Source organism: Odontesthes bonariensis, chromosome 21 (assembly GCF_027942865.1).
Source record: "Odontesthes bonariensis isolate fOdoBon6 chromosome 21, fOdoBon6.hap1, whole genome shotgun sequence".
Lineage (NCBI taxonomy): Eukaryota > Metazoa > Chordata > Actinopteri > Atheriniformes > Atherinopsidae > Odontesthes > Odontesthes bonariensis.
This window is the reverse complement of record NC_134526.1, coordinates 11,645,381-11,789,559: the sequence shown is the minus strand read 5'-3', so window position 1 is coordinate 11,789,559 and position 144,179 is coordinate 11,645,381. Positions and strand designations below refer to the sequence as shown.

Below are 144,179 nucleotides of genomic sequence, written 5' to 3'. Positions count from 1 at the left end.
CATGAGATTTTACTTCCTTAAATCTACTTACAGTCATGCTGTTGTGTTGTAATGGTGTACTGTAAGAACCAGTGGTGACAGTAATGGCTTTTAAGTAAAAGCCCAGCTGTCTGTGTTGTCCTTCTGTTGTATTCAATGACCTCCGTGGGGATTCATTCACAACTAATTGATTTACCGATCAGAGCAAGTTGAGCTCAAAATAACCCCTGTAACCACATCCTAGGCCCATACATCCCCTTATGCAGATGTCGATGGAAATAAATGCTCACAGAAACCTCTCCACACATCAGTGTATTACACTGCTGCTTTCTTATTGACCTCGGGTATTTTGTGCCACATTTATGCGAAGCACGTAACATGACATGAAGATATAGTTCATAAAGGCTGGAACACATCGGGGATGAATGTGTGATTAGATATAAGAACATGCTCACAGCACTGTTAAAATTGTTAATTTTAAGACAAACTGTGATTAAAGACATTATCAGCTTGTCTTTTGACCCTGAGCTAAAGAAATTTCTACTCGTAATTCCATTGCAACACAGCATGTGAAGCTCTTCTCCCGGCAAATTCTTAATTGCTTAGCCATGACTATAAATATGGGGCAATTAGGTTACAATAACAAGGCAGTTTTACTTTCTCATCAGCCTCTTTCTCTCCAGGGAAAGGTAGAATACAAGCAAAAGCTGGTCTACATTCAGGGTCTTGTTAGAAAGTACAGCGTGGGGGACATGTTGTCGCTGCCTAAAAGACTTAAAACCTCATGAAAAATATAGTAGACAAGCTATTAACCACGCTCTGAGCCATTAGACATTTTAAATGATTAGATGCAAAGTGGCTTAATGGAGTGCTTGATTGATTTTTTATGAGCTACTATACAATGCCGCACACTTATTGTCAAACAAACAATTATGAGCATTATAGTTGAAGCTATTCCTCTCCTTTTGATGTTGATGCAGTGCCACCCATTGACAGGTCAATATATTACATCTTCACATTACTCAAATACCAGACTGAGGAACTAACAGCACCATGACGTTTGCAAGCTCTTTCCACTGTGAATGTAATGTAAGAGTCGGCTGTCCTATTACCTTGCAGTGGACTTGAATCAGAATTACAAATGAAAAGCCTTGCACTGATGGAAGTGCAACTGGTGCATGTCTTTTTTGTTGTTATTATCATAGAAGCCTATATCAGGGCCTTTGTGTGTGATTGATTAACTAAGGTAGATTAATTGATTCAGAATTATAACCAGTCACATGTTTGTAAAAATAAAAACAGGTGGTAAATATGTTAGTGTTTAGAATCATAGTTGATTTGAAAATTAGAGTGCGTGCAAAGAAAAAGTATCTAAATTTTCCTTTTTAAAAAGTAAGTACATTTACTTTGGGAAATTGCTGAGTATTTGACCTCTCCTGCAAGACAGCAGGAGAAGAAAAAGAATAGGAGAGAATATAGAGTGATGCATTGTATCTATTAAATAAACAAACAATTTTTTGGTAAAACACAGCAGTTGCCATCCCTTCCAAGTAAGTTGCTAGCACCGTATAGTACCCTTATTTTCACTCCTGGTTTTCAGTTACTCCAATCTCTCTTGCAAAATATGAGAAGCTGCAAGTAACTGCTATTTTGTGTTGAACAAACATTTCTATTAAATTTTTTAGTGTTCCTCTTGCAACCTTGAAGAAAACAAAGTAGATATAGAAAGTAAATGAATGAATGAATAGATGCATGAAGGGATAGAGGGATGGAGGGACAGACAGGGCTGCTTGGTGGTGTGATGGGTAGCACCTTTGCCTCACAGCAAGAGGGTTCCTGGTTTGAATCCAGACTGGGGTATTTCTGTGTGGAGTTTGCATGTTTTCCCCGTGTATGTGAGGGTTTACTCCCGCTTCCTTCCACTGTCCAATAACACACACAAGGTTGATTGGTGTTTCAACGGTTTGTCTCTGTGTGGTTCTGAACTGTTCAGGGTGTACCCTGTCTCTTGCCCAATTACATCTGACAGAGGCTCCAGCCCCCTGAATGAATCATTTTGTTTGATAATTAAGCCTAAAACCTAAAGATAATATATTTGCAATATTAAAAATAGTCATTTCTACATGTAGGCCTAATAATGTTTTATCTTGAAATTGACTTGAACTGTACATCAGATATTAGGGCTTTAATTTATTTTTTCATCGACCAACTCACTGATAAGTTGAGTCATCATTTAAGGGAACTCAGACAGTGCAGTCACCCACAAAGATCAATATCCTATCTCATTCTTTAAAAGATTGGGATAACCTAAATGTTGTGGTTTCTTCATGCAGCTGTACACCACTTTCCTACTAATTTCTTTTTTTTTTTTTATGTAATCTTTCTTTTACTGTAACAGACAAAAAATTAAAGAACGGCATTAAAAACATACCATTCAGTACCATAGTTTTAAAATTCTAAACATATTTTGTATGAGTTGCTCCTCTGAATAAAAGAAAGAAACTGATTTAACGGCAGATAAGCAAAACTCCCTTCATTATATTATCTTGAACATATTTCAAATCACGGATTAGGAAACTGACCTGTAACTGTATGTGTTCCTGCCTACATGTGGTTTGGTAGAAAATAGTTCCAGATTGCTTCCCTCAATTTCCTCTACATGTGCTATCTAGTAGGACAAAACAGTTTTGAAGACAATATTTTGTATTGGAGAAAAATACCTCAACAAATGTCCACCATACGGCAGAGATTCTTAAAAACCTTTATTTATTGTTCACTGTCTGCATCCCTCCGTTGTGGGTGTGGATTGATCCGCTCCTGCAGTAATGGGGGCGCATTCACTGTCAACTTCCAGGCTGTCTGTGGGTTCCACTGCAATGGTTTTGCTTGATGGCCAATGTCAGCTAGAGCATAGAACAAAATAGTTTTTGAATGAATACTGGCAAATTGAATTCCTTAGCCATTTGTTGGATGCCACTGTAAATGGATGCTTATTGACATCCATACTTTGCAGGCCAAGAGGATCCAGCCCCTGACATCGTAGATCAATGCCATTAACTGATATGCCCCGATAGCAAGTCTATATAAATAAAAAACAAGGGAAAACAGAAAATGTATAGAGAAAATGTAAAGGAATATGCGATTTGAGTTCAAATGGGCTTTCATTTATGGCTAACCTCTTACGTGGACTTATGTGAGAGGTGTGATTCAGTCTCCCTGTTAATGGCATTCTCTTATATCGCTTATCTATCTATTATCTATTTTTCTTTAGCACAAGTTTCTTGTGTTTATATTGAATGAAGTATCTATCTCATTAACACTGCACATAAATCAATAATCATGAAACAAGTAGTCAAAATGAAGAATCTACTAAATTAGAATTGTTAGCATTTATTAATTATAAATTTGCTCCATGCCCTTGAAATCTCTCACATCACTTAACAGGCTTATAAATCCTGTTATTGCAACAGATAAACCAAAAGCACTGTTCAACCTCCACAGAGCTCCATATATTTTTGGGTGTTAAACATTGTGTGCAAATCCTCACAGTGAGGCATCCTTAAGCATTGCCCTTTAAAAACTGGGAAGGAGAGTAAAACATACAAAGCCTCTGTGATAATCTTCACGCTTAAGCCTGCTGGTGAATGTGATACAGCATGCCAAAGAGACTGGCACGATGAGCTCAGAATATTATGGAGGAAACTGGCTTTGCAGCAATCAAGGCATGAAGCTCTGGTGAAATGTAGACAGAAACATGCAGTCAGAAATTATGTCTCTGTCTCCCAGAGTAAACAAGCCAACACACATTCATTAAACAGCTCTTGACTGGACCTCAAATGTGTATTGAGCAGCTGGGGACAAATGTGAACCATTTCCCTGTATGAATTGAAGCCATTTGTTACAGTTTAGGATTGATTCATTGTCATGGCAACCACCAGTGTGTGGTCATGAAATAAGAAATTGCATTATCTCAGCAGAAATTGATTTAAGAGTGAATGTTCCCATCAAGATGTGACTGAGTACTCGTGGACTCTTGGGTTCTTTGCCAGTTGTTTTACTTCTTCTACCACATATTGTACTTATATCACTATTATAGATTTCATTATGGCTGTGAATAGCATGTTTTTCTATATCTTCATTTTTTAAAATTTTTTTGCATTTTGCAAACCACTTTATCAGTGATTCTATTGCTGTTGCCTAGTGACAGGAATATAATATTGTATGTCAGTGCAAACCCTCCATTCACTCATTGGTCACACTCACTAATACTTGAGAGTTGTAGGGGACTGGAGCCTCTCCCACCTGACATAGGCTAAGGCTAAGGCTTAGGCTAAGGCAAACTACACCCTCAACAGGTCATCGGTAAGTCAAACTCATTCACACCTATACGCCACTTAAAGTCACCAGTTAATTTAAACTTATTTGTGCTGTGGGAAGAGAACAAGGAATCAGGGGAAATCTCAGTGAGAACCAAGACGACATGCTAATCTACATGCAAGTGACAAACTGTGGGCTTTTATTGGTGATTAGCCAAAGACATGTAAAAAGAACAAAAAGTCAGAGGATCACATAGTTTGACAGATATGCACATAGGGATTTTCACAAAATCCTTGAAAAAAAACAAATGTTCCCAAATTAATAGCCATCTTAATGGGGAAAGGCAAAGAAGAATACATACAAAGCTTCTGATATCTGGAAAATGCTGATTTTAAATCTGACAAGCAGCATTAAATCACTTTCACACTTCACACTCAAATTTATATTTGATCTTAGGGTTACTAAATTTTAGCGCCTCTAATTAGTAAATAATTACAAATATTATATGTGAACAGCAGGACCCATCCAAAGGGCACAGTTAATATGTTTGTCTTTGAGCTTATGCTCTGACGCTCACAGATTGTAATTTTTTAATTGAAATAGCTTACTTCCTTTAAAGTTTCCCCATGTTCAAAACTAAGGGAGGATTTCTGGGGCCCCTTTGGACCCAAAATTGAGTCGATCTCAGCTGGAACTCTAAATGTAATGAGCAAAGCCCTCTCTTCCTTCAACACACCAGGAATAGTTATCCAACAAAGCAACACTGAGACAGAATCAGTATTTCATTTAACACAGGTTTGAGAAGGCATTACCTTGGCACAGACTAGACAGCGTTATTTAATCTACAAGCTGCCTGCTCTGTCCCCTTCCCAGACTGGCACAGCAGGTGCTTGTTCATTCAATCTACAGGGGTTGGCACAAGTTAAAGAATTTGATTATATCTGGATGCCTGAAGCTGGCAAGGAGCAAAGTTTAAACTGTATGGTATGATAAGGTTTACTGTTGCACAACATAAGCAGCATACAATTTGGACAGAAAAAGAAACAATTCTTTGTTTAATTTTTGTTTTTGTTTTTCTCCCCATCTTCTTCTGCACCTTCTCTCTATCAAGTCCTGCAGATCCTAGAAATACGATGTTTGCTTTGGTGTTGACAGGCCTCTGCACCCAATGAATAACATAGATGCTATCTTCACAATCCACCAGTCGCATCTAACCGCTCACCTCTAGGATTTAAGTGGCATTTTTATTTTCAGATTTTAACAGCTGTAAAACGTGAAGATGTCAGAAAACAAATGTTGAGTGTGTACGGCAGGTCAGAGGTTAGTGCGCAGTTTGCGACTCAGGGGATGAGGGAACACATCCAGGCTACAGGGTTTAAATCCCAACAAAAAGAGGTGCCAGAAATGCCGCATCTCTCCAGCAGATTGCTCCACAGATTTATCAGACTTAGATGGGATTTTGGTTCTGTTGACTTGCTCTTTCAACCCAAACGTATACACATGCAGAGATTAAACCCTCACAGGATTATATACTACTCTGTAGTTGGAGTTATTTCACTGATGTCAAGAGTTGCCATTAGAATACATCGCTATTAAACCTTTTAATGACCCTTAATCCTCCTGAAAAAGCTGCTGTTATCTTTTTTTTTTTTACATAATACATATTCTAAGGGCATCAAGGTTAAGGGTTTTACTATGTATCAACAATATCAAGCAGCTTTATGAAGGTCATTAAAGAGTTGGTATAAGTGGGACATTTGGCAAGAAGCAGTGGATTTGTGCTGAAGGTAGAGAGAGACAGACAAATGCAATGAATATTTTCATGCAGACAGATATTCTGATTCATGTGTCTTCACAGCATTGCCTCCATGGTCCTATTTCTATGATAGACAGAATATAAATTGAAAATTTATATTGTCTTCTCCTTTAGATTTTGATTGGTGAAAGGAGACATTTATTTTGACTCTGGGGGTGGGGTGGGGGGGTGTCATTTGTTGTACGAGTTTTTGAATTTCCCCCCCTTAATAAACACCCCAGTCTCCACTGCTTAACATTTTTTCCAGGATTTTAGCAAGCGGCAAGGCTGATGTTCAGTGCGATGTCCTTCTTATACCATTACAGGTCACGTCTCCTCTCATCCTGTTCATGCTAACAAATTACACTAGGCTGGCACATCAAATAGGCAAAATAAGGACTGTTTGTTTCAGTGTCCCCTTCTAGACAAAGTCAAGTCTAAATGTTGGTTGAAGCTTTAAGGTATTTCTCTGCATACTATGCCTGAGGTCTGTTGGCTTTGTGCTGCAATTATTCTGTTCCGTATTTCATGCTTGTTGGTTCTGCATACAATTTACAGTGATCACAGAGCCACAGCACATTTCACGAAGCTATAATTGAATAGAGAAAGGAACGGGCACACGGGAAGCTGTGACTGCAATGTGCTGCAGATGGCAGTAGTTAAACAGGCACAAGCAGGTGAGCGCTACTCTGTTTTATTTTCTTTTTTTTGTCTCCAGTGTTAACTCTTCCAGCAGTGACAGATGAGAGCACAGAGCTTCCCCAACAGTGGAGTAGTACTTTTAATCTTGTTCAGATTTATGATGTCAACAGAGGAAAATTCTCCCTTGCTTCTTGTCAGGGATGAAATGGAGAGTGTGCAAAGACATTAAATAGAGAAGAGAGCGTTTTGGGTTTGCCTAGTATTCACCAAAGTCAGTGCCCCATGTGATTCATCCCAAAACCTTTTAGAGGCCTGACTGAGGGAAGGCATGAGGTGAACTGATAACCAAGCTCCACATCAGACAGGAATGAATTGAAAGACAAAGTGTAAATTGCTGCAACTCCAGGAGAGATGAAAGGGAGACCTGAAGAAAGTTCAAATTGGAACCTAAAACAGGGCAGAAAAAAAAAGATGATGAACAGCCAATAAACATTGACTCTATCTAGTGCCTCATTCAACATGTACACCCTGTGGCTGAGTTCCTCATTTCCATAAAAGTCTAGGCCTTCATCTGACAAGAGAGAGAGAGAGAGAAAAAAAAAAGGCACTTGCCGCTGCTTGAAGATGCACAAAGCATGACGAATATTGCATCATGGTTGTATTCTTGAGAAACTCCAATGTGGTTATACTTGACATTTCCATTCGCACATTAATGTTCTGCATTAGGGCAGTAACGTTAAAAACTGAACCACATGCAAACACCCCGTCTACTATTGCAATGCATAGCAAACCCATTTAAGTGCCTGGTTCTAACCAAAAACGAAGAGCCAATTAACATTGGACAAAGTCAATGTCGGTTGGGGTTGGGAGGTTAGACTAAATAAAAAAATTTTTCTCAAAAAGTGTCAGTGAAGCCAACACATGAAAGATTATATAGTGGACAGCACCACAAATTTACATTCCTGTCAAGACTCGAAGTTTGTCTGTCCTGTCAAATTCTGAACGACTAAATCTGTCACAATAAGGGATGGCTACATCACACTGCCAAGACCAATAGTTTGTTGCATCTCAAGATCTGAGCATGACCTCAATGATCTCTGCAACACTGGGTGTTGGATTACTAAGCTACTTGAGCCAGCCACTGAAAGGCATGCTGCATGTTATATTTTGATTGTGTGGGCAGGAGCCGATACCCCCTCTGCCCTCCTCATATGGAATCTGACGCCTGCAGCAGGACACTCCAGGGAGGCTTCAGCAGGACAGGGCATTCAGCCAAATAGCAGCACCACACAGCTCTGCAATTTGTCTTATTCTTCCTCTGGACACACCTCATGAAAACAAATGAACTCTCACCTTTACTGCTACAGCCAGGAGGTGTGCAACATCGTTAGAGGCAACAGTTTATTGTGTGATACCAGAGTTGTTATGGCTTCTTGAGCACCACTCCCCTAAGGTTGGATCCAGACATCTCTACACGTGTGATTGGATTCCACAAAAACTGTTCACGATAAAATAAATAAATAAATACAAGTGAATGATACTTCCTGACCCCCGATATCAAGTGATCTTAGCCATCAGGGCTTTTGGACAAGATAAAAGGCAGCAAGAGAAAGCTAGTGTTAGAAATTCACTTCAGGGTTAGAGGCCAGCTGCTGCATAAGCACTCATGCTGCAGAGAGATCATAAAGCAACGGGTTGCCTATTGATTTCAGGGTCTTTATCAGTGTTTCTATGTCGCCAGTAGTTGAAATACTATGGGGAAGACATGTCTGTCAACTCTATTTGAGCATTTACAGTGTATAAGAAAAATAAAATGTCAGAGCAACATCTATGGCTTTCTATCAGCTGTTATCTATGTGCTTGTATTTTCCTCATCAACAGTGATTTAAAGGAACTTTTTCTTCTGTGTTCACTTAATTGTAATGGATTGTTATGAATGCACTGTAATAAATAATGTGCTTGGATTTTGGCATTTTATTTTCCAGCATATTGAATTTGAAAACAAAGCCACAGAAGCTTTGTTGCTTTTAAAATAACTTCAGTATTTTGAAAAATGATAACATATCTGCAACAAAGTATGACAAGGAAAGTGGCATGAGGCCCAGTGGTTACCCAAAACATAACAAAAGTAAATCAATAAAAGTAAAACTGAAAGTGAGAGCAGTTGCGATAATCTTTTAAAGAATGGCAAAGCTCCAAATGTTGCGAAGAGAGTTTAGACTATAATTTTGATTTCAATTTCAAAGAATTTTGTCTAACCTTTGAGTCTTTTGACACCGGACTGTCTGAGCACAAGTGATTTTTATCATGGGAGAAAATTGCAGCCTCACTCAAGTATTCAGCAATTAACTTACCCATCACTATCAAACAAAGTCTTCCTTCATTCCATCGCCACACTGACTAAATCAGTTCTAGCAGGAACAACGGTGATGAGAGAAAAAAACAAGTGTTCACAAGTGGCCATTCCAGGATAATGGGATAATGGTAAGTGCTGAAACATTAGTCTGACAGCAGAACAAGTACTGTAGTGATGAGTCTAGAATTGACTGAGTAATGTTCAAGATACTAAGAGGAAATATCTTGGAAAAATTTGATAATATTAGATGGTACGGCTAAATACCAAGCGTATTAAAATGAGAGCGAATGTGTTTTGTTTATTAATTTCTCTTTCCAAAGATACACAGTCCCACTTTAATGACTAACATGACTATTGGATAACTATAAAAAAGAAAAAAACACAAGCTTAACCACAATTTTATGAGCAAATTGTAATAAACTAGAATAGTTAAAAAAGAAGCAGGGCGCAGCCAGCCACCACATTCATTTATCTAACATGCCAAGTCTGATTCAGTAGTTTATCATAAAGTTAATAGTAAAATTAAACAGCTTTGGTGGTAATATTTCCATCTTTGTAGATCAAATATTAGTGATAAAGTGGAAGCCAAAGGAGCTCAACAGCCTCAGTTCATATTCAGGTTAATTATGTCTTCGTCAGTAAATAAATGCAGTTAGTCGCCTCTGTGACCTGCAGAGGCTGCTCCCATACTCATTGTGATTGACTTTCTCTGAGGTGTTGGGGATTAGTTTGACCCAGTAGATGAGAAGATCAGCTTCTTCTGTGTACTTCAGTTGTGTAATTATGGGGGAACATCACAGATCAATCTATTGAATACCTCTGTGTCGTTATTATTTTAAGCAGTGATTGGGCTTCTTTTCTCTCCAAGAGCCTAACAATCAAGCGTTGTGTTGAACTCCCATATTATTGTGGCATTTTCCACACAACAAGCAAAAGCTTCATCATGTAATTTGTGTTCATTACAGGCATTCAAGGGATGTGTCAACACAGAATTATAAACATGTCATTATGGAGATAATGTTTAGGGGACCTCATTATATAATGTCACTCTAAACAGTGTGATGAAACAAGCTCCCTCAACCTTATCTATTAAGGTTTTTAAACAAAGAATACAGATATTTGTAGCTACATCTGATACAATTCTGTAATGTATGTATAAACCAATACTATAAAGCCGATGCAGACTTCATTATATAACAGCTGCAGTCTTTCCTGACCCATTATTTGATTTTATAATGCTCCAGATGTTTTCAATGGCCAGTTCTGGGTTGCAGAACATTTCAGCAGAATATGTGTTTTGGGTTTTTCTTACTGGGATCATCTTGCTGATAACATCATGGTCTTCCCAAAAATGACATTGAAGAGATGGCAGCATACATCCAAAAACCTGTATTTCCTTTATCACAGTCTTTCACAGAGTGGTTGAAGCCTTTCCCATACATACGTACGTACATATATATATATATATATATATATATATATATATATATATATATATATATACATATACATATATTTTTTTACTGACCTTTTTGCCAGTTATCCTGATGAGTTGTTAGGTTTTAGCATTTATGCAAGTTTTCCATTTGTTGCTACCTTCCTGGAACAGGTTTCCTTTGATTCATTGCGCATAGTAAATCTTAATGATAGCTGTCTCCTTGACTCTTTAGCACTTTTATATGAGTAATGGATATGCTTGTCATCCCATTAAGATGCTAGATAAGGTACTTAAAGGCCTCTGAGTGTAGACTGATATCAGATTGTAATCCTCTCCACTTATTGTAAGGTAGCTGGCTTTCTAACAGAAGAGAAAAGATTAAATGACTCAGACAGACAGTAATTGCTACAAATATCTATTTTTGTTTTTAAAGAAATATTAACATTTTAGCTCAAGCACTAACATTTCATACAAGGTCTTTGTCTAACCTGTGGAGGCCAACAAGGAAGATACTTTTCATAGAAATGAGAAAATACACGAATGACCAACATCTCCAACATTCTTACATACTTTTTTGTATTAAATGAATATATGAATTCCTGATTTTTTTCATGGATATTGTTTTATTTTCTTCTGTTACAATCTGTATCCACAAGACTCAGTACAGATTTGTCTAAGTTTGGTATTGTATTTGCTGATGAGGATGTTGACGCTACAATGATTTCCAGTTTTCTTCACACCAAAAGTTTCAAGAACAGAAAAAAAGGATGAAAGAAAAACAATGTCTGACCCCCTGAGTGTATAGTATATCCTTGATTGTTGAAAAAGATGTCATGCAGTGTTCAGATTATTCAAAGCTTTACCCCTGCAGTTTAATTGGTGTGTTGACTGAAATTTCAACTTTCTATAATTTACACAGTCATCACTTTGCAGAGAAAGTGTACTTTAAACAGTTGTGAGAAAAACAACTGTATCATTTTGCTTGAGGGAGAAATCTGCCTCTGCACTTGTGACTCACATCAGTGTCAAAGGAGGACGGTAAGTAAATACATTCAAATATTTGTCTTCACTCAGTCTCTTTCACTTGCCTTGGGAGTCAGAATGAATGGGATTGAATACAGAGGAGTGGAAGGTCAGTGGTACTGAGTGTGCAGGTGTGCATGTGTCAGAACTTAATAGAGGCAACGGTGGCTGTGTAACAGATTACAGCAACTCTGTCAAAGGAAGAAGGGAGGCAAGGCCTGCAGCCCATTCATCACCAGCCCTGTCTTCGTCACAGCCTCGGTCTCCTTAAACCAAGTGATAAAGGTGCGTGTCAGCTCCCCTCTGCTGCTCAACTGCATCTACCCCCTGCTGAATCCATACACAGAGGTTTGGATGCCTTCGCAGCTTCTTGACACTGTAGCCAGAACAAAACCAACACCACTCCCTGTCTGCCACCTGTACACGCCATCTGAGACTGCTTAGTATAAGTGGGTTCTTTTTTTTTTTTTTTTTTCATCTCTTCCAACAAGGCAAAATTCAAGGCAAATTTGTGTGGACTTATTTACATAGTGCCTGCTGTGTAACTGAGCAGTCTTTATTTGCACTATAAGACACCATGTGTCCCTGAGCTTAAAGTCTAGAAAATCCTCAACCAGCTTGACTGCTGAGGGACTTTGGTGTTAATCTTGACTGAAATAGACCCATACTGTCCTAATGTATGCTGTTCTTCTAGCATTAAAATAATAATGATAACTTCATTCAGCTTATGAGGCACTTGGAAGTAATTTCTGCTTGACCTAGATTACAACATCAGGGGATATTTTACCCCATTAGTGACACAGGCTTATGTTTGCTCTCAACTGCATGTGTAGGTGGCAGTTGGTTGAGTCATTTTATGAGGGATAAGCCATTAAATTACACCATGTTCCTGTTTAAGAGTTGCATTTTCATAAAGTAAAGGAAATGATGGTTATGTTTTTCAGTTATGTTTTAGAAAATTCTTTGTAGAGGCATGGTAAAATTTTAAAAGACTGACTCAACAGTTCAGTACCCTCAATTCTGGTAGTCCTACTGCAGATCTTTTCTTATCTTACAGAGAGAAATAGGATTTCACCACATCGAACATGTGCAATACAAACTCCCTTTTATGATCTACACTAAAGAAAAGAAAATTAGTTTTTTGTATTTCAAGCAACCTCGTTCTAATTAATAGTAAAGTTTCAAGACACAACAAAAAAAACGTTATATTTCTCACCTAATAATCATATAAAAAGTTTAAAATTTGGTAAGAAGTAGATGGCTAGTTACCAAACAGACATTTGGTCATGCAGAGTTCACGATATTCACTAATACATGTTTAAGGCTTTGTGCTTTTAATATGCTACAAAATCTTCCATTTCGTTACATTCTCATATGTAAAAACTGACTCGAAAAAAAGTGTTGAATGTTTCTATTATCTTAAGAACACAGACATTTTTAAAAATTGTGTTTTCCCCTCATCTGTTACTAAAAAAATGAATAAATAAATCAAAAATATCTGGTCCACAAGGCACCATTTGGAAAAAGTCTCAATCCACATAAAGACGCACAGACACAAATGAAGCTTGAAACTTTTTTGACAGCAGTGACATATGTTCTCATAACAGTTTCCTGCCCTTCAGTCTCAAAGTTGTCCCACTGAGTCCGATTGGGTTTGATGCCAAACTGGCAATGTTAGCGTTGGGTTCTATTTCGTGAGAGTGTTGTTTTCTGTTGCAATGCACTCCGCAACACATTCTGATGCCTCAGAATGCCTCGTCAAAGGAGTTGATGAAATACTGAAGATTTATGTGTAAACAAGTCAAAAGTTTGTTTTGTAAACAAAGGGGAGTTGAGCACATATTTTGATGTTAAACCAAGGAGATCAGCACAATCTGATGTCACAAGCTAAAAAAATTGGTATTTGAAGTTGTATTTTATTTTCTAAACTTAAGCAAGTACTTCAAATGCAAAACCATATAAATTATTCAAAAAAAGAGGAGGAAATGTAGTAACGGGATATGAGACTGAAACAACCATGTGGAAGGTAAAAGAAAAGGAGACAAACACATGATAACATTTAGAAATTCAGTATCTGCACCTACATGCTGTTTTGTTGGCCATTGATTATAAAACTGATTGGTATTCTATAGTATAACAAGATTAAATTAAGATATTTTACAACAAAGATTCAAAATAAAACTATTAATGTCAAACATTTTTATTAGACATCAGGTATTTGAATGGTGGATCTGTAGCAGTTTCTTTACAGCGGTGATAAAAGATTTGTAGAAGTAAAAGGGACCTGTATGGATGATGATAAACAATCTGATTTAATTTTTTAAGCTTGCCTAAACCCATAAAAGTAAAGATATATTGGAACATAAAACATACAGTCACAAGAATATTAAAAGCCATTGATTAGCGCTTACAGTCGCTGGTTCTCCCTAAACACTCACACATTGGACCACTATTACACACTGGCAGATAATTTAAATTCCTCTGCGCTTTGATGAAATGCATGCAACAGCAATCAATAGTGTCACGCTTTGCTGTTTAAAAATTGAGATCACCCAGTCTGACACATAATTTCCTCTGTTGTTTATGGACCTGGGTCTGAAATTATTGCCAGATGACCAATATGCTGCAGACTGTATTTGGGCTGCGTTACAAATACATCTATTTGTTTTAATCCTCCACCGCCGCCTTTGTGTTATGTGTTTCCATTAAGAGAGAAAGGCAGAGAAAGGCATGCATTAAGCTTTCTGCATTTCAACAACAAGAGCTGACATGTGTCATAACTTTAGTGCATAGGGGTCATAAATAAAAAGCTCAGGAATAATTTACATATAACAATGAAGCTATCTTTCTAAGAGGATGAAGACTGATTCCTTCACTATTACACAGAGACAGGAAGAGAAGTTTAATCTAACATTTGGAAGGAATAACAGTGTCTGGCATAAAGATGGGCAGCAGTATGATGCTCACCCCATAATGAAACTTTACTTTTCATTCTACTGTCCATTTCGTTTATACCTCGCCATCATGTCCTGGGTCCTTGTCGTACACAAGATGAAATGCTGCCACAAAGTGAATAAATGTCGTGCAGAAATCTGGTTAGGCTTGCGTTCATTTTGCAGTCAGCTCTCCTCTCCTCTATGCCTCCAACACAAGAAGGGTACTTCTGTTAACAACTCTGCCAGTTGAAATCTAATCCAGCTACTTGAAGTCTGCTCTGAAATGATATTCCCTCCTCCACCTACCAACACATGGTCTGAGAGATGCAGCGCATATCAAAGTAGTGAGAAGAACAGAGACATTAGAGGAGAAGCGAGGTGTTCTGTCCTCCAGAGACAGCAATTTTTGGACTGATTAGTATTAACCTGGAAAAAATTATTTCTGTGATGATGGGGATCAAACAGATCACATGGATGTTTAATCATGAGCATTTTGTCCCTGATACCCTGAGGAAAAAGCAGCTCTTTCTAACACATTCCACATCTCATTTACTTTTGGGAAAGTTATTAAAATATATACTTGAAATCAAACTGTAAGTGGAAGGAGGAAAACATGAAAATAATGAATATTTGACACTTTAGATCAGATAATCCAGCCTGAAATAAGAAAACACAGATTTACTGATTAACTTCAGCCAAATTAGCTATTTTCTATATAGAAATCAGTTGATGTTCTGGTCCATACAATAACTTCTGGTCAGAAAAACAACACAGAAAAACAAAACAAAACAAACATACCTAAAAAATTAATTAACTTGACTTGAATGTCTATGAAAAATTTATTTGAATACTCTTTTTCCATCAAGGACATTCAAGAGTTAACAGTTATATTACTATAGCATACAATATTTGCTTACCAACACTAACTACAAGTCATAGCTTAGGCTGAAGGGAATGACACAAGCTTTGCAGGTATTTGAGCTTTTGGATTCTATAAATTTAAGCAAAGCCGCAATATCATGGCTCATCCCTGCTCATCTCAAATTTTAACACTGTGAATCCAATTCTCTCTAAAACAGGTTAATCTAATTATCAGCCAGAAATATTAGTGGAAGTATTGGGAAAGATTTATGTTCTACTATTTATATGTACTATTTAGATGAACTGTAGAGGTCCAGTGATTTGGAAAATTGAGGCCTGAAAGCAGTGGACATAAATAATTTTACACATGGCCCTGTTGCATATGTTTTTGTGGGAGCTGCCTTTTTACAGAGCAAAAGTTGGATAGCAGAGTATTTAATTCCATAATAAAGACGTGTTATACAAAGGTTTACAGTAGGCAATTCCCTGCTGATTGCACCAATATTAACAGCTGTCTTGTCAGGTTTTATTTAGAAATAAAACAAGTGATATGAAAACTGGAGTCTTACAGCGCTGGTTGCACCAATACGTCTTCAAACCTTCAAGTTTTGCTTTCACGTTTTATTTCGTTCTTTTTTTTATTAAAATTAATTTACACTAACTTTTCTAGGTGGGCATTTTTACCTGCACCAGTGAAGGCTTAAATCAGCCTTTAGAAGGGTTTGATGGCTATTAAGCAAGTTCAAATATTCTATCAATATTTTCCACATTAATATAAGACTGAAGTATTTGAAATCATATGACACTAATGTAAAAGCAGTAGTAGCTAATATTCAAGACAGGAACCCTCTTGCTATGAGGTGACAGTGCTAACAACTACACCACCATGTAGCCCCAGAACCAAACGGTGCGGCTGAAATACTTTCAACAACTTAGTGGTAGGCAGCGTCACTGTCTTAAATGTTTGCACAAGAAACCAGCAGCCCCAGATGTATCTGTGAATATAATTGCTCCTTATTATGTGCTGGTCTTGGTAGATTACTTTGGTATTAAAACTTGCTGGCTGCATCTGTGCTTATAGATGTACAATGTAATTGATTCACCTGTAGAATTTCTCACTATCATCCAAGCCTTTTCTGGATTCCAATGTCTAATATTAATTGAAACATTTTAGTTGATCTGGATCATTTAATGCACAGGGTGCAGCCATTTTGACTTGGAGGACTTTAGAGAAGGACACCAAAATCAAAAATTAAAAAAAAGCCCAGGTTTTCAGAAGAAAACGAGTCCTATGACTGGATGGACTGGACTTGGGGCCTGTGGCTAAGGTAGAGCAGATAGTCCACTAATCATTGGAGAGTTGGAGAGTTCTTGGGTATGATGTTTTGTTTCTTCCTGTTTGCATCTTGTTAATGTGCCATGACTGCATGAGTAACAAATTGTCAGAGCTAGCTTTTGTTAATATAGGCTTCATTAGTGTGAAGTATTCTCCTAAATGTTTGTTGTTGGAAACTATACTTTCATCATGCATTTATGAAGCAAAGGAGTCTTTGGCTATGCATATACATATGGAATGGGTTGGAAGTAGAAACATGTTAAGAAGTGTTAGAGGGGCAATGTTTGTGCTAATTCATGAAGATACTTCACAGGGTTTGGGGGACATGTAGTGCTGCCTGAGTATGATTTTGACAATGTGGAATTGTTTTTGAACAGGTTTTTAAAGATGCAAACTGATGATGCTGATCGCGTCAGTAAATGGTTGGCCTTATACAACTTTAAAACATTGTAAAATTTTCAAAAAGCATATTTAAAAATGCAAATTTGTAATTCCAAATCATAAAGCATAGGGTGATTTTATTCATGTAATTCTTGATGTGTTCACTTCTAATCATACTCTGGAAAGGTCAGCAATGTCAACCGCATTTCCTTTGGAGCATGAATATCTATGACGAGTTCTCATGGACTGAATGAGCAAATTAAATTAAACTTCAGGAGAAATATTTTGTTATCCATTAACCAACATATAACCTCATAGCCCTTCATTAAAAAGAGCATTTTGATGATACGGGTACTCAGAAAGTCCCTCTCAAAAACTGAAGCTACATTCAGTAATTTAACTATTGGTGTACTTCTTGCACTTTATCGATACATTTATAGATATATTTATAGATACACATTTATTTTTGCCTCTTAAAGAAATAACTCAAGGCGTGTGTGTAAGGCTTCCTTGCATTGTGGAGTGCTGCAGCACATCTCTGAAAACCATTACATCAAAAGGCTGCTGTCTTGCTGAATTATTGTCACTCCATGTTATCTGTATACAACTACATATAGTCTGTTCTGCTTTTATATTCATTAATATAACAGCCTTGAGAAAAATATTAATGTGAAGCAAATTTCCAATCACAGCAGCCGGGCTTGCTTCTGTTGATAAAAGCCTGTGCTACATTATAGTGTGATGTAAACTGGCTGCAATCAATTTTTTTTTCTTTTACTTGAGCGCTGGTGGCACTTGTACCTAAATTTCGCCAATGAAACATTACTACGATTCAAAGCTTTGCACTCCAGAGTGTAAGCTGTTTTTTAACAGCCAGAGAGTTTGATGCTGCCTTCCAGTGAAGATGTGCCCTCAGCACTTGTCTGTGACGGAGAGAGCTGATGAAGAAATACAGTGCCATGGCCAGCGGTCAGCAGTCTTTGTGAGGAGTGTCATCACTGCTGACAGTCTTTCTGCTCTGTGATTTATGCACTTCCAATCACAACAGCCACCTGCAGAGAAGTAACAACTTGCCTGCAGAGGAGCGTAGAATTGTTTTAAGTGAACGGTGTCCTTGATGCCAACACATGAAATGACGCTGCTTCTTATTCAACAGCTGGAATACACCCCTAAAATTTTCTATGTGGGACATGTGGGACATGTGACGTATCAGCAGTGTATAAACACACACACATATATGAACATGGTCCTCTCCCATTTAGCCAAGATGATACATGCATGGTCTTAAAGAGGAATTACAAATTTAATTTGTCAGACTTCAGGAAATGATTCCATCTAAGCATAGCTGTAATGAGAACAGGACCAGTTAAGGACTGAACTGTCATAGAACTGTGTCCGTTTTACCTGGGAGCCGGATGATCCTTGTCATCCAGTATAACTAAGGCCAAGTTTATAAAAATGTGAAGTAAATAATCTATTTGTAATTTGAGGAGCATTATTTTTATTCTAACTGTTGTAGAAATCCTCCCATTCTTTATCTCGGAAAGCCTGAGATGTTCTTTTTACACCCAATGCTGGCACATACCTGTTTCAAAATAACCTAAGTAGTTGTAAAATGTCACAGCAGGTGTCTTTTTCCATTTTATTTTCAATATTTAATATATTCAATTTTTACTATTTTTGATAGAATACATAATCTGAATCATTATATTCAGTTTTTATTGACATTTTACACCACTTTCCAGAAAAATCTTCCCTTTTACATAATGTTGCTGCCTATTAGGAGGTTTATTCATACTTTCTCCTGCAGTTTGATCCACCATTAAGGATTAAATAACACACCCACTGACTGTTTAGCATTCTGTCTATGAGACAGACTTGCTTAATTCTAATCCTTGAAAGCCATCTTTAATTGAAATCTCATTCATTATTTTGGGAACAATCACTCACGGCACCCCATCAAACAGGGTGCCGTGAGTATTTATTAGATAGTTGATGTATTCTGTTCTTGATTCTTTGCACAGAGACAGTCACATATTTTTTATCACATTTCTCTATTAAGTGATAACTTTTTGTTCTTGCAAAGCACAGATAACACTAATTGGACAGTTGAGTCTGATGAATTGATAGAATAGTATGGCTTGCTTTTGATCAAGGTCCAGCTGTTTCCATTCCCTGTGACCCTCACCAGGCTTCAGCATGTTTTAATTTTATTTCTCATAGCATAGCTTTCCATTAATCAACCGTTTCTAAGTTGATCATTTCACACTAAGCAGTTTTAAGAATTAGTATTATACGCATGCCGAAATGTCTCATCATTTCGTGTACAATTGAATAAGCAGTGGTTTTTACACGCACACAAATAGGTATCAGCAAGGAAAACTTGCTTCTACTAAGAATTGTCCTGGTTGTACCACGAGATTGAAAACAACAACCTGGCCATGAACAAACTGAAGACTGGAGCGTAAATACAGCCACGCGCAGGTGAGTGGAGTCAGCATTAGAGCCACAGCAGCCAGCCATCCACCATGCCCACGGGAGAGCAGGGGCCCACATGAAAAAGAAAAAACAAAACTGACTGACTGAGAAAAATACAGAACCTGACAGTTTAGTGATAAGGACTCAATGTATCCTGGAAGAAATGGAAAAAAAAAAAAACAGAATCTTTATCTCTTGACACAGTGGATAAACGTAACCTCAACGTGGGTGTTATCAAACACCTGTGAGCAAGACCGTAATTCTTGTCCATGTGAAAATTTACCCTCTGGTGTTCCCTGAATGGAAAGGTGCTGTGTACCCTGAATCAGCTATCTGGACAAATGTTTCCTTTTTTCAGAGTACCTCACCAATGATAAATCTTTGAAACTTCTCTGTGCATGCACAAAAGAAGAAACATAGCATTATTACTCCCACTTCTCTCAACATGTAGTAGAGGAATATAATTTATGTGGAATGAATTGTGGTGCAAGCATACGTCCCGATCAGATTGCTTCAGAATACAAAACATTCACAGAATACTTTCCAAATAGCCATCAAAATAGTATAGTTAAGATACTCTAATGAGACATTCAGTTTCTAAAATTGTCTGCTTTAAAATCACCACATTGAAGAATGCACACAGGATTCCAAATGCCAACAGCATAATTAAGACATAGGAGTTCAAACTTGTGTGTTTAAAGGCTTAGATGAGGTACATCAGGGAAAAAGATAATGTAAGACACAGTGATAATGTAATGAATTGGAGTAGGGTTTAGGAACAGTTTAACTACAAGCTGAACTGATTCTTTGGGGACAGCTTTTCAATTACACAATCTCAGGGCTGCCAGAGTTGAAGATTCATCAACCATCAGTCTTTAAGAGTGTGCTCCAAGAAAGCAGAGCAGGGTTTGGACTTTCAGCCCTAATTACGGTGTAATCTAAAGTTCCATACATGCCTATGTGTATAGGAAGCATGTCTTTCAGTTGTGTACGCATTTTATGTTCAGCAACATTGCATTACATGGAAGAACAGCTGTGGGAAAGAGGATGAGGAGGAGGATGTGTTAAGCAAGACAGCATTTATATTTGGAATGAAGCCACCAAAAATTAAACCTGAACAGTTTCTTCTTTTTTTTCTTCTACAGCTTGCAATAAACACAAGCCCTCACGTTTTTCTGACATCCAATGCAATGTGTGAAACTAAATCCCAGGCCAGCAGAGCACAGCAACTGTGAAAACCTGCTCTGCGTGTCAGTTATTGGTAAATCGTGTGGAGAATCAAAGACAGCTGCCTCCACTATTTTTTCAGTGTATGAAAATATGCAGCACTCTTCACAGCTGATCGGGATCTCTGTCTTTTAAAAAACACTGTTGTCTTCTTTGTAACAGATCACATATATGTATTTTCTGTTTCAGCTGCATTCAGACTTTGAATTTCGTAAATATAAGTGGATTTCAGTGTATTCGATTGTATTTCAGTATGTCTGTGATACAGTTTGACACCCTGCCAGCAAAACATGAAGCAAGCCTTATAAAGAAGACCATTTTCCATGATCCAATCGTCATAAAGTGCTTGGATCTGGGAAAGAAAGTGAGTCAGTTTGTCAGACATCATTTTGGATAATGATGTTTGTATGCAGGTGGCTCTGGGTCATCAAGCAATTGACGAGAAAGAGAAAGTCAAACCTGTTCCAAAAATATTAATGATAGATGAAAGTTCCACTGAAAAAGCACTTGATGTGCAAACACTTTTAGGGGCTTTTTCTTAATGGGACATTCCCATCTCATTTAACAGTTTTTTATTAAATTCACACCTTGATGGTCCTTTACTTTGCCAGAAATTGTGTTTCATGTTTTCCCTTTTGTAAATAGGTTCAGCTTGGATTTTAAAGTACAAAGTAGTAAAAGAAATTTACAGAAATATTCCTTCTCTAAGTTCGTCTTCAGATACCTTTATCTGCATTTCCAAGCGCTTTCCCAAGAGTAGTATATGTTGAAAGATTACAATTATTGTACATTTGTGAGAGTACAATTAACAAGCTGTAAAATGTTTTTAGATTCCTCACAGCCTAATCAGGTCTGCTTGTTTGCAACCACATGTTCTTTTAAGCTGCTCTTGTTAGATTCAGTTAGGCTGCGACCTCGGCATTGCAGATTTTGTTGCTCCTATTGGCTGCTGGTCTATCCAACTGTGTCCTGAAGCACTTTAGTTTGCACTTACCATTATTGACCCTTGAAAACAGAAGATGAAATAAGATGTTCCCAACTAATCTAATCTACACAATTGTCTGACAATCGCTCACTAAAATTTTAGTGGTCAAAATGTCGAAATTGGCTGCATCTGTGTTAATAGATATTTGCCCTGTTAATACATCACAGCAGGCTTTTCCACTCCCATCAACACATTTTGGTTTTATTGTTGTCTCATGCTTAACTTGTCCTGCGTATAAAATTTAGTCTTATCACTGTGCTGCTCTGTCTCTGGCTCACAGCACTGATACCATCCATTACAAACCTCTAAAATTATATCACTGTTTAAAAGAAAATGACATAACTGAATCTCTCAAAAAATCTTATTTGCACATTAATAATTGCAAGGGTTATTGACCAAGTTGTCGGGTCCTTCCTAAAAGTCATTACCATGTCAAGGGAGAAAAGTAGATTTACATATGCATGACCAGCAGAATGCAGATGTGTTTCCCTGCCACCATTATTAAGGGTGTTCTCCATTCACTGCGCATGGTTTGTGAACAGTATGGCATTCTAATTTTTTCATTTCAGAGGTATGGTGCTTTGTCTGTGCAGCTCAAGCCCTGGAGCCAGAGTCTACATGTCTCATCTACTACAGGAGTCAAGGCCATGAGAATAATTTGTTTGCGAAACCTATCATGAAATCAACTGGAAGTAGCATCTCACACTGATTTATGTCTTGGACGCTCATTTTATGTTTCGACTCTAAAGATTGACGGAAAATAGGGTTCTATTCCGTTCTCTCTTTCTCAGAAATAAATTATGGTTAGATTCATGGATTGTTACTCTACAGTCTAAATGAATCCATGATCATAGTTTACAGATGGTATGAATGAACAGAGTCAGCCAGCAGGTGGAGTGGCACAGTAATGCTGTTGTGTGATGTGAATGGTACATTTTTCACCGATTTGTGCAGCGTTTTATGAATTCGCTTTTAATAATTTAACAGTCATCTGTTTGGTTTCAATGGCAAGTTTAACCCTCTTATGTGGCTTTACATAGTTTTATTTTACACAAATTGCAAGCAAGAAGAATATTTCATATCAGCCTACCTACCAATGTGGATAGATTCCACATTTTACTCACCAATGCACCCACACAACCACAAAAAATAAAATGCAAACACATAACAACCCCACATACAAACATGCAAAGTCAATATTTCCTTAATAGTGCTGCCAACTCTGATTCAAGGGCTCTGTGTAATATAGTGCACATCTTTGTAATTGTTTATATATATTTGTCACAAACTCTGCAAATTTTTCATATTGGAAGCTTTCTTAATAGTGGAGGAGGCAATTCTGACACAAAGCCAGATGCATAAAACTGTGGTCTCTTGTTGCTTTTTATAAAGTCTCTAGTCATTTTTACGGATCATTCAGATATTTTCGAAGTACAAGCTGCAAAATGCCACGTTTTGCAACTATTCATGCTGTGCCAAGTTTTTGATGTGCTCTACTGTGTATTTGTTTATGTCTTAGAGACAGAATATGTGATTTATAGTTAGACTGGTGGGGGTGGCAACAAGGGAAGCTGTTATGTTCTTCCTTTGCTGCTTGTCGTGCACCACTGCTGTTCTTTCCAGCTTGCTGTATGTTCACCCCGATATTCACCCTCGGGCGGTATGCCTTTCATTATTTCTTTTGAAACTTTCATCTGAAGTCTATGAGGGATTAGCCCTCTTGATTCCTGACACAGTCAATGAAAAACAAGCCTCATATACTGGGAGGCTTACAGCCAGAGAAGCTGCACTCAGCTCTCCCTTCATATCTCTAAGTGAAGCTGTAGAATGGTTCACAGATGAAGGGGATTCTCTTCTATTTTTAGCCCATTTTGTCACATTCAAATTTGTGTTGAATGTTGTCTTTAACGTTCTGACTGTGGAAAATGTCATGTTTTGACATGGTTTCATTGTTTCTAGAGATGTTAAATGAAATGACGTTCAACATAAAGATGGTGTTAGTGTCACTGATCCAGAAGATGAATACAATTTGATGATGTAAAATGGTTTTGGGTTCCCTGTAAACAGCAAGCTTTTTTATAGCTTCCCAGCCAGCATGTCCATGTGGGGCCCATAAGGTCTAAATTTGGGCTGCAGATAAGGGTCCCAAGTGGGTTTGTCCGCAGTTTCCACGGTGGCCTCACCTGTGTTTGCCCATATGGGTTTCAAGTTGCTGTGTGGCTTTAGTTGGACTTTGCATTTAGCCAATTTGAATGTGAACATTATTTTACTTTGTGTGATGTGTTTATCTGTATTGCCTTTGGAATAATTTAAGGCTTAGGGTAACCCTAACCCCTAACCCCACATGGACATGCTGGCTGGGTTTGAATATTATGTGTGAAAACACTGTCTTATAAGAAAATACGATCAACTAAGAATACAAGGATACTTACGATATTTTGTCTAACACAACTTTTAACAATCACTGTTTGTTGCTCCAGAGCAGCAAAATCTCAATCCATACAATTTTAAACCAAACTGAAAGTGAAGCCTAACTTGGAGTTCTGACAGATTGTAGAATTAACTATCACAGGGAAACTACCTTCTGTACATTTTTTTTAATTACACAACTATTGACACACATGTATTTACAGTTTTACACTGCACTGCCACCTGTACAGAACTTCTTTATTCTATGATTAGCTTTAGATACAGTTTCATATTTAAATTTTCTATTTTATTTCTATCGGTCTATGTGGAATCAAGTCTAATCCTTCCCATCCTTTGAGGGAGGCTTCTTGTGTCTCCGAAATACATAGTTTATTCAGTGGAGAAAACCTGGAAGTTCCCTTGTTCAGGGGGTTCAAGGGTCTCAAATACACTAACATGCTTGCATAGACAGATCAGCTAACACAACAGATATGAGCAGGAATGATGAAACCCACAGCGGGAGAAAGACTGAACCTTTAAGTAATATTTCTTTTATTGTTATCATTGCGGCTGAGGGGTCATATAGTGACCTACATAAAATCGTTTCTTGGTTTCATGGAACTTTATGGTGAGTTTTAGTGCCTCGTTCATCTGTGTGTCTCAGAACTTTATAGCAAAAATGTTCTAAATGTCCACAGTACACCATGTGCTCAGCACCAAATAGGAGAGCAGTTAGCGACAAACTGATGGACAGACCATAAAAAGGTAACAAAAAAAATATGTCTGTAAAATTTGAAGTATTGCTAATAATGCTCTATTACAGCAAGATAAATAAATCGAAAAGGTTTACTGTCATTATTGATATTAACCTAAGAAAGTGGTGACATGTCTCTTGTTTATTCTGTGAAAAAACATAGATTTTTTGCATAGGGACTTAAATGCAAAAGCCTTCTTTCTGATATAAATGCTAAAGTAATGTTTCTTTGTTCATGTTTTTTATGACTATGGAAAGAGAATATCATCATTGTATATGTTTGTGAAAGCTTTTTTGTCAAATTTTTGAAACAACAGTGATATTGTTTTTACCTCCAGTGATTTTATTTCAAGTAATCATTTGATTCGTATATGTGTATATATATACATATATCCAAAGACTGCTACTCTCTGATAAAGGGTAATGCTAATTTCAAACTAGGTATATATTAGTCGTGGTGGTAGTAATAGTACAATTATCAGCACTATCAATGTAACTTGCTGAAATATTGCAATCTTGACTCTGTCGTAGAAATGATGAGTTATTAAAATAATTTCCTTAGGATTAACATTGTGTGTAATAACACACTCCCTCTTTCGGGCATATTTTTGTCAGCAGTTTCATTACTTTGCACTTTTCTCCTAAACAGGTGGAGCTAATCTATTTAGTTTGCCCTTCAGTTATGGTTTACTGTCCAGGGGACTGGACACAAGTGTCTCCAATAATCCCTTAATTAGGCAATGATGGACTATTCATTTAGTATGCAAAGCTGCAAATCTCCACATCTACTAAGCGGAGTCCTCTGCAGTCATACGGAGGCCAACGCTAATGATCTCAGCAAGTGGCAGCAATCCATTGGAGCACTGCAGCAAGTACACATTAATCTTGAGGGCGATCCAGTTGATGAATGACCCTGGCCCAGAAGCCCCGGCAGATCCCACCTTAATTATGCTGAGGGAGCCCCACCTGGGAGGAAGCTGGGGACAATGCTAACTCAGGAGCGCCTCAGGAGAAAGTTTATGCTCCACAGGCAGCTCGTTCCTTGCCGATCCAACCCTTGGGGAATAAACAGAGCCTTTCCAGTATATCCACTGAGTGCAGTATTGCTGAGACTAGGACAAGTGATGGAAAGTGCAAGTGGAAGTCATTAGTTGGGCACCGGATAGTCTAGTGGTAAGATTGCTGCCTTTCATGTGGGGGACTGGGGTTTGAATCCTGACCCACCCGCATGAAAGGTACTACCTCCACTGGGGGTCCTTAGGCAAGAACCCCTTACGCTTCCTGCCTACCTGGGATATGAGTGTTAGTTGCTTTGGATAAAAGTGTCTGCCAAATGCATAAACATAACATTAGTTTATGACACACTACTGATAGATCATTTATAGAAAGACATTTATAATGTTACTTTTTTTTTGTTCACCCCACAGAACATTTTCACCAATGCCCTAATTGCACTCCATCATCTAGCTGTGCTCTGACGTGCTTAAAGAAAAAAGTACACCAGGCCAAGTGTTGCATCAGTCTAACGTCAACATGCTGAAGATAGCACACAGCCACAATGGGAGGATGAGTGAAAGAGAAACTGCGATCAAAAAGCATGAGGAAATAATTTGAGGAAAAGGGAAGAAAACATTGTTAATTATGAATAAAAACACTGACACAATCTTCTAAATTCCACTTTTATAGAATTCCCTTTCTTTTAGGAAATCTTCTTGTGTGTGTCTTTATAATTAGGTGGCAAAATTACAAGCAGAGTTAATATGCCTAATTTGGTTAGTTAAAATGATAACATTGTTTTGGGTTTACCCTCTTCTGCTTTTTATAAGTATTGAAAGTGTTCGTAGGGAGGAGATAAGACCGGGAGATTGGATGAGTCTCAAAATGAGTCTTGCTTCAGAACTGTGCGGTCATTTTGTCTTGTTAGAGAGAGGAGATCTTGCTTTTCTCCATGTCAGATGAAAAATAATTTTGCCATCCTCTATTCACACTGCACTGAATATACTTCAGAACTTTCAAGTTATCTTGATTCTGTGAAAGCGGTCATTCAAGCATTTAAGGGGCATTTCCAGCTCCTTTCACTCATCCTCTTCATTTTCCACGTAGTAATGGGCAACTGGTTCTCATGTTCTCATAGGATGCAATTGAGCTGATGACACATTCAGTTATTGGATTTTCTGACAATACACTCCTGTGGGGAAAATCTGTTTCTTTTTATGAAGCAAAACTACTGTAACTTTTCTAAAAGCAAATTTTGGGGAATCTCATCATGTTTGCTGAAATAAGGATCAATGCTAGTTTTCATAGTATCTGAATATCAACATATCATATTCTATCTATGCATACAGGTTAACTGCTGCATCATGCACATTGAACAGACTGATATAATTGCATCCATATACAATAAAGTTGGGATCCAAAAGGTCAGCTGGAAATGGGACAAAACCCACAGGAGTTCTCTTAATGGCCAGTGGAATTTAATACACATCCATCACTTTTTATCATCTAATTAGTCTATGCTGTGGCAGACTGGTCAACATTGGAAGGAGGCACAAATATTGATCAAGTAAAGGGTAGTATCTATCATTTCACCTCAGCATTGACCCTCCAGCCACTTGGAAACAGGGAAGACAATGTCACTGTTGCAACAAGGAATGTGAATCATGGACGCTTTACACAGCATTTTGTTTGTACTCTTGAGTTGGGATTATAAACACCATCGCTATATTGTATGGTAATAGTCTATGAAATACTTTTTTTTTTCATTTATTTACTGAAAGAATAAAAATGTAAGTATATCCAGACAAATACTGTGTCCCTTATTACAGAATGATAATGTGGATCATGGTGGAATTGGACTTTAGTCCAAAGATTTTAACTCTTTATCACAGCTTATAACCATTACCTTCTTTTCAGTATTGCAAAAGATAAATTCTGTTCAATTTATAATGTGGCTGTATGTTGCACCAATTGTGTTGTAAACAATGTTTTTTGTGATGGACTACATGAGCACAGGTTTTGAAGCTACAACTATGTACAATGTTTTTAAATGGAAGAATTCTTTAAATTAAATTAAAGCTAAAAACATGTACAGTAATATAACTTAATGCTGGTTATGTTATTGCTTTGTTGCACACTGATAGGAAATCTATAGAAAAATGGAACTATGGAAAGCCATTATCTACCTCTGAGGGACCCCATAATAGGATTCCTTAATGTGAAGTCAGCCATTCCTCCATTCTGATTAACAACAAATAAAGTTACAATTGCATTTTACCAAAGATTCTACACAATGATACATACATTGCAGGCAATGCTTCTCTTCAGTCTCTTCAAGGGTTTGTGTTTTATAAAATCCCCAAACTTCTGGTTTATTTTGGTGGTGCACAAAGCTATAATCTTGAGAATTTACCACCTCCAATGTGTTGCAATCAAATTTAAAATTTCCAAGGTTGAAATTGGTGACGAGGAAAAAGCTTGAACCCAATTGAAGCCCAATGAAGGGATCTGATGGCCTGGAGTTTTTGCAGGAAAGCTTTTGGTCCACATTACTTAGGGTTCTTAGGGCTCTATAGACCAAACCAACACTGAGGACGGAGTGGCAACAAGAGGCTCTTTGCTGGTTTTTTTTTGCATCACCATCGCCTGAAGAGCCAAATAGAACACACAAAAAACTGCATCGATGATTAGAGGTTAGGCTACACAATAAGGGGAACCTGAAAACCATGTAGATTTTAAATAAGAATTAAAAAGAAATGGCAATGTATACTTTGTGTTTTTCGGATATCTCAATCAGAATTGGTCTCTCTTGTGTCACCGTTATCTGGCTTTAGTTTTTTTCACTCTAGATGTCCACATTATTGTGGAAGTGTTGAGAAGTAGATGATAAATGAAGATGACAAATGAGAAAAGATTGTGTGATATGTGAAAGTTAGCCGATAGCTATCTGTTGTCACTACCCCCCTTTCTTGTGAGCTCTTTCATCAACGGCCACGACTGCAATTCTTAAAGCTGAGTTGGCTGATAAAACGCACTCTAAGTCCAACAATATCAACAGGGAGCCCATACCAAAAATTCAAGAGAGACAGACGTTCACTGAAGCTCTAAGATGTGCCTAATGGCTCATTATCGGCTTAGGTAATGAAGCCCTGTAAAACGGTTAGTCACTATAAAAATTATCATTATTTATTATACCTGTCTTAATTGAATTGGACTCTTCTAGGATGACAGTGCTTCCATCTTTAGTAGAAGAAAAACAAACAAAAGAAATAACCTTTTGGTTTTCATTGTTATAAATCCATTCTGAGGCTAACAAATCTCTCCACTACCACCACTTCTTTGTAATAATGTTGTCTGGTAAAGTTTTTGGGAACCTTTTGTAGAAACAGCACCAGATGGGGTGACCCAGCATCTTAATCATTTTTAGTGTCACTCATATTTGTGTCAAGTAAAGATCATTTCTGAAACAACATCTGAAGTGTTTTTGTTGTTTTTTTTCCATTCAGCTTCCTATATAATTTTAGAACAGTGAATTTTGGAGGAGGAAGCTCTTAAACTGGGACACAGCTACGAGCATTTCCACTGAGATCTGCAATGTTAGAAACAAAAAAAAATATCAATATTTTCAATTAGTTATTCTGACAGTTGACCTGCCACATTGTGCTACAAAAGAACATTCTACTTAAAAGACATTTCATACTTCACCTAACATGTTGTCACAGAGGAAATTATATTTATATATAATAAATTGTTGATATGATGTCATTTTAGTGTATAATTCTTATAAAGTATTACTCATTCAACAAGGTTGATCATTAATAAAAGTAAAGAAAAAGGCGCAAAACAAAGTTAACAAAGGAGGCTCAGGAGGATCAAACTCATCCTCTTGTCCTCATATTTATTTACATGAATCGCAGTTAGTTCAGCTATATGAAAATAATCTAGTGTAACTTTAATGTTATCGTTGAAAATATTGGGTTTTCTTTAATAAATTGTGGTCTAGGATTTCCTGTGCAAGTAGAGACACTAAAGAAAAAATGAAAGCACCTTTCCTTAGCATTTAAAAAATGTGACCAGTTTGCTTTTATCACGGCTGCCACTTCAAGTACTAAATTTGTTTTAGGTCTTGATTATGTTTTCCAACAGAGTTGTGACACTGCCAAAGCACAGTTGGAACCAGGTGTTTCAGATGTCAGACCACTGAATGGAATTCTGGTCTACCTCCATTTTCCCCTCAGTGTATATTGCTATAACTAATCACTCACTACTTTTGTTTTCAGCAATCATATGTTCTCAATTCTTTCATCTCTGTGCATGCAAGCATACTGACCATTAAAACCAACATATTGCGAAGCAAATACAGGTAAAACAAATCTTTAAAAGTATACATAAAAATCTCCTGTAAAGTTTAGGCATATTTGTGCTGTACATCAAATTTAATGCAACTGCAGAGTGGTTTTGCTTTTATTGGATATACCCTATGATCAACATAATTTAACACACCCAAATACCCATCATGATGTAGAGTACATGGTGTAGAGCTCCAGAGTGGGACTATTTGCACAGTGTGTTTGTGTTTATATATCCCAGCCTCTGATTATGTGCAAGCCCCCAGGCTGCTGGTCTCTTGATGGATAGAATTCATGTCTTTGCTTGGCCCATTTTGTTGCTTAGCTTGCATTCACATAAGCATTAACCAGATATCTGATTGTTGGCTTGTTTATGAAAGCCAAATAGTTTCCACGGAGGTTTGCACGACACTGAAGCTTTTGCAGAGCATAGGAAGCATCCTGTCTGTGGCACAATGTAAAGGTACGTAATTTGTTGACATAATGCATCTTTGGTATTTCAATGGAAATTCCCTCTTTTCTTTCATGTTTGGCATTCTGTGTGTCACCATGTTGTTTTGCAATAACATTGACTTTAAATCAAAACATTCATTGAAAATTTCATCTAGATTTCCAATTCCCCAAGCCCAATATAAGAAAAATGTACTCGTCCAATCTTCCTTCAGACAGATTCTACAAAGAAATTAATGAGGAAAATGCCTTCAAGTATGACTAAGAGGTATTTTCCTCATGAATTTTGTTTTCATCATTAAATGCAGACAACAAGAGAGTAGACTCTGCCAAAGCTTAAAGAGTACCAGAAAGTTTATAGTTCTGCAATGTATCCAGATTATTGTTTTACATGATACATTTTTCTACAATAATGAAACATTTGCATGGACCTTTTATTGTGACTGTCAGGTCTTTGTGTAATTCAGAGGTTGAATATATAACAAATTCATATTGATACACTATTCCTTTATGTGTATATAGGTTTGTATTGTAGCTAAGAGAGAACTGTTCATCTAATGGTATTTCCTACATTTACGTTTGTCATTATGTGGATTCCATTTACAATTAATTTTTTTGTTCTTTAAGGTTGGTTCCAGGGATGGTGTGGTCACAGTTGTCTTGACTTGAATTATACTGTCTAAGGTAACAGTCTGCCTGTCTGTACTTGCCAAAATATTACAACAGTAGTCATTTGTGTCAGCTTCACCAGAAAAGCTCAGACTGTGGTAGAGTTCAGAATCAGGTCATTTCATATTAGAAGACCCAAATCTCAAAGGTGGTGCTGCAGCTCCTGAGCTGTAACTATATTGAGAAAGTGCCACAGGCCTAATGTATTTTACACTGAAAGCACAGGAACACCGTGTTTGTTGTACATTACAGATTCAAACAGGAATTGAATTGCAGTATTTGGGGTTTAATCTCTTTTTTAAAACTATTTGTATTGCCCATCGGGATGTTTAGTCACATGTTGCAGGGACAGGGATAATAAATATGTTCATGTAGATGTGTCATGTATTGCACAACTACTCTTCTATTGTTTGATGTCTAAGCTTCCTCTTCTATTGAAATTTACAACTAATTAGACAGATAATTGTGCATTAAGGTGGATATTGTCAGGATTAAAAATCATAATTGCAGTGGAATAGCAGATATGTTGGAGAGCTGAGGCATATTTTTAAATCTATGTAAAAAAAAAAAAAGAATGTTAACATCACAATGTTCATATCAGAATATAATCTAGACATGAAGCAAAGTTAATGAAATAAAAAGAGAGTGTCAGGGATTCATGAGACTCTTTTTCGCTTCAGAGTCTCATTCTGATGAGCATTGACTGTTTGCTGGTACATTGTGAAAGAGGCTAAATTCTGTTAGCATGGATTAATGCTGTAAATCCCAATTTGCTCAGTCTATACATGAAGAGCATTAGAAACATCTTAAATGTATAAGTTTTTATTTAGTCTTATGCAGACATATACAAGTTTTGAGTAGACCTCACACAAGTTATTTTTTACTTCATGCTCATCCTTACGTTGAAATAGTTTGTGTTTTTATAAAGTTGTAGATTGCTTTCACAATGTTTTTTGAATTGTATAGAGAAAAAATATGTTAGTTAAAATACTTTACATGTTGTGCTCAACACAACACAATAAAATGTATCATAATGTTTAGATGGAAATTATACATCATATTTTTTACTTTTTTACTCCTTCTTCTGAAGAGTGCAGACGTGTCTCTGCTTCCTCCTGCTGCTTACTGCTTTATTCGCTTTTAAATCATTCTACTTCTTTCCACAAGTCTTGGATATAATTTTATTCTTTCATAATTTTTCTTTTAATTGTATATTTGTAAACGGTATTAGCCCTCCTGTTTACAAAGAGAATCGGACAGAACAATGTCTCCTAACCCTGCAGTATCAGTGAGCTGCACAGAGTGTGAGCGACTCTCTGTTAGGATAACACAGCTCGAGAAGAGGATTGAAACGCTGCAATACATTCATAAGAACAAGGAATTTATTGACTCTATTATAGCTCCTGTACAGGCTGTGGAGCCTTCATGTGCCAAAGGACTAACTCAGATCTTTCTACACGGGAGCTGATGTGGATTCTCACACTGCAGACCTGGCTGACACACTTCCCTGGATGTGTCCAAATGACACTGGAATATCTGGTGAAGCTCCCAAACCGGACGGTCCGACTGACATCTCCCACTGGAACAGTGTTGGTGCCAAACCAAAGTCATCAACCCCAGCCAGGACCTGGTCTCATGTTGTCCGTCGCAGACGTAAACCCAGCACAAAACCTAAACCTCCAGCACTCACTCCGCCACCTGAAGTCCCATTGCATAATAGAAATGATCCGTTGATTCCAAATAGAGTGTGTGATGATGAATGTAATGCAAACATGAAGACAAACAAGAGAAATGGCCCCAAAACCCAGCCAAGGGCTAACCAGATCATTAGGAGAAGCCCATATCCCACAACCAAGGTGAGGACTACAGAAGCGATCGACACCTCCACACAAAAAGCAATAGATACCATTCTAATTGGGGACTCTATAACACAGCATGTCAGAATGGCTAAGACGGAAAATATAACTTTTTCTGATAAATCAGTTAGGGAAGTGATAGATATCTTGCCAACCATTCTGTCTACACATCCAGATGGCACAAGGATCATTGTCCACACAGGGTCTTTTGATATTCTGAGAAGGAAGACTGGCTCTGAGATCCTGAAGAAAGACTTTTCTCTGCTGTTGAGAAACTGTGTCACTATGGAGCACACCGTGTCTCCATTTCAGGCCCCACTGTGGGTAAAGGAATTTAACTTTTCAGCAGACCTCTTGGCCTAAACACATGGTTGTCAAATGCATGCATCGCCCATGGGATTAAGCTCATTGATAACTTTAATATCTTTTGGAACTGTAAGGAGCGTTTCAGACCTGATGGCGTGCATCCAAATCGAACTGGATGCAGGTTACTTGGTGCATACTTACGTCGTGCGATTGGGACGGCAAACCCAAACATGACTGTACAGATTACACTGAAGGACACAGCAGCGAGGCAAACAGCCCCCAGCTCTCCCCCCTCACCAGACCCTTTACTCCACATCACCCAAGGTCTCCAAAGGATGTCTCTATCCCAGCCAGGACTCCAGCGACCACCATCAACCAAGAAACGCAGGGCACCCCCTCCTCCTCTTACATCATTTGTTCTGGCAGAGCAGGACACAAGGGGATGTGCAGGATGTTCAAGGAGCAGCAGAACATCCAGAGTTCAAAACAAAGATAGCAGAGTTCAGAACAAAGATACCATGCCATGATGCCTTCAGGGTCCCTGCTATAGTAGTCTTACTATTGACAGCTTGTCTGAGATCAAGCTGGGACCCAATAGGATTCCTGTATTAGTTAGTAAAAGAGGGAATCAAAAAAAGTCAACCTGTTGGGTGAATCTATCTACTCTGTCAACGGTACCACGTACAACTCAGAATACAACAGAGGCCAGTGTAAACTCCACAAAACCATACTTAATATTAGTTATCTGTCCAATAAGTTACTGTTAGTTAATGACTTCATAATTTCACACAATTTAGATTTTCTTTTTCTGACAGAAACATGGTTAACAAGAGCACAAGTGCTGCTGTTCTTGCTGAAACAGCCCCCCCAAACTTTAGTTTTATGGATAAATGCTGAAATGGGAGGAAAGGTGGGAGAGTAGCTGCCTTATTTAAAGATACATTCCAGCGTTAAGAAATCTCATTCGGTGATTTCACTTCTTTCTAATATTTTAGTTTTATTTTAAAGGGTGTTCCTAAAATTCTGTTCTTAATCATTTACAGATCTCCAGGATACTGTGCAAGTTTTATTGAGGAATTTTCTGAATTATTGTCTGTTATTTCGACTGATTTTTACCATTTTTATTTTGACTGGGGATTTTAACATTCACATAGATAATATGACGGATGGTAATGCCAAAGAATTTTCTTCTGTGGTGGACATGTTTGGTTTGTGGCAACATGTAACAGAACCAACCCACCTTCGAGATCACATTCTGGACCTGGTCATTTCTAAAGGTGTTGATATTTCTTCTGTTGTGGTTATTGATTTGGCCTTGTCTGACCATTTTTGTATTTTATTCGATTTATTGATCACTCAGAATGTTCAAACAACCAGCTTCTCAGTTAAGAAGAGGTACGGTACATTAATGAGAAAACAAGTGCTCAGTTTAGGGAGGCCATAGCTATGTTACCAACAATGAGCGCAGAGTTGGTTGAAGGACTGATGGATCGTTTAAACTTGAAAATTTGTATTATAATGGAAGCTGTTGCACCGATAAGAATCAAGAGCACTTTGAGCAAAGAGAAAACACCATGGAGAAACACCACAATGGTCAAAAACCTGAAAGGAGAATGCAGGAAGGCTGAACGTAAGTGGAGGAAAACAAAGCTTCAGATTCACTATGAGCTGTTCAAAGAAAGCCTGCATAGTTATAATTATCAGCTATGCATTTTTCTGAAATTATTAATAAGAATATCAACAATTTTTTAACTTTGTTTGCTATGGTTGAAAAACTCAAAAATCCTCCTAAACAGTCAAACCCAGACCTCCTCTCCACTGAGAAATGCAATAGCCAAAAAATCTAAATAATTAGACAAAACATTCATGCAACACAGACAAACGAGAAAACTAATCTGTAAAACCTAGAATTAACTCTGACGTTATGTCAAAATTTGATATTGTTGATTTAAAAATCTTAGAGGAAACAGTACAGCATCTGAAATCAACAACTTGCACTCTGGACATAATACCATTCGACTTTTTAAAAATATTTTTTACCTCAGTAGAAAGTGATGTCCTACAAATAGTTAACAGCTCACTGGAATCAGGCATTTTTCCCAAGTCACTAAAGACAGCTGCCATTAAGCCACTCCTAAAGAAGAGAACTCTAGACGCCTCTATGATGAACAACTACAGACTTGTCTCTAATCTCTTTTTTATATCCAAGATTATTGAGAAAGTTGTATTTAACCAGCTCAACAACTTTCTGAATGAAAGTGGAAGTCTAGATAACTTTAAATCAGGCTTCAGACGTCATCACAGCACTGAAACAGCTCTGGTCAAAGTGTTAAACGACATCAGGTTGAATACTGATTCTGGTAATGTTTCAGTCCTGGTTCTGTTGGCCCTCAGCACTGTGTTTGATACTGTAGATCACAGTATCATGTTGCACAGGCTGGAAACCTGAGTTGGACTTTCTGGAGCAGTCCTTAACTGGTTCAGGACCTACTTAGAAGGCTGGATTTATTTTGTTACAATTGGCAGCTATGAATCTGAGTGAGTGGCCATGACTTGTGGAGTCCCCCAGGGGTCAATTCTTGGACCTCTTCTGTTTAACTTGTATATGCTCCCTTTGGGTCAGATATTGCAGAACTTTAACATCAATTATCACAGTTATGCAGACGATACACAACTTTTTGTGTCTCTGTCACCTGATGACTGCAGCCCAGCAGACGTACTGTGTCAGTGTCTGGAGGAAGTAAACACCTGGATGAGAGAGAATTTTCTACAATTAAATGAAGACAAAACTGAGATCATTCTGTTTGGGAGCAAAGAGAAGAGGGTCAGCGTTGGTAAATATCTTGAGACTCGGGCCCTTACAATCACTGACCAAGTTCGTAACCTTGGAGTGTTTATAGACTCAGATCTGACTTTCAGCAGCCACATCAAAGCTGTCGCCAAGGCAGATTTTTACCAACTCAGAAACATCAACAGAATTAAAGGTTTTCTCTCCCAAAAAGACCAGGAGAAATTCATCTCCAGTAGACTCGATTACTGTAATGGTCTTTTAACTGGACTTCCCAAAAAGAGCATTAACCCTCATAGGGTCCTCATCTTTTTGTTACACAGGGAGTCCTGCTGGGTCTGGTGGACCCATTGCTTTTTGGGGCTTTTAATTCAACATAATCAAACTTTTTTTTGTTAAAATACTCTGCAGATGTTAACTCCATCCCAATTGCAAGTATTATAAACAACACATATGTTAAATTTTTTCCCTTTACCTTTGTTAAATTCAATTTATGAATAAAAATGCCACTCGTTTTTGTTCATTTTCTTATTAAAATGTAACAAAATAAGGAAATAAATTATAAAACAGGTATAACTGGAAAGTAATCAACAAATGTACAAATGGAGCAAGTATTATTTATTTGAATTTCATTAGAAATTCAACCTAGTCAGGTTAGTTTACACAACATCTGTCTGAACAACACATTAGCCCCATTGAACACGGCTATTTTCACATCAGACTATACCACACTTGAGGGGCAGAGTTTCATTGTGTGTGTATTGCACATGTACTTCTTGCACTGGGTGCATGTCTATTGTGTTTTTCTGTCCTTCTTGGGTCCACACACTTCAGAGCGCTTCTTTTTTTCTAGAATAATGAAAAGATAAGGATCTTTACTAACACTTCTCTCTCTCAGAAACATGATTTTTTTTATACTGCAACAGCATCAAAGTGTTTGATGCTGTTGCAGTATAAAAAGGCTCTGCAGATGGTGGTTCTGTAATTTGGGAGGATGTGGCACCATCCTCCTCACAATGGCTGCAGAGATTGGGGTTCTTGGAAGATGTCGTCTTCTCTCAATCTGAGGTCTCACCAAATTTTCCCCAATTCCTCAAGAAAGAGACGCCTCTTCTACAGCTTTCCCCCATTTCACTCAGGGCTCAGTAACATCCAAATGACGAAATGGACAACCAACCAAATGGTGTTGTACAAGGAGATATCCAACACATCAAAGAATATCACCAGAAGCCATCGTAGGGTCTTCCGTTTGCAGCTGTAAGCAGTCACCAGCTTATCGAGGTTGTCCACCCCTCCTTTTGTGGCATTATGGTCCATTATCATTTCGGGTGATCCTCACATTCTACTTCCTCTGCATCACCATCAAAACCCTCTGTCTCTTCAACTAACAACCGTAAGGCAGCCTGAACAGAGAGTAGTTTTGCCATCTTGATCAGTTGTGGTATGGAACCACGCTTACAGAGCTATTTATAGTGTCAGGTCCCCAAGATTGGTTCCCACAAGACAGAGGGTAAAATGTGTGGGAATCTGGGTTCAGACAGTGTTGGGTGCTCTAATTTTGTAACAAAGTTGGTAAATTACCAACATACACACACACAGAGGCCCAGAGAAGAGTAAGGGAAAATATGGCTGCACAGGACCTATGATTTCCACACTTTCACTAGCCCCGGGTCCAGTGGACCTGAAGACCCTGTATGTAATATAAATGTGAAGGGGGGGTATACAGGGGGTGGTCATTGAAATTTTTTTCGGATTTATGTTCCTCACAGAAAATGAGCCAAGGCCAATGAATCTTAGTTTGAAAAAATAATTGTTTGTATCATTTTTATTAAGCTAAAAACTGAAAATGGGTCCCACAGACCTGAAGACCCTATGAGGGTTAAACATCTGCGGCTCATCCAGAACGCTGCTGCTAGAGTTTTAACCAGGACTAAGAGATCTGAACACCTCACACCAGTTTTAAAAACTTTACACTGGCTTCCAGTCAGTCACGGAATAGATTTTAAAAGCCTGCTGATGGTTTACAAATCCCAGAACGGTTTTGGCCCAAAATACATCTGTGATATGTTCAGAGAATATAAACATAGCAGAGCTCTTAGATCCAAGGACTAAGGTCAGCTAGTCCAGTCCAGAGTCCAGACTAAACACGGAGAAGCAGCATTTAGCTGTTATGCTGCTAACAAGTGGAACAAACTGCCAGTGGAGATTAAACTTTCACCAAATGTAGACATTTTTAAATCCAGGTTAAAAACATTTCTTTTCTCATGTGTCTATGCATGAAATCTGCATGTTACTGTTGCTTGTTTTTAATCATTTTAATTATTTTATTTATTTCTTTTCATATTCTTTTTACGTATTTTTATTGCTTCTTCCACTCCCCGCTGGAATGCTTTTATTTTATGTAAAGCACTTTGAATTGTTTTGTACATGAAATGTGCTATACAAATAAACTTGACTTTGACTTTGACATGATTAATTTTGAATGAGCAAGTGTGCCCAAACTTTTGATTGTCAAGGTCGCATAGGATGTGCGTTTGTGTCAACAAGTGATAATGCCTATTCCTTTGCTTTATTCATGCACAAAAGTAAGAAATTTGATACTGACCGTTCAATACATTTAACAAGGTCTCTTTGCAACAAGACAGTTGTCTGGCCTTAAACTTAATTTCTACAAACACATTTTTTTCCCGAGTGACTGCTTATTTGTAAATGCAAATAGACACAATCTCTGTACTGAGCATCTACAGGGACATACAATGTCTGAGCAATTTATGAATGGCTGAGATAACAGACGCAACAAAGAGAAGATGAAGTAGCTCAATATATTTTCTCTTGTGCGAATATCACAATTTATCATCGTAGCTGAGTCGTGGCAGACATCTTAACACTATTTTACTTACATTGTTAAAAGTGAGAGATCGTGCTGTTTCACAGCATGGGCATCTGGGTATGCTCAGAAATCTCTGGGTGACTTCTAGACATGTAGTCTGATAACAGTGGGACTTTACAAACAGGGCAGTTGGTGTTTGAGAGCTCTTTGCCTCTCCAAGTGGCACTATACGAATACAACTATTTCAACAGACCCATTGAGTTCTCCTACGCTCTCTTGACTGCCAAACACTCAGTAACCATTGTGCTCCAAACACTTGCCCATGCTCTCCTCCCACTCACCCAATCACCTGCATCCCTACATATAGCTCCGGTTTATTTCAATTTAGCTGTGACAAGAAGCTGGAACAAAAATCAGAACTTAAAAGTTCTGTATTATTTAGAAGACAGCGTTGCAAACTGTTTTGGATCAAATTTCCACAAATTTTCCAAAATGAACTCACATTTTCCACATATATGTAAGTTGTTAATGTATGTAGCTTTAGTGGAATCTTTAGATAACAGGTGCTTAATTATACATCTGGGCTTTTTTTCCTTAAAGTGATGAAAAAAAAGTTGAGCTCAAACACCATGTGCAATAGCCTTAGTTACTGAGTTAAAATGTATTTCCTAAATGTTAAAAAACTAAGGGTAATGTGTTTTCTTGCCATTTGGAAGCTTGCACAATGACAGTTTTCAAATTCAATGGGAGTGCAATTGCTGAATGCTAAAGAGCTACTTTGGTAGACTGTTGTCCTTTACTGACACTCAATAACAAAATGACTTTATTGTCCCACTGGTTTGCCACCTACAGGCACTTAGAAATGATAAATTTGGTCAAGCAACAGATCCATAGACATATTTCCCATATTGCAGCACACAGAAAAAAAAAACAGCAGTGTCTCTCTGTTCTGAGAGCTAGACATTGCAAATTATTTGTGACCCACAACTTATTGTTACCATCCTGTTGTGTTGGAGGTGTGAGATGCATGATACTTTATTATATGGGGAGATTCTCATATTGTTAGTTACCTACAAGTTAATATCAACCGAATCGTCTGATGAGTAATTACAGCCTAAACCCATGTACATACTGTTCAATAGATTCATACTGTAATATGTCTGAATATATAGTGAAGAACGCATTATTGTTTCTGCATCTTGTTCATTTCATCTAGAAATATGTCGAGGTAAACTGACATTACTGACATTACTCGTCGCTTAAAGCTGCAACACAATGCGATCATTATCTACTTTGACTAATATTCGGAGAGAGAGGGGTGGGAGGGTTGGGGGGACTTTTTCTGTCTTTTTTGTAAGTTAACCTATGCAATGATCCACAAAAAACCAGCAGGGTGCAGGCATGAGCTTTCTCTAAAAACAATCTGTAGCTAAATCATCTTTCTTTGATTGTCCTTAATAGTGAACTTGATACCCTACGAGTTAATTCATATTTTGATAACCTCTCATAGATCCCAGCAGCGTGAGTAGAATCTCTGCAAGCAGTCACAAGGATGATGAGAAGCTTCTGTTCACACGGCTATCTTAGATGAGAAAATCTGACGTTTATAGCCCTATTTGTGCAGGGACATGAGGAAAAGTGGGTGTACACACTATTTGTGCTGTGTGGCTCCACAGTGCTTCAGCTCAGATAAGCTCACGCTGCCGATGCGCACATTGTAGGATCCTACCAATGTGAGAAGGCGCAAGGACATCGAGCGGCAGCCTGGTAGTCAGTGGGAAGTGTGGACGTTTTTGTGGAAGGGGCGGCCGACTTTGTACAACACAAAGTAAAAAGAAGCACAGTGGGTTGTGTTTTCTATTTGTCTCACGTTGGAAAGATATAGTGGAACTGAAGCTTTGCTGGATGCATCTACTCTTTTTACCGTGCACGGGACTGGACTTTGGGTTGAGCGTGCATAGAAAGAAGCCTACTTTGAACACTCTGCTGTTCGTTTTCTATTTCTATTTTTTTGGTTTCCCCCTCTTCATAAAATGACAGGATTCCGTCTATCATACACTGTCCACTTCAAGCCAGGCTGCTCATTTGGAAGGACGCCAGACCTCCAGCCTCTCAAATCTGCAAGTTCAGTCCAATAAATTGTGACATTGTCTGTCAGGCTTGGAATAAGAAATCGATACACAAGAAAAGGGACGTGATATTTTTCCGGAATTCTAACGATCTATTTCCCCGCTATCCTTATAAATATGCGATTTGGTTGGATTAGGATGGTTTGGTCCAGCTTGACGCTTTTTTAGCTGGAGCAGCGCTGATAGTGACTGATTATTGCTGTTGATTTTGTCCATGCAAGACTCGGGGTGGAAACATGTCTGGCCACTTCTTTGAGAGGATCACTGCTATCAGAGATGGCATTTTGGTCCAGCACATCGGTTTTCACCTCTAAAGTGCCCCGAAAAATCTTATTCATGTTCACCCTCTCCCTCTCTGTCACCTACTTATTCTATAGCTTAATGAGCTGCTACAATTCGCTGCAGTTCCCCCTGCAAGAGAACTATGTGTATCAAGGGAGACTAGTGACAGAGGAGACAACTTTTGTGACATTGAGGGAGAAACTTTATTCTGCTTCCCAGGGCTTTACCGAGTTCACTGACGCTGAGAGAGCAACCTCGATTCCCACCGTAAAAGAGCATGCTGAGGCCGAGCAAAGGACAGTGGAGTGGATTAGGACTCAGGCGTCTCCAACTAAATCGGCGGCGGCATACCACACCACCGCGCTGGAGAGGGAGCACCAGGAATTCAGCACCACGGACAGCGAACTCAGGGTGAACTGCACCCCGGATTATGGAGAGAAGAAACTTCCGCAAACCATAATCATCGGAGTGAAGAAAGGGGGGACCCGAGCCCTGCTGGAGGCTCTGAGAGTGCACCCGGACGTCAGAGCCGTTGGAAACGAGCCACATTTCTTTGATAGGAACTACGAGAAGGGGTTGGACTGGTACAGGTGAGTTTCAGTCCTGCCATTTGTATAAGCACCGCATTATTTTAGTCAAAGTGACCATACGTCCCGTTGTACTTAGTTCAACATTCACTAAAAGCACAGTTGCAGCAGGTGATTTTAGAGTTTCTTGGGAAAATTCCGTACGACCAGCCTTCAAAAGACACAGCTGACTTGCAGTCAATCGGAGTTAACGTTCTGCAGTCATGCAACGTTTTCATCTTTCGTGTTCACTTTAAGTCATATCCTACGCCAGAATGACAAAGCTGACACCCAAAAGAAAAGTATTCAACGGTGACGAATTTCCCTATTTTCACTCTTTATACATCAAAGGCAGTCAGAAAATGTGTAACAAGTGTAACTGTTATGCAGACACTACATTTTCAAAAACATGATGAAACCACTTCTGTTGTGTATGTATGTATTCATTATCTATTCTAAATGTGCGGCAAAATAGCAGTGATTACATTGTTTTCATTTTAAAACCTTATTTTTATTAAACATCTGTATACATTTCTTACTAATGTATAGGAAATTATGCTCCAGTGCACAACAGTTGGATCCTGGAGCTTCAGTATTTTTTCTAAAAATAAGTTTAATGTGTGTAGGAGCTGCTCAAACACTGGAGTAGCAACTGTACAATTTAGGTTTGTACAGCTTTTTTACGTCTGCTTCCATGTTCTTTATCCGCTCTTTCAGAATCACATTTTACTCTACAGATTTAATTAGAGTGTTTAGACAGCCCTCCTCTCTGGTTTTTGTATCCAGCTGGTAAACATAAATATATTTGACTCTATTAAAATATTAATCACAGGCTATTAATATCAAATGATTAATGCATTGTATGTTATTATCTTAAGATATTTTATTTTTAATTCTGACACCAAAAAATAGGATGGGTTTAATACTTAGTTCAGAATTTCCCAGTTCCAGTTTTCCTTCCACTTTTACACATCGTATAACACACACCCACCTACACGCACGCACACACACACAAGAATGCATAGTCATAGTTACGCATTTTGAGATGGACAGACCCTTTGATATAGGGAAACTTTTTCATGTGATGTGTATTTTTGATATATTCAGTTTATTCCTTTCGGTTCGGTTTATTTATATATCACCAAATCACAACAAATGTCATCTCAAGGCACTTCAAAGATACAGTCCAATTTAACACTTATCAAAATATATGCTAAACTTTTTCTGATATACAGATCAGAGCAGAACACCATGCTGTAAGTCGGAGCAGGTTGGAGAGAGTAGCACCGTGGTTTACTTTGTTGTGATTTGAAGAGTCAATCTTTTCCTCCTGTTGAGCAATCGACCTGTGAATTACAAAAAAACCCTCTTTTTACTGGAACAACATACAATCCAAAGTGTTCCAAAGTATGTGCTTTATATCCCATAGTACCCTTTGCCTCTGCTTTACAGCACATTCTCAAACCTGAGTGAATTGTGTATACCAGCTTTCATGTGTGTTATTGTTGACATTCACTTTGTCTCAAGGTTTATTAGCCAGAGAATAAACTGTTCATTCCTAATGTGTTTATGGGAGAAAAAAAATCAATTTGAGGGCTCATTCATGGTCAGTTGGTCATGGTTTAGTTAGGTGTTGTTCTCACATAATAATGTTTGACCACGGGAGTTTTCTAATAGAGTCAATGAGCTGATGAAAATGACGGTGACTCAAAGTCCCTTCTGTTCCTTTGTAGAACTGAGTCTCTTATGCTGGTGTTTGGGTTGTGGAACATCTGCTTTCATCTTGCTGCATAGACGTGGGAGCTCTCGGCTGCTCATTTAGCCTGTGCTAATGCAAGCTGTTTCATTATTCTTACGGTTAAAGGCTCATTAGACAGGAGGATGACATGCTTACATAAATAATAATAAATGCGCTTGTGTGTTGTAGGGCCCCTGAGCTAAACAGTTTCTGAAGGAATATTCATTTCACATCTGCATTCAGTCCAGAATGTCACTTTCAGGGGGAAGCAAGCAACACTTTACACCAACAGGAGGACACATTGAAGAAATAAAGATTTTTTTTTTTCCTTTAGTTAAATTTTTTTTAAAGATTGATGTTTGAAATAAGTGGAGACATTTTTTTCTTATCAATATCATAGAAATTAATTCAGTTGAGGGATGCGTCACAAGACATCTCTCCCCTCAGTTGGTAATGCTTTGGCTAATGTGTGGTTCATTTAAGTGAAATTATGATCACTGCAGATGTTTGAAACCACCAGCGTAGTTCAATGAGACTAGTGATTCCATAAAATGTGATTCCTAAATTTGTGCCTGTCTTAGTACCACCTGCTCCACATCTTGACGGATATGATAGAAAACCTTCAGGGAATACAACCAAAAGCCATCATGCTCATGTGGTTGAATGTCTGCGCAGCCTTATTCTCGCTGCATGTTTTTGAACCAGCGGTTAATATTAACGAACCTTCCAAAAATGATTGATGTTTATCCCAACTTACAATTTATAAATGTAGAAAAATGCATCTGCATTTGTGCTTCACATTGTTGATTTTACTGTTCCTCATCTTATCCTTTTACTTCTTCCCCAAATAAGTCACCTATTATTGACCTCTTTAGTGGGTGAATTTCTATAGTTTATCTCAAAAAGGCTCAGCTATCAAACATGTCAGACCAGACCGGTTTTCTGTTCTTGATGAGGACAATGATTTCAGACCTTCTGTACATTTCTATAGAACTTCAGCAGCTGGTTGAAACAGTGCAAGTGTAAATTTGGACTAAAGCATTTCTAAAAGAGATTACATTTACACTGGAGCTGAAGATATTTTTGCTTCCTGAACAGGCATGCAGTGTCATCTCCATAAAAAATTAACAATGAAAAATAAAAATTCAGCACAAATCTGCCAAATTCTAACAACAATATCCACATGTTTGGTCCAGAATGAGTTGCCACAAATGAGCCCAGATGGTTGATTGTTCCTGTGTTTTTTTTTTTAGGTTTCCTGGATTGTTTTTTTTTTCAGTATGTTTTCTTACTTGAACAAATAATTTACTTTTCATCCTATTTGACTTTTAGTATCCAACCATTTTTTCTAATGTTGCCATTATTTCAGAGTGAAGGTGAGGAGTCAACTCCACAAGAATTTAACTAATATCTTCTCTTGAGTTTTCCCCAACCTGGTGCACATGCCCCTCCTGGAATTCAAAATATTTGGTGTATGATAATTAATATCACAATTTTTAACTCCAGCTCTCAAGTCCATGCTGTTTATAAGTCAATTATGTAAATGATTCAAAAGAATGTCATTATCAGTCATACATGAAGATTTGTGGCTGCTGGGATTCAAAATCTGCACAGTTTAGGGCAGATTGTTGCAGACCTATTAGCGAGGTTCACTGTTTGGTATTTATGTCACTTATGTCACAACATTTTTTGATGTTTAAGTAACCTGGTGGTGCAGGAATCTGTAAACTGATGGAAAAAAAAAAGACTTTACCATTTCTGGAGAAACGATACAGGAAATATAAAGTTGCAATGTTTTTTATTAAAAAAACGTGAACTATTGAACTACAAAACAAAACAAAAAATCTATTTTCCCAGGCATATCTGAGTCATCTGAAAAATGATCAGCGGTCCTTCCACATTGTTAGATTTTACACTATTATAAGTAGTGTTAGATTGTCCATTTTAGATTAGCTCCAGATGAAAAGCACATGCAGCCAAAATCAAATAATACAGCAGTCGACATGAAGTTTCTTATCTATTCAGACTCAGTTCTGCTCTGCATTGATGTCTGCACTGGACAATTGGCAAAGTAGGGGCAGTTTTATTAGACTTTTCTCAGTGTAGAAATGGCTTCCAGCATACTGAAAGAACACAGTATAAAGCGAATGAGTTGAGAAATATGATATTTAACTTGTAGTAGAAATGATAGACATTAAAGCCTGAGTCCAATTTGTGAGCAAATCCAAGAATCTAATTACAATATATGTATTGGTATTCTCACTTTGCACCTCGGAATCATCTCTATCTTTAATGGGTTGCAAGTTGAATTGATACATACTGAAAACTCAGCCAGAGCCAGAGATCTAACTACATTGACACAGAGCCAGCAATCCAAACCAAATTCTGTATGGTATTCATCAAAAATCAATTTGGCTGTGAAATGCATTTGTTTTGCAAGTTTCAAGTAACTCCTTGTGCCTCCGCTCTGTGAGTCTGCCACACATTTCTCTCAGGCTGGGATAGACTGTAACATACAAAAACACAATATAAGACATCCACTTCCTGAAAGGATCCCATATAAAATACTCCAATATGTTTACTGTTACTGTTATGGCAGCACTTTCAACAGTGAGACTATGTGAAGGTACAGAAGAGGGAAGCATAAACCTGAGGTGATTGAACCTTTGCTGGTCCAGATTTGCATTCATTTAGTTTTGATTTGCAGTGAAATTAATCAATTTCATATAAATTATACAAAAACACATTTTGTGCTTTGACTACTCTCCTTACCTTTTAGTGCAAGTCTCTCCATTTCATTCCTTTTCTGCGTATATGAGCGACCCAGTTCATAGTTCTGCACTCATACCAGCTCCCACAGTAACTAGCCAAAAGCTGTACATTATTCTTCACTCATAACTTTCTGCAATATAAGATTTACCAGAACATAAAAATCGATTTATGTACTGAACTTTATCAAATAAGTGGTACTACGATGGGCTCAACTCAAGGTAACAACAGTCAAAAGGAAATACAACACTTTTAGTAAAGGTCCTAGATTTGAAACTACAGCATAACATAAAAATCAGAACTGCATGCTTGGAATTTGGCAAAACAGCTCAAAGTTTGAAGAAAGGTGCGAGTGCAAAAATACAAGAAAATCAGGTGCAGTTGGCTTATTTTCTATCTGACTGCATTGAATTTCAGTGGATGACAAAAGAGATTTGTAAAGTGCATCAAAATTGATTATTCTTGAATGAATATATCGTATTTATAGTGAATATATGAGCAGATAATCAGTTTATATCAGGTCTATATGTTCACACTTTTTATGTATCAGTTTGATCCTCGGTGAAAAGATTTGAACATAAGATAAATTCACAACCTGTGAAGCAGAGTCAGTTTTACTAAGGTTTGCAACCTCTAATATTTCTCTGTTATTAAAATGACATTTTAACCCCTTTGCAATAAAAGCCAAGAGGATGTGCCCATAAATCTTTGGTGGAGATGTTCTTACCCTTTCAGTGCTGCATCCATGTGCTAAAGGAACAAGTCAGCAACAGCATTCAGCTCCATGATTATAAGTCACAGCAACATTTGTTTTTTATTCTCAAATTACTATTCTTTAGTTGTATTTCTTGCTGTCTGTTTGTCAATCATCTTTTCTTCATGAGCATACGTGGCTTTCATATAGGGATGTGTGAGAATGAGCCTTGCTATTTCCAAAGACTTAGCTTTGTGTGAGTTATGATGTTCGAGAATCAATAGATGCTTCACACCTACAAACTTTTACCTCGACCAAGGTCATACAACAGGGTGCATTCATTCCTTCCCTTACTTTATCAAAGAAACATATCCTTTCTCTCCACTGTACTGAGAAAAAGAAAAAATATTCCTTTTTGAAATATTAAAGTGTTCATAAAGGTGATGTCAGTGTATCATGACAAATTTAGCTGATATGGGACTTTAAAGGAACGGTGTGTGTTGCAGAATAGGGTTTAGTGTTCCTGTGACCTTCAGTCATAAGACAAGACTTGGTGACAGCAGAAGTTTAATGGAGATGTGGATCCGGCATCAAACCCGGCAGCAGAAAGCCTAAATCCGGCATTTATCCGTTGTTTAGCCCTTCTTTTTCTCCCTTAGCCGCTCCATGGGGCAGCTTAGCCCCTGACTCCTGCCACTGAATGGGAGCCCATGACTCCACTCAGTGGGGAGATGGGAAAGAGCAAGGTGGGCCAGATCCCTGAGCAGGCAGCATGCCATTCCTTCCAGCTGGGCCCGTGTGCTGCTGCAGCACCTCCCTGTCCCGTGCCTTCCCAACATAGCAGAATCTGCCTACGCCTGATAAGACAGCGCCAAGACTCACAAGGACGCACCTCTGAGTACTCTGATGCCAGTGCTGCAGTTGTGGAATTAAACTTTTTAATTAGCAGCAAAGCCGTGCACTGTCAGGAGAATGGACCACATCACTCAGGTCTTTCTTGTTGCCTACCCTCCTTCCAATTGATATAACTACCAAACATCACAGAGCCATGAGATTCCGGTTACCAAAGGAGCAATCATACTTGTTTCTTTGAGAATATCCTCAAACTCAGCATAGCACAGAAACACAGAAAAAAAATACTTTTTATTTCCTATAGTAAGTAAGTAAGTAAGTAATTTTTATTTGTACAGCGCCTTTCACAGACCAGGGTCACAAAGCGCTTTACAGGTACAATAGAAACACAAAGTTAAGAAGTACATAAAAGTATAAGTTTAAAAAGGCCAAAGCAACTCAGTGACAATCATAGCAGCCCAAGACAATTAAGACAATTAAGAAAATTAAGAAAAAACCTGAACAAATAAAAATATACTGAAAGACAGGGTAACCAGTTTCTGCTTTAGTGCACACATTGACTTCTGCACTAATGTATTGAACGGTAGGCCAATACATTAGTACTTTGTTACGCTTTTATTATTCCTTTTGGGTCAACAATATGATACGGTCATATCATTTGAAAAATATATTACTTTAAAAAGGCGCTCCAATGTGTCATTTCTATTGATGTCAATGAAAATCACCATTGATTCATATATAGTAAATTGAAAGAAAATTATACTACTACTTCTATTACTACTATACTGCTAATAACAATAGTAATAATAATGATAATATTAATAATAATGATAATAGTCAGTAACTAGAGAGAATAACTAGAAAGGGTAGCATGCATCTCAACTGTCAAGAGTAAAACCTATAGCACGTACAAAATGTACAGACCTGTAAAACTGTCCAAATCACCGCTGGACATGATTCTAATATGCTGCCAGTTTAATTGTTTGGCAATTGTTTTGGCCCATGATGTAAGAGGTCAGTGAGAAAAAGCTCATTACTAACAAGCAGAAAGTGGGCAACTTACCATAAACTGTAGTCAGGCATATTTCCAGAGTATGGACATCAGTCATTGAATTGATTCTTATCCCGTGCTTTTATACTTGGGACAAGGAGAACAGTCCAGTTAAATAGCCTGGGTGAGCAACAACTGCAGATTGGCTTAACTGTGCATGAAAATGTTCTGATGAATTTCCGGTGTCAACGGAGGTCTGTGTAAATGCAAAAAAGTATAAGGATTCAAAAACTCGTCAACTTGGTTACCAGGCAACATCTGACTAATATGTGAAATGAGTATGACTTCTCAACGCTGCGTCATTAATAAAACAGAAGCTTGTTTCTTTTTGGGGTGGCTGTAGCTCAGGGGGAGGAGGCACAGCTGTCGTCCCACAATCGAAAAGTCAGTGGTTCATTCTCTAGCCTCCCCACTTTACATGTTGAAGTGTCCTTGGGCAAGACATTGAATTCCACTGAACCTCTGATGTATTCATCAGTGTGTGAATGACAGAAAACAAAAAACGCTGTAGCCTGTGAGACCAGCACATCTTAGTTACTCATAAAATGGGATGTCTACATCCTCAAATTCTAAAACCATAATAACACCATAATGTAAAATGATGAATTGGAATCATCTGAATGTTTTCCCACTTGTTCATATCTTCATCAAAAATACTCTCTCAGTATGAAACTGAATAAATTCTTTGGGAAGTAATTTAATTCCTTGCAAAACATATTTCCAGTTAAGTTGAAAATGTACCAGTTTTTTAAACCTCAGGTGAAAAGACGGCTCTAACTTTCAACAATAACTCCACATAACTGATTTATTTCGCTGATCCCAATTAGTGCAGCTATTTCAAAAACACTGTTTTTCAGGAATCATATTTTTTGCAGGGAACATGGTCGATCATATTATGCTGTACAGATGTAGAGAGCTGAATCTTCTTTCAGGAGGTTTTTCCTTCCATTTTTTTTGACCGGATAGAGGTACCTTTTAATTCCAGGGTAACAGATAGGTTTGATCTTATTTTGATCTATGGAAGAAGTAATATTGCTCCATTGCTTTTTGCATAAGGTGAAAAAAAATCATCCTGAGCACTTAATGGTTATAGCCAATTTCATCCTGCCTTTGGAATCCATGAACATTCTCCTCCTCCTCTCTCACACACATTTGTCCTTTTCTCTTGCCCTGCTGTAGCTCCACTCCAATGCTTTCAAGTGGAAGTCTATTTTACTTATGGTTAGAATTTAATTCCCCATTTTCCCCCCTTCCATTGCTGTGAAGTAGCTGTGGGTTATGGTTTAACATCAAGTCTCATACCCACTTTTTTTTTTTTTTTTTTTGTTTTAATCAAAAGAGCTAGATAGAATTCAGAGCAGCCGTCTCCTCCATTGTTGCTGGGATAGAGGGAAGGACATAGGCTTGTGTTTTTGTTCCGCAACATGGACAGATTGTCTGAAAATGAAAGACTTAGCTTCGTCTGTTAAATTATTTCTTTTGGACCCAAAATAAAGTATAAGCTGAAGTCATTTTATGCTCAAAGGGATTCATTTCTCCCAAAAGATTATTTGCATGCAACAGAAAATTAAGCGATGTGCTTCTAGTCTGGAGGAACAATGACTCTGTTTGGCAGAAGGCTGGTTTACAGACGTCTTTAAATCTCTGCAAATAAGACTACCTTGGGACAAATACGCATGTCAATCATACTTGTCAGGATTCCAATTTCCCTTCCACATCTCCTGGAGCAGTAGTGCTGCTTGTGCTCCTTATTGGCTGGGGGGAATGTGGTCTCATGACACAAGCTGATGCATTTGTTCAGTCAAAGGGAAAACCCTGACAGGAATGGTCATAGAGCCGAGATGCAGGGACCTCTGGGAGTGTGTTTCAAATGTGTTTCCAGGAGCTGATAGGTGCTTCTGTAGTATGTTATGCTGAAGGATGGGGGAATGAAAATGTTGGCATCTCTCTCTAGTGCAAGCAGCATTATCATAGGAGTATGACCATTATGCAGTAGATATATGCAACAATATGCTGTATAGAGCTTTTTTCTTGTCAAGGGAAGACCTGGTCATTCCATGGAAGCAAAATTTCATCTTAGGCTTCAAAAATAGTTGCCATTTCAGCAATGCTTTTAGGACTTACATTTTTTGTCTGCAAATTGATGAAAATGAAAAGTCAAGATCATTAATAGAGGTTAGAGGTTATCTTTGGAGCTGAATGCATCTCCTTTTCCGCATAACATCTACAGTTCAGCAAAAATCTGACAGTCCTAATTCAATTATGGATGCGTTATGTGTTGAGACTTCGGAGGTGTGAGTTAATTCCTCTGTTTACACCCCTGAGTCACTGTCACAAACAAAGACAAACACATTCATTGGCTTCCAGGATCTTGTGGGCCTTGATTGTCCCATCGTCTTTGAAGTTCCTCATCGCTTTATGTTGTTTACTCATTCATTCTCTTTCTCCCAAATCACCATGGGGTATTTTGTATAATTTTAGCACAGTGTGAAACATTCTATGAGCTGAGTACTAGATGTGTTAACTGCACTCAACACACTTATTACATGCAACAGAGATGCTGCAGCTCTGGCTTGGCTTTGAAGAGGAAACGTGAGTAGAATCCTGATTCCAAAACTCTGTGGTGAAACATATTGCTGACGTCTCTGCCACCAACACTTTTAGTGCATTGGTAGTTGGAAGTCATTAACACATGCTGTGGAATTTGCCAAACTCCCTTGAGACTTGGATTAAGCCAATGAAATGCAAAAGGTTGCTTTTAGGGATTATGCTAATTGCTAATTGCTGTATCAGAAAGTGATTGTTTTTCCTAGCTAATTTGGATTATTGGCATTAGAGGTTCAGAAGAAAGTTGACGTGTTATGCGTCTCTAATAAGGTTGTTACCTGCTCTCAACCATGAAGACAATTATTTCCTTCTGAGGCCTTTGATGTGATGTGTGTTTGCTTTACACGTATAGTGGAAAACAAAATCTCACACAATAAAATCCATGGTGAATAACACTTCAGACTAAGAAAAAAGTGGAAACACTTCATTTTAAATAGTGCTCATATTGCAGCATTACTGCTGCCCAAGTGTGAATAGGAAGTATTAATTTTTTGGCCCTCACTGCCTCCTGTCATTCTGCTGTTGTACAGTCATCATTCAACATTGTGTTTCCAACAGATTCACATTGTTAGAATGAAAACATCACATTTCTAATCGATTTCAAATTACACTAAGAGTGTAATTCTTACACTGTGTGTGACCAACAGAGGGCCTTTTTCAACTTTATCACCCAGTAGGTGTATTTTTTAGAAATCAGATCTCCTCCTGTGAATGAAACATAGTCCATCAGAGAAAAGTTCATTTGTGGTGTGTTGAGAAACCTGAAAATTAAGCTGGTGAGTTAGCAACTTTAGCTTTTGATTTCTAGCTTTGTGTTCACAGTACAGTAAAATCCTCAATCACATATTAGAGTGTAGCAAAATAGGTTGTTTATTTACTGCTAGAGTCAAAAATCAAATCCCTTTCAGTGAGTGCGAAAAAAGACCAGCAGTGTTTTATTTTTTTTATGTCAGTTTAAGATAAATATCTTGAATCGGTGAAAAAACTGGATCACAGTCAAATTCAGACTCTTTCATGTTTATCTTTCAACAGTAATTGTTCATTACTGGCACAGTAGATTCTAAGAAATGCCAGGAGCATATTCGTTGTTACATAAAGCTAACCACAGACAGAAATTTGACTGTGTCCCAGGTTTCTAGTGTGACGCTTCTGTATGCCTGTTATTCACTGGAAACCACATCCTATTAAAACATGGATGCCAGAAATGTGCCATTTTATTCATTCAAAAACAAATCATGGCCTGTGAACATAATCCATTCAGTAATTGCACTACCAACTGGGGAAATATATTAGTTTTCGCTTGTAGGTTTTAGGAACACAAATTCTAAAAGACAGTGGCTTTGAACCACACTGATGACCTCTGTCTAAAGTAACTAGATGTATTTGTTGTTTTTGAAAACTTCCCTATAGTTTAACAGAATACTGCACTTTTCCCCCCCTTTTTTGTTATGGACAGTATGATGGAGATTAAACATAAGTGATAAATCCTGTTTTAGAGAAATCAATACATGTATACATATAAATAATGTGGTTGATAGGCAAGAAAGGGACAGGGATTTGAGGAATGTCCATTCGAACTAATTGATGGTGAGTTAGAGACTTTAACTAATGATTGCTTGGATTGACACAACTGTAAAGTCTGTAAAGCATAAAGTGAGTATAACATGACAGCGTTTTACATTTTTTTTTTTGCATTTTACTGAACCAGAGAAGTTCCATAGATGGCAAGATAATATAAAAGAGAAATATAAACTCAAACTATTAGAATACCAAAGACAAAAAAAAAGCAAACTTACAGTGCTGATTTCCTGATAGGATTTGTCCTGCAACTTTATTCATTGCTGTCTTAGCAGGTTGCTGCCAGTGTAAGCATAGAATTGGACACATGGAATAAACTGCTATCAGCTATCAATCCTACAGAGTTCTGGCTTCTACATCCTAGTACTCTGTTAAATCTCTGGGTCCATAATCCTCCCACCTAAACCGAATCCCATACACGTTCATGTTTTTTTCTTACAGCTGCATCATTAAAGACCTGTCTTCCCTCGCACAAAAGGCACCCAAGCAGGAAAACTAGCTTGTTAGGTCAGAAAAACGGGATTGGACATTTTGAAAGGCTGGAGATTGTTACAGCCTGCATGAACACAATATTCACAGCGATGACAATCACACAGAGCACTGAAGCAAAGCCACTCCCCTATATTTGACAGTATGGGATGCATTGATCTTAAGAAGGTTGTTTTCTACTGAATATTTAGCAATCTTAGACCTTGATATTATGTCCTCTGTAAAATAACACCTTCTCTGTAAAGTTATGAAACTGTTGGCCAGAAGTCATTATACTTGAGACATCTATCAGGACTGTAAAAAAAGACATACATATTTCAGTTTTTAGTGTCTTTCGGACGCTATTTAGATCACTCGAGATCCGCGTATATCCATATAACAGGAGTGAACAGGGCAGACAATACATATATTATAATATACTTTAAGACGAATGAATGAATGAACGCCTACTATTGCACTGTTAGTTCAGAGCTGCCATGTTGTTGTTATTGGCGGCTTACGGGGGGTTTCTACACACGCGTCTAGTGGGATGACGTCATCGCCGCACCACCAGACGTGTTTAAAAAAAAAAAACTTCCCCTTTAAGGCTTCTAGGATTATTTGAGTTAGGATCCTTGACAACTTCTTAAGTATTTTTTTCATGTGGGATGTGAAGTGCACTTGGTTATTCATTCCATGCATCTCAAGCATGCCCGAGGTGAATCTCCCAATGGTCGCTTTCTAGTCTAATCGACCTCTAGTTTGTTTCATGTCTACAAGACAGGAGGAGGCAGAATTCTAACTATAGATTGATTTTTGAATGAGCATACATTTACTTTTAAACACCTACAGAATACACTGAGGCTGTGCAGTGCAGCAAACATGCTGTCTTAATTGATTTGAGTAATGAACAAGCTTTCTGTCTTTTGACTCAAGGTCATTTTGTCATCACATACTTAAGCAGTGTCCTCTGGTCTTGATAAAGGACCAACTTACCATGAAAGTGTATCTTGGCAGAGGTGAGAAGGTAGCTGCTGTAACTAATGGGTTTATTTAATTCAATTTATTGCCTCGGCTGCAGCATCATGAGACATGCTGATCACTGTAAGATTGAGGTTTCATGAAAGAAAGAGAGATTAACCCCCTTTTCAAAAGGGCAGAATACACTCTCATGTCATGCTGGATTTTTGTGTCTAGATAGCTGGATGTATAAATCTGCAGAACTAAATGAATATAGGTTTGTGGTGAAATTGGGCTCTCAAGCTTATTTGGTACAAGCCTTCTAATCAGCGTCACGCTGTTGCTATGCTCACGGGGCTGGGAATCTCTAATAAATGAGGGCTTTGTCAACATGTCCACTGTTGGAAGCCAGGAGGCAGTCTCTTTTTATTTCAGTGCGTCAGCTGAAAGGCACTCTGGCATATTTTCCCAAGCAAATGTTTAGCTTTCATTGCTATTTTTTTCATCTATTATTCATTTCTATGGATTGAGTATGACACTCTGTTTTTGCCCTCAGCATATTGGAATAATTGATTAATTCTTAACACTATTATGTTGGCTACATGTCAGACCATATCTGCCTCTTAACACATTGTCTGCAATTAACATTTCCAAAATTTCTGATATAATTTGTTGAATACAAATGAAGCAGTCTGAGCAGCTGCTAACTCTGTTGTCTCAGCTGAGAGCAAACAGCTTCCTTTCAAACCTGTTTAGTAATACACCTCAGTTTTATAGGAATAAACATTAGTCTTGTGCACTTTGGGTAAACTGAACAAAGCCTTGAGGGTTTTATTTAATGTGCCATGATAATTGCTCAAGCAATGAAGTAATGCCATAAGAGCAAATTTCACGCTTTGAGTTTGGGCTTTCCTTGGTTATAATGTGCATGTTTCTCTGTGTTATTTCATGTCCTCCTTTCATGTTCAATAAACATTGCTTACTAGTATGTTGGTTGCTACCTAATTCAAATCATCTTTGTGAGGACGTTTTAATCTAAATGCAAGAAGATTTATAGACATTTGGAGTTTCTATAACATTTTGTGAAAGAATGAATCCATATCACAATGGCGGTTAAAATCCTTGGCTTACACATCTTTTTCTTAGAATAACTTAAAAAGAATATGTGTGTTTTTGTAAAGCCTACTAACATGAATTGCCTTGTTTCTGCATTGTCAAAGGAAAGCAATGCTAATAATAAAACCATTTTCTGTGACTTGGACAGCACTGAATCTCTTAGGACTCAGAGAACTGCTTCCTTTGCCTGCCAGCTTGTTCGTTGCTGATAATTTGCTTCACCTGGTATCCCAGGTGTGAACTGCCTTTTGATTATGTTTGCAGAATGCCTGTCTTGCTTTCAATAAATGTTGTTTTTCAAAGAAACATAATTTAGTTTTACATTTGTACATCGAAGAATAGCCTGACCAGTGTCAGAAAAATATATATTTTATGTTTGCCTCTTTTACCTAACAGAGGGATGTCTGCAGAGGTGCACTAGCAAATGATTCTGATGTATAATGAGACAGTGGGTAGCACAGACACTTTGCTATACGAGAGGCTGAGCCTCCTGCCCTGCATAAGTGCTAACCCACAGAGTCAGATATGGCTATTTTCTCCACAAATCCCCTGCCTCTTATTTGCTGAGACTTTTTCTCATTTCTTTGGCTTTTAAAAATTCAAAATATAAAAGGCACAACAATGTCCACCAGACATTCTGTCAAATTTTGAAAGTCATCAAAGAATTCAAGCAGTGAAAATTAATGCAATTGCCTACCCCCCTGTTGTTTTAAGCAATTCCAAAAGAAAAAAATGTGTGCCTCTCTCTGGGACTATTGTTTAACTATAACAGGTTGAAAGGATTACTCTCAAAGATTACTTTTGATTTTTTAGATGGAATAAATTTTTCAATTTCAGAAATGAGAATGACACTTTTTGAAGACGTATTTTGAAAAAGGCATAAAGAAATCAGGGACTAATGTCTCCATATATTTGGATGCGTGTTTTAATTTGTACATTTTAAAAATGACAAAGGAAGCATTATGGCTAAAAGCAAACATGATAAGTAATAGCCCTCTGGCAAGTATCACTGCCTATAAAGAGTTTGAAGACAACACATTTTCTCAAAAGTTTTTAGTTCTGTGAGATTCTTGGAGCAACTTGCACATACCACAGGTTTTTGATCATGTTTACATCAGGGAACTGCAAAGTCCTTGGTAAATCACAATGCTAATTTACTTTTTTTTTTACTTTTCTTGAAACTGCTTCTTCAACATGCACAAATGTTGGCTTCATCAAGTGGCAAACAGTTCATTTGGAAGAAGTTGGGGGAGCAGTGCAATGAGGATTCAGTATGCAATACCTTAAACATGAAATACTATAACAAATATCTTCTATCTGAATGTGTAGGGGCATGATGATGTTCTCACCTGAAGTAGGTTTTCCCTCATTTCATGAACTGAGTCCCCCTCAGTATCATGGCACCTGGCTGGACCTTGCAGAAGTCCATGTGGAGCAGTGTTAACTTCCAGAATTTTTCTTCACTAAATGAACTTTATTCTTTGATAAATAAAACTCCTACACAGAGAGAGATAAGACCAGAGATCACATTACTTTGGTCAGGTTCATGATCTGGCTGTGTATTTGATTGGAAACCGTAGTGTTGACAATCACATTTAGGTCTTAGGAACTAATAAGCCTTTCCTTTTCTTACACCAAAATAGAACAGAAATAAAGCCAACATACACATCTAATTAACTATTTGAAAACTTAAACTTTATGCCTTACCGATGTCTTTTAATCTTCTACTCACCTAAATTAATGGTTGGTGTTTTGTTGTTATGCATTGTCAAAACTAAGGATGCTTTGGATAAAAGCGTCTGCCAAATGCATAAACGTAAACACATTTGTAAGGAACACATTTTCAAGCCCCTAAATACTGAAATAACTCCATTTACATGTGGATCTGTGGCAGTGAGGTGCTTATTTAGAGTGTCCTAATTAATGTCACGATGGTATTTTGCATTTCTTGAAATCTTTTTACTTTCTTCTCTTGAAAGCTGTTTTTTATTTACATGGAAGTGAAACAATAATTTCCCCACTCACGTTTTACATAGTGTGAAGTTTCAAAGTCATTACAAATGATGGGCAAATGGGTGAGCAGAATAAATCTGCCATTCAGCCAAGAAAGACAGTTTCTTAAAGGAAGACAACTAATTATAATAAACCTAATGCAAAATTGAATTTGACCGCTATAGTCCGTAGACAAAGATATCTATGTCTGGATAGGCAGGAGTAAAGTTTGTATAATTTGCCTTACCTTACAACATTTGAGAGCTAGCAGACAGCTGCTAAATGACGGTTTCCATGTTGGCTGCTTTTGTATTGGATCAGGCTTTAGGTGTAATGTCAGTCTTCTCTAAACAACTGTTGTGGTTTGTTTATTTTAGAGTTGGCTCAGCGCATCATCTGGCCTTTTTATTAGGGCTTCTCTAATGCTTTGATTTAATGCCTTCTCAGAGGTCAGATATTGTTCTGGCAGCCACAGACCACTTCCTTTAACATTGGAAATAAATCAGAGTGCAATGTGAATTTATTTACTGAACTTAATGGACCTGTTTAGAAGTGGTATGGAGGTGTAAATCTTGCATTATAGTGTCACAGAGCCACCTGTTTAACCCCAAATCCCAAGTCCGAACATGTGGTCTACGTCAAGACTAATTACATATACTATTCCCGGTGGGTGTACGTATGTTCCCATTTAATTAGAAATCAGACTCAGACCTCAGGCTGATCTATAGCAGGTGTATCTATCAGCAATTTAAAAAAAATAAATGGCTCTTTAAAAAAATGCATTTTTCTTTTCTTTTATTTTATGAAATAATGCAGATCATGGTACACATAGACTTGTATTGTTTGAAACAAAAGAAATCACGAATATATTTGTAAAGTTGATGATGTGATACCTTGCATAGTTCCTAAACAAGATGCTTAAAATGTAGAAAAAAGTCAAGTGAATCATTCCTAGCAAGATGTTTGTCTTTGCAGCAGCCTGTTCTCTGCATGTATCAGATTTAGTTTATCACACAGTGATACAGATGTGATCAGCCAGAGGAATTATTATCATTGTAAGCGTGTGTTTGATTTGGCCTCTTATAATCAAGTTTACTCAGCAAGGACCTTTTGTTTCCTTCACTTGTGTCATCGAAGCCTGTGTGTGTCTTTAGGCCGAACTTTAAATATTTGCCGAAACTTATATGTGAGTGACTCAAGTGTGTTCAGGAGCCTTGTGTTTGGACAAGTTTTAGCTATGATTACAAAAGCCAGATTGCCTCCCTTGAAGAGATCTTTAAATTGAAACTTAAAAGATATTGTGAATTAGCGAAATGAGGGTCTGCATGCGTGTGAGCTCTAGACACATCGTATGACAGATTAAAAAGAAAAAAAAAAAGCATGACACCGGTTCTACACAGTCATCTATATTGTTTATGTATCATTAACATCTCACAGTATTCCCCCCCTTCTTTTCACATGAAAGCATAAATAGCATAAAGGCTACTCTCATGTAACAGCAGCTCACACTGTCCAAGTTGTAACAGAGGAGAGCAAATACACATTTGCACAATCCTCCCTGAGAGTAAAAAAAGATTCAGTTAGATAAATAAATAACATAGGACACCATGGTTGAAGACATTTTTCATACATAATTATGATGTTGTGAGAACATATTTTGCCAAGGCAGAATATTAATTTCAGGCTCTTCTAGAAGTGAAGCTGCAGTAATCAAAGACTCTGCATTAATTACATAAATGAACAAAGGAATCTTGTTGCTGGTGATAAACACCATCAAAGTTACAGGCGGAAGTTAATGCAAATGGGATCCTTGGAGATTAACTCTGTGTGTAAATGTGTGTTGACAAGAGAACCTCCATGATTTAGGGACCACACATGATAATGTTGATGGTGATGATGATGGTGATGATAGGCCCATTCATTTCTCATGGAAATCAAATGTATTAGGTTTTTAGATAATCAGCTATTGTTTTTTTTTCTTTTCTTTTCTTTTTCTTTTTTTTTTTCCCAACTTGTTATTAAAAATGTACAATCCTACTATAGCTGCAAAACATGGCAGCAGGGACTTTGTCCTGATCTGCAGGGCAGCCAATGAAATGTTTTGGAGTGGGTGGGAATTCTCTCAAATGTTAGGCTGTATAAATGATGCAGAAAGGGGTCATTCCAATATTCATCACTATATGTGACATTCCTTATTGCATTTGGGAAAGCATCCATGACTTCATATATTTAGGTATCTCAATCCCTCACAGATGACGATGCAAATATTTTAGTGGCAGAAACAATGTCCAATTATATATTTTTTAGTTGCGCAATCACAACTATCTCATTACAACACTGCAGTCAACTTAAGTGGGTGTTAAGCATACAACTGGGAATATAAGAGTGAACAGATCTCTTGTTTTCACTTCCATGCCCAACTAAATTATGCACTGGAGCATTGTTTATCCATCAAACTAGGCCCTTTTCCAGCAATCCCCCCAGAAAGAAATTCTGAATTAATTGGCAACACCAAAGAAGAGTTACAGCTAACAGACAACTTTCTTCCTCTCACCATGATGCAAATAATATCCAGAGCAGGAAAAAGCAGAGCTCGATATGTTTTATGCTTCATCCCTTCGGTTCTAATGTCAAAACACAATTTCTCCGTGGAGTGGTTTACCTCTCCACCCACACCTCTCCAGGGCACCAGCTGGAATTTCCGGACTAATATTAATGCACTATAGTGAGCAGGGATTGAGGAGGCAAATGAAGGACTCTGAGTGACGGTCTGATAATTGGGGTCTGCTGCTGCTCTCCATCCTCTCTCTGATCTGGAGACAGCAAAGGAATGGGAGGTGGAGGAAAAAGCCAAGCTTACTCAGCAAAAATAATCCATTTTAAGCAGGGACACACACAACCCTCAGCTCTCACAACAGCCCTTTAGTACGCGCTTAAATGACTTGTTTAGATATATTGCATGTGTCTTACCTGTTTTGAAAGTTACTTTTCAACTGTACTGTCAGTGGTCCTTGTGGAGAAAGTTGCTCATGCTTGTAGGGGGGCAGAGGGGGGAGCTGCTAAGTGGTGCACCTTGGCGTGAGCTGTGTTTACCACTAAGCTCCTCAACATGGTGACACATGCGTTTACTTTGACTAATAAATCATTGAAGGTCTGATGTGCATCGATGGAAATGTTGTGTCAGTTTTGATACTTGATTAGCATTTCTGTCACTTCGCCTTACGTTTAACATAACTCCAGCTGTGCAACTCAATTCACAGAGCCTATGGGCATGACTATGAAGAGCCATTCCTCAAACTGACAGCTGGTCGTAGCTTCACTTCGACAAATGTGTAATTTCACTGAATATATGAAACAAATAAAATGCAGTCTGAGGGGAAAATGGCATGCAGTAAAAAAAGAAAGAAGGATCTATAATTGCAGTGTTTCTTTTTCTTTAGAAACAAAACTATATTCTTGGTATTTTTGCTTTTGTTTGTATTCACAAAAAAAGAAAAGGAAAAAAAACAAAGAAAACATCAGCTCAAGTTTTGACCAGACTGTCAGAGAAGTGGTGAGTTTTGCAAATATGAAATAAAATTAAGAATGCTCTACATCTCCAGGTTTCCTTAAAACCAGCTGCTGTCATTTATTCAGTAACAGATGAGATTTCTGCGCATAACTGAACTCTTTGGCCTGAATGCCAAGCGTTATGTCTGGAAGAAACCAGGCACTGGTGATCACCCGGCTAATACCATTCCTACAGTGAAGCATGGTGGTGGCATCATCATGCTATGGGGATGTTTTTCAGCAGAAGAAACTGGGAGACTTGTCATGTAAGGGAAAGATTAATGCATAATGCATAATTATAGCGACATAACTCCGCTGCTCTTCTATGATAAAGTAAAAGATTACGCCCAAGGGTTTAAAAAAGATATAAATGACAACGTACCTTTTGACTTTCTTCTCTTTCATTAATATGGTAGATCTCCCATAGTCGATCCCCTATCCCACAGGTCGAAACCGCCTAGTGGCCTGGCGAACTTCCGTTGTGTTTTGAAGTTTGCAGCGCGTTTTTTTCTTGCATGTGTTTTGAAGTTTGCAGCGCGTTTTTTTCTCGCATGTGTTTTGAAATTTGCAGCGTTTCTCTCTTGCATGTGTTCTGGGGTTTGCAGCGCGTGTGCTCCGGTCGTTTTTGTGATTGCCACATTTTTCTCTTGCAGCGTTTTACTGTTGGATTTGTTTCGCCATTTGCAGCACGTTTGCACGTGTCGGCCAACGTAGTTTTGAGGTAAAATTGAATCTATTTGGAAATAACGCTGTAACATAGGATATTGTGAAACAAGTGGAACGCTACTTTCCGGATGCACTGTATGTGTGCAGCTGGAGTCATATAAAACTATATTTTCGTCAAGAGAGAACAATGATATCTATCTTAGCATAATATGAACATGTGTTTAAGTTTCATTCCCTGTGGCTCTTCGTTGCCTGGGCTCAGGGAGTACATCAGTCATTTGCCAAATGGGAAGTTAGTGGTTTGATAGCTGGCTTGATCCACATGTCGAAGTATTCATGTTCAAGAGACTGGAACCCACAGGGCCTCTGATCTGTTCATCAGTGTGTGAGTGTAAGATAGACGGGAAAAAGCAAGCAAAGACTGGAAAAGCACTATTTTAGATGACAAGTGAATGTGAGTGAATGAGGCTTGTAGTGCTAAAGCACTTAGAGTGGTCAAAAAGACAAAGAAATTGACATATAGATTATGCCACAACCAAAAGAAAGTTTTTATCCACACTTTGTTGTGATCTGCATAATGTCGGTCATTGAACACACAACCTGCTTTGCTGTGGTGAGCACATGAATTTCCTCGCGCAGCTGACCTATAGTCCTATAGAGGGAGGGGATGATGGTGATGCAGCACAAACGTGATATGTCTAACCAAGAGATTGTTATTTCCAATACCTGAGCGGAAGCACTGTTCATTTCCAGTCCCTTCGTTTTTTTTAGGCTATCACAATCAATGTTTTGGGCTTTTTTTGTTGTTGTTTTTGTCAGGTTTAAACAAAGCTATTTTTTTGTTCGTTTTTTCGCCACTGCCTTGCAGGTAGAACTAGAACTAGAAGTAGAAATAGAAATATAAAGTCTTGTTACTGTGGAACTTGTTGCCTCTCATAGTACTCCCGTATAATTTTAGCCTTTTACATGCCTTCCCCACTTAATGCGGTGTCAAGGTTCATATGCTCATTTCTCATGTTTCTGTGATTCCATGCCACATCCACCACGCTTCTTGAATGTATGTTTATTTCAGTTTATCATCATTCTTGGCCAAATTTAGACACAACAGTAGAATGTGCCAAAATCGGCTCTGAAAGAGACTGATAGATTCATGGCATGTTGAAATATCCAATCACTCATCCTGCCTGTCATACCATGTTAATGAACAATAACTGCACCTTTTAACCTTGCATGAATGTATGAACTCATTATTTTAAATACCACATGAGTCACTGATCAATGTGTTCTGTTTGCATACCCAGTAATATGGAAATTGTGGAATCTATAATAAGTAGAATGCAGTATATGGTTAATAACTCCATCCAGAATATTATGTAAACAGTTTGCCTCTTAACAAATATGGGATTTAGCATCATGCCACACAGTCTGTTCCTCGACACTAGGCTTATTTCTCCCCATCTGTTAAAGTACTGTTCAAGACAGTGAATGGGGCAAACATGTCTATGACTCTGCATGGCAAAACATTTTGAACATCATTATTGTCTGAGACCCTGGGAGAGAGCGTGCATGGTTGCCACAACCCTGAATTGGATTAGAAATTGGACGGATGGATGGATTATTGTCTTAATTTAGTCCTCAAAAAAATTACATCCTTTCTTTATTAACAAAAGGTAGTATTTAATTACACCATCATGATTTTGAACATATCGTTAAGCTGTGAATATAAAAGTTTCCAGCAAAGGCAAGAAGTAAAAGAAAATAATCATCACCCAATGAATAAAAAAGAAAACGCACAAAAAAGGGGAAAAAAACCCTCTTTTGTATGCCTGATGAATGACCAACCTCACATTGTCGACCCTGTTTTTAGAGTGGGTATATATCAGACATTGTACCCTGAAAAACTGAAATATTTGGACTTTTTGAAGGATCGAAGTTGATCTAGATGTGACCTTGGACTATAATTTAATTGAGGTAAGTTCTCGGGCCACATTTTTATGCACACTGTTATAGTATGCTAATGAGAGAATATGTTAATATCCACCTTCATTCTTGTCCTCATTCATCCTGGCTGTAGTGATACCTGTCTAGGATAATGCTCGCTGCATCCCTCCTGGTCGAGGCTGTCCTGCCAGGTCACTGTTTACAGAGACATTGTCAGATGCATCAACACACTTAACTCTTCCATGGATGTTACCGGCTTCTCCTTTGAACTCTTTTCCTGAACTCAGTTCACTGCTACAAATCACTCAGGGATTTCACAGAGTGACTGCAGTATGTAAGTAACATAAAAATCTTAACCACGTACATTTGTAATATCAATACATTTTAACCATTTTTTGTCGATCCACTATTTGTACAAGCACTGTAACTGTGTGCAAGCCCCATTTTACACAACATTTTATATGTCAGGCCAGTCTCACGGAAAAAAATAAAGAAATAGTCAGAAAACAGAAAACTTTGCTGATGAAATTGAATGCTGTAGCTTTTTGGTGATTGGTTTGTGTCACCAAGACGTTCTTTATGTTTAGCCAAGGGGGCGTCCTCATTAGCCAGTAATCCAAGAAGCCATGATTTTCTCTGAACCATAGCGATTTAATTATAATGTCTAACCTTAAGGAAGTAATTTGTAATGTGCAACACAGCTACGAAACTGTGATTGAATTCGATCTAAATCAAATTTTTTAGCATGAAAAAAAGTGTGAAAATCGTGTGTGTTGACAGAAAACAATTGATTTGTTTGAGGCTTTTTGGACTGTTTCTGCTGTGAGAGTGAGTTGTGTAATTGTTTAACTTTGCAGTGAGACACAGTTTTTCTGGTAGCCAGTATACTCCCAAAAATATAACTCAAACACAGTCTTCAGTATTACAAGATTTCATCATAAATCATAATCAAATGAGCAAATAAGGGTAGCTTTACAGACCATATTTCAATCAAAGAAAAGCAAAAAACAGATGGTTAACACTCCCCACCCCATAGACAGAACACAATCACTGATAGTATGTTTAGTTCAAGAACAGACCACAGAGACTATGCACTTAATAATTTCCATTTGGAGTTGTTTCCACTGAACTTAAATTGCTAAAGTGTATCCTGATTTTAAATCTGTTCTGATCAGATTAGTTCATTTTAGTTCATCATGCAGCATTTTCAAATTACAGTACATAAGACTGGAATTCATAGCAATTTGTCTGCTGTATATTTATTTTACTGTTTTTCACAAACAGCTTTAACATCAGGAAAAAAGAAAACAGACGGGATGAAAGAAAAATGATATGGCTTTCGGGATTTTTGCTTAGAGGACTGAATAGTTTTGGTTTTATCAAAGCTTGGTGACAACAATATTATGTTTATCAAGTTTCGTATGACTTTAATGTACTATTAATGGACATGTGTTAGGTTACAAAACATAGTTAAATGTATTGTGCTTTTTAAGACCAGGTATGTTATAAACCCAGGCTTCCCTATCGAAGATGCCTTGCAGTGTATAGCAGTTTGACTATTTTACTGATATTGACACTTTTATATCTTGTCAACAAGCCAGCTTACTTAGATCTGGCCTGATCTCAAAGTAAACGGAAAGGACATTCTTTCACATGAAGTTGTACATTGGCTGCTTTCATCTTACATCTTTCAGTGATTCAGAACTGTTAAGGATTTTTTAAGCAAAATCCACATTTGAAATATGAGATAATCACTGTGTGAAACAGAGTTTTTCATTAATATAGCATCCAACAATTACCATAGTTTTCCACTCAGCTACCCAGCTGATCAGAATCAGTTATTGCCACTACACAACGAATTAGCAAAAGAACCTGAAATCTAGTAAAATTATGAGTCACTGCCTGCAAAATTGTCAACTCAAAGATATTCATGTAATTTACTCTGTGATGATAGGTAAGCGATACCACATATATGCTAAATGCCAAATGTGCTGACAATATGTAAATTGCTTTGCACTTCAGTGAAATGTTTGTATAATATTGTGAAAAATGAGGCTTAGAATCAGCACAGAATCAGCATAGATTTACATGTGTGTTTCATATTCCAAACGACACACTTATAAGTTGAGATAAAACACATAAACATTATCTTAGTTTAGATGGCATAAAAATGGAGTGTTGTAACATTAAGAGGAAAAAAAAACAATGTCGTCATATTGTAGTAGCTATACATCAGTCAAGATTTCCCTGAGTTACAATAATGCTTATGCGTGAGTGATATTGCTTGATTGGGTATTTAAAATACATATCTTTGTGAAATGTTTAAAGTCAGCCCCATCTGGCAACCCAGGAAATGGGAGAGTGTAGCTTTTAAAAACCTTGTGAAATCCAAAGCTCACAGTTACCAAACTAAATGAAGACTAACTAACTGTGACACAAATAGCAAACTAAGTGAAAAAATGCCTAAAAAAGGAAAATATTCCACAATGAAAATCGTGTAGTTGTGGTACTGTATGAATCCAGTGGTTCTACGACATAATAACAATCTAATGATGCACAAAAATAGAGGGGCTTTTTTAATTTCTCATTGCATACACCTAACAGTTAAAGGTTGCGCACTCACAAGAAAGAGCAAATAGCACGGAAATAACTTACAATATTCAGATTACAGTCAGAAAACAATTAGATCACAAACCACAAATCCTAAAGGAGAGAGCAATAAAAAGAGGAATCATGTCTTACATAACAAAACCATGTAATTATGTGTGTTTACTCATGGATTTGTTTACTTTACAACTGAATATAATAACAGCAGATTGTGAAAACCTCACCAGACAAGTCTGGGTTTAGTGGTTTTCTCTGATTCTTTTCCAGAGATGGTCTGAGAATACTCTCTGGGGCTTGACCCTTGCTTTAAGGCTTATAGCCTACATTGTGCTGAACAAAGTAAATCTTCTTTGTTTTCTCCTCAGAGGATTTCTGAATCAGAACATAATGGAAACCAAAAGAAATTGTACTTGTCTATGTTCTTTCAGCGTTGTCTCCATGTGCATATATTTGTGTGAATGTGTGTCTGTTCTTGTTTTGGACATGGGAAAAGATCTATACAATAAAAAACACTTAACTTCTAACTGTATGCATGGAGTGCACCCGATGAAATCAGCCAGAGATGGAAGCTTGACATAGCTTTCATTTATTCTCATCTTTACAATAGACACATCACACTGCGACACAAAATTCAGGAGTAAAGCTGACAGACCTTATATGTAACTGCTGCTGAAACTTTGGACACACAGTTGTTACATCTCACTCTCAGATACTTAAATTTTTAAAACATTGCAGATTAGTGCAGTAGCTAAACACTGAAGAATCCAAAATGTTCTCTCATTAAGCCACAATATAAAACACTGCTTCTACATTCTTATACTTTTTGTTAAAAATTTATTAGAAAGCTGGAGTGCAGCACTTGTTCTCATGAATAAATGCCAGTTACGTTTAGTTTAGTAAATGCATTAAGCTTGGAGCAATGGGTAAATCTCTATATCTCTTAATTCTGTGGTAACATTCCTGCACTGGTGATGTGTTTTACATTAACCAGTAATGGTTTGTCAGAGACACAGAGCGGCTCAACTGTAACTTTGCATTTAGTGGAGAAAAAAACAGGAAAAAAACTTCATGACCAATGCGTCAACAGTGTTGAGTCCACAAGATGAGCAAAAAGTTCCACAGTAAAGGTTTAAAGTACTAATTTTACCTTAGAATTACTTTTTTTTTTAAATCACTCTGATGATCTATAGACTTGTAATAGGGTGAATGGGAACAACCACACGAGTCTTGCTAGCACCAAAACAAAGTAGCTGTTTATTTCATGGCATGGCAGAGGTTAAAGACCAAGGAAAGTGTTCACAGAGGACACCAGGAAGAGGAAAGGAGAGAGTGACTGAGCAAGGGGTTGAACAAGAGTAAATCTCGAACCAGCTTTGACTCATTAGAGAGAGCTTTGGGGAATAAAAGGTTGTAAGACACATACTGAGCTGACCTTTCTGCTCTTGAACTAGACAGTTATAATAAAGTTAGTTTACCGTCTTGCTATATCTAACTTACTTACTATGTTGGCAAAATTTTCAACCCAGTAATTAATAATTCTAAGCACACTTGGCCCTTTTCTGCAGACATTTAGCTGGAATTTAGACATCCTCAATGACAGTGTAGTGTCTGACACTTAGCAGAGGTTCAGAAGGACACCAGGTTCACCGTGTCCAGACATTTTTAACCTTCTCAGTTAAGAACATCCAGGTCAGCCCCACCTGTGATATATATATATACATATTTCTTTTAGCCTGACTACCGAGTCCACCCAGGGTCACCAAAGAGGGCAAAGTTAACCCTACATAAGGGGAGAAGCACCTTCAGTGGAAGAGAGATGACAAAGACTTTCAGGCTTTGAGGATCTCTCCAGATTTGATGCATCATTCTGTAATTCTGACACGGACTAGGTTGGCAATAAAATACTTCTGTGTTTGACCATGTCTGTGTCAGCAGAGTTCTTCCTGTACCATCTACACATAGGCTGTTTGAAGGCGACCATCCCTCACATACCACAATAGTTATATATGTTCTCGCTTAACATCGTGTTCAGCAATGTTTTCTTTCAAGAGAAAGCATTTTTTAAGGTAAAGTAGTAGTTGGTATTTCTTTTTTTTTGTTGTTGTTTAAGAAAATTGATTGTTTCCCAAACATTTCTATCAAATAAAAAATGAAAAAAATTTTTTTTGACTTAGCTAGTTTTTTTTTTTACATAAACCTACTTTATGTATTACAAATGTTACAAAAACATTTGTGTTAATCAATATTGTCAGTCAACATATTCTTCTTTGCAGGTGTGACAGGTGTTACAAATCTGTTCAAAATAAGCCTGTTACATCATTGTAAGTACTGTTACATCATTGTAAGTACTGCAGCAGAACTGTTGTATTCCAAATCTGCAAGGAAGGGGGGGGCCTATAAAGTCAACAAATCCTATCTAGCACTGCTCTAAATAGCGACTTTTCCATCACCACTTTTATGTATCAGTCTTCATTTGTAACCATCTTTGTATGTCTGTTGACAGTACCATCATATGGAATCTACCGGCTGTACATCTGCCCTACTGTTACAGACTCTTGACAGGTTTAGTGACACAACTGCATTAACTCATTACTGTGGAAAATAGCTGAGTCTGCCTGTCCCCAGACCCATTTCCACAAGCTGAGCTCACACTGGACAAAGCTTTAAACTTTGATCTGTTGAGTGAGCTGTGCTAGAACATCTTAACTGCTTGAATTTCCTCCCGAGTCGACTTTTCAGCCCAGATGTGTGCTTGTTTTATAAAGAACCAAAGAGCTGAAAAGTTGGGCTGCTGCTGTAGGCAAAATGCTAATTTACAGGATCACCGCTTTATCCTTGCTCTGGTGTCACTGTAAGATTTCAGATTTGCACACTTTTTAATACAGTTGTTAATTGAAATAAACTTATGTTTTCAAAGTGTTACATAGTGATTAATTTCCTGTGATTTTATTTGGTTATTCATCTCCACTTCACTGAGGCCATCTCGTTCTGCTTAACGCTTAATGTTGCAATCTCTCTTTTACTTTATTAGACTAATAACATCAACAACAACAAAAAAGAAAAATTAGTATTTTTCGCAACCACTCTAATAACTTAAGGCTGTTTGTTTTTGACAAGCAAAGTGAAACAAAGTCAAATTAATGCTAAACATAGGTCACCTTTTCCCCATCTTCACATTCTGTCCTTTATCATTTTCAGTTAAGTATAATTTCATTATTGAATAATAAGGACACTACATCTACAGAGTTATAATGCCAATTTGGTTACTGTTAACAGCACTGAGGGTAATATACTTGGAGTAATTGTTACTCGGAGTCAGTGTAATTATATCTTTGAATAGTCAATTAAAATCCTTGTTAGAGGTTGTGATATTCTTTTATTTACCCTCTCTCTCTGGGCGTCTTTGCTCTTGTCATTCCTTACACCCTTGCATGGGTACACTGCTTTGCAGACACACGCGCACACACACACACACACACACACACACGCACACACTGCTGCCTCCATATCTGCTCTTGTCATGCTGGTTGAATAAGAGATAGTACAGAATTAGAGAAAAGACAATACTGGGTGTTTCACTCCCCCATTATGGGGTTATGGTCTGGGGAAGCTGATAAAATACCATGGGAGCTTCTGTCCAACCAGTTTAATCAGAAAATATAGTAAGTGGGTGCAGAATGTCCCATAGTGTTCACACCCGCCTATGCTAAAGAATTAAATTAACCACACATCCCATGGACCCATGGAAGAATTTTCTGTCTCAGCATTTTCTTCCCATACCTTCAGTCACAAACAGCAATTCTGTCAGTTGCAAAAAATCTTATCTATTAATGCATCTTTATGTTATTTAGAGAAGAACATTCAACAGACATCTAAAACTAAGAAGACTTATGCGTGTGTGGCTGCACCCACTGTAGTATCGGCACTGAAAATATAGTTTCCAGGTGGACCCAGAAGAAGGTGGGAGGAGGTGTGGATCTTAAAATACATCTCTCATAGAGTGAAGAAGAAAAATACTTTGCTAATTTGAATGAATCACTCAGTATGTGGGAAATGTGTGCAAGTGTAGAAGTCACACACATACATATGTATTTATATACTGTATAATACATTGTTATATTGCTTGTTCAATAATCTTTATTATTCTTATGTACCTATTATTTCTAAAAGGTTGCAATTCATCATTTCCCTGTGCACAATTATTGTGTGTCATAGATTTCATCATCCTCACCAGTTTGCAAGGGTCAACTAGGCCCAAATATTTCAAGCTCCACGTACTGGACGTGTTGACTACATATCTGCGTGGATTAATATCCATTTAAAAAAATAGCAAGTCATTTCTGAGGACACAGAACCATGTACCCAGCTTTAGTGATCTGTCTGTTCAGGGAGACTGCGGCACCATGGTAGGGCAACATGATTGGGTACATTGTACAAGGAGAGTGACCTTTTAGAGCCTTTGGATAGAAATGACTCCTTTTAAGATATTGAAAGCAGAGGTTTTAATTTCCATTTTTCCACCTGTCATAAAAAGATAAATGGATAAAATGATCTGATCAGTTTAAAATTATACTTTGTAGAAATGGGTACAAACTTTTGACTAGTAGTGTGCACCAGCCTTAGTCTTGTTGAAGAATAGCAAATCAACTCATGAAAGATGAACTCATGATGGATTAAGTTCCTGGAAGCAAATCTTAATCTTGCTTCTTGTGCCTGATTTACAGGCCAATAAGATAACATTGTCTATACTATTACCAATGAGCATGGCCCACCACTGTGAAAAAGCAACATTTTAGACCACCCATCTTTAATTTTAATCACAACACAGACGGATTTTCTTTTCGTCCCACATCTGCTTCCTCACAACCAGCCTACTAAGTCCACTCCCCTGGTCTGAATGCCTCAGCAGGCTCAGATTGAGCAGCATAACCAGCAAATCAATATGAAGCACGGTTGTTAGATACGATATGGCAGAACTTAAAATATAGATTTTTATTGCTCTTTGAGTCAGTATAAAAACACAAATATGTCTACTTCATTATGAAATGTGGCTTCATTCTCATAAGCTTATGTAATAAGTTGTTGCAACAACCTTTAAACATTAAAAAATAAACCTTAAGCATCATACTACGTAGATATAAGGAACATAGAACAATATTCTTGATTTGAAAAATGATCTGTTTTGCTGTGTTCACTCCTACATAGTAAGATGTATACTGTGGTGTTTGCCAGGATTTAGCCACTAACAGATGTACTGCCACAGGAGCCCTTGGGGTTTTTCCAAAGATGGCACACTGTGCACACCCCATGATATTATAAAAAGAGTCAGAAATCCACGGCTGATCCTCTCTTATTTCAGTGCACTCGGCACGTTGGGCCCATAATGCCTTGAGTGCTTGCCTGAGCCACATGACATCACTCAGCGCAGCTACTCTCCTATTCTAGTTTCTCCTCCGATATCCAGGGTAACAAGAATAGAATAACTGGAAGAGAAAAAGGTGGAATCGGGGTTTTGGCAGGGAGGAGGCAAAGAAAGAAAAAGCTTGCCTGGGGCAGAGCACGGCAGAGAGCTCACTCTGGTACACGCTAATCTGGCCACCCACTAGTTGTGAACAGTGTATTCCCTGTGTGAGCAGCATACTCCAGAACAAGCCCACCCTTCCATCACTGTCACATGCTGGACTAATGAGTGCCAGAGGGCATGAGGTCAATGACTAAGCTGATTTGCCTGCTGATAAGTCATCACCAGGAGGTACTGCAGTAAAGAAGCTGAAAAGAAGTCTTTACTGCTTTGGCCAACTCCTTCTGCTTCCTTTCCACTTAGAAATAAGTCAAAAACGATTGCCCACCTTAATCTTACTCCATATTTTCAACACTAAAATGTTCAAGGAATTCAAATGGAGCAAATAAGGAGAGTGCTGTTAATATTACATTTGAATTATTTAGATAACAGGATGGTATCATTGGTGTAATCACACCCTAGACAATTTTTGTGCAACCTCGTGAAGTGTTTGGGCTTGTGAACCCAATTCTTTATCATTCGGTGTATGTGAGCCTTTGTATTTTCCTAATGGCAGAATAAATTGTTTGAGAGTTAAAATTGCCCCTCAGTGATTTCAGCATGCCATGCACATAGGTAAGTGATATCAACCCACAAAACTAATTTACATATGATTATGCAGCTGTTACTATAGAAAAGAGAGTATAACTTTAATAGTCTAACTTTTAGCAGGCAATTATAGCAATTTGCTTTTTGTCATTTGAGATACAAAAGTGAGAAGTCGATACATAAATTAATTAACAAAATAGATGTGTTGTCTTGATAAACATGTTCACAACTCCTCACATTTGTCTATTTAGAAACTGCGTTTTTCACCTTTGTGCAACATTTGGGACTTCTTTGTTGCATTGGTCATTCCAACACTGTGGTGTAATTACTCTATACCTTGTTGAGCTGAAAAGATTTCTTCCAATTGCACAGTATGGATAGCTCCCTATCATTACATTTCAATCTATCTGGTACTCTTTTAACTCCACCTGAAGCAGCTTCAAACTGCCGATGACTTTAATCTAGCGAAAAAGAGGCCCAAATTCAAGATAATGAAGGAGCCTGGGGTTTATGAAATTTCAGGCACCAGGTGGGGTATACTCTGCAGCCAACTTGCAGAGGATCTTAACTTTGTAAATGTAGAGATGCACTTGATGCCTTTATTTTGGCAAGACACTGAATATTGGCAGTTCTCAGGGAGACTGGCAGTGGCTGTAATCAATCAGGTCATCCGGTGTCAGGGGAAGACAGCCGGGACCAGAGGCAGCCTGTCCATCAGGGAGCATGGCAGCCATCCCAGGGCACAGCACCACCTACCTGCACCACTAACAATACACATGTGCATAAATGAAAAGGTTGTTTAAATTAGTTCGTGTACCCTTGATGTTTATTCAATTTGCAGACACTTAGAACCATTGAAGGTAGTTAAATAATGTATTGGGTGCACAGAGGGAGATGGTTGTCTCTGGCTCCCACTAAGAAGATTTACTGATATCCCGAAGAGATTTAACCGTTTGGTGCAGTTTTTATAAAAGATGGGCACCGGCAATGTCAAAGAGAACTCATGTAGACATTTTATTCACTGAAGCAGTTTTTTTTATCAATGTTTGCTGTGTTTTATTATGAGATAAATATTGGTTGGACAATGTATTGTCCAGTAACAATAAAATCAGTGTTTTATTTTGTTACCTAAAAGTTTTGCTTGGCTTTGCAATTATAAGAGTTAAAGTTTATAAAACCTCACAGGGAAATGATGGCTTAATTAACAGCATGCAAGAGCTGTGCTTGCCAAGCCTAATGTAATTCTTTTTATGTTGAGCTCATTGACCAGTGTGTACCATCAACGTTGCTGCTGTAAAGTTCCTTTTATTTGCAAAAACAAATAAGATACCTGCGCTTGCTTTCATTTTGCCATTGTAGGCTAATGAATGGAAAAGAATATAAAACATAAAGAAAAACCTGCTATTACTACATAATATGATAATTCATCGATCTCTCACCTAAAGGTACGGGGTTTACCAACACCCACCAACCACTAATAGAATATTTAGGCCCTAGTCAATAAGGGCAACTGTCTGCGTTATGATATCAAGACAGGAGTAAACAGCAGTGTGATGGAAGCACAGTAGAGGACTGAGGAAGGAAAATGCAGCTATCGTACACATTTTGAGCTTTTCTATTACATCTTTCTAGAATATCTTTTCTTACTGATCAATATATGTATTTTACAGTCAGTCACAATTTCACATTGGACAGTTTCCCTCTACTCCAATTCCTCTGTGAATATGTTCTCTTTTTCTCACTAATTTCCAAAGTGGTCACACAGCCTCTGCATAATTATTCAGCACATTGCAAGTTCCGTTCTCATTTTGGATCTATTTTGAGGCCTTTGTATTTGACTTATTCTAACAAAAAGAAGATGCAAGCAACATATGTCATTGCAGGTGGTGTTTTCTATGCACCTACCCAAGAGCAAATCTGTAAAACTAAATCCATCAAAATTTGCTCTTGGTTTTGTTCAGATTTAGCAAATACAAAGTCGAACATCTGATCACTGCAGCTGTTAATAGCAACCACACAGAGAATGGAAATATTGGTGTAAATTCTTTTTAGTTTCCCTGCATGTTGGAATACATTTAGAAAGAAACATTGAGAAAGCTAAAACTGCAACTGCAAAATATTTGAAAAATCAATATACAGTAAATTAATCAACTCCCTAAAGCCTCAAACTGAACATGAAATGTATGTACAGCAATTAATAAACCAGAAAGAAAGTCACAGATACAGAAATGTGTTGTGTATTTGTCCCTATCACCCGTGTAGAGAAAAAATTTATTTGTGTGAATGGTAGTGCATCTTTCCTCTGAAATCTGGCACTTTGCTCTCAAAACTTTTGAAAGCTGAGGTTTTATGTACATAGAACTGTGCGAACACCGAAGGTCTCCAACAGACTGGGACAGACTCAGAGATTTACAAAAGGCATAGTGCAGTGCTTTTAATTTCTTCAATAGAAAACTAGTCTTTTGCTTTCAAACATTTGTAATTTTCACAAACTGCTAAATGTTCCCGTTTTCAGGGTTCATTATTCTTTTGTGTGTTTATTGTCACCAGCCCATGAATGATGCATACACTTGTAAAGCTGCAGGGGCTCTCTAACGGTGACCCTATATTGCCTCGTTCCCAGGACTGAAAGGGGGAAAAGAGAAAGAAAAGTGGCCGTCTGGAAGCGTGTTGACATTTTGGAGTGAGTGATCCACAGCAAATGTCCATTAATGGTGTGCTGCATTTCACCAAAGTCTGCTGTATTCTTCTTGCGCAAAACAGGTCATCCTCGCTATGTAAGCTAAGGTGATGCTTCACCAACCTGCACAAATCAGCTTTTCATTTTACTCTGCATGAGGGATGCTGTTAAAAATTGGATTTTGGTTCACAAATGGCTGCTTCTCTGAAGGGAATACGAGTAACACTTCCACTAGCATTGAACAACAAATACATAGTCATAGCCTCACACTGACATGATGGTGTGTCTATGCATCCCACCTGCAGAGTGTTTGGTAATCAGCTCCAAAAAGTGGAAGAAAGGGAGTCATTAAAGTTAATAGATATGAAACAAGATATTATCATTGTTCCTCTGTCCCATAAACAAATGCACGTTATTGCAAATATCATATCCATGATGTGTTTTTAGTATTGGCTATAAATTAAATCTCTGTGCCAGCTTAATATGCCTCATAAGCTAATAGTAACAATAATTCTTAAATTGAAAAAAAAAGTTCTAGTTTGTCTATAATACGGTTGGCTTTTTTTCTGATTTCCATTTGAATTTGACAATGCATTGTATATCTTATAGTGCCATGAAAAATATTTCAAGATAGCAAAAAACATTTTGAAAGGCAACAAACAAGATTTCGGTGTGAAAGTTGCAAAAACTCACCAAACTTTTTTACCTGAATAATGCACTGAATTTACAGTGATAACTTATCACTTATGATGTGGAAGAAAATATCTGAACAGATCAGACAAAATCTGGAGAACAGTCATATCTTCTCTGATTATTGAAAACTAAAGAGCATTTTTTTTTCTCATTACCAGTCATTCAGAAATCAGTAAAACTCAGAAGTTGTATATTGTCATGCATTCAGATATGATCCTGAAAGAAAGCATTATGATAGAGACAATGGGCCTTTTTTTTTGTCACCTGCACATCCTTTTAACTGCATCACTTCCACCATGGACCAGCGCTGGATCCTGGAGCTATGAGAAAGTGTATGAATATGAGAGCCCACTTGCAAGATTACATTTAATTTGTACCATTTATCCTCTGGGAAAGAAGGACTCACACATTGTATTTCTTGAAAAGCTTTAGATGAATCATGATAATGAGAATAATGTCGGCTTTTTGGAATAAGATGAAATGGTATTCCTCCTGTTATTCAGGCACATGAAGAAATAAAGAAAGGCTTCTATCTCGCACTACGGCTATTCTCATGGAAGATTGTTTATCTCCTTGGTTTTAAATTGAAAACATTGGTAATGTCTAGTTGTAAATTTTAATTGTTAACACATTAAAGAGTTGAGAAAAAAAACGAAGCTTCAGGTAGCGTCTCTTTGTGGCTACTCCTCGTTATCTCGGTGTGTAAAAAGAATTCTTATATTCTCTGCCTCCATGCATACAAATAGAAGCAACACAGGACATTATCCTGCCAAAGGTCCAGAAATACTAATTACCTGCTGTTTACTGGGCTTTATACACCCCACCTTCTTGGGGAAATCAATAATTACATACAAAGGCCGAGGGGAATGAATTCACCCTGAGAACCATTAGCATGAAAGAGGATGGAGTTCATTAGTAATTCTGTGTGCATGGCCAGTAATATCCAATATCGAAGACAACTAGCTCTGTTATGCCTTTGTTTTTTGTTCTCATCCGGTAAAGAAGTCACACAAGACGGTTTTCTTTGACAATTAATTATGGCCCTCCACGAGATGAGCTGTTTATGATACATCTTTATGCTGTTTACACATGCTCTGTCTCACAATTCCTGGTATGAATTGCCAAACTGACTCACAATCATTGTGGCCTGAAATGACACGATATTTTTCACCCGTCATAGTCTGTCAACTCAGATGGCGGCGCAAATGCTGAGGAGATTAATGAAAGAGAAAATAATGATAACGAAGTCAGGACTACGGTGTAAAGAAAACTAGTTGTTTCCATACTTTCTCATTATCCCAGCAGTCTGAATCAGTCTCTCTTGTGTTACCATTATGTGTTACCATTACAATTACCAGCATTTTCCCTGTCAGTGTGCCTTCAAATGCATTAAGTCTCATTGACTAACAGGCAGTTATCAGAATTGCATATTAAAGAAGGAAATCGGTGAAGCAGCAGCTTTTAACCTAACTTAACTAAATATGTCACAGTTGTCAGAGCAACTGTTGTGAGATCATTTAAATCAGTAAACCGTTTGCACTTTGTCCCAGCCTGTACAATGTGTAGATTTTATGTATGGACATCTTATTTTGTGTCACACAAGCTTACTCTTACACTCTTACACTCTGACATTTCGCTACATGACTGGTTTCAATAGGCTGTGCCCAAGACCGCTCCTTTCATCCTGGGATGGATGTCAGAAAAACACTGCACATGCAGAAAATAAATAAATGAAGAGATGCATTAAAAATTAACCTGTTTAAGTGCCTTAAACCGCCTCTAAAGCATTCAGTCAGTGAACTAGGTCTGCTTTCTGGAGCATTGCTTACTTGAATGTCGCTTGAATAGTGAATATCAACAGTATATGTTAAACATGCAAATTCTTCCTCTCTCTTTGTTATGGTCAAAGGAAACTGTATTTTCTATAACTCGTTTCCATTCTCCCCATATGTACAGCTTTTCTATTGTTTGGTCAGCAGTCCCCACTTTTTGCCCTTTACGGCCCGTTGCAAACCTTTCATTTGTCTAAGGATACACCTTTACATTTATCATGATACTGAATTGCATCCTTTTATATCTTGTCAAAATAGCTTGTGAATTAGAACATCTAGACACACTGCCTACTAATTCAAGTAGACTCTAAGGCAGGGGTGGCCAACCCGCGGCTCCCGAGCCGCATGCGGCTCTTTGTTTGGTTTCATGCGGCTCTTACGTTCATATCACAATTTGTGTTTGTGGGTTTTTTTTATGTGCGTGGTTGCTTCGTTTGAGTTCAATACGGCAGCGGTCTCCAAAAGTTTAACGTCAGACAATATCTTCACGGTGTGGCGGTTAAAATATGACAAAATAAAATAAAAGGACCAACACAGACACTGTGTTTTTAGTAAATATAATAATAAACTTGAATCCACTCTGTACTTGTATGTAACTTTATTAGCAGCGTCCTCCTGACGTAACATCCTCTCTGCCTCCTAACGCTCTCTGGTCGCTATGGTAACGCTTAAACATGCCTTCAAAATGCAGCTTTCTTTTTCTTAGCGGTCACAGCCTCTTCTCACTGGGCAGAAGCTTTCCAAACGCGTCTGTTTTTGACTTATTTTGCTCGGTTCATGGGTTTAATATCAGCGTCAATGCGTCACGTGACGAGAGCGAGAAGTCGAGAACAGACGGATGTAACGGAGAGAATTCGGTAATTTTTCAAAATAATGTGGCTCTCTGTGGTAACACGGTAAAAAATGCGGCTCTTAGTCTCTGACCGGTTGGCCACCCGTGCTCTAAGGCATAATTAAAACATTGCAAACACTTTCATAATATGAGGAAACAATATACAGTAGCATGGCTGGCTGCCATGTTGCTTTGTCCATAGGTTAGTCCACTGCTTTGGACCAGACGAGATGGAATTGTACAATATAGACATCCATTGTGCTTGATTGAACAATCCTGATGACTCTGGGGATGTTCTGGCTTTTCATGCAATGTCTCAGTTAGATTCGCTTTGACTTTGAGTGGTAATGGATGAAACATGTTGATAAATGTGTTCAAGTTGCAGTCATATACAGTAGCAGACCTCTGTGATCACTTACAACATTATCTGCGCTGTTGTTGTTTATTACTTGGAGTTCTACAATGATATGGTAGAGTATAGAAGTTTGTGGTACGAAAAAATGTGTTTTCAATGTTGCCATACTTTGTCATTCATTTTAATTATCAGGCAGATTGTGTTCTGCATATATAAATTCATTTAATGTTCATTAAGATAATGTAATTTATACCACATGTAAAACTGTAGATTGAACAGAATTAGGCTGACCATACATGACAGATCTGTAGCTGCACTCCTCTTTTCAATTGCATTACACACTCATCACACACGCAAGCGAACACACACACACATCTGTAAAACGTCTGTTTATCCTGTAAATGACTCCACTGATAGAAATACTGAAGCATTATTTACAGACTTTTGGTTTGTTATTGTTGTCTTATTATGTTTGTTTTTATCATCCCAGAAACATTCAGTACCTGGTTAAGTTGGTGACACCACTCTGGGCTGCATCCATAACATCAGCCTGCATTGATAAAAAAAGTGACTCTCTGAGTACAGACACACTAACTTCTGTGATTGAGGATAACACCATTCATAACAACCTTTGCTTTCCTTAGTAATTTCCATACGTTGATTTATTAAATACTTCTACTACACTCAGAAGCAGTGAGAAAAAAAAGTATATCATTACAGCCTCTAATCTTTTCATCAACCACAGAATTGATGATATGAAGCAGGAAATATTAGAGAGAAGGTACATTTTACTAAATTGTTAAAGTGTGTCTTGGTAAAGCAAACGTCTCTGACATTAGTGTAGCTCTGCTCTAGTTACTTGAGGCAGTTTAAATAGTTGCTAATATGAAGACAGAAAGAGAATAATTCAGCACACACATCCAAAGCAAGTGTTTGAACTAGTGGTGGGCATAGATTAATTTTTTTAATCTAGATTAATCTCACTGAAATCTAGAAATGAATCTAGATTATTCTAGATTAAAATGGCTCATTCAGGGGTCCGGCAATCCGCGGGGTTCGCGGAAACAGACGTGTAAACTTTGGTTCCTATCCAAACAATAGTCGTTTAATCCTGAGACTGTTGCAATTGCCGTGTCGAGTGCTTCAATACAATAGTGTAGTAACCCCACGCATACCTTTCTCACTGTAATTAAGTTTTATTTCGGATTTATTTCGGATTTTATTTCGAATTTAGTTTCTTTTTCACAGCTGCCTCTGCTATTCCTGCTCTTCTCAGGTGTACCTAATGTAGTTTTACATAATTTGTAACGTGATGTATATCTTGAATAACACATTGTAAATAATAACACGTTTATTCGTGTCCCTGCCCTCACTTTCCTCATGTTTTTTTCTCGCGGGGGTGCTGCACAGCCGCGGGGCCTTTATGGCCCTGTCACACTGTTGCGTATGGCACTAGCGTATGCCTGCGTATGAAAATTATCACTCATACGCTGATATACGCTGACATACGCTAGGGGAACGTTAGGCATAGGTTGTATACGTTTCAAGCACGCTGCCATACGTTGGCATACGCTGAGGCAGAAATAAATTTTTGAACATGCTCAAAACTTTTGTGCATATGGTTAATCGCTAAGCATACGCTTGGCATACGCTGAATACGCTAGAGGTACGATATAGGTACGTTACTGATAGGTCGAGAACGCTGGACATAAGTTGCCATACATTGGCATGAAGGTGTACCGTACAGCTAGCGTATTTATAGCCTCCGCCCGTCACTGACATATCTGAGGCAACCGACGATTCACGGGAGCGGTTAGGAGGAGGAGTTGGGGATCTTGATCGCTCAGAAGCATGTAACTCATCAGCCGCAGGTGCATCAGGCATTTCAGCAGGTTTGGGTGAGAATGATTCTTGTGTTTTTTTGCCTTTTCCTCAACCTCGGCCTCGGCCCAGGGCCCGGGCAAACGACGATTGCTTCTTGGGAGGCATGATCGAGATGAATGTCTCAAGAGATGTTGATAGCGCGTCGTCTACTGCAATAATGGAGCAATGTGGAAAGGCTGCTGATATAGGCGCGTTGAAACGTACGCTGGGCATGCGCAGTTCATATGCTACTCATACGCTAGTCATACGCAGAGTACGCTGGTTATACGTTGTTCATACGCTGACATACGCTGTCAATATGCTGACCATAAGCTACTCATACGCTACTCATAGGTTCAATACGGTAAGTATACGCACAATTCTTTATTTTCAAGGACTTTTCGTGCGTATGAAAATTATATTATTAATTTTCATACGCAACTCATACGCTTCTCTCATATGCAACAGTGTGACAGGGCCATTAAGAATTTAACATTCTAAATGTGACGTCACGAGCTACCAAAGCTACCAAAGCAAATTCTCAAGCGAAGCTTCTCCAGCGAGGTCGCTCTTGGTGTACACGCAGCAGGCAGACCAGCTTATTCATATGCATGGGTCCAGCAGTTTCTCTAGCTTCGCCAACTTCTCATATTCAGCACTTGTTGGGAGGGCCAGGTGGTGCTGCTGTTGCGTTGTGTGCAGTGCGTCTCTGTTGCGCCACACGCGCTTGATCATCTCGAGGGTGGAATTCCACCGTGTTGGAACATCTTGCACGAGCGGCTCCTGAACTTGCCCAAGGGAGGTTTGCTGGACTTTCAGCTCGTCTGCGTTGGCCGGACTGTGTTTGATATGTCCCACCATTTGTCGACACTTGGCAAGTGCAGCATCAAAAACCCCTTCTCGCAGTGACATTACAATCGCTCTCTGTACAACATGTGCAACACACGGCAGATGCTCGAAGGGCAGTATCCTCCCTGCGGCCACCATATTAGGAGCGCTGTCTGTTCCAACAGAGCAGATTTTGTCAACTATCCCCCACAGATTAGCGACCTCCATAAACTGCCTAGCACAGGCTTCTGCAAACCTTTCTGTTTTCATCACACCTAACGGCAGACAAAGTACATCGGCCTACACCCGAGCTAAAATATCAAGGTAAAAGTCATCACAGTTTGCTTACCTATTTTGACCCAGTTCCCAACCCAACTTTGAGAATAGATTAACGGCGATATTTTTTATATCGCCCGATAAGACTCTCAAATTATCGCAGCACGTTAACGCCGATAACTAGTTTAAACTCACTGAATGTTGAAGCAACTGTCCTTATGAAATGTAGCACAAATACTGAGAGGATTATTTTACAGATCGAAGACCAATATTGATATAGATCCAATGCAATTGGATACAAAATAGGTCTACAACAACAAACCCTTTTCTTGAAACATTGACCAGCTGAAAATGTTTTGACATATTCCACTGGAGAAGTGATGGATTCGTAGTACTCTCAAAAATAGTCCACATGTAAACTTTTTCTGCATTTAAAGCTGCCGTCGGCAGGTTTTCAAAATTCCGAGTCTAAGGTTGGAAAATTCGAACTGATACAACTTTCAGGTCCCTCCCCCAACCTCTACCAAGCTCCAAACCGCCCCCCAAACCCCTCCCACTTTGTGGACGAGGTTGTGCACATGAGTTCACACCAGTGTGCGCGCGCACAAGCTGGGGGCAGACTCACGCTCAGCATGGAAGACGTGGTTGGTGACTGTTCTGCTCAGATAATTGATAAATAATAAACCTAACGTGATTGGTTAAAAACAGCCGGGAGAATTTTGCAAGCACGATTACAGGCTTTAGAGGGAGCTACAGAATTTGGGATTTTTCCTAAAGAGCCTATTTAATATTCTACTTCCAGAATCCCATGACAGTTCAAGCTAATATGACTAAAAAAAAGTTGCCGACGGCAGCTTTAATGTATCACTCAGTGGCAGAGGTCCACACCACTCCCCCAAAACCTGTTTTCCTATTCTGTCTGTGCTCCTAAGTCTCAAAGTGAAAAAGATCATTTACTGTGTGCTGGGAGAAGCCTTGCTTCACTCTGGTATATGTGTGTCTTTCAAGTTTCGCTGAAGCTTGTCTCTGCTGTAAATCAAATGAATGTACTTCTCTTTTTATTCTCTCTTGAGAGATATTTTATCTCAGTTTTCAGAAAATTGTATAGATTAGTCGGAGTTTCAGGCTGTTGTTTACTGCAGTAGAAACTGCTTGGGAGGAAATCTGTCATGAGAAAAATATACATGTTAAAGTTAATAGATATCACCTAATGAGGCAGCCATTGATGTCTGCATTGTACTTAAGGTGATTTTTCTGACTATATGTGAGGACAAGAGATAACTTGAGATAACATGACTTTAATTGTCTGTGCCTGTTGGATCCTTGATGAGAGAGAAAGAGTATCTCAAGAACAGAGTGGTGTTAAAGTGCTCAGAATAACCTTCCACTTACACTATCTTCAGCAAACCTGATGGTAAGTGGACAAGAACAGAGAGCAAAAAATATTACAGGAAGAAGGCAAGATCCCACTGATCAGAAAGAAAAATAGGATCCTCTTTCAGTCATTCATCATCACCTTAGTGCTTTACTTAAAGTCCAGACCGCTCTGAGGGTTTGGTAATACTGATTACTATATCAAATACCAATATTTAAAGCCTGCTCTCTGTCTGAAACCAGAATAATTAAATGATCGTATCTGTATGTTGCATATTCTTTAAGATGTCAATGTGTGAGAGAGGAACTAAAAACAAAACAACACATTTTTCTCAAACAAATCATTGGTTATCTTGGTACTTTTATGGTTAAGAAGCATACAACAGTAAGAAAACAACAACATCTCCCCTTAGAATGCTTAATAATTTAGGTAATACTTATAAATCTGCCCCACCCTTTGTAAAGAAGCTGCAACTTGATAAATATTAACCCCTCCTCTAGATCTGATATTTAGGATTTTTCCCCTCACAGAGATTCATCACACACCAGAAAATGATCAAAATCAAAAAAAGTGAGTGGGTAACCACTGATTCATAGCATGACCTGCTACCTTGAATTAGGCTTCGTATCGGTAGACAAAATGTGACTCATAAAGACCAGTAACTAGAAATAAAGCTGTTACTGACCTGTGAATTGAATCGTATTCCCTAAAAAGTAAAAACAATTGTTATTTTTATTTTCAAGAGAAAAAAAGTTGGTTAATTACATTTTTTTCATTGACAAGACTACAAATTTTACATTTAAGATGTCTCAATCTTGCAGAAAATGTGTCTGTTTTTGTCAGAAAATGTAAACTGGTTATTATAGAACAATTATAAGAGCAGGGAATTGATTTGCCTTGAGACTCGATAGGGATAGCTTCGTGTTCTGGCGGTGGCGAGGCCACTAAAGCTGATTGCGGCCACTCTAAACAATTCTTGAGATTCAACCAGTTGCGCCACAGTGCATTTTTGTAAGTGCCCCAGAGTAGGCTCTCTGCTCCATCTAACTACAAGTACGTGCCTAGTCTACTTTGGACAGAAGCTACAACAGCCTCCACAGAGAAAATGAACCTGGCAAGAAAGAAGACACAAGGTTGGCTTAGAGCATCTGGTCAATTTTCCAAATCTGTGTAGAATTCCAAACATATGTCATCATATAACGTGAGTAAAACCGGTCGTGCCAGGCCACACATTAACCAGTCGATGATTCTTTACCGTGGATGACAAAAGGTTCATCCTACAAGTTGAGAAACATATAGTGATGTGACACCACGGATTTTTCTTATAAGGACAACAAGAGAATAGATGACATGAGGGATTTATCTGCAGTAGTTTTGGGAATGGAAGCTGACGAACTCATTAATTAGCTGCCAGAGAAATATGTGATTTTGCATGACTTAATTAATGTGGATTGTACAGTCAAGCCAGGCAGATGAAATGCTAAGCTTCTGAAATGCTTCAAGTCTGGTATGAGGTCATGTGCTGTGGCAAGAAAAACATAACAAACCTGTGCCTCGTATAGCTGGAGGATTTCTGTGCAATGAAAAATATTATTAATATTATATTAATAAATATAGGAATTTGCAAACCTAGAAGAAGGCATTTAGATTGCACTAAATTTATTTAACAGTTATTTTTGTGCAATCGTGTCCTCATTTATGTCACGTGCAACATCATGAGAGACACCCTTCCTGTAGAGCAGCACATCCGTCAGTCATTAGGAAAGTTGGTGGCTCAGTCTTTGCTGCCATTATCCATTTATTGAAGTGTCCTCCGGCAAGACCTTGAACCCTACTTTACCTCTTCCATTTTCCTCTGTATGTGTGATTGATAGAGAGAAAAAGCACTGTATTGGGTAAAAACTGTATAGACTCAGAAGTCCTGTATGACTATAAATAGGGGAATGTGGCTTGTGGTCTACATGTGCTTAGAGTTGTCAATAAGAGCAAAAAAGCCTAATTAAAAACACAGTCCATTTACGAGAGGAATCAGGGAACCCTTGAACCCATAAAAACACGTTAAAATAAATAGAATTTTAAACAAAACTAATACTTTCTGTTATTTTGAGACCTCTGGAACTACAACACACCAGACACATTACAAGATGCACTTTGATCCTTTGACCTCATTAATTACTCAGAGCCATATCAGCTGAGATGCTTGACCATTATCTACAAAAAAATATGACCTTAAGTGTTTCCATGCCATTAAGCATATTGTAGATTGGGCAAGACCTTTGAGCAGACCTTAGCTTTTAGCGCCTTTCCACCCCAGGCATATTGCTTACAACAGCAGAACAGAGTAGTTCTATTTAAAAAAGACTGTCTTATCAAAGTGGTACCTCTGCCATACTGGGTCAGATGAAAACAGTCCGATAAATAAATAAAACCTCATACTGGTTTGCAGTTCGCCCCTCCCAGTCTAAAGTGAAACCACTTATAGGTGCACTTTGTGTTATGCGGTGAGACAATTTAGGAACAGCTTTCATGTTTTGACAGGGCTGTTTACTTTAAGACATCATTTGAGAAGGATCTGAAATTGTTTGCTTGCTCAGTTCAATTCTGTGATTATCCATTGAGTCTCCCTGTCCCAACTGGATTAGCTGTAAGTCTTCATCTTATATTAGAGAGGGGTAAGCTCAACTTGACAGTGTTTCTTCTCTCTCCACAATGACAAATGCCATCAAAGAATCTGGAGGGCATGCTAATATTGTCTGGCTTGCAGTTTTCCAGGTAATTAAAACAGGAGGCTAACTAACTTGCTAATGTCAGTGGGATTTCGTTATCACTTTTGCAAGGCGCTGTGAAAGGAATCTCTGTGAGCAGTAGTAGAGCAAACTGCTTATATCTCCTTCCGTACAGTGGCTTGAGTTGCAGTTTTAGACAAGGTTGCCATCCTGGGCTCACGACTCGATCATTAGAAGGTCAGAGGCACACAACACGAGATAGATCGCACAGCCACCTCTCAACAGGAATCATCGCATCTCGTTTACACCCCAGTGGGTTGCTTTCACAGTGCTATGCTCAGAAATGTGACATGGCCAACGGTGACAACTTGAAATGTACATTTCCAGCCTGCGCATTGGAAAAAGGATTTGTTTTGAGGTGCAAATTTTTCATGAAGTGCCCTCACACCTCACATTTCTGACAGTGCTGTCACATGGCTGAGTTATGCTCCAAAACCTTCTGCCTAATGATGCTCTTGTAATGAGGCAGTGTTTGATTACACACTCTCTAACATTCAATGAATATGAACGCAGAGCATACATGCAATTCATACAGTAGAAAGGGGGAGGCAGTGTTTATTTTATACACTTTACAATCACCACCAGGACATATTTTAAAGCTAAAGCTTGAGCATCAGTTTGAGATATCACTTTAATTATTTTCAGTATTTGCTCAGAAGGAATGAAGAAATGTAATTAAATGTGCTGTTATTTAAAGCTCAGGCAAGGACTACAAGAATCAAAATAAATTACAAATAAAATAAAGAAATATATGTTCTCTTCTAACTTTCAAGATATTGAGACAGATAGAGAGTTAAGGATGGCAACCAAAAACAAAAAGACAGGGACTGAATGCGATTTAGTTCATGGTGGACAGACCCTACTTTTTGAAAACTGCAGAAGTTTTGATAATAGTCTACATGATTGGGATGCAGGAAATTTTTTTTTTTTTTCATTATTTTCATTCAGTAATTGTCAAACACAAGTTTTTAAAGAATTTCACATTAACGCTTGTGATGCTCTGCTCATTGGCACAATGTATAGACTGCCACGTGCAGGACGAAGGTACATCCGCTCAAAATCCACAAAGCTGTGATTCAGACTCAGATTCAGTCAGTGAAAACATACAGCAGGCTTCAACCCTCTCTCCACACGTCTCCAAGTTGCTTTTCCAAATCACGAGCACGTATTCACACACACGCTGCTCGCTCCAAGAATACCCTCACACTTAGTAATGACGCGTATCATCTCCAGCCTTCTCCTCCGAGCCAACTTCTGGCTGATGGCTGTGGTAGTTGTAATTTACACTGCAGGTTGCTGGATCTCAGTTTTGCTGAAAGTGACTCCCTGTAAGAAGCACACACACAAAGCACTATGTTACAACATGGTGACTTGGCCATCTACCAAAGCTGCATAGCATCCTAAAAATCGCCACATCAACAACAAAAAATGAAAGAAAAAGAAAAGTTTTTGGCTTTATGTACAGCTTCGGGGGGGCAATTTAAGCTGCTGCATATGTTGCGATAGAGGATTTAATTATACCAGTTGTACACTTTAGGAGGCACAGCTCATAAAGGCTACGATGATGTTTGAATGAAATTGTTTAGCAGACCTTGTGTGACCTTAATCTGTGTATCCAGGTTTAAGATCCAGGATATTTAATCAGCATTCAGGAAGCAATGTCTTTTGTTTACCATCAATGTTTCATACTTGTGAATGGGTCAGCTATTAACTAAGGGTTGGAATTAGCTTTTTTTTTTTTGAGTGGCAAACTGTCCAAATTGAATCTCTCACTTTGGGTCTTTGAAATAAGAGGTTTTACAGAAAGTGGTTGGAAATTGGACAAAAATGACCACCTTTTCTCAATCCAGTTCTGGTCCCTACATGCAATTCTTTTCTCCCCCCGATCCTCACAATAGTAGTATTTTTCTCTTGCTTTCAGCTTGATATGACAACCCCCCTCTCTGCATCGAAGTCTCTCCACGCTTATAAAGCTTTTAAACATTGATAGTGCCTGCAGAGGGCACAAATTTCCACGTGGGAGGACAGTTGGTGACCTCAGGTGATTTTGAGCACCTGGCTCTCAGAGGAGATGCGTAAGAAGCGGCTCTGCAGTTTCTACTTTGCTTTTAGACAGACAGACATGTGCTTCAGACCCACTTTCACCGACTGCTGATGAATTCTTTTTCTTCTTACCAGTCCCAGATGTGCCTTTGATCACTGTGACTATTTTTACAGGCTTTCATTGTCACCAAGAAGTGAAACTAATAGAACACATAAAGAGACCACTATCTTCCAGTTTGGAAATCTGAAGGAAGAGTCTCTTTGTCACTGGAAAGTCTTATCTCAGATGTTTGACATGGGCTTTGTAAATTAGCATTTTCATCTATGTTCCATGTGTCTGACTGGCCACTGCTTGTTTGAAACATAATAGACAACACATCACAGTTTAATGAAAAAGGACAGGCAAGTGTATTTAGAATTTCGAGCATGTGTACAAATCATGGGGTGGCTCTTTAGTGATCTGAATTCTGCTGATTTTTGTTATTTTTTCTATTATTTGGCTTGACAATGTGGCTGAGTCTATGGCTGAGTTTGGTAAAAAAAAAAAATGCAAAGACTGTTTGTTTTCCTGAGGTCAATTTATAATTGCAAAGATACATTTAGTCATACGTCATTTGCTTTGAGGATACTTAACACTCTAACTTGGTTTGTCTTTTTCACCATTCATTTTGATAATGGTTTTTGCCTGCTTCATTCTCAGATGCAACAATTACAGCTTAACGGCACAATCATTAAGCCAACCAAATGATTGCGTGCAATCCTTACCAGAGGACATTTTCCAACAGCTTGCTGAAGCTACAATTCCAATTGACTGTCTCCCAACACATGTGGCAAACAGCGATTTAGATGTCAAAACCAGCTCTACGCTGTTATAAGCAGCATAGGCATAAGAAAGTGGTCAAGCATGGCATTAGTTTCACAAATTCCCTGAATTTGTTGGGTTTTAAAGGATTACCAGGAAGTACACAGCTCTAAGCTGTTCTAAAATTTCCAAATTTGGTATTCGTAGCGATTGATATTTTCAGCTTCTTTAATGTTTGGCTCAATTTAAATGTCAGTTAATCTTCAGTTTTCAGATTATGTAAGTAAACCCCATTCCAAATAAATGTATAGCAGTGCCTGAAAAATAAAGCATTATTATTTCATACTAATCATGTTGTAAAGGACAAATTACAGTTACTTTTTAATTCTTTTAAAATTACTAAAACTTTGACATGGTGTTATTTTATTTTCTGAAAACAATAACCCATCATTTGATGAGTCACGAAGCAATCGTTTCATGGAGGAGGAATGATGATATCCACATTAAAGCAACTTTTGGGGAAACTGTAAAGTTTTTACTTTAGAGAATTACAGTGAAGTTAATATTTCATGAAATGTTACATTTTATACACAACATAATGCATAATATTATCCTTCACGGTCACTTTCACGATGGTTTAGTATTTAATAAAACTCTGTTAGATGCTTTCTCTAAGCTCTTGCACATTAATATTTCCTGAATAATTCATGATGTTAGCATTTAAGCATCAGTTAGCAATTAAGGGTATTGCAGGGACAGGCACAACATATCTGGCCCAGGTTATAAATGCTGCAATATTAGTAGAGTTAGAGCTTCACGTCAGTGGATATTCTATGTTTAGGGCTTTGTAAAAAGGAAAAAAAATGCTCATACTGAAAAGGGTTTCTCAATAAAGGAGTAAACAAATAGATAAAGAAACAAATAAATAAATTAACCTGAACATGAACCTATTTGGAGAAACAGTTTTACTTGAGTCTCAGTTTTACAGCTTGAGAATTATGATTTTCTGCAGTCTCTCAGGTTGAATGGGTAAGTACTGCATCTGTTTCTGATATGAGAGAGGAGTTATATTCCCAGATCCCAATATTTACTCCTTTTAGTGAGCGAATTTGTTTTGTATTCTGATTTGATCGTTCTTTGGTTTCTGATTCATATTTGTTTTGTTTTTTTGTATAAGCCCTAAAGATACACATGCATGCTTGAATGAAACCTACTGCTCTCGAAAGAGGTTGTTTCCATAAAACTCAGCAGGAAGCACTTATTATGTTTGAAAAGTGCAAACAAAGTCTTGACGATAAGTTTTTTCAAATGATTTTCTTGAATGAGTGTCTTTTCGTTTCATGTGTCACGTAATTCTACATTTATACTTATGTCAGCACTATTGAAGAAAATAAGATCTAAATTTAGTCTTTCATTTTCATTTTTTTTTATATCAGCTGAATTGAAATTGTTCAGCCCATGACAGCATATATTTTAATCAGTTTTATTTATTTCTTGTCATGTCACCCTTGCTCTAATAGACACATCATCTTTGTATAATCTTTACTTATGGTTGTCATGGTAATAACACACTGAATGGGCAAACTTATCCTACATCCATTTCTTGGTGGATATAATGTTTTATGGGCTTTAAATATAAAGGATATCTATATAAATTGTTTGTTTTTTTTAAACATCAGCCGTTCCCTTCTTCTTTTTATAGACACACCTATACTTGCAAATAGACATGTCAGTGCTTTTTATATACACACCTTTTATCGTGGCTGCCAAGGCTGTCTTTATCAGGCACATTTTTCATTTTTCCCTGCATTTCTTCTTTTCTAGATGAAGTGTTCTTATGAAGATGAAGTTTTCAGAGGCACATATTCCGAATGTTTTGTTAAATTTTACAACAAACCTCTTTTCCATTTAGCAGCTGTCCATATTTACACCATTCACTTTGATAAGAGTAATTGAGAAATCAAAAAGTTTGATTGATTCAGTGAGGGAGATGCTGAAAAATGTACACTCAGCAGGGCCGAATAATGTCATGATGTTTTATGCACATTCTTAAAATAAAGTAAAGTCACTTCTTGGTAACAATGTGAATCACTGTTAAGAGGTAAACATACAGTATATAACACAAATTTGGCATTTTGAGTTTATTACGCTAGATGTAAGTCTGTCTGCTCTGGCCAGCTAATAGGACATATATTTATGTCTCGTGCTAGCTACAGTTGTGAAGCTATCACAGGATATACAGTTTTTGTAGTATGAATGACTAATTGCCTGACACAGAGCAGCTCCTTTAGTTCAAGTCATATTAGTTTAAAAAGTCACAGTTACATTTTATAATGCCATGATATAAAATGCTATTGAATCACTGTACTAAACCAAAGACTCCATTCATGCCAGTGGAAAAGCTGACCTCATTGTATACAGAAAATAATGCCATCTATAACTATCAGTAAATTATTTCTTACTTAGCCTGATCTATACACACTTCATTAACCAGCTTTAAGCATATAGTAAGAGAGTTTGTATCCTCGCTTTCAACAAAAGTCTTTTACTGCAGTTATTAATGCTAAATAACATAAAGCTTTTATCCAAGATGGCTCGAGCCAACAGCTAATTGTGCACTCTGAAGTAACTGAGACATTTTCTTCAAATTATACACATTTTCACCCACTACAATGTGTGCCATTGAAGACACAAAAGCTACTTCACGTGTTAATCTTCTCGCGAGCTGTCATCCATTTCTCTTTGTTTCCTACCCCCTGCTTGCCCATTCATCTCACAGATGACGTAGCTCAGAAACTTAAAATGGACTGAGAGGAAAATGGAGGAGGCCCTTTAGACAAAAGCACACCATTGTGAAAGATGATTTTAAGCAGCCGAATTGATGATCATGGGGTATCAGAATAACACATCAAAGAAACCAGAGAAAGGCTGTAGACAAAACAGTCAGACTAGTGTGTATGTGTGTGTGCCTTTTTCCCAAGCAGTCACACTATCACCCTATTGCTGTAGTGCCAGTAATGCAGAAGATATACACTGTTTTTTCTGCTGTGATCATATACTCTCAAAGGGCTGCGTTGTTTGCTTGACTAACCTTCATCTTTGTGTCTCAATTGCTACGCGAAAAATCCATTACTTGGTCAAATACACTTTTTAGAGGAGAAGACAAACATTCATATTTAATGATATTGTTTGTTTCTGACTCTGTTCTTCTCTCTCTTGAGTGCTATCTTGGCTTTTGTGTTGTACATATAGCTTAGTGTATCTTCTCATCTTTCAACTTGTGAAAACTTGTGTTTTAATGTGGCCGGCTGATTGACCTGTTAAACTCCAGGCAGAACGGAAAGGTTGCCTCATGAAGTTGACATAAAGCATCAGTGTCTGGTGTGCCTAAAGTTACAGGCTGCGGATTATTGTTGCATTCATTGTTTAGTTGTAGTTTCTACAGTACATAAACTCTGATATTGTGCAGGGAACATCAGGTTTTATGACAAAACAGCCTCCAGAGCCTCAGGGTGACAGTTCAGGAGCCAATGTAAAGAGGACTCTGAATAACATACCACAATCGTCTAATTCTTTCACACTGTAAGTCATTTTACTTCAACAACAATGATTTGATATCACCCACAGATACTATAAGCTATAGGAGCATAAAGAAATTTTCCATAAAAACCATGAAATGTCCAAATGAATAATTTTAATCAGTATATTTCTGGATGATTGCCAACTGAAGCCTCACACTGACACTGAAATGTTCTTCACTTCACTTCTCTTCCTTAAGGGTTCATATCTTTGTAAGTATTAGTTCTCTAGTCATCCTCTTTTTATGTATAATCAAATCAGTTAAAATATTATTTAAAAAAAAGCTAGTATACCCTCAGTTGAAGCTCTCAGGTCAAATTTTGTTTTTAACGGCTGATTTTGACCTCTCTCACTCATTGCTTATACATCTTTTCTCCTAAAGCAAAGGCTTTAGATATAGCTTCTGTCAGATATTAAAATTTTTTGATTAATGAAAGCTTTTTTTTTTCATTTTTTAAATCAGAAATGTAAATATGTGATCACATCTTTGACATCCATTATCTGAGAGCTGTGAACGGATGGAACACAGAGTACATGTTTCACTGGCCTTACTACTTTGTACAAATTGAGCAATTTTTATTCATTGTTGCTATCTTTGTAATAACAATGTTACCAATATGTTTCAAACTTGCCCAAAGGTTAATCTGGTGCAGACAATGGAACAAAGTGGACCAAATGTGCTGCCTGGCTCACATTTTGATCTCTCATAATAAGGTTGATCAGGTCATATTTCTACTTAAGTCAATAAAACAGTCATTTTTTTTCTTTGATAAAGGAGAACCCTAATCTTTTTTATCTTTAAGTCATGGTACCACTAATGTTGACATTGAAGTTGTGCATTATTCATCATTAAAGCCCTCCAGTGTTCTGTCTTATTTCCTTTTCTGCAAATGTTTCCTCCAAAATTGTAACAAGTCAATTTTATTGGTAACAGAAGAATACCCAAAGGTCATGCAACAAATTTCTTCTTTTAGTCTTTAAAGGCCATGTCTGATGCAGCATGAAGGGCATCAACAAAAAGTAGCCTGCCCATCAGTATGTTGGGGTTATGACTGATCAGCTCTCACTGTGATATGTGCAACCCATAACTCTAGAAAGCACTGTACAGCACACATGACATTGGCTGCAAAGGTCAAAGACTTTGATTTGAAGTAACTGATGTCATGCGCTGAGTCCTCTGAGCTCCTCATGTTGTGCTGAGCAGCTCAGCCTTCACAAGAACTTTGACTCTACGGCAGACTAATTGCTATGAAATAGCACTGACCTGATAACCTAACTTCTCTCAAATCAGTCTGTGGCATATTTATCTCTAATTGGCTGCGATCAAGTTTTAGGCCCTGGATCCGTGCTGTATGCTAGATGGAATTTTATTGCTCTGACTGACATTTGCCTCACATTTTCATTCACAAGATTTCACCAGGCCACACTATCAAGACAGCTATCAAAACACTTCTGTCTATGAGGGTAATGGCCTCAACATCTTCTTTGTGCAACGTTCGAAAATCTCTTCTGAGGGAATGACAGCCGTTTAGACAAGATTTATTCCAGTTTTAAAGTACAACAAGCAGTTCATGCGAGTGCATGGAAGAAAAGAGCAGCGGGTTCTGCTAACAGTCAGACTATTTTCTTCGGTAGGCCTCGCATCTAACACAGAGGCAGAATGACAATATTCCTAAGACATTGGTATAACACAAAAGCGTATTTCTTTTTTTTAATCCCTTTGCCACCCCTTCATAGATTTAAAATACTTTGATTTTGTAATTCTTATGCAGAACACCAAGGGTATTTCAGACACTTGGAGGACTTTTCCCCATAGAAATCCTGAGCTTATTGATCAGTCTCAACTGGTTGTTGTTCTAATGACAATGAATCTTCATAACGTGCAGTTCTGTTGCTAAAATAACTAGGAATAGGATGACAAGTAATGTGAAAAAACAGCTTTGAGACAGCAAGTCTCTCTTTCAGAACAACCCTTAACAAGAAAAGATGCCGGTCTTAAACTCAGATGACAAAGGACGAAGGCCACAGTCAGCAGCTCTGGCACTAAAAAATGTGTCACCAGTAGAGCTGTTGTAGTCACATCTATGGAGCCAGGATGATGATTTTAGATATTGGCAGTGAAATGCGTCATTGTAAATATAGCCTGATCTGTGTAGGGAAGCACAAGCAGTGAAGCAATGTAAATAAAAAAGTATAAAAACTGAAAATAAAAAAATAGGCTTTAAAACATCCAACTTAGAATAATGGTTTCATAAATCTACAATGTTCCACATTAATTGTACATAATGGTTACTTTAGCTTTTGCCTTCAACAGGAAATGGCACGATTGGTATTCAATTATGGGTCAAATGATTTGGAAGTACTTACCGGGCTCAGCTCACATCGGCAGTGAGAGAAGCATGACATCCCAGTGGATGCTAATTTTTGCTGAGTGCTGCAGGAATGAATGCAGCCCTAAAATATTTTTTAAAGCCATAGGTTTACCCATCAGTGTCTCACACAGAACTCTTAAAATTTAGAGGAGCACCAAGTCATCATATAAAAAGAGATGCAACAGATCAATTTCACTGGAAGATGTCAAACAAGCTCACTCTTATTCCTGCTGAACAGACCAAAAATAATGAACTATTCTTCTGAGCAACAGAATGCTTGCCAGAAACTATGGTTCACAGCAGCCTTTAAAAAATTTGATTCCCTTTGTAGTCGTCGCGAGGTTGTGTGCGGAATTGTTGGGTTCTGCTTTAGGCCCTTTGAAAAGACACAATCACCTTACTTTTGTGGGTCAGCTTAAAGTCAAGTTCACGACTTTCAGTATTGGATCATTATATTGTTTAGAGTCGACGACAAGCTTTACCTCTGATCAGGACTAATGAAGTTCTAGTGGGTTCACTCTACGCGACCAATCGGCAGTCACTCGACTGATTTAATCAGAATTAATCCCTAACGCATCAAACTGATCTCTATCAAAAAGTTACAGCTCAAAGTTAGTCTTTCATGAAAAATGAAAATCATGTAGTATTAATCTGGTTTTAGGGGTGCTGTTTGTTTGCTGTGGACATAGCCAAGCTAACTTTTTCCTCGTAGTCATTTATCCAGGCTATAAACTCAGTGACTTCTGGTTAGACTTATAATGGACAGTCAGAGTGGATTTAATCATTTAATCCAACTCCAAGCAAGAAAGCAAACTTTTTCTTTTGTCCAAGTTGTTGAAATGACTCACTTTGGTAATGTCACGTTTCAGCCCATCAATAAACAATTATGAATGATGAAATTAGTAACGTCAAGCCATTTATTTTTGTTCGTGGTTAAACGATTTTGACTTGAATAATGAAAACAGAAAATGCCAAAGTGTCAGCACAGCTGTTAATCGTTTAGTTTGAAAAGACATTGGCCCATTGTAGCAGTAAAGAAGAGCAGATAAGCATTAGTGTAGCTGCGTTAATTGACAAAAAAGACAATAAAAGTACGCTTGCCTACAGCTGTATGTCTTGGCAAATTATGCTTTGAATTTAGATTACATTTAGGGGTCACTTGGACATTATATTAACTCCGAGTTTGGTTTGGATGCAGTGAAGCACAACGTGATAAAGTCAATATCATTCTGCTTAATTAGAAAATATAGACTTGGAGAGTAGTTTGCTGTTGGACTAAAAATGGTATCAGGATTTGGGCAGGCTTGAGGAAGACTGCTGTTTCTTTATAAAAATGTACACAAGCATACCAGCTGATGAGGCTGTCAGCTGTGGGGCAAGGGGTTTAGCTGGGCTGTATCAGCTTCCATTGTGCTGCCGCTTCAGTTAAAATGGCCAAGAAGAACAACAATGATGTGTCTTGACAGGTATTCAGAGACACTTCAAAACTACTTCTGTAACAGACAGTGTTGTTAGCTTTCAGGGGTCTGCACACAGCTCATTCCAGCTGAGATAAAATGTCATCGTTGAACGCAGATTCACACAGTGGGATGTGTATGCAGCTTACAGCCATGTGCTTCTCTGTTATGGTCAGGGCAAATGACAGCCAGACGGGACTCTCTGTCACATCAGCTTGCAGCAGGGGTGGAGGATTGTCTGGGGCCAAGAAACACGCACTTAAAAACACGGCAAGAGACTGTCAACTTAGACGTCTCAGACTATCATCAAAACATCACAAAACACAATCTGGAAGGGAAAGCAATCTTTTTAAAGCAGTGGAGAACACGTTCAGACAAAAATATATTCCAACATTATGTGAGCTACTCATTTATCCATCTACTAAAGTAGTAGCAAGTGTCCGAAGTTTAAATTTTACAAACATTAAAGTGAAAAGCTAACCAGTATGTTGCTTAACAAAACATGTTTTAGTAAATTAGCATCCAAAACATAAAATGTTATGCTAAATAAAAAAAAGTGATAACTTAGAACAATAGCATTAAAAGCTACCTCTAATCTTTGATAAATTAGTACGGTGCCATATTTTTCTAACTTATAGGTGACGTCACGTCTAGTATGGTTAAAACAAAGTCTGCTCTGTCTTTGGTTCATTTACGCTGGTTTGAGATCTGTCAGCCACCATACTCAGCGGACACACTCCCAGCATCTCAGAGTAGCGAACACTGGTCATTTTCATATTATTTGAATATGAATTTATATATTATTATATTGAATTTTATCTATTCATTCAGTTTCCATACATTCTTCATCCTTTGCAGGGTTGTGGGCTAGCGGGAGTTTATCTCATTGGGTGAGAGGGAGGGTGAACCCTGGACATGTGTGATAAGGTGTGAGGTGGAGTGATGAAACACCATCATCATTTGGCTCAAATCTGATTCACCTGTCAATTATAAGGAAAACCATGGCAGAGGTTTGGAGAGCGCTGTTATTTATCAAATGAATTATGGGATTTATGGGATTTAGTTGAATACCAAATCATATGTCAATCTAAGATCCACCACTTCCTGTGATTGTAAGATCATGCCGCTCAGACCTGCGCCGTGTTGAACGTGGCACATTCATTTCTGAGCTTTCATACTCCCTGTGGAATGTTTTACTAAAAAGACCTGTGCTCATTCTGTCATGATGTCAACATGTTCAGTTGTTGCCAGGTCAAAAGAAAGAAGTACATGTCTGAAAGGCTCTTAATGGGCACAGAAAACAGCAGTACATATGGTGTTTTATGAAGACCTCAGAGAAAGGACTGCTTTAATTATTCATTTTTTTTCTCTAAATTTTTGCTTGATTTCTAGTACTTTTTTCCACATAGTGTGGCAAATAGTTCCTTAAAATGTGTTTAAACAGCTTCTTCATTCTTGTTGTGCTCCATCAAATTTTGGTGAACATCTGTTCTGAGAATAACAGGAAAATATCATGGGGACACCGTGTTGCTGTACGGTAATCAAATCACCATAATAGATGTCTGATTTGATCACTCGCATGTCAGAGACAGGAAAAAACACAGTCTATGCTAACAAAATTAACCTTTAAAGTGCACAAACATACCAGTTAGACATTATGATTGCCTAAAAGTATTTAGAGAAAAAGCTTTGCCCTATACTTATCAACACCCGACCATCTGGGTTTGCTAACACCTTGGCTTTGCCTCAAGAGGCTCTTTATCATTTGTAAAGAATATAACAATGTGGAAAAAAAGCAAGCCTAATTTCTTTCAAGCAAACCCTTATAAAGTCAGTCAAGCTAAACATTCCTTTCCTTTTAACCATTTAAGCAACATGAATATTTACAAGTTTCACTGGTAATGTCCAACAACAGGTTAATGAAATTGGTGTTTGTCACATGCTGTGCATTAAATCATCATTCATATGGAACCGGCCAAATAAGTATGATACAATATTATATATATTTAAGTGTTTCTCTCAAACCTAATATTTCTGTCCCATAAATGCCTCAAACAGCTCAAAAGAAAGTTTTTCTTTCCAGACATTGCTGCCAGGTTTGATAAAGAGCTGTTTAAGAAATGCTGTCTGTAAAAGAAGTAAGCTTGTAGCAAAAAGGACATTATCACGGCGGTATATCATCATTTTTGGCCACTTAAACAAAATGAACACAGTAAACGTACATGCATTTGGAGCCCATATGAATTCCCTCTTCACCTCAGGGTTTTTTCTGGGTTGTTTTGGTTTTAGGGGGTGTGGTGCTGTGACAAATAATGAACATGCAGAGGGAGAATAAAGCGTCTCTTAATAGCCCTCTGTCTCGCTTAGGTAAAAGTCAATGTGGAGTTCATTTATAACGAGGCAATCATCAGGTAGAGACAGCGATAATATTATTTCTTATAATATATCTTGAAATTCTCCAGACTCACAAACCTTCCCCAAGACAAGCAGCTGCTCTTTTGAGCTTGTTACAACTGGAGAAACTATCAAATCATTATATGACAGTGCAGCGTTTCTCTGAGGTTTTTAACACATTTAGCTGCAGAGGATTAATTGAGAAAACTCAATCTGCTCTTCTCGGATACATAAACTGTTCTTCTTGAAACCACTCTAAGTTTCATCATTTCTTCAAGATCCCAATAGCTGGAGTGGCCAAGCTGATATTTCCACTCAAAACCATTAAGCATTAATGGAAAATATGATTGTGATGTGTATTACTGATTAAACCAGCCTCTGCTTGCACAAATGACAGGGCCTGATAAAAAATGCATCCAATTATACCTTCATGGCACAAAAACAAGCAGTTTGGTAGTCTAACTCAAATGTACTTCAACAATCATTTGTATAATTTTCTGTTTTAAAAATAGTTTATTCTTGTTATTTTCGATCTTGTTAATGTCTGCCGTCGTCACTCAATCTGTGGCATGAGAGTGCTGTGGTGTTGTATCAGGCAGTCGTGCATTTGCTAAGTTTTGGAACCTGCCATGTGAGCGCTGCGTTTGAAAGACAGGCAGACCTGTCGGCAAGAGTGCATGAGAAGGTTAGGTCCGTCTCTACAGGGATCCGTACAAACCCATCAAAACCAGAGAATGTAAAAATATAGCAAATATCTTTAAAAAAAAAAATCCAAAATGGCTAAAAGAGTAAAATATATCAGTAAAAAACGTCTTGTGATTTTTGTACATGAATGAGTTCCTGTATGCCTACTGTTCAGCATGAAGACCGCAGTGAATCCAGTGTGGCAGTTTTCTTGTTGTGGTGACAATTTGCTCACATCATGACCGATGTGTCAAGTATCATCAGCCCCTTTCTGAGAAAACCCTGTTTCTCAGGAAACACTATCATAAAGTAGTAATTTCTTCTTTTCTTTATTTATGATGTGAAATGCCTGGGACTCAAAGCATTTTCAAGTAATGACAGTTGTAATTGCATTTATGTAATTACCAGCATTACCTTCATGTTTACACCCATTATTGATGCAAAGCTGGAAGAACATGTTGTATAAAATATATAAACTGCAGGTATGACTGCAATTGTAAAAATAATTTTATATGAATTTATGAATTGTTGTTGTCGTCTGTTTTTGTGGAAATAAATCTACACATTTAAACATATCATGGACATTATGGTAATAACACAATCAACTCTATTCCTGGCTGTAGTTTCCTCTTAAGAAAAAAAATGGTAAATAAATAGATACAAATAAGGACATTGGTTAATTACTAAAAAAAACTAAAATATCATATGGATTTACCCACTTTTCTTTTCCTCATCTACACTAAATTCCTGGCTGCTGAAGATAATACAGCCTCACTTCACTTTTCTTGAAAACACTTCTCTGGCATCTGAATGAGATGACAAAGTCACTAGAGAGGGCCTCTGGCAAAGATGTTTTGAGCTTTCCTCACGGATTTTTTGCTAAAACAGACAGTTATTGAAGAATATATGAAGTCATGTTGCGTTATGAGAGATAACTGAACTGCCATTACAAGATTACAAGACATGTCTGCGAACAGGAAGCTACAAAGAGCTTTTTTTCACTGCATCTGTAATCCCTCAAATAAAGCACAAGGCTTTGAGAAGCCCTCTGTTCCTTCAGTGCTTTCATGAGAATATATTGCTTGTATGTACAAGAGTCGTTAGGAAATTAATTTATTGTGTAACTTTATACACCCTGGTGTCCAATTCAATTTATGAGTGCAGACTGATTATGAAATTAGATTCTTGAAATGGACTGAGGTTTTATGTCATGTAAGGGGAGGGTTGTATTCACTGCAGCGTAACATAGAGTTCAAGGATTGGTCAGTGTGATGTTTACACCAAAGTCTGTTTTATATGGATGATAAATCGGTAAAGAGCTTACAGTGTTTAATGATGTATAGAGGCACAGAACTCACTGCACTGAAAGAAACCTGACTATTAATGGATGGAACAAGACCATAAGCACCTTTTTTTTCTGTTTTAGAGACTGAAATCAATTTAACCTGTCATGATATTTTAACTGTTATTGAAAACAGGATATTTTTTGCATATCTTTGCATATTTTTTTGCATTTTTGTGCCTACACAGAATAAGAAATAAAATAAAAACAACTTACCTTTACTATACCTTTGGTGAAAAAAGACATGCATTAGAGTGGGAGACGCACCAAAAGCTGCAATGTAGTTTGTTCTGCCAAATCATCTGATCACAAGATTTAATTGAATAATGATGTGAAATGCAGAAGGCTAGAGATAGCGGAGCAGGTTTCACAAGTAATTAAAACATTGTACTCAGCCCATATGGATAATTTGCTTTAACTCATTTATGCTCCGTGTTGGATATGTACCTGCTTTAAGAGCCAGTTATTGATAAGGGATTTTCATGTCAGCAGTGCATTTGCTTCACATAAAATTGATATGCAGTGAACGGTGCGGTGAGGCAATCATTGTTCTGCTTTATAATTAAACAGGTTTCAACAAAGGTGACTATTGAAATATTGTCCATCAGATAATGAAATCAGTGCAATTACCTCAGCCTATAGGAACAATTCTGCTACAATTAGAGTCCAGGAATTAGCTTGGTAGCATAAGCTAAAAAATATTCAGTTCATTTACATTTTAACACTGTAAATATTGACAAACATGTGCAAGGACAACAGTAACTTCAGTTCCTCAGACCACATAGTTTTGCAAATATGCATTCATCAGCTACTATGTATGTGTATAATGATGCTGCGGTGCACAGTGTGCCTCTCAGTGCATTATCCAGTCAGCAAGTTTTCTTTGGCAGAGATATGGTCCAAATAAACAGTCAAGCGCTGGCATGGGATTGGTGATGAATAATGACCCAAATGTGGATCATATCTGTTAAGCCAAATCTGAACCATGACACTGTCATGCCATGACCAAAAGTAAATGTGAGGCAGGGCTTTCTGCAGAAGTCAATTTCATCTCCCAGCTCGTGGAAGCTGGTTGAGGATAAACATAGGCAACCAAAGGCAGTGCCGGGCCGGTGGAGGTGCAGCTACAGAAAGGCTTTGTCATTTCCCAAACATCAAACATATGTTACCTGAAGGCAAATAGCTCCCAAGGGTACCAAAGCCCCAGCACATACTGTATGGCCCTCAGTTGGTTATTTCTACATAGGTTGTTTATTTAGGGTAGCATATGCCTCTGACTGCAGACTGATATGCCTCTGACTGATTTTTTTACTCACATCAGAATTGTTTGAATGTGACGTAGCTGATGCTCTCTATACTCCCATAATAAAGTAGAACATGCGATGAAGACTATAGAAAAGAGCCTTTTACAGATTAAGGTTTAATATTTGGCTTTATTCTATCTATAAACATTTGACACATTTTTCTTTAAGCTCTCCCTTTGGCAGCCTGGATTACATGAGCTAATCTGTATATCTCTAAAACATTACCCTGCATTTGTGATGTGTGTTTATGGCAAATTTACTTGCTGTGTTGAACTGCCTCTGCTGGGGAGATTAAGGGTGTGTACAGGGGTTTACTGGAAGTTCTCAAAAAAGCTGCTCAAAGGGCTGAGGGCTATACTGAGATCCATTCAAGGATTACATCCTCATATCACCGCCCATCTTGAGTATTGAAAACCAGAGAGATGTTCAATGACTTGCAACAGCCATTTCACAGCTGAGGTGTTGTCTATCCATTTCCTCAGTCATGAAGAAGATCTTTCCTTTGGGCTGGAGCTGTAACCAACTCAAATAATGCACAACTGTCATGATAAACAGGTTAGAGGTCCTGCAGTTATTTTTGTGCAGTGAGATCTTTGGATGCTGTTCAACTAATATTTCCGTTGGAAGTCTTGAGTCCATGAGAGTGGGAAGGAACTTGTCATGCTTTGATCTCGAAAATTATTAAATATACATGACAGAAACCAGAAAGCTCAGAAGCCATGATATGAAGCCATTCCGCTATAAAGAGAGACATTTAGTGGAGTGGTTATTTAGGAGCTATTTTCATGTTTTCTTTCTGACGGCACAGTAAACCCACTCATATTGAAGAGTTAGGTTCTGTTCATAGTGGACTCCCTGTCTAATCCTGTCTCTTATCCACTCAGTGTTTACAGCTATGCACCTCCACATAGAGAAGCAACCCACTGAGATTATGGTGTTAGATTAAATCTAACAGTGATTGAATAACCGACCATTATATGACTGTAGCAAATTAATTTCCCCAGTGCCGTGTCAGCTTGGGTAACGTTCTATGTATGCAGCAAGCTGCGAGCTGCTAATATTAGATATAGTCATGCTATGTAGACTTGTGAAAAAGCTAACCTAATGGCTGGCCTCTGTTCAAAAGTCAAAAGTAAAATCTTTCAAAGCAGATACAGTGTATTTGCATCCACTGAAATAACAGCAGAACCTTAAAAAAATGCCTTAAACCAGACATAAGAAGTAGCATTCATCTACCTCTACAAGAAGGCAAAGTAACTCCTAAATTAAAGAACCTTTTCTGAGTTTGTCCCTGTCTTCAGTTCTAAGTAAAACTGTCACTCAGCTGATTTGAGCATGATGCAAGTATGACAGCTTGTGCTATTAAGCTTGTGTCAAGTGAATGGACGCTTAAGGCACTTTGAACTGGTCATAGATGGTATTCACATGGTGAGCAAATGTAACATCCATCATGAAAATGAGCTTTTCCAAGTGGAAAAAAATACCTCAGCTCTTGTGTATGCATAATACTGTGAGATAAATATCTCATACATGATAGAAGCTCACATGGCAGGTGAACTGTTTCATCTTTTCACCCCTCCCAAATAGTCTGTCTGAATTGAGCAATCGCTGCCAGCTAAAGCACAATTTGGATTAGCAAAAGCCCCACTGATAGGTCAGCTTAGCCCGTAATGGAGCAGCTTAGGCCTTGTCTGCGTGATTATAACATTCTTAGCAGCCTTTTTTTTCCCGACATCCAGATGTTACGGCACAAACATCTCTGCCTGCCTTTAAGCAAAACCCATATTTAGATCACAGGGGCATAAAATTATGAACCTTTTTATTAACATATCTTTGAATGTTTTTCTAACAAATGTCCATAATAGTTTTTAAGATTTATTTCCTCCTTTATTTCCTATCACTGAACAAATGTAAAAAAAAAATGTTTGCAGTTTTATGTTTACAGACTCGGTGTCAAAATCAATTTTAACAGCATCTTTACCTCAAACATAGAAGACATTTCAGCTGAAACACTTTTCACAAATTATTATTATTTATTATTTATAAATTACAGATTTATTTTGCACCCCTTTCTATCTTAAAGAGCCATGAATTCAATTTCAAATGTTCAGTTTGTGACAGCTTTTTTTTAATGACACAGTGAACTTCCACATGTGTGTGTTCACTGGAAAAGTTCTAAGAAAATTACCTACATTTAGAAGTGTGTTGTTTATAATAATCCATGGTGAGTCTCAGTTCAGCACAGTGTGCACATCCTCAGCACGATCGATAAACCGACACAACAGGCCAAGAGAGGGTTAGAGGTTGTAAAGGTTCATAAATGATGTTGTCAATGATGGGAATCAGTTGAAAGAGAGATTACTTGAAAAATCAATAGATTATTCTCGCATATGCCATTCGCAATGTTTATGCAAACGGCTGTATGGTTTGGTCATTTTCAAAGTGCCTCGTTCTCTTTTGAATACAGCATGTTTCAATTATTTTTTCTCACCTCACCTCAGCTAACCATGCCAACACATCTACTATAAATGGCACTTGTTCTCAGATAAATAAAACATGCACAGTTACATTAAGATCCTCTTATCTCTGGCACACAACAAATGTTTTGTTTGTGGGTTCATGGCCTTCTAAAAAGTACTTTTGCTGGTAATCTAATACCCATTCTTCCAACATTAGAATGGAAGCTAACACACAGCCAGCAACACCTTTCAGATTGCTGCAGGGTGATGCAGAGATTTGGGAATGCAGGAGGCAGTGAGACAAATATTGTGCTTTTGATTGCCCTTTGTAATTCCATAGCCACAGAAAACAGGGATTATCTTGCACTATTCCATCTGCATAATCTTGGGCCACTTCTTACGGTTTATGAAACAATAAACTGTGGTTTTCAGTTGTTGTGGGGACTGTGGCGGGCTCGGCTAACTACTCACTATCTGGATTTAATGTATTAAACTTAATCAAGAATCACATGATATAATGGTGGAATATTTAGAAATATATTCTCAGCTAGATATGATTAGCATTTTTACACAGTGGTGTTTTAGTGAAATTTATTTTTACATGTTGAGCTCCAGGCATGATTAAATGTTGTCATTTTTTGGAATGGATTTCTTATCCTCCCTGCCGCCCCTTCTCTTCCTTCATCTTAAATGCTTGAAACATTGATTTCATCTCTGATAGTTTAAGCACATTTGCATGGGTGAACAAATCAAGACACAAAGTACTAAGCGATTAGTTGACGGTGATTTAACTTGCTGCTTAGGAATAATGACCAACATTTTAAGAAGCTCCAGGGGATTCTGAAGTGATCACTGATAGTGACTGGTTTCTTCCCACTATCAACTCCACCACATTTTAGCCTTACCTTTTTAGCCCTACATCTCCCCCGGGAGAGCCTTACCTGAATATCACTGGAAATATCGTCCCTTTTTCTAACTTAACTTGCCATGGCCAACATCAATATTTTACAGTGAGTGGTGAGACTGACTAAATGACCTGCCACACCAGATGAAAATAAACTCACTTGTGCTACTGTGTTTGACTCACAGTAGAGATGCCTTTGTGACACACAAGACACTGTTGCAAACACAGACAGGGAGCTAGTTTATTTTTCCTACAAAAGGTTGAAAAAAATACAGTTTATTACATGCCTCTCTTATTCCTTTCTTTATGTCCTGCATCTTTTGTCAGTTGAGGTCAAAATCTTTCCAAATGTAAAGGCTGAAGTGCAATATATTTCCCAGCACACATAGGAGACATACATTTTCCGATATATTGAGTACGTTAAGTACCAATGGCGCGGATAACATTCAGAGGATAAACACCTGCAGCGCAAAGAGCATGTTAGTACAGCACGTCACACCATACCTTATCATACATGAGTCACACCATATTTAAAATGGCTATCAGCACAGTCTCATAAATATGATGCACATCTGAAATCACAGGAAGCTGCCACACTCACCAGATAGAGCAGGCTCACACCCCGCCTGTGGAAAAAAAAAAAAATTCTGTTTGTCACATTAAGTCGCAGCCATAAACTGCTGAGCAAACATCTCACAAGCTGTACATTTTGCTTTTTAAAATTTATTTTGAAGCCCTAGAAGTTGCACCACAGCTTCAATAGCTGAATCAATATACATTCCGGTGCTCCTCCAGGTCGGAGACGCTTCTCCTAACAACATTATCACAAGGGTCAAACACAAGTCAGCAGGCGTCGGGAGCACTTTTAGTGACGGGGACACAACTGCAGCGGAAATACAGAAGAATTATGATTCAATTATTTCTTTATTCAGTTATTAGTCCACTACTGTTCTTCATAAATCACCTCAATGATTCAATTTAGAGTGAAAGAAATTAAATAGAAAATAGCAGGAAGGGACACTGTAGAGTCGATGATTTTATGAATGCATTTAGGTGAATTTAGAAGGTCTCCCCATTTTGGCTATTAAAAAGCCAGAGATACTAAAGCTGCATTGTCATGATTAACATGTGTTTGTGCTTTAACTGATTTAGAGTGTAGAGGAATGCACCAGATGCTGCCACAACAACAAAATTATCTGACAGCCAACCCGACTGATGATCACCTGGATGAATTAGGAGATCTTGGCTTCCTGTGGGGACCAACCTCCAGGTTTCAGAGCCACTTGGTGATTGGGGAGGGAATGTCGTCAGCAGTGTGCAGGGAAGTTTAAGTACAGCGACAGAGCTTCACTTAAGGATAAAAACATCTGGCCACGCTGATATCCAATGGTCACTTTGGGAGTTTCACCTAGATGTGTTTACTGTTTAATTCACTGATTTAATTTTAATGACCGGTCCAAATGATGATGGACAAAGGGTTGGAATTATAATTGTTCATATATATATATATGGAATGCTCTCTTCGGGTCGGGAATGAGATCCTTCCCCAAGTGGAGGAGTTCAAGTATCTCGGGGTCTTGTTCACGAGTGAGGGACGAATGGAGCAGGAGATTGACAGACGGATCGGTGCGGCGTCTGCAGTGATGCGGGCTCTGCACCGGCCCGTCGTGGTGAAGAAGGAGCTGAGCCAGAAGGCGAAGCTCTCGATTTACCGGTCAATCTATGTTCCTACCCTCACCTATGGTCACGAGCTGTGGGTAGTGACCGAAAGAACGAGATCGCGAATACAAGCGGCCGAAATGAGTTTCCTCCGCAGGGTGTCTGGGCTCTCCCTTAGAGATAGGGTGAGAAGCTCGGTCATCCGGGAGGGGCTCGGAGTAGAACCGCTGCTCCTCCGCATCGAGAGGAGTCAGATGAGGTGGCTCGGGCATCTGGTGAGAATGCCTCCTGGACGCCTCCCCGGTGAGGTGTTCCGGGCCCGTCCCACTGGGAGGAGGCCCCGGGGAAGACCCAGGACACGTTGGAGAGACTATGTCTCTCGGCTGGCCTGGGAACGCCTCGGGGTCCCCCCAGAAGAGCTGGAGGAAGTGGCCGGGGACAGGGACGTCTGGGTCTCTTTGCTCAAGCTGCTGCCCCCGCGACCCGATCCCCGGACCAGCGGAAGATAATGGATGGATGGATGGATGGATATATATATACAGATATACATATTTATATTTTTTTAACATTTCACAAAATGCAGATATTAAATTACTGACCACATCTTTAACTATTCAGGGATACATTAGAAGTGCTTCACAAGACTGCACAAAGAGTCTTAACTGCTTATTTATTCTTTATTGGATACAGTTCTGATTTATGAAAAATTGACAAAAATCACATATTTTGTTTGAAAGTGTCAGATTGATATAAAACATACAATTTTTCTATGATTTCTATGTTTTTTCTTATTGCTTTGGAGGCTCACTTATGTTATGCTCATAACTAAGAAAAGGACATCAATGTGCCTATTTGAGCTACATAGCATTTGTATTAAGGACAGAAATAAATGCTTAAGAGAACTAAGATGGAAGTCTTTCTGAATACGTTCACATCAATCTAAGCCTTTCGGAACCAATTAAATCAGGGTACAAAATCTTGTTTCCGTGGCGACAATGCTGCAGTTGTGGTTTATTTTTTTGTAAGATAACCATGAACAGTTTGCCAGAGTTAAAGAGAAACTAGAAATTGAGATGCAAGAGGTTACAGCAACTCAGAGCAACATAAATATAAAAATGAAGCCTCTAAAAAGGCTTCTGTTGTTCCAGATAAAAAAAAGAAGCTCAGTTTATAGAGAAAGAATTACAGCCTTAGAATTAGATGGGATCAGTGAGGATGCAGGTAGTCAACACAAAGACAAGCCTCCCGTCGTGAAACATACCTTAAAATGTTCACAGTCGGCAGAAATCAACACCTTCATTTCTCAAACTGCTTGCAAACGTTTACAGACTGAATTTTCCCAAATTTTTATCTAAACATCATCTTGTAAGTTACCATAAATGTAAAAAATAACAAAATGCTGTGAGTACCCCGGATATATTCACTAGATACACAGAGACTTATCTTTTGCTTTGTCCTTTAGGTGTCACACTGACCTAAGGCTTCATGACAAAAGGGGGGGAAATAGCGTAAAAGTACCGTCTATGATAGGTAATATTCTGGCATTGTTCATGTGTGTAGCTGAGAGTGGTGCCAAAAATGTATTTCTCAGGAAATCTTTCTAATTAAACTAACTGTGGGCAGCACATGATAAGTCAGATACAGCAGAAATCTGCGTAAATATCACAGTCAAAATTAAATACAGATTCTCTCGTGTTACAGACAATGATATTAAAAACAGATGTGTTTTAATGTGGTGACTTTAATGATCCACTTTATTTAATTAGTTTTTGCTAATGATTTTAGCCATATGGCATGGCTCTGGTGAAAAGCAGCCCTTTATAATTTCTTTGCCCACTTGTTTATTCGCTCATAATTGATGCCCCTTATTCTTGTCATGTTGTGAGATGGAGTATCCGTGCAGTAAATTATCAAAATGCCGTAAATATAAATGTAAATATAAATGTAAATATAACCATTTAAAAAGTTACATCTGGAAAGGTTATCTTACAAAGTCATGTTATACAAGTATGATGAGGAAATGTGTGTTAGGCACCAAATGAGGTAAGAGTTCATGTAAACTGTTGTTTCCTATGCTCCAGCAAAATAGGCGCAGAGTTTTGTCCGTGGTCATCCAAAAATGATTGGATCCTGAGGTATCGGCCATTTTTCACAGCCAAGGAAATCTATCATGTTCAAACTGTCATATTAATTGGTTCTGCTCAACTGAGCTGTATCTGCAACATTTCCAGGATGTAAATTTTAGCCTCTGACTCCGATGTATTCAGGTGTGACTTTCAATTAGAGTTGACTGTTTTGTGCTTCTTTTTAGCTAATATGTATTTTGATGCGGTTTTAACACAGTAAGTAAAAACTGTTGGATGATGCAGGGATTAATTAAAAACTATTTGTCATTTAATATAGAACATATGCACATATTCAGTGTACATGCATATAAACGTTTAAATGAAAAAATAAAAAGGCTATTTTCCATAGACTGCCCTGTTAGCATTCATATTCTATATCACAATTAACATTATTGTGCCTAAGAAAGTTCTCATTCTCTGTTTATGTTCTGAATTTGTAAATAAATGACAGTAGAAGGGGTGAGCAGCCATATTTCTGTGGGTGGGTGAGTTTGTTGCTGCTGCAGTGCTGGGACAAGCATGTCAGGACAGCTTGTTTTTGTTGTGGCAACATCAATAAGAGAATATTGAGGCCAATAGTGATCAAACTGAGTGAGTGTAGCCTGAAGTGCTCTCTTCAGCTCATTGAAAGACAAATACACAAACAGATAAAGCACCATAAAAGTAGACAATCATCTTTAAGGGGTGGGGCAAACTGACATTATTTTACTTGAACACAGATGAGCCATTATGTAAGGATATAATTTTAGATTTGAGCTCTGTATTGTATATTTATTTCTGGATTCACAAAGAGAAAGCTGTGCTCTTTTATAACCAGTGATTACAAGATTAGACGTTGAAGTTGAAAAAATATATTCCTGGTGTCTCTGATTTGAGATAAGATTGCTTCCATTCTTTGGCTAGACTTTAATATCATTAAAAATAGACTGATTCTCCAGCTCATATGTACTGTTATGGAATAATTATGTGAGATGGCGCATCTTTTAAAACATTCTCATAGCTTCCCTTATTGTCACACTTTATTTCACAATGTTTAATGTCCAAAGGGCATCTAAGCACAGCTTCAGATGCCAGCACCACAGTCTGGTGATGCAGGGAGAGAAGTACCTGGCTTATCCACTGTTGGAAGAGCGATGGCCTTTTGGGGATCTCAGAAAGTGAGTGGGGAATAAGGTTTTGATCAGGACCAGCTGTCACTTCTGTCCTCAACCATTCTGCAGATGTCCACAGGCCTGCAGAAGCACACGTATAACAGGTTTATTTAGAGAAGGGAGGTTGTTCTGGGTTTTAATTAGTCTCATTGTCTTAGTTCCTCTTGCAGTGCAACAGACATACTTGTCACTGAAGCAAAGTTTTTGTTCGGAGAAGATTGAGAGTGATGTCAAAGAACTTGTGGCAGTATAATTAGACATAAATCCTGTCATCAGAGAAAAAAATTTGATTTAATTAAAAAGAAAAACAAAGTTGTGAAGCCATGATGAAATCACGCAGATGGGGCAAAGCACTCCAAGGTGGAAAGACAACAAGATAAGCATACAGTTTGGTTTAAAATAAATAATTTTTTTAACGATTTAACACAAAAACTAATGTGTGCCTGTGTGGGTGGGATTTTTTTAAAATGTAATCTAATCTAATTGCAAGCCCAAAAAATGTATTTATTTTTTTTCTCTTATTTTTGGCATTTTGAAATTGTATCTGGATTGATTTCAGAAAGTCTGAGGAAAAAATATAAAGGTCTTAAAACAGATTTCAAATTGTCTTTTACGTCACTCACAATGCAACCAACATCGATCACATGGAATCCGGGTCAACCCCAGTGCTGAGCAGATTCCTTCTGCTATTACCAGAGGAAAAACAGCCATTTGTGTAAGTGCCTAAATGAACTGCTTGCTGACAGTTTGAGAAAGGTCTCCAGTGCAGGCAAAGCTCAAAAGAACCTCCAGTCTAACACTGTAGCACCATTGAAGCTTTGTTGTTTCTATCACCTATATTGATACTGTTACCACAGCTTGGAGATCAAAAGAAAAAAAAGACTGAAAGATCAGATCTGAGAAATAAATCTTGTTTCCCTGCAGTCTGAAAATAGCCTAAACCCTGCAAAGAAAAGTGTGACGTCACCTTTGTCCAGCTGAGCTCACCCCATTTTAAGCATGAGAGAAAAGCGTAGAGAAAACCGAAATCTACAATGAAAAGCACACAAAACTGTAACTGGCAGAAAAATCATGTGTTCATGTACAGAAGGAACACATTCATCATAATAAAAAGCTGAGTGAGGTAAAGGCCTCACAGATACTGGGATGCACTTTTATTTTATCAAATTGTTGAAATAATTTGTACTGCAGTGTGACAGTACAGTTCAACAGCAACATGGCATCTTAATATTATATACTTTAATATTATAATATAATATTATTGTACCCCTGCACTATCATAGTGCAAATGTAAAATGTCCTGTTTTCATCTCCCTTTTTCTATGTGTGGGTGATTTCATTAAAAACAACTGGTATTAACATTCATCGGCTCCAACATTGACTCGATTGTCTGAGTTGTAGAGTAGAGCTGTAAAGTAGAAAAAAAGAAACTCAACAGTGTGGCATAAAAGGCTCACAGGGAAGCTGGCACTCAATGCAAACACATGCAACAGTATAGATATAAATGCTCACAAATGTAGAACCCACTTGCATTGTCTGTAGCATATAGTCTTTGGGTAGATTCAACACAGACGAATGAATTAAACCTAAATTTGAACAAGAAAGTCCTGAAAACAGAAACTCTCGTGGTTGTATTTGTTATGACACTGGTGCGAGCTGCATTCATTTCAGGTCAGGGATTTGGGTTATCTTGTTGTGACACACACATAACAACAGAGACAGTGTTAAACAATAGCTAAACCCGGAGACACTGCTATTGGCTCAATTAAATAAGCAATTAAGCCCCTTTCAGTTTCCTTATCGTTTTTGGGCTGAGGTTGAAGATGCCATTATCTACCCGCTTCAACAAGCCCATTGGCATCTGGAGAAAGGCAGCACTTGCATGACTCTGCAGTTGCTTGGTGTATCATTGATGGTCAAGAGGCTGAGTACAGGGAACTGGTTGAACATATTATGGCACAGTGTAGGAACAATCATCTATTTTTTAATGTGATCTTTGTCTTAGGGGAAGAGGTGGAGGATTACAGATAACTTGGTGTTCACCTGGAAAATAGACTGGGCTGGAAATGCAACATTGAGGATGTCTACATGAAGCCCCAGCTTCCTGAGGAAGCTTAGGTCTGTTAGTGTTTGCACCAAGGTGTTGCATATCTTCTATATGTCTGTCTTTCCAGCCATCTGTTAGGGCTGCAGCATCAAAGAACCATTGACTCAAAGAATCTGAACAAAGTGATAAAGAAGGCTGGCTCTGTCCTGAGAACCACTCTAAAGCAACTGCAACACTATAATTTCCCAGTAGGGATTATTACAGAAAATGTTTTCTTTCCCTTTCTTTCTGAAATGCATATACATGACAAAGTGGTCCTGGACAGATGTGATGATCATAACAGCAGCAACATTTCTCTGCATCTGCCTCACAACTGCTCAAATGTTGTAATGTGCTGATGTCTTGACATGTCTTTAAATAAAAACAGACTTTTATTCCTCTTTTGTTACTAGACTGTTAAAACCTAACCATGATTGTTTTCGAACTCTAACCATAATTTCCCAAACCCAGCCAGGAAGAGAAAGAAATTGCTCCAGTAAAGTAATGTTGTGTTATTGATGGAACATCTGTTGGTCTCAATCTCATGTCACACAAAGGCCTGTAGTTGAAAGCTTAGCACTTAGCTGCAGCACTCCCCGCCCCCCACTTTCCTTATGAGGATTTGGTGATTTCTCTGACAAAAACTCAAGATGTCAGCTCTGTTGTGGAAAGGCTCATATGAGTCTTATTTCCCTTCTGCCACTTGTGAGGACGGCCCTTTACATAACACCATTATCAGTTGTATTGTATGAACAAATTACTTATATGATTGTTTCAGTTTGAGGACTTTTTTTAATAGTAAAGTTTAGTTTGAAATGTCTCATAGATTTCAGAAATAATGGACAAATTATAGCTGAGGATCCATAACAAAAAAAATAGAAACAAAATTAATGGTGGGAGTAATATTACGGACAGGATAAAAGGACAATAACTGAATATGACGGCTTTTGTAATTTTATTAAAGAGTGAAAAAAAGCAAATTTGTCAGATAGATTAAAAAATGTTTCAGCTTAATTCCCCTCATGGCTGGCTCTTTTAAATGTTCCTTTGTCACATTTGTCTCTCGATGACATACAACAGAATGCTTGTAATGATCCCAGTTTTGCCGACATGCAATATATATATATATATATATATATATATATCACGTAAGGATTTCCAGCGCACAGCTTCAAGGCATTACCACCAATAGGACGCTTTTACTACGCTGAGTTGGTGGGGTCAGTTTCAAGTGGAGAAAAACAAAAACAAACCAACTCTCTGCTGCAACTTTATCTTTCTCTGATTGGTCAGGCTGTGTACTGTGCATTTGTTTTCCTCCTGAAAGTTGCACCTTCACCGTGACAAAACAATGCCTCCCACTCTACAACTGACCCACTAGGACCCCCTTGCTTTGGCCTGTGGGCTTGTTGTTTTGCCTGCCAAACACACACACTTGTTGAGAGCTGAGCACAGACTGACTTATTTTCTTCCTTTGTTTTTTTTTTCTCCACTTTGCAGGAAACTCGCGTCTTTCTCTTTTGTGCATCTGTAATCACAAATATGTCACTCAGGGTGAAATAATTGGGTTATTCATTGCAAACTGACCACAGTATCTTCCACTTCACATGTCCAGACTGACTGGTGTTGATGAATAGGTTCTTCCAGTCTTGATTGATATGTACAATCTTACACAGAGTATTACAATAAAAGAATTGTCATTCATTAAACCTCCATTGTCTGCCTGTAGTCAAAGCAAAAGCGTGGATTTACTGACAAGCGGGCTTTATGAAAAATATATCTTTTACATAAAACTGACTGTAGCTTCTATCTTTGAACTTCTCTCTTTTTTTTCCTGAAAATGACACCTACATGACAAAAGGATTATTCTCTGTTACAGAGTCAATACTGCTATATATGTCAGCATAGTATGTTGTAGGCATAATTCAAAGGATCCCTACTGGCATTAGAGGAGCTGTCTCCAAGTCATGCTCTTCAAGGACTTAGAAGTGCGTTAGGAGTGTTCTCTTTAAGAATAATTGATTGTATTTGACATGACATGGAGGAAGTTTAGGGACCGATACTCTGCAGTTGAGATGCGATCAATTCAAATGAGAGACGGAGGCAGCTTTCATTCCTCTGCCAGACTTTATTAGCAAAAAATAAGCTTTTTTTGAAGAAACTCAACTTCTCCAGGAAGAGCTCAGACCTGTTAGTATCTGAGAATGTAAATTAGTGTGATCCCTCACCTCATCGTGCCTCAAAATAATCCCCAAGCACCCATTTGACAGAAAGTAATGAAACATTGAGTTAAATGCTTGGGCATATTCCAAAGTACTTTTGCGTGGGTTTTTTTTAAGCACGAGGAGAGGTGATTATCTATGAAGATAGCTTTCTGTCTTAATAAAGACAAAACTGTAATGTGATTGTGTATACTACACATTCTGAATGATGAATCAGGCCTTAGAGATGACTGGGCATCCTCCAGATTTGAATTTCACATGACGTGAATGTGAAATGGATTTCATGCCTAAGTTACTGTACACAACAGGCATACTTGGATGATTGCTTTATTACATTTAAATCTAGGTAAATAGGTTTTGTTCATCATTTTCCATGGAAGTATTTCTAGTGGAGACACTCACATTTTACACATTAGTCATTCCATACTTTTTCAACTTCCATACTTGTGATACTTAAAAGTTGCAACTTAAATCACCGTGCAGGCATACTGAATGATATACTATATGCTTCCCCTGGTACTGATCCTTTATGATTAGACCCTGTATAAAGCACCTTTACTCGGTCTTCACACTTAGGTTTGCCATGCGAACAAAGCTTTGGACGTGCGTTAAAATGCAAGAAAATTAATGTCATGTGTTGTGTTCTCAATGTGAGTCGGTAAACAACAGATGGTCAGGAAGGCCTCTTTAGCACTATGGATTTTATCTAACTACCCACCTGAATGACCTGTGTAGAGCTGCAGCAGCTGATGCAGAGGAGACAAAAAGCGAGAGTTAACCGTTTGCTCTTGTTTACTTCAGTTCCACTAGACTGCAAGGCCAGAGGAGACATTTACCATGCATGGAGAAATTAGCTTGTTTATCAGCATTTTGATTTGGTTCCCGCCTTGCCTTCCCACTGACATTTTAGACGTACATGATCCATGACTGATTCCCCAATCAAAAGCACAATAACAAAGTACTTGCTTGTGCCGTTTTCATTGTTGTATAATTACATTTTTGATGATTAGCACTGAGCATGATTAGGACAATGACTTGTTATGTGCATGCCTTCAAAAAAGTAACCTTGAACATTGTATATCTATCCTGTCAATTGGATATGCTCCAAAGATTACCAGTGAGATACTGCACTGTCCATACAGTAGAATAACGGTTGCTTGAAGGTAATTTGCAGCAGTTTATTGGAGGTTTTTTTTCTTCCTTTTTTTTTCACTTGTTGTTGCACCCTCAGCCCTTCCACTGTACTTTGGACTTAAATGGTAGGCAGAGCCGAAGTCCTTGAAAGGTTACAAAAATCTTTAGCTATTCATTAGTGTAAAGGTGAAGTAGGGAAAGTGAGGGAATATAATGAAAACTAATACTCTTCCTCGTCACCAAGCTATCTGTAGATATGTTTGATATCCCATTACAGGCCCAGAAGTAACCACAGTTCTATACTGCCAAGAGACAAACATAATCCAGAGGGAAATTACCCATCAGGAAGGCAATACTGTTACTGAGATGCAATTACCAGGCCACTTGTGAGACTTTCAGCCTAGTGTCCATGTATGCATGTGTGTTAGGGTGGTCGATATGTGCATAACAGCTTTTATGTTTAGCAGAGCAAATTGGATTCTTTGTTGGAGAACAGTTCATTTAGAATATGTCCAAGATGCAAATGATTGATGTGACTATATTGTTACAACTGTAGGCTTGTGGTGCAGGACAGCCAAATGGAAAAACATACTACAGGGACAGGGAAAAAGCTTTTATTTGAGTATGACATAGAAGTCCCTTCCCTACCTTTGTGAATATCTTACCAAGTCTTTGAATTATTGGGATTTTACATTACCTACTTGGGTGGGAAAAACAGTGTATTTGTATATTACAGAGTGTTCTTTTTTGTTAGTAGTTAAATAATCCGCATGTCTCACAGTGGATTTAATGTACCAATTTAGCAGTGAATCACATAGCCTACAAACAAAGAAAACAGTACGGATTGGAATGAACACGAGTGTAAACATTTGATAAGGATTTGCTAGAGGCAATTGCTATGGTTTATTATTGATACAAAAATATGAACCGCAGAAACAAGACTTGCCTTGGTGCATGTGAAGCACTTGCCTCTCTACTACTGTATGACTTATTCTCACACAGGCTAACCAGGTTGAAAGTAACAGTCATGGCAATGGCTTCCCATTACCCCCTCAGAAAAGTATCTCAAATTGAGGACATTTCTTCCATACTACAAATTATCTTCTTGAATCTAATAATTAATCATAGCTGCCTTCAATGAGCAGCCTGCAACCTTAAATGTAGCACAAATTGGAAAAGAAAAAGAGCCACATGCACCCATTGCTGGGGAAGTGCATGTGGATAAGAAATAAAACTGCCTGTACAGAGTTTGAGCCTTGCATGCATAATAAATGTATGACAAAACAATACCCCAGGCACCCCAGTATTAATGATATGCAGTGAACTCATTATTAAAGTTCCAAAACAGCTCCTGGAGTAACACAGATGGAGTCAATTAAGCAATGAGCATACTTGCTTGCCTGCCGTTTCATCTTCTTTCTTTTATCTCTTGCATATTACTCCATGGATGTAATTAGCTGTATGTTTCTCCTCACAACATAATGTCCAGTGATAATAACAGTTATTTTCACTTGTAATTTCAAATAATACTCTGCTTAATAAATGTACCAAATTTGCTTGTATCGTGTCCTTGGGTATTTCAATTGCACTATAGAGGTGTTGAGTGTAATACCGTCCTAAGCTGTTTTCTTCTCTGTACTGTTTCTGTTCTCAGAGACCTGATGCCTTCAACACTGGAGGGGCAGATCACCATGGAGAAGACACCCAGCTACTTTGTGACTAACCATGCCCCGAAGCGCATCCACTCCATGGCCAGGGACATCAAGCTTATTATTGTGGTGCGTAATCCTGTCACAAGAGCCATTTCAGACTATACACAGACTTTGTCCAAGAAACCAGAAATCCCCACTTTTGAGGTTCTGGCTTTTAAGAACAGGACGCTGGGTCTAATAGATGCCTCCTGGAGTGCGTTGCGTATAGGAATATATGCGCTTCATCTGGAGAGCTGGATGCAGTATTTCCCTCTCTCCCAAATGCACTTTGTCAGCGGGGAGAGGCTCATTGTGGATCCTGCGGGAGAGATGGCCAAAGTGCAGGACTTTCTGGGACTGAAGCGGATCGTCACAGACAAACACTTTTACTTTAATAAAACTAAAGGATTTCCATGTCTGAAGAAGCCAGAGGACAGCAGTACCCCAAGATGCCTCGGCAAGTCTAAAGGGAGAACTCACCCTAAAATTGACCCAGACGTGATTCGCAGGCTGCACAAGTTCTACAAACCCTTTAACATGATGTTCTACCAAATGACAGGCCAGAACTTTGAATGGGAGCTCGAGGAGGACAGTGAATCTCGCAGCTCTCAGGACTAGCATGGCACCGCTCAGCCACACCACCAGCCTTCTCACTAAAACGTCTATTGTCCCCCTTCATCATAAGAGAGAGTGCTTGAGCACGCCAATCAATCATGGCTGTCCTTGCAGTGTCTGTATCCCTTAGCAAAAGTTTACTGACATGCTTTTTCTTGATAATGGCAAATCATTATTGTGTATACTAAACATAAAATATATTTATATTTGTGTAAATGAGCTGATTTATTCTTTTTGTGTTTTAAGCAAAGAACTGATGAAAATCATGTTGACTTTGGCGATGCATGCGATGAGTTAAGTGTCCTTACCTCATGAGCCCTAAGGGTAAACTCTGCTTGTTTCTTCCTCCTTTACTTTTCCGCAGTTTGTTGCCCTCACACCCACTCACCAGCATTCAGAACAAAGATATATTCTATTTCAAAGGCTGAGGCCGTGAAGTGCTCTGTATCATTTCTTTCAACACAGTCCTGCAGCTATAGAAGACAGAGAAAGGAGAATATATACAGTATTATATCCATTTGACATGTGCTCATCTTTTTAGTTGTCCGTGTTCTGAGTGGAGACAATCCTTTTAAGTTTACCAAAGTGTTAATTTACTCTGTGTCACTGTTCTGGTTGCTCTGCACTTAATTGCACGCATATCCAATAAGGGAGCTGATGTACATTGGCCATCATTCAATAATTGGATTGTTTCACAGCACAGTTGAACATTAACATACTGATGACCATGCACTCTGATGTGGTGCAGTATCAGTGGCTTTAGTATAATTTTGCAAATTAGTCCATCCACCCCATGTGCATCAACCAATTCTGCATCTGGACAAAGATGATTTCCGGAACACACCCCAAAATATCTGCTAACTATAACAGTGCTGTTTGCCTCATGACCCTCCCTTTCACAGCAACACATGTCAATGAGGGTAAAGAAAAACACTGTAGGACCAAGCAGACGTTTGTTACCAAACATCTGCTGCAACCCTGTCTTCTGTCATTAGAGATTAATGGTGTGTTAAATAAACTGCTGCCGCTAGAACAAAGTCAATGTCAGAGAGAATTTGCTGTCAAGGTAAATCCACATACATGCCCAGGTAAATTACTTAAGATGTAACTGTATGAGCTTAACTTAAGCAAGACAGTGCAGAAGTTTATCAGCAAATGTGAAACTGACCCATGACGATCATATTTTCTTTCTTATTCTTTTCTTTATTTTCCATAACCCTCTGTGTCTGTTGTCTCTGGACTTTTCATCATTTGAGACAATCAATACAGTCAATGAGTCAATAAATACAGTCTGCTACACATCGCTGGTTGCCACAGCTATGATGCATTGCTCTGTTAATCCTTCCTGTTCTCTTGCCATGGATGGCTGGATTGGTGCACTCTCTGCAGACCTCACTGTCACCCCGGGGAGGCCGACACCAGCAGCTACTTACACAGAGCAATTGATTCAATCAAAGTAAGCACTATGCTGCCCTTTGTAGCGCCAAGCCTGAACACTTACCTCGGAGTCGTGCCATCCTAGAGTCACAACTTTCACTGCTTTTCTGTGCAGCGATCCCATGGCCTTTTCTTGACAGTCTATCTGCACTGTTACTTCCCTCCCCCATTCTTCTTATTCTCACTGACCACTCAAACATACCACCCTCTGAGCTGCTATGTTGTGTCGGGCAACGGTTTTACAAAGAAGCTGCACACTAATTAACCTGCAAGTAAGACAGTTTGTTTCATATTTGATTTAATGTAAATTTTCTCTAAGCTTTAGAACATGCAAAATCCAACCTCTAAAACCGGACAGTCCCTCCCACTCGATATAAAGATGCTCAAAGAAATCTACAAAAGGCTCCTGTGGTGTTATCAAGGCAAATGAGGACTCCATTTTCCATCTATGAATATGCACTTCTGCAATCATTTGCATTTTCAGGAGCACTTGCATAAGGGAATTTCTATCCAAAGTGAAAAAACTCAAATTCAAGCTCTAATTAACCAAAAACATTCACACTCAAAGCTTTTTCTGCTGTACCTTTTGCCTTTTTAGTTAAAGGCGTAGTGCCGTCATACTTTCTTTGAGGCCTACGATGCATGAAAGACACGCTAAGCTGCCCTTCATGTGTTCCTCCCAGTGGGGGCCATGCTGTGATATGTGGCTAAAAAATATTTCCAGAATCACGTAAGAAAGTGTGATGACAAATCACCTACTCACTAAATTATCACTGCTTCGGTGGCATCCTTTCAGAAATCTAGTACTAGTTCATATTTTTCAGTCTCTACTGGAAATTTGAGCTTCATGTTGTGAAAAGTTGTGTGGATATATTTATGTGTTGAAGAGTGTTAGGCTTTACAAGCAGTTTTGTTTAAACTGTTTTAGAACATGAGCCAGAATAATATCCCGCACAATGAAAGGCCACAAAAAAAAGATATGAACCGAACCAAAGTGAATAGGAGCTTGGTAGGAGAAACACAAATGGAGATGTAAAGTCCCCATTAATACCAGCTAATTAGTTTTTCAGTTTCTACCAGCTGTGCAAAGAGGCACAGTGATGTCAACTTTTTTCCATTTTGCACCACTCCACTCTGAAGTTTTCCTTTTTCATCTGTTACATTGTTCTATTTGATGTCCACTGGCACACCAACACATTAAAAAAAAAGTCATAAATTGTTTATTTTGTTTTGGGGGAAAAGGCTTTGAATTCTAATATGAATGTGCACATTTGTTCATTTCAGGTTTTTCACCTGTTGAATCATTCTAAAACCCTAACCCACAAAATTAAATAAGCAGAAAATGAAATGCAGCTGTACACTCTACCACATTCATCTCTCACATTTGAAATGAAATCATTTATCCACACAACAATTGCCTCTGCATGGAAATTTTCCGAGGGTCGGCCGTGGGGGCATTCATTGAATTTAGTTGCTACCCATGCACCAGAATCTCAATCACCAGAGATCTATCCCTCTCTCTTTCTTTTACTTTTTCACATCTAAATCTTCATATGAATGTAGGAGAGCTGCCAAGGACAAGCTTTGCTTTAACTGAGCACTCTACGATTCAAATGTGTCTTGTTTCTTCAACAAGAATCTACATTTCCATCTTAAATGTTTTCAAGTAGTGACCTGCTCAGCGGAGTAGGAATGATTTGCCATGTTGTTGAAACCAATGCTGACAAGAGGACTGAAGCTGCTGTAATAGTCATTACAAAGTCCATTAAATCGAGGCTAAAATCATTTTATAAACAACCTTCTATCTTACACGGTGCCAATGTCCAGGAGTTCGTGCTATTTCAACACACCAGAGTGAGTACCAGAAGTAATCATTTTCAGCGAAGGCTTCTGACAGTCAGGAACTTCCACTTCAGCCACCTCAGGAGAGGTAAGGCATCCTCCCATTAATCTTGACTCAGTGCTCTCTTTTGTGCTGTGATGGGTGATTTTCTATTTTTGCTGTCTGACTACATTCTTTGACTACTTTTACTCACACAACACTCTCTCTGAATCAACTTGTGTTTCTACAAAAGAGTAGATGTGGTTTTAGAAATCTAAAACAAACTTTTGGAGCTCCCTTTTAGTAATATAAATGAAGATGAAATGTTTAACAATAACTAAAACTTATTATTTCTTTGATTTTGCAAAAATACAAATTGACTTGTACTTCAGTTTGAAAGACAGGAAAATCCAGCATACACCAGTAAATATTTTCTATTATTTTTAACCTTGTGTTGGTAATTACTAATTCAGTTTTCTGTGTGTTGTTAATTAATGACATTATGTGTGTTCAGTGACGGAATTGTGGGGTGTTTAAAGGTTTGCTTTAGCAAAGATGACTTCAAAGCAAAAATGCCATTCAGCATCAGTGCCCACAGTTATCATCTAATAACCAATTAAACAGTAATCAGTGCGAGATAAACATGTTGATAATGTAAACCAATAAATTAGGCATACATAATTAATGTATGTTTAATGAAATTGGCAGAAAATCACATCGGCTCCCCAAAATGTTCTATGATAATATGCAGTAATCCAATTGCAACTGCATGGCATTAACCCAGTAGTTTCCCCCGCTGTTACTTTCAGTAATTCCCAAGATAACAGCAACAGCTCACACTCCATTGCTCATTATAACACACACTTATAAAAAACTAAAATAAAAACCTATACTTTTTAGTTCCCTTAGTAGTGTACACTTCGCTGCATTATCAATCCATTCTCAGACACGTAGTTTTAGTTTGTTTTGCTGTGACAACTTATCAGAGAGACTTGCAGTACCCTGACAAGTTTTCTTTCCTTTTTTATTCTTTCGTCATCTATAAAAGTTAGTCTGTTGTGTACCTTGATCTTTCTAAGACTCGAACATTCAAACAAAATGCAACTAGACTGAACAAATACAAGGACACTGTGACTGTCAATCCAGTGAGATAAATGAGCCCCTTCTATTGCTAATGGAATGTAATGATAATTCCGGTCCCTCAGGGCCAATGTCCCACTAGTGTTTGATCCTTCCTGACAGTAAACAAACCACACCTGGTCTGTATCTACTTATCACCAAGTGTGGCACATAACTATCAAGAAGGATCAGTAATCTGAAGACATAAGCCCTCTAGGGGAAGAACTCATGCTGTGTTTGGATTGGCTAACCATTCACCTATTCACTCACCAACTATAAAGGGAACTCTATACAGTGGCCTTCCTGGGGGATAAGGGTAGTCAGCTGCTTTTGCATTTCTGTAAACTTAGAGAACCAACTCTGTGTGCACCCAGAATTGTACATTATCCACGAACAGATGTGTTGCCTGCACTTTAACTGCATAATAAATTTCAGTATAATGGTGATTAATTAAATTCTCCATTGTAGCTAATGCAAATATATCAAAAGGGAGCTAATTCCAAGGTATCCTAAAATGATGATTGCATAGACTTAGGAGCAAAGATTCGCATATGGTATATTTATTTTCATAAATAATTAATTAAATCTTGTGCAAAACTTCATGGCTGAGATGTTTGAATAATATAATTTGCTTACTAGGCATGATAAGAAAAACAGTTTGTACACTACTTTTGGTGTACCAGGTGATTAATTTGTAGTGCACTATATAATGAATGAAAGTTGTTCGATCGAAATTTTGAACAGCACTACAAAATGGCTGACATACTGCATAATGGAATAAATAGTGAATTGTACATTTCAAACACAGCTTGAGTGTAGGCTTCAGGTCATTGGCACAATAGTTCCTTTGAGATGGTCCCCTATCAACCTGAATGTAGGTCCCGATAAATTGGAAGTGGAATCATGAGCAACAATGTCTGCTTACGGTCTTGATGTCTGTGTAGGAAACTACTGTGTGTCACTTTTGAGTAGCAAAAACCGAAAGTAAAGCTTAACCATTTAATGTCCGCACTGAAAAAATAAGCAAAGGAAAAATGTTTCTTTGCATTGTTTTTGTTTTCTTAGGGCAATATTTATCAGTCCATGTTCTTCTTCTCTTTTAGCATTAAGCGTCAACCTTTCAAAAAATAATAGCATAACATACATTTTTTCTTTGGCATTATACACCTAACCTGTAGTGGTAGAGAAGGTTTAGGTTGTTTTACTTGCACAATTTTTTGATAAAATACATCATCACTAAATGATCTGCTATACTAAATGGTGAAGGGCTAATGTGCAGCCTTCCATAAATCTCAACCAATTTGGATTTCAATAGTATCCCTTTGAAAGTTGCCACATCATTTATTGGAGGAAAAGCTGCAACTTTTCTTGCTCTGAGAGATGTGTTTGTATATGCACAACATCTCAAGCTTACGAACAGGATATATGTGCACCTGAGGGAGATAATCTGCACATTCTGGTAAGAACAACGATAAACTGTAACGGCATCTTATACCTAATGGCTTTTTTCAACTGTACTGAAGTTTGAAATATCATGAACTGGAATGTTAAATGAGGAAAGTTCAATATTTTTTTAAACCTGGCTCTTTTTCTTCTTGTAAAAATTTGTTGCTAAAGGAGAAGTTATGTCCTGAATTCTGTACACAATAGTGTAAATGTGAGTGATAATAAAAGAGAGCCGTGCAGGGTAAAGTGAGTTGGGAGATTGTCATACAAAAAGCTTTGGTAGTTTTTTAAAGATGATAAAAGAAGAAAACAACAACACATAAACAACGAACAAGGAATCATTAGTATTGTGACAGCAAAATTCTGTTCACCTTGACTTGGACAAGCACTGATACAAGTATTCGTGATCACTTTCATCGCTAATGAATTTCATCAATAAAGCTTTTCCTGAAGAAAAAATACTGTTTCCAGAGCAGAAAGATCAGCTGATAATAGAGTGGAGGTAAATGTGATTTTAATTCAGCTTACTGTAGCAGTTTCACAGTTGCTAGTTATGTTTTGTCAGTCAGTGCTGGATATAGAACATATTTGTCTCCATCAATAATTCACACCTTATGTGTGGAAAAATAGGAGTTGGGTTTAGGAAAAAAAAAAAAAAGAAATTGAAAATAAAACTATGGCCATTTTAATTCGTTAAAAACGTTTTTCATGTATTCATTCATGTCTTGATTTTCATCCTGATTTTCTCTCGACAGTCACTATGAGAAGGTCATTCTGACACAGACTGCAAAGTATGGTGCATAATGTAGACACAAAAGTGGTGTATTTACGAGCTCAAAAACAAAAAACCCAGAAACGTTTTGAGCTTGTTGTGTCAAATGAAGCCCAAATGCATCTTTCAAGATTCAGGCACATTAAGGGATGTGTGATCAGTGACAGGAATGCTGATCCCTACCTGAACTAGTAAACTGTTTACCTCATGATAAACAGTGTCCCGCTGGCAGCTTGGTCATCACAAATGTCTCTAAAATAAATTCCTTAAGTGTAATCAGCATAAAGATTTGATGAAGAGTGGGGAAAAAAGCTGATGTGGAATGAAATTCAGTCAATCCTAAAACAACTTACAGTAAGGGTTTTATAATCATACAGCCGTTTATTGCACGATCATCCAAAGAATACATTGAGCATTATTGAATACAGATGTTAAAAAGTAAAGCAAGGCAAACAGTTTACAAGAGCAAAGTGGAACATACTAAAACAGATAACTCGCCACACTAAACTAATGCATTTATTCAACTTTTAACATATTTAATATTTCAAGAAAACTGAGAGCACATAAAAAGCACATAAATAAATACAAAACTGTTGGTTTCAGGGTGTAACAACAGAAGCATCTTTGAGCACATTTGTTTTAAGTACTTTATTATTGTATGATCACTCACTTTTCCTTTTCTTTGTCTGCTCTCCAAGTCACTGCATCACCACGGTTCAACTGCTAGTGTGTCTGAACTGTTACATTATGTACGGAAAAACAGCAGAAAAAGTTGCTGAAAAGGGAGTAACAGCTTTAGACTTGTTCTGTGACAGATTTAATCTGACTGTTTTTAAGTGTGAGATGTCATTTTAATGAAGAATTAAGGTAATTTAAACATAGATTTATAGAGACATTATTTCATGCACACAAATAACTTCTAATGATGGTGTTATCTGCTGACAGTGAAGTTCGTCAATACTCCAAAAACATAATAAAATCTTGAGTCACTTCACTTAAACGGAACAAAAATGTCACAGTTTAAATAATAGAGTTGTCAGTTGAATATATTTAAATGTGAAGCCCAACACAAATGATCATATAAAGGAGCTTTCATTCTGGGCCAAACAGTTTGTTCATTGGCTCGGACCCCCAACATCAAGAATGGCTCAGCGCAGGCCATCTGGTCAAGGGCTTCGCCAACAGATGCACTATTTTTCAAATCGATATCTCCACATTCCAGCCAGTCCGGCTTTGAAACAAGACTAATTTTGTTATCAATCCATGCAGGTAATGATCTCATTAATTCACTGTTGATTCATTTTCAGCCGAGTGGATATTAACCTTTTGCCAGTAATCATTAATTCTCTGTGGGGGAGGTGTGGTTTGTTGTGATTGGACCTGCATAAACAAAACAATTAATAGGCTCCTGACAGCAGAGGTCCTTCTTGATGTCCAGCTGACTTCTTACACTCAAATGATCGATTTATTGATCCCACTACACTTCAATCACCAGAGCTGCTAATCGCTCACCTCACAAAGAGTAAGTTCTGGCCCAGAAGTGACAAGGAGAATTATTTGTGCCGCTTTGTTCAGCCATGCATATATTTCGAGGACAATTATCATGCTCTGAATACTCATAACTATGTAGTTAGGGATTTACATTCCAACACCTGGTCACCACATTCCAGTCAACTTCAACGTGCAACCTCATTTCCACAAAGGTAGAGGTAGTGCAGAGAGTGTAAATCCAAACAAATAAAATAATCAGCTAATTATTTTGACAATACATTTTATTGGCACATGGCAAAATGACAGCATCAACTGTTATCCCCTGTAGTATATCAACCAAGAATGGGAAAACATTCTGCTTTCAAAACTACAGCAACTATATCTTCAGCTCCCAAATTCTTAAAGGATAAGACCGTTTTTTTGACATTGGGCCCTTGATTTCACATTATAACATGATGTTCTACTCACCCCTGCTTGTTGTTTGTCATTTGGAGCTGTTCCGAAGATATTCGCGAGGCGTCTGGCTGCTCTCTTGAGATATTCGGCCATGAAACGGTTTCCTATGGGCAAGCTCATACAGGCACAAACTATGCTGTTTATAATTTATTAATTACTCTACACCAGCACTGATAACGTGGAGGTGCGTCGCTTACTTAAAAAAATCCGGGTTACTAATTTTGAATTTTAGCCGAATGAATAAATAGGCAGCAGGTCTGTGGGCTGTCTGTGGCAGTAGCACGACGATGACGTCAGTAACACCCACTTTACGACAAAAAAATCAAAATTACAATAACCCGGATTTTTTTAAGTAAGCGACGCACCTCCACGTTATCAGTGCTAGTGTAGAGTAATTAATAAATTATAAACAGCATAGTTTGTGCCTGTATGAGCTTGCCCATAGGAAACCGTTTCATGGCCGAATATCTCAAGAGAGCAGCCAGACGCCTCGCGAATATCTTCGGAACAGCTCCAAATGACAAACAACAAGCAGGGGTGAGTAGAACATCATGTTATAATGTGAAATCAAGGGCCCAATGTCAAAAAAACGGTCTTATCCTTTAAAGCGTTGTTGAAAGAATTCAGATAATGATCATAAAACTGTCACGTTGCTGACAAAGATTAAAAATGAACATAAATTCTTCAAAAAATCTTTTAAATGCTCAAATTTCAGCATCTGATATGTTGTGACACTATGTGGAACACAAATGTTTTCTTATAAGTAATAAGTAATCATTTAAGTACTCTAGTTTCTGCAATTAGTTTCAGTACTAACATCAATATTTCTTTAAGTCCAATCTTAGAAAAGATTTGATCTCTAGAGTAATGCATCCACATTGTCGCTATGGATTTCATGTTCACAGTTTCTCAATGTTAGAATTAGATGTTTTTCAGATCAGGTTTCTTACAAATACTCATTAGGTGTGTCAAACAAATTGACATCAACAGCTGCTTGGAACAGTTTTTTCTTCAATTAAACAAAAGACAAAGGAAGGAAAAACAGTTAAAAAGCTGTGCTCAACTTCAGTCTGTAATACAAACCATAAACCAACTCGGAAATCTGGGTGTTATTATCAATTCAGACCCGGAGTTCAATAGCCATATCACCTGAAGAATATTTCAAGGATTACAGGACTACAGTGTCAGGGTGATTTAGAAAGGCTGGTGCGTGTATTTATCTTCAGTGGACTTGATTATTGTATCAGTGTATTTACTGCTCTTCCCAACACATAAATCAGTCAGCTGCAGCTGATACAGAGCAATGCAGCTCAAGTCCTCACTTCAACCAAAAAAGTGGTTAATATCACTCCAGTGATAAACTTGCTACACTGGCTTCCTGTCCATCAGTTTTTTTCTTCCTTCTGCTGTTGCTGTATAAAGCTTTAAATGGTTTAGGACCAAAGAACATTGTGTTGATGATATTTTGTGAAATCTCAAGACAGCTTTGGTCATGAGGAACAGTTTAATTTTCTGTCCTCAGGGTCAGAACTTCCTGTGGAGAAGCTGCTTTCGATTTTTATTTTTTTTAACCAAATATGTGAAACAAAGTCTGAGATAACTGCAGGTCTGCATCAACTTTTGCTTCTTTTCAAACCTTAAGAAATACTTGTTCACCACTGGATTTAATTTATTGATTTAGTTGAATTGTAGGATTATTATTATTCACTTTCACTGCACTTTACCTCTCACTCGGTTTTACGTTTTCATGTAAACTTTGTTTCAGTGCTTTTATCCTCTTTGTAATGATATTTCAATCACCTCATTGCTGAATTGTGCTATATAAATAAATTCGCCTCGCTTTGCTTTGCTTTATGGCAGCTGAAAGTAGGCCTTGCAAGTAACAAGTGAGGAGCAAGTGATAGTAATGAAAGAGGGCTTTTCTTAAAAATCTCCTCTGCATCTAGCCGTCTCTCTGACAACTCAGTTCACTCTATAAGGATTAAAAAATTCATTGCAAAGTGAGTTTTAGCTTGGAATGGTAATCTTTGCTTTTTGACCCTACCTGCATATCATGAATATCAAATATTACATTACAAAATGCTGCGAATTAAATTCACTGCTCTTCATGTCATATGGGCTGCTACATAAAAATATCCCAGACATTCATTTTTTTTTTAACTCCTGTAAATGCAGCTACAACAGGTGTTTTACCTGCACATACAGAGTGACGTTACCAAAAAAAAACAAAAAAGGGAAAAAAACAACAACATTAAACCCGGATATATTGCAGTGAGTTTGAGTAGATTCCGGCAAATGCAAAATACAGATTAGATATAGAGGGGATTTTAATTTCATTAAATATGTTTAATTCTTATATTTGCTTCAATGGGTTGACTGATTAACCCGTATGTCGAGGTTAATTGGAACTGGTGGAAGTTGTTGTGGCTGTATAATCTCGAACTTTTCTTCATGTACACAGTTTAGTGTAGAGACTTCATACATAAAATCACTGACATGACATTCAAGTCAAGTGTTTAAAGTGAAATTGCAAATATTAAGAGTTTCACCACATTTGCATGCTTTGCAACCAATTTATAAATGCCACAGACAGCAGCTGCACTTAAAGCCATTTTTACACAGGTCAAAAAAAACTTCCATCACCTTCAAACACTTGAGTGGAATGGTAAAGTGTTTCATCAGTATTTAGTAACATATCAAATGGCTTTTCATCAAGCATGGGTATCTTAAAGCTTTGACCCTCATTGTAATAATAGGAACAAAACACCATGGTGCACACAGTACTTTTCAAAAGGGATACTGCATTCAGGGCTGCAAGAGTGGGTGCAGCATCTTAGGGCCATTTCAGACCAGGGCGGCAAAGCGTGGCGGAACGGAAGCGATTTTCACCGGCGGAGGTGAAACTACATGGAAACAGATCTGTCCTTGCACACCGACGTGGCGGTAGTCAGGCGGTAGCTTTTGGAAAATAGAACTCGAGCGGAATTTGGATGGCGGCGGCCGGCGGTGTCCCGTTGAAATGAATGGGGAATGCAGACAGGGCTGGAGCAGAACTACCGCGGCCGCGGACTGTCCGGTGTGAAAAGCCAAGTAGAACACACCGCCTGATAACCGGCGTTACGACTGCCGTCGTCTCGCTGCCGCCACGCCACGCTCTAGTCTGAAATCGGCCTCACATGGTGGCCCTGACTCTGACGGCAAAAACTAGAGGGCAAAAACAGACAAGATTGATTGATTTTGTCCAGTCAGAAACAGCTGGATGTTCACTTTCAGTCCCAGTATGTAGGGCTCTCCATGGTCCATTCACCTAATTATCTCAAAATCTAGTGGCAGTGGCAGTAATTGAACGTTACTTCAATGTGTTAGTTGTAGCTTTTGGAGCATGCAGACAAACACGCTGCTGGCAATGGAAAATGGTTTGATTTGCTTCCTTTAGTGGGTGTATCAGCATTTTAAAAAACAGTTTAAACTTGCTACTTTTGGTGTAGTGGTCACAGTAGTTACACAACAGCAATAATAAGGAAGACCAAGCACACAATATATTAATATATCAATAGTAATGCAGATTAATGATGGTATTTTGCATTGTCCTGCAGGCTGTTTGCACCAATACAAAATGTTCTCTTAAATATATGGCTAAACAGACTCTTGGTTTGAAACAAAGCCTGGTAAACATATGTGCGTTAGCAACAGTGAAAGAGTGTTATCCTCTTCGTGTCAGCTTGTTTCAGTGTCATTTCAGCTCCACCTGTGCACCACTGACAACTCGGTAATTTCATGGATTTCTTACACCATGTAAATCTGCCTTTTAGTCCAAATTAGGTGTGTCGGTTTATTTCTAAAAAAAAATAAATAAATCAGGGATACACCACACTGTGAAGGGAAAAGTGTTAAAAGTGTGTGCATTTTCCCAGAGTTTTGAAATCATACATACAAATTAAAGGAGAAAACCTAACATCAAACAAATATTACACAGGGGTGGACATGGAAAGCAGCAACATTTGAAGTTAAATAATGGGGGTGGGGGGTGGCATATAAGAAATAAATGAGGGACGTGTCAATATTGCTTCCCTTGTCTTGAATCCAACCCCTGTCAGATCTGGACGGAGGAAATGACGGCTGCATCTTTTAATCCTGTCTGATCACTCACTCAAACATCTGGCCATGACAATGGTTTATATTCTCTGTCATAATATATGTACCAGCTAATTGTAACTCGATGATGAACTATCCACCTCTGCTCAAAGACTACCTTTTAACACAGAGGTAAAGCTTGAGGGAGTATACTTGCCCTGGGGGGTGGCATGTATAAATCCTATGTTGGAGGGAAGTATCTCAGTTCAGAATGCAAATCAGACCTGAATGATGTCTTGAGGTACTGAGTGGAGCAGAAATGCACCATTTATCAGAGCAGATGGTTGCAGTTTTGATCTACGATTCAATTTATTTCTCCACTTTAGGACTGGCCACACTTCTATGATTTAAGTAACTGATTTCATGCAATCCATTCAGCTTATTCTAGTCTTACATCTTTAAAATTCATTTTATTATTATAGACTATTTTTACAATGTTTAATCACCATGATTATGCTGGAATTCTGTATCTTGTACAACTTTTCATCATATCAAGTATAGTCTGTGAAACAATACAGAGAAAACAATGGTTCTGATTTAATCTTGAGTGAGTGGCAGCGTGTCGATATGTTTGCTCCATGTACTGAGTCTTCTGCAACCACTGCATGCTGATGCTGACAATGCATAAATGATGCTGGAGTCAAAATCATGTCAGGTTGTAGCCTCAAGCAATTCCAGAGTAAAACACTGTAGACCAATGCTGAGGGAAAAAATGGTGTAAGAAATCATAAAACCATTAGTCCTTTACTGACTGTCAAGTCTTGCTGCCCTTAAGTATGCTTGTTTACATATGTATTTATATATATGTATATATATATTTTTATATATACATATATATGCGAGAAGGAGAGCAGGAGAAGGACAGTGTATTCTAAATGTGATGTACAGAATTTAGCAGTTGGAGTAAAGGAGGCTGCATTATGTGTGTGGTGTGTGTGACAAGTCAATGACAACCATGTATGTTAATATATTCAACAGACAATTTTCTCTCTGCCACGAGAGCCAATTTGTGTATTTCACATCAGACATGCTCACAAAGGCTGTGGTTATAATCAAGGAAGAAGAAGTGGATTCTGCAAACATATTGATCAGATTCATCCTGAGAGAACTGAAATACCACAAATCCTTGCAAAGGTAACAGCAACAAAGTAGTTTCAAGGCTCAGAGGGAAATATTTGTCAGCAAAAGGTGTTGAATTAAAAGAGAATAACCTCTGTACCTGAAAACTATTGGGAGAGTACCTTCATTTGAGAAGTAAAATAAGTCTTATCATTTAATTGAACTGGAAAGTGGCAGCAACAGAAATCACACGGAGATAGTATGATGGGGAACACTGTGCTGAAGATACAAAATAACTGCATCCCACGCGAGGTAATAGAGTTGAGGAGATCCATAGCTGGCAGACTCTCAAATATAACAAATTCATTTGTTGCTGAAATATGTGGACAACTGGTGCATTTTCAGTAGTAAAACAGTATGAGCTACTTCCAATTATCCTTTAGAGCCACAGCTTTTAGTATGGGCATCATTGATCTGTTTCAGTGGATCCGAGATGGCTGAAAAGCTAAAAGGAAAAAAAAGTGAACCTAATTATGGGTATAAACACTCTTTGTTGTTTTCATCGTATGCAAACAGGATGCAGAGCAATAATAACCTGTCCTAAAATGAGACAAAACTCATTTGGATAACTCAGTATGCAGTGAACTGAATATAGCTCACCACTATGACTGAGTGTCCACAAGCATTTACGGTGTTGTGACTTGACTCAAATAGAAGCCTGGGGCAGCGCAGACACTAAAACATTTTGAAAATCATTACAGCTATTAAAAGATTTAAAAAAAAAGAAGCCTTTAACATCCCAATCTCAAAAATGCCTCATTTTCTGACCTATATTTTAAATGTGGCAAAACAAAACAGTTTGATGGTCTTGGCTACATGGGCTCAAGGAAAATATTGTTAGTATGTGTATCACATTGTGTGTGTACGGAGTATTAAAGCATGCTTTCACTCTTTGTGAAAAGGTTTATGATTGCACTAAGTATTACTAAGTAGGCAAGTAGTAACTAGGAGGTACCTCTGGGTAGAAAATACAGGTCCCATAATGCAACACTAAGCCAACAAAGAGATTTCACCTTTTTATTTTAACACTTACTCACATTTTTGAGCTTCTAATTTTAAATGTGTTTGATTTGGCTCAGTGCCCCATGCACACATTCGTATCCCGCAGAACAGTCTTTTATCATCACAGTTCATATTAAGCGTCAACAACTGTTCAAGCCCTGTCAGAATAATCTCATGTTAGCTTTTATGCGTGTGTTCACTGCAAATACCATTTCAAGCTCCCAATAAGAAGAACTGGAACATTAACCTCATCACGACAGCACACATTTGGCTTTTTAGAGCTTGAATTAAGACAAAAGATTAGGACAAATTGTGGTCACTCAGGCTATTGAAACCATGTTGACACATCAGGAAGAAACTATGTTCACAAGGTTGAAAAGGTCAAAGCATAGACGCAGAATTTCACAACAGAAAGAGTAGACAGTCATCACGATTTATGGAAAAATACCCAGTGTCTGATCCAGTTAGGTGAAAAAAGACAAAAGTCTAAGTGATTTGCTGCACCGCATATAGTTTTAGACACATTGCTCATTAGCCATTACCCAAATTTATTGTGTTTCCCTGATGAACACACAGGGATGCCTTGATATGCTTTTTTTTGTCCCAGAGCTTAACTCAAATGTGCGGAAACAAGCCCACACTGTCCCCATGTTGTTGATGAGGCTTAGCGAGGCAACCTCAAAGCTTTTCATGACTCACCCCATGCACGCAAGACTGTTTATACAGATGCTGTTACAAAGCAGCACAGGTCTTATCGATAACAAACCAAGGTTACACTGTGCCAGGAGAACACATCATTTCATTTCTGGGGGAGAGGTGCTCGCTTTTACAATGGCGAAAAAAATCAACTCTCACTGGCTGCTGTGAGCCATAGATGACAAGGGCAAAAGGAGATGACAGAGGAGTCTTAATTAAAAGTCACTGGTGATACGACCCAAATTCAGCTTGTCCAGTCATTTTCTTACTGACAAAGAATCATTACATTAGATGTCAGAGTGGATCAATATTCTGACAGGGTGAGGTACCCTCATTCCCTCCTTGTGCTCCAAACCTGTGCATTGACTGCAAACCTAAAGCAACAAGAAGGATGAGGTCAAAGATTTGTTCAAATCAGCACCTCCATTCCCGCAGCTAAGACAGGGGGAATCACTCTTCATTTGTTGAGGCAGACTGTACCAGCGAGGCATCATTAAATTCCTTCTCACTGCTTATTGTGCATAATTCATATTCAGCCGTTGAAATATAAATGTTGCTGTGTTGCAGAACCTCTGCAAGACCGAGGCACAAGATGACGGCCATATTCGAACCTCAAGTGGGAATTCAGGTTCAAGGAAAAATGTATGGGTGAGCACTCCTTTGGACAATTCTGGATCGCCTGCAGCAAAATCAATTTTGAATGGTATCAAGAGACACACAGAGAACTGACAAACTACGAAGGCCTTTTAATTGGATGTTATATGAAATTCTTTCTCTTTCCGATTACGATTTGCAAAAGATTTCCGCCATGCACAACTTAGATATTAGATTCACAGCAGCACTTCATAAAAATGCATAGAAAAAATAAATGTATTGTACTGATTTTCTCATTGATTAGCCTGGCAGCTGAAGCATCTAAACTGATGACTTCTGGACACACAGGCTTTAGATCTGTTCCACACTTTCACACCAAATCCTTTATTTCGAAACGAATAATAAAGAATAAATAGTTGCATAAAGATGAATTAACTAATTACGAGATACTTATCAACGAAAACGGAACAGTTAAAACATATTTGCACACAAAAAAATATATATAATCATTGTCGAAGTTCTTAGAAGTAAAATTAAATGGGTGCTGATCATCCCTCTGTGAGGACAGATGATGCTTAACTGGACTCCTGATCGGTTAAAAGTTAGATGAACAGTACAGGGGACAACCAAAGTTCAAGTTTCACACAGTTCCACAGTTCACTAGTAAGGTGAAGAAGTATGAATCAATAAGATGCAAAGAGTATGGCCACAATGGACAAAGAGTCACAACACTTCAAAGCAGTTTTTTATCTTTATAACTTATGCAGTGCAAAGCTACATGACCAACAGTGGCACAAACAAAATAAACATAGCCTATATTTCTCAAAAGTTGGGATGGTTTAGTAAATACAAATAGAAATGTTACTCCTGATTTTTATGTGACTGTGACATAAAACCAGCTGGGAAAAGCTTTTACTAGTTGTACCATCAAAGCACTTTCAAAAAGACATTGGCCATATCAGTTGATGACATGTTAATGTAATTTTGTCCTATAGTTCCAGCAAACACTACTGAAGGTGTGCAACAGAATTGGGTTTTGGTAATTGTGCAGTTCATTTAAAAACTTTCAACACATTCTCTATTATAGACTGGCTAGGACGGCAGGCCAGCAACACTTGTATCCATACCTTCTTCTTCTGCAGCCATGCGTTCGTAATCTGCACTAAATGTGGTTTCGGATCTTAATAAAAAATGAATGGATATCAACAGAAAATATGTCGTCCTGAAGGGAGAAAAAACATTTTCCAACATCTTAATATGCTTTTCTACATTAATCCATCACTAAAGTGCAGATTACCCTTGCCAAGACCATGCATCTGCATACCATCACAGATCCTGTCTTTGGACTTAATGACTGGACTGTTAATGATAACAGTGTGGATTATCATTTTTGTGTTTGGTTCCTAGCATATTATTGATTTCTTCCAAAGGAGATCTGGAATACTAATTTGTCTGACCACAACACATGCTTTCACCATGCAACTATCCATTCTAGAGGCTTTCAAGCTCGGATAAGTTTATGTCACCTCTGGACAAGGCTCTGTGTTGTAGTGCTTGACAAAGTTTTAAAGTAATCCATTGCCCATTTGGTTATATCAGCTACTGATGAATGAAAATAATTGATGCCGTGCTGTCTGAAAGATCAAAGGTCTGACATGTCCATCTTAGGTTTGTGCATTTCCCTTTCATGTACTGAAATTCCCCCAAATGTACTATTCTGGGATCATCAGCAAGCAAATATTGAACGTAAAAGAGTATTTAGCAGCCAAAATTTCAGAATCACAAAAAGGAGGGTAAAGAAAGCTATATGATTCTAAATAAATCTTTTTTTCTGTTTCTACTGAATGTTTATATTGTCAAATTATTTCACAGTGTGTCATGCAAGTCTTGCTGCAGTACAATTCTACATAAGTTGAATATTTGACGTTTTTAATATTTATCTTGCTTACAGGAAATATTGCATATTTAATATGTTTCCTGTATTCAATATATTTCCCAACTGAAGTGTGCAGTATTACCATGAGTAATGTCCTGGTGCTGGGTACTTTGTTCACTGCAGGAGTCAGTACAGATCAGCCAGTATTGAAGTCCCAGCTTTGCTCGCCTTTAGGTGTGCAACTCTTCTTGTGCACTGATCCCCACAGAGTGATTCACTGTGCTGTCGCTTCTCTTCATCCAACCAAATCCCTCTGAGTTGGCCTGTTTTCAACCCCCTGTAACATTATCAGTCAACAAGCATCGTGTTCACCATCAAGCGAGAGGCATAATTTACAGAAACATTACATTTTCCAGCTGTTTGTGCTTTCCTGTACCAAAATGAAAAACTTCCAAGAATGAAGTGCCACCTGGGCTCACAGTAATAGACTGGAGTCTTGTCTTTTCAGCATACTGTGAACAAAAGATTTTCTAAATTATTTTTTATCAGAGACCAACACTGGCCAGGCCTTCATGTGCTTTCAGTTTTAGATTGTCAAGGTTTCTGTGAAAGTGTGAGAGCGGTCACTTAGCAATGGCCTTGGGAGCAGGTTACTTTCCAGCTATTGTACAGTATTAATGATGGCAGAGGAGGTTGGTTGGTTGTTGATCCTATCTATGGCACTCATTCATTTTACCTTTCCTGTCACAACACCGTGTGGAGAAACGCATGTAATGAATAATATTCTAGAAGATTAACAGCGGGGTAATTACTGGATAATGAATGCACCTGCATTTTGCGTTCAATGTCAGAAAACAAATAAAACAGCAACAGAATGCAATAGACTTGAAGTCACTTCTTCCCATCAAGTCCCACCATAAAAAAACCCATGGACAAACTTGTTATTTCTAGGATACTCATCAGTTTGACTCATTTATAGATTCATCTGGTCAACTGTCTGTAAAGCAGCATTTTTCACATAGTTGTTTAACCCTTTTTCTGCATTGCTGCATTTGGATATTGATAAACAGATCAATAACCTTTTACGACAAGTATCTGAAGTATATACTGTGCAGGGATATTATAGAAAAATGATACATCTACAAATTGTAGGTTTTTTTTCTACGTACAAAACATTATAAAGCCTCCATTCATAAGAAAGGTTTTTCATATTTTCATTTTCCTTGTATAGTTTGTCATCAGGCATGTTTCCAAGTGTTCTCCAATATAAAATCAAACAGCTGTGTCTAATATCGCAGGGCTGTCATCCTTATCTCAAGACTGAGGCTCAGTGCCAGTTTCCAGAGAATTGTAGAAGCTACGTGCGGTTGTGTGAGTCTCAGTGTGTCTATATGGTTACTTTTATTTTAAGGGGAGGGGGTGCTTCACGTGATTTTTTTTGTTATGCTGCAACACTGATTTATTAGAATTATTATCAGTGGAAGTTCTTAATGTGGAAGTTTTCCATGCCAATGGCATAAAAGTTACAGAAAGACCTTTTTTTTTTTATTATTCAAATCAGTGTAAATTCATTTTAAAGCGGGGACTGCAGCTACTTTGGCCATCACGTTTTGAGCTCATCAGAGCACATTTTGCAGTATAATTTGCAGAAAAAATAGAGATGATGGGGAATAAAATCACTATATGCAACAATTGTTCCATGGATTTGTCTAATAGAATAAAAAGGCCCCATCATTATCCAGGAGTACAGTTACTGCTACACACCACCCACATCAAGCTACTGCTGAGAACTTAAGTGTTTTGCTTTGTACTGGAGGCATAGTGTGCTATTCATTTTGAAATCCCATTGATTTAATTCCTGTCAATGAAAAATGTTCTTTTCAATCCAAACAGTGCTAGCTTTGCTCTTACTTATTTTCTGAAATACTGTTGGTAGTCTGTATTTGTTAAAATCAAAATGGACTGACAGGCCTGTTTTGTGTTTCCCTGTAGGAGTGTTCAAGAAATCCCACTGGTAATGGATTCATAATTGCTCATATTCTTGCTATTTCATGCTGCACCCTTGTATGTCTTTTCTACCGTCAGAATGATCTTTTAACATGTAAATTATCCCTCCCAAAAAAGACAAAGGCTGCCGCAAAACAATTAACTCTGTGTCAAGTGCACTGAGGATGTTTGTTGTTTGTAATTCAGCAGTAAAAAAAGTTTTTATTTGGGTGAAAGTTAGCATAATTTTCATAGGGATATCCTTATTCATAGTGATCTGTTGCCACCAGTCTATTATAATATTTAGAACCATGATGTTTAATCCTTTATGTTAAATCAAATAGAAGTGTTGTGTTTTGTGACAAATAGACTTGCATCAAAGTCCAATAATGTCCAAAATAGATGTCATGAGACTTTTGAGGACATGTTAACATGATAGCTCAGAAAATAAAAAGGAAACGTATTGGTGAAAGGAGAGCTGTGCCTTCCAACGGGTGGAAAAAGCTGTCGATGAAGGTTTTTTTTACCAATGCTTACTTAAATCTAATCAAGTAGTGTAGTTTCTAAAACCTGCCTGAAAAGCAGCTACAGAACAAAAAAAATTCCAATTCCAGTCATTAGAATCCAACTCTGGTCTTAAGAATGATTCTTTAACCACTTTTCTAATTTCCAAAACTGGTCTTTTTCAGTCATTTCAATTCCTAATTTAGTAAAAGCAGATTTTTCCAAACCAGTTTATCCAAACCCTGCATGTTCAACAATGATGCCAGAGGAGTACATGTGTTGAATGTTTCACAAAGGTGCCCTGACCAAGCATTAGTATGTTGAAAAAAGTAGGTGCCGAGAATGTATTGGGTTGTCAATAAATAGTAAGGCGTGAGAGCTTACCTAATAGCTTTCTCTTTTTCTATTTGTTACTGTTCTTATAATTGTCTCTATGAATTTATACTCACTTGTTATCTGAGAAGGGGCACGATACCACCGACCAACTTTGTCCCATATTCTATTTCATACTAGCAGTGATTCATGTTATGTATAAGTATACTAAGAAATATTCGACATTTTTCTTGGTGGTGATCATTTTTGCATTACCAATTATTTGATAAGCACTTCTTGATAACATCTGATGAATCATTTTGCACCATCATTTTGCACCATCATATAATGCTACGTCAAAAAAGCTCATTTTCAGCTGAGGTACTATTATCAGTTGTTGCATTTTCACTGGCAGCCTATAACCTATGTTGTGTTATGTGGTGTTGCTGTTGTTGCAATATGAGTAAATGATCACCTGTAAAAGGTTAAAAATGGTATTTACTAGATAGATGAGTGGTTGTATGGAGTGAATAATCACAATGTAAGTGATGTTGTGTACAAAATAATTGAGATTGTCATCCTTGATAGCAAGCTGATGACTCAATGCAACACTGATAATGAATTTAGTTCCACCAATGAATCACAATAAGTGAGAAACCCTCCCATTGGTAGGTTTTGTGTCCTGTCTGAATGGATTATCTTGACATGGCATGTGTACATGCTCTTATGGTGCCCACAACAGCTAAAGTTGAGATTTGCAAGGTTTTCAGTAATTACTCTTGTGCAGTATTGTACTGCTCTGTATGCTACATTGTAACCTATTATACTACAAATTTGCAGTTTCAGTAAATGACCAGGCTGAAGTTATCTTATGTTTGCTGTAGTCACTTAGATTTTCCTTAGTTTGAGACATCTGACAATTTGACAGGATCTTCTTTTTCATTTCCAGCAAAAGGAGACAAAGCAGACTGTTTATGAAAACAGACTGCTGTAAGAGCAGCAAATAAATGACCCAGCTTTTTGTTAGTCCGAGCAGAAATTCTCCAGCATTTCCTGCATCTAACCCAGCATGAATCATTCTTCTCAATTGGAATTTATCAGGACATTTATTTAGGACCAAACCCAATAGTAGGAGCTTTGCTAATAGTTTTCTGTCAGGTCATGCAAACAGAGCTTTCAGAGGATAAAGTGTTATTCAAGAGAGCAGAAGGGAAAAGTATCTGGACATCATTATTATTTTCAGAAATGTCCTCAAAGACCATGAGTTGATAGCACACATTAGCTAATGTGGGCTGCTTTTGCCAACACTTTCATGTCTGCCTAACAACCATAACTATTTCCACATGCTTATATACATGAAGTACATTTTACTCTTCTTCTTCCTATGTTCCTATTCCTATATTCCTTTGGTCCTATATTCCTATCGTCATTTTTACTAAATGCTGCAGTGAACTATTCTATTTGTACAAGTCAAGTTTGTTTTAAAATAGTGTGTATTTTTTGGATTATTACAGCTTTTTAGTTCCTTTCAGCTCCTTGTGACTTCAGTATCAGCTGGAAACTACTGGGACACAGTGACTGAAGACCGACCTTGTCCACTGCAATCTCTCAAAGTTATTGAGCTGGGATGGCAATGACAATTGAGAAATGCTCAGTTACACCAGTGAAAATACATCATTGGCTAAAATTGTCTGGATATTGACCTGCTTGAAACGAATCGACTCATATTAGCAGAGATCCAGGGAAGGATCACACAGAAACGGCCGGTGTGTCCGTGTTATACAGTGTGCCATGTATCATTAGGGTGTTTTTTTAATTGCACCATTAACATTTTGACATAACAACACCTTAGTACACCAGTACTTTATACATTCCTTCCACAATTTTTTCAAACCTTTCGTCTAGTTTGGTCTTGAATTTAAACTCTAAAACATTGTAACCAAATGTTTTTGTTTTTTTTAAAGTGATTATTAAAAAAGTATCACAAAAGTTAATAGTAGTTACAGATTGTTTGTGCTTTCAAATGAGGTGTAGACCCAAAATATTCTTCCTGTCCCTATTAGTGATATTTTTAAGGGTAACTCATTAACTAGTGGTTTGTTCGTTCTAGAAGCTCATTGTTTTTAATGAGATGATCTCACTTTTTGAAACCTGTGGAGTCAACAGCATAAAATTTACAAGTGGGTGGAAAGACGGACAAGACTGTAGTTATTTCTCAGGTACATTATGAGCTTTAAACCACTAAACAAAAAAAATAATAATAATGGTAGTGGTATACAACATCCGTATTGCGTGCCATTACCCATTTGCTCTGTCCTCACCATACTGTGAGAAGATCTATGTGAACCTGGCTAAGTGCAGTGCAAACACAAAAGTTTCATAACTCAATATTTGTCTGCTCATTTGTGTTTACAGAAATGATCTGTCTGGAAGTATTAGTGAAGGAACTACAAGCTTTCATGTATTCAAACGTTTACCCATTAAAGTAAAAAGTCATGTTTACATTCATATCAATGAAAAGTAATTAAAGTGGAGATGCAGATGAGGCTGTTTGACTTCTGGACGCATGGATTCCTTTTCACTTGTCTTAGGTTGTAAAATCGTCCGATTGGGAGAAGTTTCTATTCGATGTCAACTAGCCACAACCAGTAGAGGATACATGGTTTGATGCTAAGTAAGGAAGTAAAGAAAATAAAGTATGTTGGCAGCAGAGACAAGGGTTTAGACTATGAAAACAACAATAGTGTGAATTGATGTAAACGTACTGTGGATTTACAACAATGTATTACTGTTTTTCATAGTAATTGTAAACTACATGTAAACATTCATCCTTTGCATTAAAATTAGCAGTTAACCAATGAGAGTACATAAATGTAACGTATCGGCTATTTTGAACTATTTATTGTCCAGCAGTTCCCACACATACAGGCACGCACTCAACTCAGAGGAAGGGGGGTGTAAACTGACAACAAAGCCTCGCCTGTTTGTGTACCATCAACTGCAGTTATAGGTGTTAGAGGCTCTGCTTTGTAATAATAAGCTTATTGGCAATGACTGAAATGTTATGCATGTTTTTTCAGACTGTGTTGTTATGTTTGATCCTTTGTGCTTTAAATCAGTTTGCTCTTTTCATTTAGCTTCATGTTAGCTTTGAAAGATTAGCAACGGGTGTTGTTGGGTTGATGATGGCCCCAGTGTTAGAACAAATGGCAAGTGGAAGCTGACATGCTGAATAATTATTATTTACAGGGGACTTACCTCCTTGTATGCTGACTTAATGCAGTGCGGAGGTAATCAGCAATAATCAAGCAGCAATTTAACTAACTGAATGTTTAGTTGAATTTAGTCAGAAAACCCAATGTTGCATTACTTTTGTCATACTTAAAAAATTTTGTCAATTAAAAAATACACAAACAGAGTAGTAAAATGAATAGTATTAATGCATAAGCAACACCAAAGCCAACTGTAAAAAAACAACTGTACTTATGATATAATATTCACAAAAAAGTTGTCGTTTGTTGAGCGGAATGGCACACGGCCGAATCGTTACCAACAAACGTTATGAAATATCTCAGCAAGCCAACAATGGGCTTTACTGTTTTTTATTGCCTTTTTGAAAATGCTAATAAGAGAATGGTAAAAATGAAAAAAAACTAAAAACAACTTGTGCTTTGCCATAGGGGGCTTGGAAGGCCCATTGCAAATCACATCTGACCTGGCAAAGATTAAAATGGCAAAGATTGAATTCTTCTTTTGAGTGTATTGAAGCTAAATAAAATGTTGATATGAGTGTTGAATATCAAGCTACCTTTGAATGAACAAAGAAGCTTTATTCATACATGAAAAAAGAAGAAAATGATTGTCATGATAGCGTTGTTAAATTTGTGTTCATGGCTAAAACCTATCGTATGCTCCACAACTTTGTAGCTAAGCAAGATTATTTTAAAAAAGCACTTCAAAGGCGAAACAAATGAGGATGGAAATTTGTTCCTCTCATCCTAAATGTCCTTTCTGGCAAATATAGGTTGCCCTATTAATTGCAGGAGATTTATTCATTGTGCTCAGCTTAGGTTATTTTTATGAACAATGTCAGGCCTGCTCACAGCCAATGAAGCATAATGGATATTTTGCACTCAGACAGTGCTTACTGTAGGTACTGACCTCATCTATTTATGTGTATACTGGCGTGATTTTTTTATCTAAATTCAAATCTTAGAATACTTTTAGCTCCTTGTATTCATACTGTGCTTAAAGTCTGTTCTGCTCAGGCTGTAATTTCGAATCCACTATAAATCCATGACAGCAATTTCACTGCACCAAAGAGACCGCTTGCCAGGATTTGTTTGTAATAAGACAAACATTTAAAAAGAGAACACAGCACAAAAATCTACTGAATACTAATCTAAAGATAAAGCCTAAATCATTGTTAGAAAGCACAATTTTAGACATCTGTGCAAAATAAACAAAGAGCCTGTGAATTAATTTAACTTATTTGAGAAACATGAAAGCAAAGTTTCTGTCCAACAATGGAGGCTGCAGTGTATATTAAAAAGTCTGACAATCAATAAATAAATAAAGAAAATGAATGGCTACATAAAGAAAGTAATTCATTAATAAAAACAATCCCAAACATATTAGTTAGACAGAAATTTGGATTCCAACAGTGAAGAATGCGACAGTGTGGCCCAAACCACCCAAAGTTGTAGCCCTGGTAAGACATGATGGTACGAAATAGCATAAAGGTTAAAGCTCCCTGCCTATGGAGCAGTGTAACCCTGCTGCTCAACATCCCACATGGTTACAAAGGTCACAACTGTAAACTGACAGTTGTAATAGGCTCTAAGCTGTATGTAAAGTCCAACTTAACAACATAACCCTTTTTCACCTTCTGCCATAGAATTGAGGTTACAACCAGAGCAAACTTTACAAAGAAGAGTCCTTTAATTAACCAAGATAGCATTTTTTTTCCTTCCACACAAATGCACAGAGGAATTTGATCTCTACATCTGTCTCATTTGTTAGTTGGGAACGCAC

At 37.9% G+C, this 144,179-nt stretch overlaps 1 protein-coding gene across 1 annotated transcript; it reads left to right on the top strand.

Annotated features, from left to right (window-relative positions):
* Window positions 1–40,869: 40,869 nt before the first annotated feature.
* On the top strand, window positions 40,870–119,670 carry hs3st4 (heparan sulfate (glucosamine) 3-O-sulfotransferase 4). Its single transcript, XM_075453711.1, has 2 exons — window positions 40,870–42,162; window positions 117,728–119,670. The coding sequence occupies exons 1-2, from the start codon at window positions 41,567–41,569 to the stop codon at window positions 118,380–118,382; spliced, it is 1,251 nt and encodes a 416-aa protein (XP_075309826.1). The 5' UTR covers window positions 40,870–41,566; the 3' UTR covers window positions 118,383–119,670.
* Window positions 119,671–144,179: the final 24,509 nt, after the last annotated feature.

Coding starts and splice junctions, on each gene's coding strand:
- hs3st4 (XM_075453711.1), top strand. CDS start 41,567: ATGGCATTTTGGTCCAGCACATCGGTTTTCACCTCTAAAGTGCCCCGA. Junction 42,163..117,727: donor AAGGGGTTGGACTGGTACAG/GTGAGTTTCAGT, acceptor TTCTGTTCTCAG/AGACCTGATGCCTTCAACAC.